Source organism: Chenopodium album, chromosome 4 (assembly GCF_948465745.1).
Source record: "Chenopodium album chromosome 4, dcCheAlbu1.1, whole genome shotgun sequence".
Lineage (NCBI taxonomy): Eukaryota > Viridiplantae > Streptophyta > Magnoliopsida > Caryophyllales > Amaranthaceae > Chenopodium > Chenopodium album.
In genome coordinates, this window is record NC_137837.1 from 26,523,862 (window position 1) to 26,668,040 (window position 144,179).

The window sequence follows — 144,179 nt, forward strand, 5'->3', positions numbered from 1 at the left end:
TTATTAATACTTATAAAAATAGTAATATTGTTATAAGTACTCAAAATAAAGACAAGACTAACATTCCTAAACTAGGTGAAGCAAATCCCGGGACTCCCATATGCTCATTTATGACTCCACCTGAAAATAGTCAACACTGCTTACCATTACGGTAAATAGGGAGAACCAAAACAAATAAGAAATATGGATTAGCAAATTATGCTAAGTACGATAAGTGTAAGATATTGTAAACTCAATTTATTTGCAAACATGCTTTTAAAACCAATTCCAGTAATTAATCCAATAAATTCAAAACTCGTTATTCTAAAACCAATTCCAATGATTCATATTCAAAATAATAGTTAATAAAACCAATTCCTTTATTAAGAACCAATTCCATTTATTCCAATTCCTCACCCAAGTGTGCAAAACCCCCAAGCTAGTCTCCTTATATTACAAGGCTATTCTTGAGGAAAGACCCGGTCATACAAAGTCCAAGGCCTTATCAATAAACCAAATCCGCATAGAGGGATTACTAACATGCTTATAAAGCATTAATAATAATAATTCAATGGTTCAATAAATCCTTTTAATATCCAATATTTCCAATATAATTCAAAATCCTTTTCAATTAATTCCACATGCTTTCAAAATCAAACCTTGTAAATAAATACTTGAGAATAAAATATCATATTAATAACTTTTCAAAATCAACAACTCTTCCTTGAAAAACCTTTATTTGATTCAACAAACCTTTTAAAATCAATTCCTTTATTTAAACACGATAAGTAATCCAATAAACCATTCAAAACATGATTTAAAAATCAATCATTCAAAATACTTTTATTAAAATCAATACCTTCAAACATAATTTATTTCAAAATCATAATTCAAATCAATTTAAGTCAATCACCAATCAAATCATGTAAAACATGTTATTCAAACCAATCACTTTCGAAGGTATCTAGCCACCTAAATGTACCTTGATCCTTGCTAGAAAAACCACACAAAAAGAACCTCAAGAACCTTGATAGAACACACCCTACAAATAAATATAACCTTAATCAATATAAGGTTAACAAATAATTAAAAACCCCCAACTATATGTACATGAACCTTTTAAATTAATTTCTCATAAACATCATTAAAAATCTGATTTTTATAATTAAAACTACCTATAATAATTATTTATAAATCCCCCATAATAATAATAATAATAATAATAATAATAATAATAATAATAATAATAATAATTGAATAATAGAAGATTACAAGAAAAGATAAGAAACCAAGGAAAAGAGAAGAATTGGATTTGCGTTGGAAAGCATATGATGAACTTGCAGAGGCTGTAACTCCTTCGATATTACTCCGAATCGGGTGATTCTTGAGCCTAACCTCAAATATTTTTCGAGAGGAACAATCTTCTATGAAACGTTAATACCCTAAAAATTGGCTTCAAAGATAAACGGGATGATTTATGTAAAATTGAGGAGAAGAAAAGAAGAGAATTGGTGTGAAAAATGTGAGAGGTATGAAGGGGTATTTATAGGCTAGCTTATGCAAGAATTATGGAAAGAGAATGTGGGAAGAATTATGGCAAGTAGGGTGTAGACACCCATTTATGTCTCCCCAAAACCAAACCCAGTGATGAATACCTTTCACGTCATTTGATTATCGAAAAAAGAGAAAGTGTGAAAAGTCTAATGATGAGGATGTTTTTATTAAAATATCTCTTCTTTCTGTTTTTGAAAATATTTCTTTTCTTCCCTTATTTATGAAAAACGTGCATTCCAGTTTAGTTTGGTCCATAATAAGGGTCCAATAATAGTGTATTTGGATGGGGGTTGAAAAGACATTTCCAACGATATATTATAAGCCCAATTCCGATGAAAAATGAGAAAGTTATGGCCAAAATACTAAACTGGGCCCGATTTGATTTTTATATGCGGTCCAATTATCTAGAGGAAGGCCTATTATTAATTATCATTCCTAAAGCTATTAGGATTGATTATAATCTTCTAGAATACTCTAGAAGATTCTTTTAAATCCTAATGGAGTTAGGATTGATAATTATGTTTTAAAGATTTTGAAATTGAATAAAACTACTCCTTTTTAGAATCCTTGTTTTGTACGAAGTGGAATATATTCAAATTTTATTTTTGTGCCTCATAATCTTTATCCAAATTTTATGATATATTATAATATTAAATCCGAGCTATAACGAAAAAGATATGAATGAGATATGAAACTCTATCCAAAACTGACACCCTTCCACTATTTCTACCATATCTTTTTATCTACAAAATATTTTAATCTTATTTTAATTTAATTGGAAAATAGACTTCTAGAGCTTTCTAACAACATATTATACGCCTTATTTGGACTTCCGGATCAAAAGATATGATAAAAACAAAAAACGCGTGAAACTGATTATTAGCGCCTGACGACAAGCATTAGCGCCTGGCGCTAAGGCTTGGTGCCTGGCGCTAATGACCAGCGTCTAGCGCTAATCGTGTTTTATTCTCGTTGAAACTCTACTTCGTTTTTTATCCATCCGACTGATTTTCTCAATAAATAGCCTCTTAAAATTCTGTTTTTAATCATCAATTCTCATCAAGAATCTCTTGATTACTCTCTCTCTCTCTTCTAAACTAGCCCTTTTGCATACAAATTTCCGCATTCACAAGATCTAAAAACACCTAGCCAATTTCAAATTTGCCTTTGCCCTGGACGTGAAAGGTTTTAATTTCTGAGGGTTTGGTCCCAAATCTCTCTTTCAATTATTTAATTTAATTGTTTGGTTTTATTATTTTCCTTTAAGTTACTAACGTGTGTATTTTGTTATTAGAAAGAGATACGAGGCATCCAAGTAAGTGCTTTAATTGATTTATTGATATTTTGATATAGAAATCATATTTAGGTTATTATTTTGATTCCTAGTATCATGTTTAGGGTAATTTCTAATATCAAGTATGATTAAAAGAATGTTTCCTAGTATCATGTCTAGGGTAAAGAATAAGTTTCTTAAATCAATTATGATTTCTATGATGCTTTTTATTTTCTTCCTAATATTCATGTTAGTATCATGTTAGGGCTAAAGCTTTGATTTTTATTGTTTAGTGACATGCTAGGGTTTGTTATTAATCTTGTTAGTATCATGCCTAGGATCTTGCTATTATTATGCTTTAACATGATGATTATGATTTTTATAATTATCGTAATTATTATGATTATTATTATTATGTTGCTTGATATTTATTGTTAATGCTTGATCACACCTTTTATGCATGTTTAAAGGGAATTGGTACTTGTAATCACACTTAATAAGATAATTAATAATCTTGTTTAGGGTTAATTTGATTATAATTCAAGTGATCGCCAATAATATTTTTATTTTTGCATTAATATTTAACCAACATAGATTAAACAGGTTTAGGGTTAATCCTATTGATTGCATGTTAGTCAGAAAGCGCACATGAATACGATCAGAATAAAGTAGAGGTCTATTATTAGGGCAGGTTCAATCTCTTTTAGGTTGAATTTGTACCTTCATCCCCGAACTACTAGTCATGGTTCCAGACCTATTGGAGTTAAAGATCTTTTGGATCGTTAAAGGGTGTAACCTTCCCCTCGTGAACGGTTTACAAGTTCCTAAAACTTGTTGGCGAATCTTTTGCTCTAGCTTCCTTCCCTTTGGACGCCACCGTACTTTAGAGTATGATCACATTGGGGTTCAAGCTAGGGATAATACTTGAAATATTCCCTACATAGGGTTTATGGGATTACTTGTAGAAGTGAGTAAAAGAATTAAGGAAAGTTTTGATATTAAGGTGATTATGTATCTTGAATATGGAAGGTATGTATGTCATGAAAAATAATAAGGAAATTAGAATTACTTGGGGAATAATTAAGAAGAATGATTGGCAAGAAAATATGATGATTAGATATTAAAAAGATGGAGAATTAGAATTAAGGAAAATAAGAGATTTTGGGAGATAATTAAAAATATAACTTTATCAATTAAATTCCCCCAAATTAATTCAATAGGGTCGAAAATATTGAGCTTACCATAACTCAATTTTTGGACTCCTATAAATATATTTAGGAAGATTTTGCTCGGTTTTTAAGGAATAAAATAATTGTATAAAAATATAGGATAAATAATTAATTAATTAATTAATTAAATACCAATTATTTACCAATAAATAACCAAGAAAAATCAGATTTTCCATTCATAGAAAATCCGAAAATCCTATCTAGTTATTAGGTAATTTTGGCCATAATAATTAAAATATTATTTTTGCTTTAATCAAAATATCAGAAATATGTAAATAATTCGATTTTTAAAATAGGATAAATGGATAATATATCTTATCCAAAAATAATGATTAGTTTTCAAAATACTTTTGGCTCAAAAATTCAAATATTATTTTAGCTTCAAATAATAAATTTACTAAAATACCCTTTTTATAAAATACTTCTTAATTAATTAATTAGAAAATACGTATGAAAATACGGGGTATTACACCAATCTCGAAAACTTGCCAATGAATCGATGAATGTATGACAATCCGAACTTGGAAAAATTCGCCAAACAGAGAAGGAGCACGACAATCCACGCTTGGAAACTTTGCCAGAGGTGACAATCCAATCTTGGAAAATTTGTCTTCGAAGAAGATGCGCGACAATCAACATTTGGAAATATTGTCGGTTGGGGGATGACAATCCAATCTTGGAAAAATTGTCGTATAAGTGCTTGCTTTTGAACCAATGCCTTGGTGCTTGTAATGAGCCAATGCTAGGGCGCTTAAGCTAAGTGAGACGATCTTCGTCAGGTCAATCACTTACTGCGATTGTAATCGAGCCGACTACTAATCATGTCAATTTGCTTATAGGGGCTAACTGGCATACCAAGGAACCCGAAATTGTTGTATGAGGTCCGCATAATCCAATATGGGACCACGCATCTCGTCGCTGCACTGGCGCTCGCCAGAACATATTGTCACCGTGTCCTCGCTGTGTCGCCAGGCGACAACCTTGTCGTCTACGCTGGAGTCAGGTTTTCATTCGCGGTTTTTCGAAAAAATCCAGAAATGTTCTTGCTCACTGGAATGTGCCTGTATTTATATGTTGGACTATAGGACTTTGCTTATCTTTCTTTAGGGTTGACCTAAGACTTAGTGTTGCTTGACTCATTGACTTGACATGACTCAAGGTATAAACTTGACTTAATGATGACTCACTTCGTGTGACTCGTGTGTGCATAGTGTTGACTCATGAAGCTCAATATGTACATGACTCGAAATGCAGAAAAACAAAAAATTTCGTCATTTTTGTGGAGGGTACCGACTTTCTCCCGAAAAAGAAAGAAGCGAAGTTTTTGAAGGTGCATGTTGAATGGGCTTAATCCATTAATGTTGTCTCTCATACTACAAGGATTGTAACATCTGAGACTATCCTAGTTGACTTGATAATGAAAGTATTTAGGTGACCTAGGCGCGGAGGCTAAGTACTTCATACTTTGTGGTGCAATGATGAGTGATGAGTGATTTGACAAGGCATGCTTCAGCGTTGTGTCAAGATTTCATGATAAAGGGTTCTTAAGGAAAGTATATTTGGTCATGTATCTATGATGTGTGTGATAGTGACACTAAATTTAGGCCGCAAGGGCTAAGTGTGTGGAAAAATATATTGAAAAGAGTCAAATGGTGGTGACTCTTAGGCTAGGTAGGCTAGTAATGTAAGGATCAAGCCCCTAAGTCTAGCTCTAAATGAATAGGGATGAGCATTGGATATCCTTTGATATAATCATGGTGTGAGTGTGTGAATGTGAATATGAATGCATGTTTATTACGACCGCACCCCTTTGTGAGGTTTCCTACGTATCCGTTAGGAATCAGGCCGAACGTAGCTCTAGCCGAACCTTGCACAAGTGTGTGTATACCTCAAAGAGGTCTTTTTAAGGGTTGTAACGTGGTTAGGCTAAAGGTTAAAGAAGAAAGGGATAAAGGCTCAAGACCCTAGATAAGCCCCCAAGGTGTGCAACCTTGCTTTTGAATCTTTTTATTATTATGCTTGAGGTTTCTGACTTTTGAGCTCTTTCCTTTTTTATTTTTGCTCTTTTTTCTTTTTTCTTTTTTTTTGGTTTTGCATTTTTTTATTTTGAACCTTTTTTTATAAGTGTGGGCAATCTCGATCATGCGGTCTATCACTCACTTGGCATTCATATTTCTCAGGCACGGTTCCAAGCACTCGATAAGAGACGCAATCTGAGACGTGTTTTTATCAAAGACATGTTCATATCAATGACATTGGAACACTTGCCCTTTTACACACTTGTATTGCTATTTGCTATTTTAATATTTTGATTCACTCAAGCTTTTGTTCTTTGAAAATTGCATAAGTTTACACACCATCGATCCTATCCCAAGGTTAGGTAGATGTGGGTTGAAGAAAGAAAGGTTTATCGTTAGACGAGGCTCAAAGTGGTTTATCAAGAAAGGATTGTATATTTGAAGGGTGAAAGGTATAACATGGCTACATGAGGTGCCTCAAATCATTAGTATACCTTGTGCTTAGTTTGTCATGGATTATTAATTTTTTTTTTTTTTTTTTTTTTTGAAATGCAATGATCATATGCAAGGAAATAAATGCTTATTTTATTAAAAGGGAAAAAGAAAAAACCTATAAAGTAAATCTAAGGAAAATGCAGGATGCCTATTCTAGACTTATTGGGGAAAGGAAGAATGAAAAAGAAATAGAAAAAGAGGTCATGAAATCTTGTCGTTGAAGCCCGCCTTGTCTCTTGTGTTTATCATCACCCGGTCTTCTTGGAATTGCTAGCTAGAGGCAATGGGATCTTGTTTGCTTCTATGAGATTTTGAAATCTATATCATTCATCGGTGGTATGACCATTTCCTTGATGGTACTTGCAATAAGAATTGGGATCTCATCTTGAAGATTGTTTTTCTGGCGTTGGATCCTTGGTAGGGCCAATATGTTTGATTAATCCTCGATCATAGAGACGATCAAAAGCAACATCATAGGTCATTCCAATGGGTGTGAACGAACTCTCTTTTGGGTTTCTTTTTAGATCCTTGATTATCCATGGCTAAGACACTGTTATGGTCAAAGGCACTAACATTGTTGCTAGCGTTGGTGTTTTCGGAAGAAGAAGGATTGTCGTTCTTCTTTCCTTTCCAACCACTGTAGTTACTATTGTTAGTAGTTTTTTGCTTTGCTAGGTCATCTTCAATTTCGATACCGATGTCATAGAAGGCCTTGAAAGTATTCAAATTATGTTGATATTTTAAATGCTTTGAATACTTCTCTTGGAGATTCTTGATAAACATCCTTACGGGTTCTTTTTCGGTGGGAATCTCAATCATCTTAGCGGAAGTTTCCCTCCACTTATTAAAGAAAGAAGTAAAACCTTCATTCTCTTTTTGTCTTAGCATCTCAAGTTGTCTATAATCGGTTTTCACTTGAATATTACACTTATATCTATCAATGAAAGCGTTTTTTATTCCTTCCCAAGTAGAGGTTTTCTCTTTACCAAGAGAAAAGAACCAATGTTGACAAACGGTTTCTAAAGACATTGAGAATAAAGAGTGAAAAGGATTCTTATTAATCCCCTTAATGTTCATTATAGTTTCAAAGGCCCTTAAGTGAAAGTAAGGATTGTCCGTTGGCTGGAACTTAGGAATGTCATTGGCATTGAAATTCTGCGGAAGAAGTTCCTTGTCCACTGAGATCCCTTGTGAGCTAATGCCCTGGAATCTATAGTCATTGGATATTTTGCTCAATCTTTCTTGCATGAGCTCCATTTGTTGTTGCCTCCCAGGGTCATTGACTTGAGGAGCTATACTCTTCATCAATTCAGTTAAGTTGGCCACATCCTTCTTGGGTTCATTAACTTCTTCTTGAGACGCCATGATCTTCTTAGCTTTTCTCTTTTGACGAATCAGCTTATCAAAAGGTGAGACTTGAACAAAGGTATTGTCCTTAATTAATCGCCCTTCTCTCCTTGACCAAGTGTTGTGGAAAGGAAAATTAGGGATAAGTTTATTTTTATTATTATTTACTCAAGCTCAATTGAACATGCAATAGATTGAAAGAGGATATGGAAGAGAATAGAAATGGAATGGACCCCCAACTCAAATGACGGAAATACCGACTCATGCATGAACCTAAGACATGGTCATGGTGACATATACACAAAGTGTGTGCTAATACTAGTGAATGTAGGTAACATGTTAAGACTCGTCTCATGACCATGTGGCTAGACTATGTGACTAGACTCGAACAAATACTAAGTTAAGACCTCACATATATGCATTAAACTGGACATGTTGTGGTATTTTAGTCATAACTTTTGATCTGTGACTCTGATTGGGACGAAACCAACGCCAAATTAAAGATAAAACTCGGGGCTACAGATCCATAGGTTTTAAGACTCGTAGTTCTTCCTAGAACTCCGGATATGACCAAAACAAGTTGACGCTTGTGTAGTATACGGGAATAAAAATCCGGATTGACTTAAAGGAACTATGACTCGTTTTTAGATTTATTCATTAGTTCAAATTTATCAATTAATTAAGCAAAGCCGTTTAGTCATTGGTTAGTTTATTAAGACTTATTTACAAACACAAGTCAAACCAAACGGTTAGTTTAGTCACATAATAAGTATGCACAAGTAAGAGATGCACAAGTAGTCAAGTAGTCATAATATGATGCAATGAGTTTGCAACCTAACCATGGCTCTAGTTCTCTAAAGTTTAGGATATGGGTTAGTCAAAGAGGATCCATGGTTATGAGTCCGGATGCACCGTGCAGAAGCCTTACCTTTAGAAGGGTTGGCGCGTGTGGATGGGACCCCGCGAGTTAAACTCGCTTCCATGGTTTGGTGAATTCAACAATCTCGGATGTACCCTTTGTTGCCAGGAGCGTTCGATTGGGTAGATGGAGCTTGAATTCCCAGAGGGTTATGTCCATATGTAGAACACATATGGGTTTCAAAAAAGAGAGAAAAACTCAATCAGGAAGTAGAATCGAGCCAACAGTGCTAGAACTAGTCAAAATAAGAAGGCAGAGTTCTGGCTCGGTATTGGAAGAACTTGGCGCATGTAGGGAATAAATTTCAAGCGTTAACCCCATGCTTGAACCCCACTGTGATCATACACTAAAGTATGGTGGCGTCCAAAAGGGAAGAAGATAGAGCAAAAGAGTCGCCAACAAGTTTTAGGAACTTGTAAACCGTTCACAGGGTGAAGGTTACACCCCTTAACGATCCAAGAGATCGTCAAATCCATAAGGTCTAGAACCAAATAAGGGTTCGGAGATGAAGGTACAAATCCAACCTAAAAGAGATTGAACCTGCCCTAATAATAGGCCTCTACTTTATTCTGATCGTATTCATGTGCGCTTTCTAATTAACATACAATCAATAGGATTAACCCTAAACATGTTTATCTATGTTGGTTGAATATAATGCACAAACAAAACTATTATTGGCGATCACTTGAATTATAATCAAATTAACCCTAAATAAGATTATTAATATCTTATTAAGCGTGATTACAAGTACAAATTCCCTTTAACATGCAATAAAAGGTATGATCAAGCAATAACAATATATATCAAGCAACATAATAATAATCATCATAAATAATAATAATAACAATATTCATAATCATCATGAATTATAACAATTATAATCATAATCATGTTCATGTTAATATTAAAGCATAATAATAGCAAGATCCTAGGCATGATACTAACAAGATTAATAACAAACCATAGCATGTCACTAAGCATTAAAAATCAAATCTTTAACCCTAACATGATACTAACAATCATAAATATTAGGAAGAGAATAGGAAGCATCGCAGGAATCATAATAAGCATATTTGATATTATAACTTTTTCCCTAAACATGATACTAGGAATATCATAATAACAATATAAACATGATTTCTACATCAATATCAATTAAAACCATTAAAGCACTTACTTTGATGCCTCGTACCTCTTTCTAATAACAAAATACACACGTTAGTAACTTCAAGGAAAATAATAAACAAACAATCAAATTAAATAATTGAAAGAGAGATTTGGGACCAAACCCTCATAAATTAAACCTTTCACGCCTAGGATGTTTCTAGATCTTGTGAATGCGGAATTTTGTATATAAAAGACTAGTTTAGAAAAGAAAGAGAAAGAGAGAGAGATGGTGAATGATTAAAAGAGAATTAGAGAATTAATGATTGCGAATGAAAACTGATTGTAGGTGTATATTAATTAAAACTGATTGTTGATGAATGAAAACGGAGTTTTTACGTCGTTATTTACAGAGAAATCAGCCAAAAAGATAAAATATCAAAACAGAGCACTTGGCGCACGTAAAACAGAGTTGGCGCCAACCCTGGCTAACTGGCGCCAGGCACCAACACTAGCGCCAGGCGCCAATGGCTGGCGCCATGCGCCAAGCTTGATTCCAGGCGCCAATGCTTGGGGTCAGGCGCCAGGCCTGTTCTTGACGTGTTTTCAAAAATCAGATAAGTTTGCCGTACTGGAGGATAAAATCGTATCTTTTCCTCGAAAATGCTTTTTTATTTTAATTAAAACTCTGAAAAGTCAACAAAAGTCAATTTATCAATGCTAATAGAATTAGGAATGAAAAGAACCTTCTAGAAGAATCTAGAAGACTAAAACCATTCCTAATTGCATTAGGAATGATAAATCATATTAGGCCCTCCCTAAGATCATTGGGCCGCATATAAGATTCAAAACGGGCCCAGTTTAGTAAATTGGCCATAACTTCCTCAATATTCATCGGAATTGGGCTTATAATATATCGTTGGAAAGGTCTTTGCAAGCCCCATCCAAATACACTACTATTGGACCCATATCATGTACCAACCAAATTAGATTGGCTGTTTTCTTAAAATAAGTTTTCAAAAACAGAGAGAAAAGAAAAGAAATTAAAATTATCCGTAACACTAGACTTTACACACTTTCGCTTCATTCGATTATGATTCGACGTGAAAGGTACTCATCACTGGGTTTGGTTTTGGGGAGACACATTTGGGTGTCTACAGCGCCAGACAACAGAGTATGTCGCCAGAAAATAGCTCCGTCGCCAGACGACAAGGTTGTCGCCAGGCGACGTGGCCATTTCTCAGGTGACGAACACTATTTTCTCAGCGCTAGTTCCTACATGCCTCAGCAGCTTTCTGTGTTCTTGGAATTTTCCAGTTTTTGCAGTATTATTTCGATTCTAGTTGAGAAAGATATTTCTCAAATTTCCTACGTGTAAAAATCCTATGTTTTTTGCTCCTTACGGATGGTCTTTCCAATGAGAACCTTTTTTTTATGCATATGACAATAATGTTAATCAAAATTACGCACATGAAATACTTAGAACATTTCGAGTCTCATCCACTCATTCTAAATCATTACCAAAATAATTTTCGGGAATTGAAATAAAAATCCTCCCTAGTGGAGTCGCCAAAAAACTGTAGGGAATATTTCAAGCCATCCCACACTTGAAATAAAGAACCTAGGAGTAAAAACACATGAAATACTTAAGCATGGTGGCGTCCAAAGGGAAAGAACCTACCCTAATAATAGGCCTCTACTTTATTCTACTCGTATTCATGTGCGCTTTCTGACTAACATGCAATCAATAGGTTAACCCTAAACCTGTTTAATCTATGTTGGTTGAATATTAATGCACAAATAAATCTATTATTGGCGATCACTTGAATTATAAACATAATAACCTAAACGAGATTATTAATTATCTTATTAAGCGTGATTACAAGTACAAATTCCCTTTAAACATGCATAAAAGGTGTGATCAAGCAATAACAATAAATAAATCAAGCAACATAATCATAAATCATAATAACGATAATAATAATGACAATCATCATAATGTTAAGGCATAATATTATTAATAGCAAGATCCTAGGCATGATACTAACAAGATTAATAACAAACCCTAGCATGTCACTAAACAATAAAGATCAAAGCTTTAGCCCTAACATGATACTAACATGCTATTAGGAAAAAATAGGAAGCATTATAAAAATCATACTTGATATTAGAAATTTTAGTTATCCTTAAACATGATACTAGGAAGCAATAAAACATCCTAACATGATACTAGGAATCAAAATAACAATCTAAGCATGATTCCTATATCAAAAGATTTAATAAAGCAATTAAATTACTTACTTGGATACCTCATATCTCTTTCTAATAACAAAATACACACGTTAGTAACTTTAATATAACATCAAACAATTAAATTAAATAATTGAAATAGAGATTTGGGACCAAACCCTCAGAAATATCAAACCTTTCACATCTAGGACGAAAGCAACTTCGAACTTTGCTAGGTGTGTCTAGTGCTAATATATGAGGAATTGTGTTTGTAAAAGGTTAGGCTAAAAAGAGGGAGAGAGAATAAGCTTTATCTTAGAGAGAGAAGAGAATTAGAGAATTCTGGTTGATAGTTGATGATTGAAAATGGAGGTCCAGGGACCCTATTTATAAGAAAATAGTCCAGAATTGTTAAAAAAAGAATCAGAGTTCGAAAAAGGAATAAAACAACCCTCTGTCGCCAACAACAGAGCTCGTCGCCATGCGAAGAATCTGTCGTCAGGCGGTGCAAGACAGTTTTTGCGGATTTTGTTTTTATCATATCTTTTGATTCAGAAGTCCAAATAAGTCATATAATATGTTGTTGGAAAGATATTGATGTCTAATTTCTAACCCAATTAGAATCAGATTAAAATCTTTTGTAGATAAAAAAATATGGCCGAAATAGTGGAAGGGTATTAGTTTTGGATAGAGTTTCGTATACCATTCATATCTTTTTCGTTATAGCTCGGAATTAATATTATAATATATCATTGGAAAGATAATTTCAAGATCTATATAACCATATAAGATTTTGATAAATATTATGAGGCACAAAAATAATATCTTCCTGTCTTTGAACATCTTTCAATTTGAATAAAATTAGGATTTATAAAAAGGAAAGTTTTATTCAATTTGAAACTCTTTGATTTTATCTTTTCAAAAACAATAATTAAGATATTTTAGAAACTTATGGAAGTTTATAATTAATTCTAATTAGTTTAGGAATAGGATTAAACCTTTGAACCCTCCACATGATCATTGGATCGTAGGTAAAATCCGGTTTGGGCACAGTTTAGTATTTTGGCCATAACTTCCTCATTATTCTTCGGAATTGGGCTTATAATATATCGTTGGAAAGGTATTTTCAAGCCCCATCCAACTACACTATTATTGGACCCATATAATGGACCAAACTAAACTGGAATGCACTTTTTTCATAAATAGGGTAAGAAAAGAAATATTTTCAAAAACAGAAAGAACAGATATTTTAATAAAAACATTCTCATCACTAGATTTTTCACACTTTCTCTTTGTTCAATAATCAATGACATGAAAGGTATTCATCACTGGGTTTGGTTTTGGGGAGACACATTTGGGTGTCTACAGTTTGTTAAAAATCTTGTTAGTATCATGCCTAGGATCTAGCTATTAATATTATGCTTTAACATGATTAATATAATTATAATTATTATTATGATGATTATGATTATATGTTGGTTGATGTTTATTTACTTATTGTTATTGCTTGATCAGGCCTTTTATGCATGTTTAAAGGGAATTTGTACTTGTAATCACGCTTAATAAGATAATTAATAATCTTGTTAGGGCTAACATGATTATAATTCAAGTGATCGCCAATAATAGTTTTGTTTGTGCATTAATATTCAACCAACATAGATTAAACAGGTTTAGGGCTAAACCTATTGATTGCATGTTAGTCAGAAAGCGCACATGAATAATAAAGTAGAGGCCCATTTTTAGGGCGGGTTCTTTCTCTTTTAGATTGGATTCGTACCCTCATCCCCGAACACCAGTCATGGTTCCAGACCTATTGGAGTTAATGATCTCCTGGATCGTTAAGGGATGTAACCTTCACCCTGTGAACGGTTTACGAGTTCCTAAAACTTGTTGGCGACTCTTTTGCTCTAGCTTCCTTCCCTTTGGACGCCACCATACTTAAGTGTATGATCACAGTGAGGTTCGAGTTTGGGATAATGCTTGAAATATTCCTGTAGGGAATAAATTCAAGCGTTAAACCCCTAGCTTGAACCCCACTGTGATCATACACTAAGGTACGGTGGCGTCCAAAAGGGAAGAAGATAGAGCAAAAGAGTCGCCAACAAGTTTTAGGAACTTGTAAACTGTTCACGAGGTGAAGGTTACACCCCTTAACTATCCAAGAGATCGTCAACTCCATAAGGTCTAGAACCAAATAAGGGTTCGGGGATGAAGGTACAAATCCAACCTAAAAGAGATTGAACCTGCCCTAATAATAGGCCTCTACTTTATTCTGATCGTATTCATGTGCACTTTCTAATTAACATACAATCAATAGGTTATCTATGTTGGTTGAATATTAATGCACAAATAAAACTATTATTGGCGATCACTTGAAATTATAATCACATTAACCCTAAACAAGATTATTAATTATCTTATTTAGCGTTATTACAAACACCAATTCTCTTTAAACATGCATAAAAGGCGTGATCAAGCAATAAATAAATAACCAAGCATCATAATAATAATAAATATCATGACAATAAAATTATAATCAAAATAATAATCATCATAAATAAAATAATCATCGTCAAAATAATAATAATAATAATAATAATATTCATAATCATCATAAATTATAACAATTATAATCATAATCATGTTCATGTTAATATTAAAGCATAATAATAGCAAGATCATAGGCATGATACTAACAAGATTAATAACAAACCCTAGCATGTCACTAAGCAATAAAAATCAAATCTTTAACCCTAACATGATACTAATAATCATAAATATTAGGAAGAACATAGGAAGCATCGCAAGAATCATAATAAACATATTTGATACTATAACCTTTTCCCTAAACATGATACTAGGAATATCATAATAACAATATAAACATGATTTCTACATCATAATATCAATTAAAACCATTAAAGCACTTACTTTGATGCCTCGTACCTCTTTCTAATAAAAAAATACACACGTTAGTAACTTCAAGGAAAATAATAAACAAGCAATTAAATTAAATAATTGAAATAGAGATTTGGGACCAAACCTTCAGAAATTAAACCTTTCACGTCTAGGGCGAAGGCAACTTCGAATATGGCTAGGTGTTTCTAGATCTAATGTATGCGGAATTTTGTATGTAAAAGACTAGTTTAGAAAAGAGAAAGAGGGAGATGAATGAATGATTGAGGAAAACTTGATGAGAATTAACGAATGATTAAAGAGAATGAGAGAGAATTGAAAACTGATTGTAGGTGAATCTAATTGAAAAGCTGATTGTTGATGAGAATTGGTGAATGAAAACTGGTTGTTGGTGAATGAAAACGGAGTTTTTACGACGTTATTTATAGAGAAAATCAGCCAAAAAGATAAAATTAACAAAACAAAAGTATTGGCGCACGAAAAACAGAGCTGGCGCCAGCACCAGCTAATTGGCGCCAGGCTTGGTTCCAGTCGCCAATGGCTGGCGTTGGGCGCTAGACCTGTTTTTTAACGCCTTTTCTAAAATCAGATATATTTTGCCGTACAGGAGGATAAAATCGTATATTTTCCTCAAAAATGCTCTTTGATTTTAATTAAAACTCTGAAAAGTCAACAAAAGTCAATTTATCAATGCTAATTGAATTAGGAATGAAAAGAACCTTCTAGAAGAATCTAGAAGACTAAAACCATTCATAATTGCATTAGGAATGATAAATCATATTAGGTCCTCCCCTAGATCATTGGGCCGCATATAAGGCTCAAACCGGGCCCAGTTTGGTAAATTGGCCATAACTTCCTCAATATTCATCGGAATTGGGCTTATAATATATTGTTGGAAAGCTCTTGTCAAGCCCCATCCAACTACACTACTATTGGACCCATATCATGGACCAACCCAACTGGATTGGCTGTTTTCTTAAAATAAGTTTTCAAAAACAAAGAGAAAAGAAATTAAAACTATTCGCAACACTAGACTTTCCACACTTTCACTTCATTCGATTATGATTCGACGTGAAAGGTACTCATCACTGGGTTTGGTTTTGGGGAGACACAAATGGGTGTCTACAATTCCCTACAGTCCCCCTAATAGATTTGGTCACTACTAGCCCCCCACATGCTTCTTTGCAGCGTAGTGTTAATGAGATGTGGGATGAGAACAGGGGTTGGATTTTTGAACATTTTGCTGCTTATTTGCCGACTGATGTTCTAAAACATATCCAATCTCATTAATTAGTGGCGGATAATGACGCGGTGGATAGTATCTACTGGAATGGATCTCCCTCTGGGGGACTTACAATAAATTCAGCCCTGCATATTATCAGGATAGCAGGAGAAGATGATTCCAACTCTGACTTGAAGTGGGATAAAATCTGAAAACTTAAAGCTCCTCAAAGAATTCGATTATGGATGGCTTGCTGTGAAAAATAAATGACGAATTATAATACATTCCTAAGACACTTAACGCATGATCCTAGGTGTTTGATATGCGGTTAGGTTGAGGAGAATATTAATCACGTCCTACGCGAGTGCCTACTGTGCGTTTGGTTTGGCGCAAGCTTGGAAACGATGGGGATTCAAACTTGAATAGTACTTCGTTTAAGGACTGGATCATGATGAATTTGGCTCCTTCTGTTTAACAAGAGCAAGAAGATTGGCCTGTGATTTTTGTTACCACCTTCTGGTGGTTGTGGAGGTGGCGCAATGAAAGAGCATATGTTGGTTGACCCTACTCCAACCAAATCTCCGTTTATACATATCATACAAAAATGTAAGTCTCTCATTGCTAATCGTGATTGGGAGATTACAATTGGACATTGCTATAGAGAGGCTAACCGTGTGGCAGACTGGCTAGCTAACTTTGGAGTAACGTCGGTAGAAAAAATAGTCTTCTTTGAGGCGGTCTCGAAGGATCTTCGAACCATTTTAGTGGAGGATTTGCGGGGAGTGTCGATGATGAGGATGGTCCCTTCGGAGTCTTGATCGTAGCAGTTTGTTTAAAATAAAGAGCTTTTGCTCTACTTAATTTTTTTGTTTTGTTTTGTGCTGTTTTCTTTTTGTTTTTGACTTTGTAGTTCATTTTCTTTTTTTGCTTCTAGCTTGTAGTTTCTTCCTTATTTTGGGGCTTGCCTGTAACACCCCAATTTTCTAGTAAGTATAAACTTTAAATTTATAACTTTTTTTTTTCAAATATATATATTAATAATATTTTTTCTATTTTCGGATTAAAAAAAAAAAAAAAAAAAAAAAAACTGATTTTTGATCTTTACGGAAACTGATTTTGAAAACTGATAAAATAATTAAGTTAAAGCTTATCTTTTCAATAGAAATTTGCAACAAACCCAATCTGATTTGAGTCTTATCTTATGAATATTCTAGAAAAATTCAACCTAAGCTTTCTAATATATATATACACCAAAATCCTAAAGCTAATACAATACCCATAATTTTAATTTTTCCCAAGTCGTCATCCCCAACCGATCTTTCGTCGGTAACCCATGAGTTTTCTTACTGTGATTCTCTTGTATTGGATTGAGCTTGGCAAATCTGAAATTCTGATTTAACGTTTTCTTGATTTCTTGTTCCACCTAATAATTTCTTTAATCTTCTTGGTCCTCGTTGAACATCTCAAAATTTACAAGTTGAAAGTGTTTTTAAAGAAGATGGATTGTTGTTTCCTTCTATGCCAAAGAAGAAAGCTTTGAGGTGTTTTGGGGTTTTGTGCGTGGGAATTGCAGGCCAATTAAGGATGGCAAAGTTTGTTGTGGACCACTTATTTTATACTCCACTTCTAAATTTTTGGTCATAGTTGGTTTATTAATAAAAATTATTCCTATTTCCCCAAACTTAATTATCAATACTGCAACAAGTTGCTCAATTACGCACTACTAGTGTACTACTACTAACTTCGTATCATCTAAATTATTAGTCATACTGACTTAGTCTTATTATCTATTATTGTAGACGGAGGCTACTAAGTGGACGTTACGGAGGTTAATTACCTTGAGTTTTTACGCACGATCAAGGTAATTTTCAATGTCCATCATCTTTAGAATCCCGTTAGGAAATTATTTTGAAATATTATGTGTCAAATACGTGCTTATGTAATTATATGTGATGAGTGTGCTATCGTATGATATTATGGAATCATATATTATATATGAGTTTTCTATTTTGTGTACTAGTATATGTAATTTCGAAAAATATAATTAGTTGTTATCGTATGAGTTTTTTTTAAAAATATAATCTTAGGTATTGGATGATTGATTATACGTGATTGATGGTTTATATGTCATGTAGGATGACTATGGTCTAATAATACTGAAATTGAAGTATTGTTACTTGATATTAAATTGATTTGTGCAATACTTGTGTACAGTGTAATTGGATGATATAATCTAATAAAATGTACAGTGCAATTTAATTTAAGAAGGGAAATGAACCCCGAAAGGGTGAAGAACAGGTTGCCCACTAGTAGTGATGGTTGCTACTAGTTGGTTTAAATTATTGTATATTGATGTTAGTCTTCCTCCTAATCACTGGGTATTAGTGAGGGGTGTGCACACTAGGGACATTCTGTTTTATTTTATGGCCAATTGGGGTTACGCGCGACCCTCTATAAAGTAAGTGGTGACAGGGACTAGTCCCGGCTTACTGGCGTTCTCTTTCCCTTTCTTAAATAAAGTAATAATATGTTATGTGACTATTTGAACTTGGTTGAGTATTAAAATATTTATGAGACTAAATTATGTATAAACTGTTTTGAACTAAAATTATTTATTTTACGGGATGGAGTTGGAATTACTCAGTTTATCTGATTTTTGGGAGTTTTCTCTCTTTTCTTGTTTCTGATTTATTTTGCAGGTTGGTAAAAAGGGTACTCGGTTACGTGTGAGGAGACGTTAGAATAATCACGTAGCGAAGACAATTTAGTTTATTTCCGAGTTTAATTATTTCCTTTTAACTATGGTTTTCAAAAATTGCAGTTTTGATGTAATGACTATTTTATTTGCCACCAATTAGACCACTTAGTTTATTTATATATTATTTCATTTTGCTTTACATTTATTTTCTACGGAAAATAAGTGTAGCAGTAACACTCCCAGGGTTTGATGGTTCGGTTTGAAAGTTAAAGGTTACTCTTATTGTTTTTAAAAGACTCGAATTTTGGGGGTGTTACAAATTGGTATCAGAGCTAGGTTTTTCAAAAAAATTTAGGAACTAAAATGAATTAAATTAAAGATTTAGGTTTAAAATTTGTACATAAGTTTTAAGCTTAGGAAAGCCGTGAGTGTGGGAATCACGATAAGGGATTAATGTGTTTTATAGTACTTTTATTTAATACATATTATGTGATTATTTACTTTCTTTTATTAGATGGTACGAGTACTTAAAACTGCAAGAAAGTCGAGTGCTAGGAAGAGTACACATTTATTACCTGATTCTCCTAACGGGATTCGTATGAATTATAATGAAAATATTCGACATTACGTGCACCGCTTAAATCTCGGCATTGAGCACTTTCATTACAATATACTTGGGGGCCAATCTGATTATCTCACTCCAGAGAGGCGATCTCAAATCCTTCTGCACACGTTAATTGGGAAGGGACCCTATGCTCAACTTACAAAGAAGTATGTTGACTTATACATTAATGGTAAACCGAATGATAAGTATTATTATAATGAACAATGGATCCCTACTGTGGACTACCTTGAGAAGGCAATGATGGAAGTCAAGCGAGACTTTGACTATAACCTGGATGATGAGGAGGAGGATGAGCCCCAGGAAGGTGAAGCTCGTGAGAGTCAAGGGGAAAATAGTAATTGAATTATCCATTTATTTTTTTTAAAGCTACGTTTAGTTTATTTGGTTAAAATTTTTATATATTAGTTTTACAAATAAAAGCTAGTTTCTTATGACTAGAAACTATAGTTTTGGTTTATTTGTAACTAGTAGTTTATTGAGCTATTTAGTACTAGTATTTTATTTCAAAGACGATTTTCATTCTCTTCTCGTTTTGCAATAAAATAATTTTGATTAATATATTTATACCTTGCTATTTTATGATTATTAATAAAAATCAATTCATTTTTTTTCTATCTATTGTATTTGAAAATTTTAGAAAATAACACCAGGAAAAAACCCATATTTTGATTATAACGCCACAAAATTTAAAAGTTTGATTATAACACCACCAAAAAACCAAAAAAATTGATTTCACCACCTCTTACTAACGTCATCCAAAAAACCGTAAGTAGGTCCCACTTAGTATACGTGTCAAGTATATACTGGATAAAAATAAAAAAAAAACAAAAAAAAAAGAAAAATCCTAACCCAGCCACCGCACTCACCACCGGCGCCATTCCACTTGCCCCCACCGCCGCTGCTGGTTCCCCTAGCTGACCACCCTCGACCGACCACCCTTGACCGACCACCTGAACGAGCACCACCCTGACCCTTAAACACCGTACCCAGCTCAGCCCAGCCCCGATTCAATTTGATTTCTTGAAACGGGTTAGGGTTCAAGTGAGGGAGGTTTTTGGGTAATGTGGGTTGGGATTTCGATTTTCGACGAAAGCTCTAGGTAAGGAAGAAGATTTCGGCGACGATGGTGGTGATGTAGCCGAGGTAGCTGTTGGTGGCGTGATGTAGGAGTTCGGCGGCATAGGGTGGTTTTTGGGTTTGGACGTTTGGTGGTATGAGTTCAGCGGCGTGAGTGGTTTTCGGGGAGGGGGAAGACGAAATTCGGCGCTGTGGGGTGGTTTTGGTTGGGGAGATGGGTGTCGGCGGCGGCCTGGGTTATAGTGTCGGCGGCTGAAGCAAGGTGGCGCCGGTGGTGGGGCTAGCTGGGTTAAGGGATTTTTTTTCTTTTTATTATTTCATCTTTTTTAAACCTATAGGCTATTGACACGTGTAAATTATGGGCCCCACTAACGGATTCCATCCAAGAATCCGTTAAGTGGTGGTTAAATCAAATTTTGGTGTTTTCTTGTGGTGTTATAATCAAATTTTATTTTTTTGTGGTGTTATAAACAAAATTTGTGTTTTTTTGTGGTGTTATTTTCTAAAATTTCCATTGTATTTATATAGGACAAAGCTCTTATTTTATTATGCTTACTTTAGTCAAGACTAGTAATGACTAGGTCGGGTGATAGTGAAATCACAAAGCAATGCGCGAATTTATAGTCTAATGCTAAGTTGATGCATTATTTGGTTTGGAATTTGGCCGACTCTTTGAATGCTATTGAGATTTAATAAATCGCTTAATTCTTGTCTCTATATGTGCTGATGTGTTACATGAAAGCATGTCGTGGTTGATTATTTAATTGCAATTCACACGATCTAAATAAGTCGTGTTAAAATGTGTATGGTGGTAACACTAGTGTTGAAATTGTGTAGACTGTGTATGAAAAATTACCACATTTACACCAGGTCTCGTTGGAGAAGAATTGCACAAATGGCTGAGACTCCTGAATAACTTGCTTCTAGGTTAAGAGCTCTTGAGCAAATGAACCAGAACCTTGGAATGTTGTTGCAAAACCAGCTAAATAACAATAACAACCACAACAATAATGACAACGACCCTCAAGCTGCTATGGCTAAGAAACTTGCTGCATTGAAACCTCCGCTATTTATGGGGAAGGAAGATCCATGTTGGTTGAGAACTGGGTACGTGACTTTGACAAGATTTTCACTGCTGCTGGTACCCCTGATGCTCAGAAGGTGGATCAAGCCACATTCTATTTACGTGAGGCTGCTGATATTTGGTGGGAAAATGAAGGAGCCACCATAAGAGCTCAACAGAATTTTAACTGGGAGGCTTTTAAGACAGCAATCAGGGATCGTTTCTTTCCTGAGCATATCAAGAGGCAGAAATACAGTGAGTTTAGTAGGTTTAACCAAACAGCTGGTATGAGTGTGCAGGAGTATGCTGAGAAATTTAATGAGTACGCAAGGTTTTGTCCTAATGTAGTGCCTGATGAGAGATCCAAGGCTCAGAAGTTTGAAGATGGACTGACTTTTAGGATCCAAAAGAAGGTGATCGGGGCTGGTACTGCTGCTTCTTATAAGGAGGCCTATGATAGAGCTTGTAATATTGAAAGGATTTTGAAACGTGAGCAGGAGGTCAAGGATAGGCATAAGAGGAAAGGGAATGGTGAGAGTTCATCGAACCCTCAAGATTATGACAAGAGACCACGCCTAGGGGGTAATAGCAATGGGAATGGTGGAAATGGTCAGCAGGGAGGCCGTAACAACAACAATCAAAGCAATAATCACCGGGGCTAGGGGCAACAGAATCAGCAAGGATCTCGCAACCGACCATGCCGTAAATGTGACAAGAGCCATCTAGGACGCAACTGCAATGGAGATTTGCTTACTTGCTTTGAATGTGGGGAGTTTGGTCACAAGAAATTTGAGTGCCCAAAGAAGCCAAATGGAAATAATCAAGCTCAGAATGGGCAAGGTAACAACAATGGCAATAAGGGAGGTGGTTATGGGAGGAACTTAAACTACAACAACCGCTTCAACAACAACAATTATCAGGGCCAAAATGGCAATTCTCAAGGAGGGAATGGCCAAAGTAACAACAATGGCGGAGGAAGCAACCACAATGGCAATGGTAGGACCAGTAATGGAAGAATCTATGTCATGAACCAGAGCGAGATTGACTCTAATGCCGACGTTGTGATAGGTACTTTTCTCGTGAACTCAAAACCTGCTTACTTACTTTTTGAATTTGGGGCATCTCATTCTTTTGTCGCCACTTCTTTCGCGAATAAACATGCTTTAAAACCTTCATCTTTGTGTCAAACCAATATAACAATTCCTTCAGGGGAGGTAGTTCCTTGTAGATCCATATACCAAGACATTCCAGTTAACATTCTTGGAACTGAGTTGCTTGAAAACCTTATTCAGTTTGACTTAACTGACTTTGATGTGATATTGGGGATGGATTGGCTTAGCAAATATAAGGCTAGAATTGAGTGTCATACCCAAAAGGTGTCTCTTAGGGGGCCAAAAGGGAATAGAATCTCTTACCAGGGGGTTGTGTCAAAATCAGGGATTACCACTTACAAGGGCAGCAAAGAATGCTATTTGGGTCATAGTTGATCGTTTAACGAAAACAACAAGATTCATAGCACTAAAGGATACTTGGAATGTGAATCAGTTGGCAGATGCCTATGTGAAAGAAATTGTGAGGCTACATGGAGTTTCTAAAGATATTATTTCAGACAGAGATCCAAGATTTTTATCAAAGTTCTGGGAAATGTTTCAGCAAGCATTTGGCACTATCCTGAAGTTTAGCACAGCGTTTCACTCTTCTACAGATGGACAAACAGAAAGAACAATTCAGACCTTGGAGGACATGTTGAGAGCTTGTGTGATGGACTTTGGTGGATCATGGGACGAAAGATTACCTATGATCGAATTTTCATACAATAATAGCCATCATGCGAGTATAGGAATGGCGCCTTATGAAGCGTTGTATGGGAGAAAATGTAGGAGTCCCTTGTGTTGGAGCGATATCAGTGAGTCTTTGACTTTGGGGCCAGAAATGATTGAAGAAACAACGAAGCAAGTTAGGCTTATCCAGGCAAACATGAAGGCAGCTCAGGATCGACAAAAGTCATATGCAGACCAGAATAGGAGAATAGTGGAATTTGAAGTTAGGGAAAAGGCTTTACTTAAGGTTTCACCTACCAAGGGAGTCATGCGGTTTGGTAGAAAAGGGAAGTTGAGTCCTAGATACATTGGCCCGTATGAAGTATTGAAGAGGGTTGGAGAGGTAGCATATCAACTAGCCTTACCCATGGAGTTAGCCAACGTTCACAATGTTTTTCATGTTTCCCAACTCCGAAAATATGTTCATGACCCTACCCATGTTATCCAACCCGAGACTATTGAGCTAGATGAGACCTTAACTTTCGAAGAACGCCCTGTGAAAATTCTCGACACCAAAACGAGAAGTACCCGAAATAAGGCGGTAAAGTTAGTTAAAGTCCTATGGTCTAATCAGAATTCTGAAGAAGCAACTTGGGAAGCTGGGCATGATATGAAAAAACGTTACCCGGAACTTTTCGACCAGGTATGCTAAGTTTCGAGGTCGAAACTTTTAAAGGGGGGTAGAATGTAATACTAACTTAGCCTTTGTCATCGCGTAAGCCTTAGTTAAGAGCTAACTTTAAAGTTCGAGGACGAACTTTCGTTTTAAGGGGGAGTAGATGTAACACCCCAATTTTCTAGTAAGTATAAACTTTGAATTTATAACTTTTTTTTTCAAATATATATATTAATAATTTTTTTTCTATTTTCGGATTTTAAAAAAAAAAAAAAAAAAAAAAAAAAAAAAAAAAAAAACTGATTTTTGATCTTTACGGAAACTGATTTTGAAAACTGATAAAATAATAAAGTTGAAGCTTATCTTTTCAATAGAAATTTGCAACAAACCCAATCTGAATTGAGTCTTATCTTATGAATATTCTAGAAAAATTCAACCTAAGCTTTCTAATATATATATATATATATATACACCAAAATCCTAAAGCTAATACAATACCCATACTTTTAATTTTTCCCAAGTCGTCATCCCCAACCGATCTTTTGACGGTAAGCCATGAGTTTTCTTACTGTGATTCTCTTGTATTGGATTGAGCTTGGCAAATCTGAAATTCTGATTTAACGTTTTCTTGATTTCTTGTTCCACCTAATAATTTCTTTAATCTTCTTGGTCCTCGTTGAACATCTCAAAATTTACAAGTTGAAAGTGTTTTTAAAGAAGATGGATTGTTGTTTCCTTCTATGCCAAAGAAGAAAGCTTTGAGGTGTTTTGGGGTTTTGTGCGTGGGAATTGCAGGCCAATTAAGGATGGCAAAGTTTGTTGTGGACCACTTATTTTATACTCCACTTCTAAATTTTTGGTCATAGTTGGTTTATTAATAAAAATTATTCCTATTTCCCCAAACTTAATTATCAATACTGCAACAAGTTGCTCAATTACGCACTACTAGTGTACTACTACTAACTTCGTATCATCTAAATTATTAGTCATACTGACTTAGTCTTATTATCTATTATTGTAGACGGAGGCTACTAAGTGGACGTTACGGAGGTTAATTACCTTGAGTTTTTACGCACGATCAAGGTAATTTTCAATGTCCATCATCTTTAGAATCCCGTTAGGAAATTATTTTGAAATATTATGTGTCAAATACGTGCTTATGTAATTATATGTGATGAGTGTGCTATCGTATGATATTATGGAATCATATATTATATATGAGTTTTCTATTTTGTGTACTAGTATATGTAATTTCGAAAAATATAATTAGTTGTTATCGTATGAGTTTTTTTTAAAAATATAATCTTAGGTATTGGATGATTGATTATACGTGATTGATGGTTTATATGTCATGTAGGATGACTATGGTCTAATAATACTGAAATTGAAGTATTGTTACTTGATATTAAATTGATTTGTGCAATACTTGTGTACAGTGTAATTGGATGATATAATCTAATAAAATGTACAGTGCAATTTAATTTAAGAAGGGAAATGAACCCCGAAAGGGTGAAGAACAGGTTGCCCACTAGTAGTGATGGTTGCTACTAGTTGGTTTAAATTATTGTATATTGATGTTAGTCTTCCTCCTAATCACTGGGTATTAGTGAGGGGTGTGCACACTAGGGACATTCTGTTTTATTTTATGGCCAATTGGGGTTACGCGCGACCCTCTATAAAGTAAGTGGTGACAGGGACTAGTCCCGGCTTACTGGCGTTCTCTTTCCCTTTCTTAAATAAAGTAATAATATGTTATGTGACTATTTGAACTTGGTTGAGTATTAAAATATTTATGAGACTAAATTATGTATAAACTGTTTTGAACTAAAATTATTTATTTTACGGGATGGAGTTAGAATTACTCAGTTTATCTGATTTTTGGGAGTTTTCTCTCTTTTCTTGTTTCTGATTTATTTTGCAGGTTGGTAAAAAGGGTACTCGGTTACGTGTGAGGAGACGTTAGAATAATCACGTAGCTAAGACAATTTAGTTTATTTCCGAGTTTAATTATTTCCTTTTAACTATGGTTTTCAAAAATTGTAGTTTTGATGTAATGACTATTTTATTTGCCACCAATTAGACCACTTAGTTTATTTATATATTATTTCATTTTGCTTTACATTTATTTTCTACGGAAAATAAGTGTAGCAGTAACACTCCCAGGGTTCGATGGTTCGGTTTGAAAGTTAAAGGTTACTCTTATTGTTTTTAAAAGACTCGGATTTTGGGGGTGTTACATTGCCCCTCGGTTTCACCAAAAAAAAATAAGATTCATCTTTATTTTAGTTACCATATTTATAATTTTTATATCTTTTAATATGTAGCTTAAATTATATAATTACAATATAGCATTGAAAATCGTATGTACAAAAAAAAATAGGAATAGAAAAACTGGAGGGAGTTTTCCACGAAAAAAGTGGAGGGAGTAGTAACTTTGGAGTTATAAAAATTAAAATTGATTTCGAAAAAAGGCGACATTTAACACAGAATACTTCCTCCGTGTTTTAATAAGTGTTACAATTGACCAAACACGCACGCCGAGATACAATTTTGACCATTAATTTATCTAATCATGTGTTAATAAAATTGTAGGAAAATTCATATTATGAAGGTATACATTATAACGAATCCAAAAATGTATTATACACTATCATTTGTTTTTTATATATCAGTGAATTAATCAAGTCAAAACTATTATGTCAATTGTGAAAAAAGTCAAACTATAACACTTATTAAAACACAAGGGAGTATAAAAAATTAGAGAAAAAAAATTAAATTTAATTAGGTAATTTTTCCTTTACAATCACATTTTTATAGCACAAATTGTATAAATTTCCATCATTAAATATTATTAGTAGTATAAAATAAATAGATGATCCTCGGGCAAATGCTCGGTGTTTCGGGGATTTTTGTGCCCTCGGGAGAGTTACGTGCTTACATCACCAAGACTGGATTCCGATGCCTATACCAACAAAATAATGGAGACTCCGGTTGATAGGAGCTCCACCTCCAACGATCAAGTTAGAACGTGTTCGGAGAATGTAAAAAGGTGCGGAAAAGATAAAGTGAGATCTTCTTGGATTCCGAGATTTGGTGTTTTCTCTAATGTGAGAGAATTCAGTGTTTGTAATAAATGAACGTGCCCCCTGAAAATGGGGGAATCTCCCTATTTATAGGATCATTGGAAAATATGCCCTCTCTTAGGTCACTCTAACCTAGATTTGGTAGGTTGTGCCGTTTTACAGCTTTCTCGGGAATTAGGCTCTAAAGGTCGCCTTTTCCCTTCTAATTGGGAGTGCCACGTGTTAACTGGTAAGTGGTCCTTATTGGACTTGTCTTGGGATGACACGTGTCCCATTCTGAATAGGCCACGTAACATGGGTATTTTTACACAAATCATTTTCCCCTCATAAGAGTGACATGGCGTGCCATGTTGCGCCTGTGACACATGTCATTTTGGAATTGGTAAACGGTTTGTAACTGTTCACCTTCTAGGAAATTGCGGGGATGTTCACGTTTTTACGCCTCTATTAATGGACATTACCCCCCCCCCCTTTTACTCCCTCATCTTTAACATTTTGAAAATTCTAGAGAGAGAAAAAGAGAAAGTTCTAGAGAGAGAAACTCTGATCACCGCATGCATTAGTTTTCTCAAAAACTTCCGTGTGCTATTTTCGTTGACGCAGTCGGTCAGCGCTTGAGACCCTTGCTTCGACAAACTATATTAATGTAACCGTCTCTCCCATTCTCAGCTCTTTCAAGATTTTACCATTTGTATATATAGTATTCAATAAATGGATTCACCATCAGCACAAACGGCACAACCTAGGTTAGTAGTCAGCGGTCTCCTGGTACGGATGAGTCTAGGACTAGGGGTGTCGTCTCTAGGTGTTTGGATCTGCCTTTCTTAGCCCCGAATCTGGCCGTCTCTGTGTCTTTGTAAGACACAATGGCTCGGATAAAACAAATGGCTCAAAAGCCAAGACATAGAAGGGGCACTTTAGAAGTGTCGTATGATGAGGTCACGCCGTTTGAGGAATATGATATGCCAGATGAGCAAGAGGTAGAGTCCCCTCCGAGCGCACCCTCTACTCCTAGTGATGGAATCTTAGATGAGTCAGACTAGGGAGTCGGTGAAGAGCATGTCTCTACTGCTAGCTCTCAAAGTTAATATGAGTATGAAGATGGCGAAGAGGCCGCCCAACGATCCGACTCAGAGGAGTCAAGCTCACTACAGGCGGATGCTGACTGTGAGGAAGATGAGGCGGCCAATGGGTTGTCTATGACTAATCCGACTGTGACGCACATTTCTACTAGAGATAGGATTACCCTGGAAGCCAGCTTTCCAGATTTTGTAGATAAATGCCCCATGGGGGATAAATGGGAAATAATTGTGCCACTTACGGAGGTGACGGTCATCTGAGAGGACGATATCGATCATGCCGAAAATTACTTCGGCTGCTATGAGGCGGCTTTCAAAGTCAGCCTTTTCTTCCCCCTTCACAATGGAATTAAAGCCATCTTAAAAGGGTTATGAGCTAGGCGTATGGAAACTCACACCCAATTCGTGGGTGAACATACTAAGCTATATTGCCGCCTGCAAGATGTAGAACACAATGCCCAGCTATGAGGCGTTTACGCATATGCACTACCTTAGTCATGCCCCAAGCGGCTGGAAGGCACTGTACACTTTGACCACACATCAGGAGTATATGGTGACGTTAGACAAGCTGTCCAAGTGGAGCAATTGGAAGAACAAGTTCTACTTGGTTTACTCCCCATCCCTTCGTCATAATCACTTCCTCCGCCGGTATAATAAGAAGTCGACTCTCTTAGAGAAGAAATGTGCCCTGTAGGACTTTAGATACTCTAAGCGGAATTGCATGAATCATATTCATCAACATCTAATAACCAAGATCATTTCATAACACATAAAAAACGCATAATTGTACCTTTAAAGTGTGATTTCACATGTGATCGAGTAAAAACAATGGGAGATAAAGAACCCCGAGTGTGATTCCTCTACTTGGTCCATAGGCACAGATTAAACTTCTACTAATGTCAGTTAGTTGTGACTAAACGCTTCAATCAACCTTCTATGGAGAATAGAGACAAACTAACCATGAACCACCATGACAAACACCATGAGCCACCATCGAGGGGCGCTAGTCGTACAAACGTGAGAAAGAGACGGGAGGGTCGTGAGGAGAAAGAGAGAAAAGGGAGTTTAGGGTTTTTGAGAAAACTAGTTGCCTTGTTTCACAATTTATTGACTATTAATTATGTAATTCAACCTTAGTCATGGATCTTATTTATAAATCATATCTCTAAATAAGAGTCCATGTCAACCCAAATACCTTGTCCTAATCAAACTACTCTTACCCCAACACTCTACATGGTATGTCATAATCTCATGAGGCCCATTAATGGGCCTCTTACTTGTTTAACCCAATACCCTTGTTGTGTGACCTCATAAGATCCATTCTATTGGGATTTGGACTATTTGACTAACCCAAAGATCATTGATCATATCTAGCAACAGACAATGACGACCCAAAAAAAAAAAAGATTTATTATCTCCATAATAGTGATCCTTAATATATTTAGTAATTGCACTTATCGAAAACATAATTCCTTCATGCCCTTCCACATATTCCTGCGAGGGCTTAGTCGGAGATAATGGAGCCGAAATTCTTCAAAACAACCACCATGCCCTTAGATGATGGCACATAATTAATTGTGTGCCCAAGAACTGGATACCCCATCCGGACTGGCTCAAAGATGAGGCTTTCCACTCCGCCTGTGGTCATAGTACCATGTTTGAGAGACGTACGTTGACCATTTAATTGGCATTCCGATGTCGCTTCTATTATCTGTTATTTATTCTTTATCTAATCAACCGGTTTCTTTTTGCAAAAAAAAGGTTTAGAAATGGTTGGCGCTGCGAGGACGCCTTCTAGGTCAGCAGCCTAGATTCGGAAGGATTATCTTGAAGAGAAGAAGGCCCAACTGGCGGCCAAGAATGATTGATTTAGATCCGCTTGTACTTTTTATCTTGCATAAACTTTTATCGTCATCAAACGGCTTTTTATTGGCTATAACCCCTGTGTTCCACTTTCAGAGTAGAAACAAGGTTATTCCAAGGTCCATCACCAAGATGCTCAAGTGGAAAGCTGATGAGTCTTGAAAGACTTCCTCCAAAGTGAGGAAAGCTCAGCCAACACAGATGACATCTTCTATGCCGCCTATACAAGACCGATCGACCACTGGACGCAAAATCCTAAAAGGTCTCAGTCTTAACGCTGAGTTGGCTGGCAATGAATCAGACGTCCCCAAGACGTCAAAGAGTGGAAAGCCACTCGATACTGCATCCGGTTCTACAACGGATATAGGTGTAGAGACTCCTTAGCCAAAAACTCAAGTTATAACTGACTACTTTGAACTCCCATGGCCGCTTGACTATTTGCGATTCAAATCTCAAGCTACCCAATTGGGAGATTTGTCCAACAGCCGACACAATATAGGTGTCACTTATGCCGCTATTTCACCACATCCTTCTTATGGTGCAGATGCTACTCTAAGATTGCCGGACCTCCAGCATTATTCCAAGCGGATGCTGAGCCTCACTCGGTTAAAGAAGGACAAGATTCTAAGGTTGCATCAAGTCAACATAAACCGCATCTCCGCCCTTCTACCTGATGTAGCTTAGCTTCTTTCAAATGTCCCTTTTTTTATCAGTACACCAACTAACCTATCTTTTTGCCGGTTGTGATCTGCAGGCTATGCTGAATGTAGACGGGATCAAAACCCCGTTTAACAAGAAACATGAGAAGGTAAGAGAAGTCAATAAACTGGCGGACAATGCCATTAACTCTGCTTAATATCGAAACACTATGAATGATATTAAGACTAAAGCCAAAGAGATGAAAACAAGAGGAGCTGGTTAAGGAGCTCACGGCTGCCGTTGAGACAGCCAATAACAAGGCGTTTGGCCTTCAGCTTGAGCTTAAGAATGCCAAGTCAGATCTCAAGGAACTGGAGGAGGTTGAAAAAAATACCAAGCTTTAGACAAATGTCGGCATGCTCAAGGATAAGATGGTCCAGATGTGGAACAATCACATGGATGAGCTCACAAAGAAGCACGATCGACTGGTTACGGAGAATGAGAGAGACAGCGAAGAACGCATGAAAATGGCATGGTAACTCATCCATCCGGAAGCCGAGTGGGAATTCTTCAATATGAGATACAAGTATGCCCCTAGGTAGCTATACTTGTAAATTGTGTGCGGTAACTAACAAACCGACTAGCTTTATGCCCCTAGGCGGCTATGTGGTTGGTTTCAAAAACTTAATTGATTGATTTAGGAATTTTTTATACTTTTAAGAGTATGATGAGTTCCTTGGTCAATCAATCACTATTGTGATTGCCTCAAACCAAGTACACAATCGTCTAAGATTCAGACGGTTAAAAGCCTAGCACCTAGGCGGTTTTAGAAATTACTTAGTCTACTGGACTAAGGAAATCTTTTTTAACCGTCTGGGGTACTTGTAATCTATTTATATATTCAAGCGTTTTTTGCCCCATTGGGAGAACTTTTTAGGTATACATATAATCCAATTTGGAATAACGGTTGATTACCGTCTAGTGTCAATTAGACACACTACACGGTTTTATTACACCGTCTAAGTTCCTTTTTGTTTACTATAGGTAAAACGGTTGTGAGTATGCCTCGTTAGGTTCTAATGAGTCTTTTCCATTTGCGATTATTTTATAGAGCAATGTACCACCCGGATAGGAGATGCTCTATGTGATGAATTCACCCAAATGGGCGTCGCCGGATGTCGTATTCATGTTGTAGTAGACGGTTGGTTTAGATTTGGCCGTCTACACATTGCATAGACGATGTTCCCATTGGGAGACGTATCTAATAAAGCAAAAAATAATTAGCATAGAAAACAAAAGGCAATTTCTTTTATTGATAGGCTTTTCATTTACAAAAAATTTACAAGTCTTAGAAGTAGTACTTTTTTAAGTTATCTACATACCAAGTTTTGAGCCACATGAGTTTCTAGGCGGTAGGTGCCGCCTCTTAATTCTTCATTGATATGGTAAAGGCCTTCCTAATTGGGTGTTAGCTTTCCTTACTCATTGGACCTGTCGGTTGCCTCTATTTACCGTAACACAAAGTCCTCTACTTTTAAGGGTCGTTTATATACTTTTTTTTTAGACTCTTGTCATTCTCAGACAGTAGATCTCATAACGCAAGGCGGCATTGCCGCTGCACTCTGGTAGTGAGTTTTATGCTAGCCACATAGCCTCCCAGTTTGCCTCTTCATCATACAACATGACTCAAAGAGTCGGCTCATAGTGTTTGACGGGCAAGACGGCTTCATCACCGTACACCATAAGGAATAGGGTCTCACCAATTGCCCCTTTTTATGTTGTTCTGATGGCCCATAGGATGTAAGTTAACTCTTTATCCCATAAACCTCCAGCTCTTTCAATTTTCTTCTTTATGTCGTTTGAGATCAATTTGTTGAAGGCTTCAACTTGGCCATTTGCTTGGGGTCGGCCGACTGATGCAAAACAATGTGAGATCCCTTTATCTCCCAACCAATTTTTGAGGGTAAGTGTCTCAAACTGAGGGTCATTGTAAAAAACCATAGACATAGGTACCCCAAATCGGGTGATGATGTTCTTTCAGATGAAAGAGATGACATCTTTTTTCTAAATGTTCTTGACCGCCTTTGCCTCTACCCATTTGGTAAAGTACATAGTGAACAACAATTAAAATGTACCACCGTCTTCCCGGTGCAGGAGTGTACGGGCACAGGATATCCATGCCCCATTTGGCGAATGGAACCGGGCTATGAATGGCCGTCAGATTAGTGGCCGAACAATGGATTAGCTTGCCAAATCTTAGAAACTTGTCACACTTTTTAACCATTTCCAGGGAAGTATCCCTCCACTTGTTAAAGAAAGAAGTGAACCCTTCGTATTCGTTTTGCTTTAGCATCTCAAGTTGTCTATGATCAGTTTCAACTTGAATGTTACATTTGTATCTATCAATGAAAGCGTTTACTATTCCATCCCAAGTAGAGATCTTCTCATAACCATGGGACTAGACTATGTTACTAGTCTTAACTAAGGACTAATCATAGCTTTTGTCGTTAAAAAACTGATTAAACTAGTTAATAAACTGATTACTTAGACTCGGCATGAAGACTCGAGCAGAAAACTGAACTGTCGCCGAAGCAACAAAATTGTCGCCACACAATAGAACCCGGCGCGAAACGACAAAGCTGCCGCATTGCGCCAAACACTAGTGTGTTGCACCATAGTCCAAACCTTTGCATCATTGCTGGAGCATCAGTTTGGGTCTATTTCCAGTATTTTACGCGGAGACTTCGAAGTGAGTGATTTCTATTAGTTGTGGCGATATTAAGATCGTATTCAAGGTACGTTGTAATACCCCTAATTTTTAAACCAATTTAATTTTTATTAATTATAATTATTAAGCTTAAGTATGTCTTATTTCGGATCTTATAATCCCGTTTATAAAAAAGGACGAATAATTTTCCCATACGCTTATAAAATATTTTCTTAAGATATTCAGATTATTAAATTATTAGTTTTCCTATAAATATATTACAACTTCTAAGTGGATTTTTAATAAGAAAAATGATAATATCCTAGACTCTAGTTATAAAGTTATTAATTTATTTCATGAACATAATTTTAGGTGAGCAAGCCATTTATTCTAACTCATATGAGTACTTACAAGCCCAAATTATATTTACAACCCAACTCATACTTTTAGCCAAAAAAAAGGAAAAAGAAAATAATTTTAGCCAAAAAAAAGGGAAAAAGAAAATAAAATTTCATCCCCAATCACCACAAACTATGTTCACCTTCTCCATTCCTCCATGAAAGCTTCATCAAGTTAGCTTTTCCAACTAACACCTCTCCCAAATGTAATTTCTGACTACATTCACCCTCACCCTCCACATGCATGTTTTGATACTTGCTCCCGACCATTAGATTTCACTTCCAAATTATTCAAAGTTTCACCTCCAAAACAACAAATTGCAATTTAAAGTTTCAATCTTTAATCTTATTTTAATCCTTGATTTTCCCTATAAATAGAGCAAGGATTTTGAACAATTTCCTTACAAATTCATTTGCAAATTATACCCACAAAATTTCAGCAAATTAAAATACCCCAAAACCCATTTTTTTTCCCCATTTCTCTCTCCTCCGCGCCACCACCGACCGCACCACCACCCCTTGGTCGTGCGCCACCAGCCGCACCACCTCCATCTTGCTGGCAGGCTACCACCACCTGCTGCCCAGCCAACCTCAGCCCCCCCCCCCCCCCTCGTACTTCCTTTACAAACAAAACCAAAAACAAAGAAAAAAAAGGTTAAGATTGGTCTTTTAATTTGTTCATTAACTTGATATAAAACCCACCAAAAACACTTAAAAGTAAGTGGGATTTTTCCTAAACACTTCTATTTTGGACTAATTGTTTGGAAATAATTATTATTTTCTTTATTTATTATTATTAGTTTAATTACAACTACTAATTATATATATGCTACTACCTATGCACTACTACTAGTCTACTACTACTACTACTTATTATTATTATTATTATTATTATTATTATTATTATTATTATTATTATTATTATTATTATTATTATTATTATTATTATTATTAATGGATTAAAGATTAGTTTATAAAAGTAAGTATTAATTTTATAAAAAGGATGTAATATTTAAGTTGTTCATGCACAACTAGTTTAGAGTTTATATTATATGTCTTGAGTTATTGGTTATTGTAGGGAGAGTTTCAAGTTCATAATTAGGAGTTCCGTACTTGTGTTCAAAGATCAAGGTACGTAGTCGTGGCTAGATCTTTAACTATGTGATTTTATATACAAATGTGTTTTATGTTTTTAAATGATGAACTATATGTTTAAATGTTGAACAATAATTTATAAATGTTTACAATCTAAATTCTATAAGCATGTTTTAATAAAACTATTGTTCGATCTTAAATATTTAAATGTTTTATGAGCTTGTTTGTTAACTTACTTTATTTGTTTACCAAATTGTTTAAAAGGGAAAATGTTATCATTTTAATTAATCATCCCATGCATGGGAATTGGAAGATTGATTTGTCAAAGATGTTTATTGGATTTTTCTTGACTTCCACTATATGGAGATAAATGATAAGACTATAAGCTTTGTATGATCTAGTCTTTCCTTGAGTATAGACTATGTAAATGAGTTACTAGCTTGTGGGGTGTGCACACTTAGGTTGGAAAAATTGTTTATAAAATGGTTGATTATTCTACCTTTATTAAAAAATATTTTAGAGAATTATAAATTTTGGGATGTTTTCCCAAATATAAAATCTTGCCTATGGAAAATTCGAATAACCATATTTTATGAGAATTATATATTTCGAAAGAGTGTTTAATCAACTAAATTAATTTACTTGTTTAGCACTTATATGTACTTTTAGCGTTTTGCTAACACGTATTTCTCTTTTGTTTTGGCTTGGTCTTACTTATCATTTATGATAAGTAGATAGGTGATGACGATGACTCAACGTGAGCTAAATGTTGCATCGGGGATGAAGGGCATAATCACTTAATTAGTCTAGGCTCACTATTATGAATTAGTATGAGTACCATTTAGATTTGTGTTTCAAAAACTATTTCTATTTTCAATGAAAGCTAAGTTGTATTTCTTTTGTAACACCCCGACCCCAAACAAATTAGGGAGGGACCTATTGTCATGAAATGCGCATCAAGGGCCAACAATTGTCCCCACAGACCAACACGATTCCTTTCGGCGCATTTTGTCCTCACTCATGCGCACCCCGAGAAAACTTCCCAGGAGGTCACCCATCCCAAGACTACTCCCATCCAAGCACGCTTAATTATGGAGTATCTTAGCTTATGAGCTCCCTAAAAGGAAGATGCATCTTGTTTATATGAGTAGTATATCAAATCCTTTTAAAGCAATCATGAGGGGTATTACATCTTCCGTTGCAAGTCTCTGTTTTTAAAAGTCTTACGTTATTACGTGGCGGTAATGCTCCTAAGCTACTCTCTTAATCATGTTTTGTATTATTATTATTGGAGAGTAATTTGAGGGTGTTGCATACGTTCACGTACTTAGCATATTCTTATGATGTAGTAGCATGCTAGATGTGATTAATTAATTCCAAGTAGTATCATGCTAAATTATGATAGGAAATTGTGATTTGGTTGATATTGGTGATTGAATTATGAAGTATGATTTATTTGTGATGGATTATTGATTGAAAAATAATAGTTTGGCATGTTGAATATGAACCACACTTTTATTTATGACATTATAAAGCATGTTTAATCAAACTAAATGTTTAATTTGGTTTGGAATATTAAAAGGAAATTTTATAGTTCATATAATTTTTATTGATGCTATAAGCATGAGAAATGAGCTATGTAAGTGTCTATGTACACGAGGAATAAATTGTATGTTGGTGCCTTAGTGCACTTAAGGTGTTATAAACACCGAAGGATAGGATTTTTGGCGCATTAAGCGTTTAAGGTGTCTTTGACACTGAGATAAATTTAAAAAGGGTTCAACATTAAATATTACGTGGTCACTAATTATTCAAGAAAAAAATTGGAATGTTTAATTGTTTGAATAATTATAATGTTTGATTTTATTATGGTTTGAGATTCATCACTAAGTTTGATAATATGTAAAGAACGTAAAGTGAAAGAGATTACGCACCAAAACTCTTGGAATGTATATACCTTGAGTATGAACATATGGGGGGAGTTATGCGACTTTATATTTGACCATAACTTCTACTGGGAATACAGGACACTGTATTTTCCTTTTATTATTAAGCGCAAGAATTCCGCCACTTACAAGTGGTTCTTGTATACTGACACGGTTAGCTCCCGTGTTAGTACCCCTTTATTGGGGCATGTTAGGGGGAAACCTATTCGATGCGTTATCAAAACTAAATAAATTATTTAGTTACCTAGTTGAGAAGTTTTGATGTATGTTGTGTGCTTGAAAACAGATGCAACAAAGTAAGTTGTGTGTTGATAAGTAAAAGCATGTTAATTTGTTTAACTACGCTTATGTACTCAGCTTTGCTGATTGTGTGCTTGTATGTTTATTGGCCTTGTCTTTACCTTGACCCTATGACGACCCATTTCTAATAGAGATTAGTGGAAACAAGTAGAGAGGAATTTTTCAGGTGATGAAGCATATTCATGATGGGCATGAATGAAGAGCGAATCATGCCAGTTTCCATATGTTTATGATGTGCTATTGCTTTAATTATATTATGATATTATTGTTGCGAGACTACTATAAAGGTTTTGAATTTGATTTGGTTTTGTAGGGCCTACAATGGTTCTAAGTTGTAGGTTTGACTTTATTTTACTTTGGTTGACTTTACTTTCGTTGGTTGACTTTTTAAGTTGAATCATTTTAAATATTTTAAAGGAGAGTCTTCCACTGTGTGTCTTTGATAGTTGCCTTAGCCGTTTTCACGGTGTTGGCAACATCTTAGATTTTTCCTATTTTGAGTTTTAAATGGGGCAAACACATGTATTTTAAAAGAAAGGAATTTCTAGGGTGTTACATCTCTCTAGAATTCTTAAATTTCCAGAGTAACAAAATGAAGTCAAACATCCTATATTTAAAGGCAAAAATTATGGGGGCAAAACGGTAAATCCGGTTTTCCTTTTAAGGATTCGAACAGTTACTTTTTAAAGAAGTTACCCTAGAATTCAAATGGTTAAAAACCAATTCAGCCACTTTAAACGGAAGGGAAAGCGAACGGACTGACGGTACGTCAAAATAGACGGTCAGGTCAGCAAATCCAAACCGTTGTCCCGAAATCCCAGACAATAGATGTCCTCGCTAAAAAGATAGTAGGCCTGCTGCGTCCGACTAACCTCAAGACCCAGAAGTGTCCAAACAGAGGGATCACAGGCCAACTAGACCAAGCGTCCGACTAAAAAGGGAAATCCCTAGATAAGACGGACGGTGTTGTTCGTATACCAAAACAATGTTCAAAACTTCTACAAATACTCGGACATATCTAGATGAGTAGAAAATCAGAGGAGGCGGCCCATAGAGTACGAGCCACCCAATATGTGGGGCAAATGTTTGGGGCAAAAATTACCCCAAAATGTGGACCAATCCCATACTGACACGTGGCCCAATTGAAGGGTGACACGTATCTCTATAGGAAGATGACACGTATGTAAGCCCTACTAAGAGCACCTGGAAAAGAGAGAAAAGGGCCTCCTTATATCAGGAGGCCCAACTCCCGAGAAAGTCGCAAAGCGGCGCCCCCTAAGGACACGTGTCCATGCCTGATTGCGCCGTCAATCAGAAAACGTCATTATAGGGTTATTACCCTAAAAAGCACAAACCCCCACCCCTATAATACCCTAATCATGTATGATGAGAGGGATGGATTATGACATAACATTCAATAGAGCATTAAAAACAGCTCCAACTTCTCTTTATTTTCTCTCTTTAGCTTTTCCGATTTCAGGTTACTAACTTAACCTTCGGAGGCGAATATGGCGTCAACTGAATATTCATGTTTTGCAGGTGTCCGGGCCGTTTATCAGAAGAACGTGACCAATGTACTAGGGGAAATCACAAAATTACCCGAAACAGGACTCATATTACTCTTTATATTCTCTTCGATATTTAAAATTATATTCTAAGTTATAAATACTTAGGGTCTGTTCCCATACGATTATTTTCAGTTTACTTCTTAATTTCCTTCTCTTATAAAATATTTATTTCATTTCAGTTCATTCCTAATAAGTTCAGTTCAGTTCAACTCATTTCAGTCAATGAGAACAAGCCCTTACATAATTCAAACACACTATATAAAAATTAAAAAATTACTCAAAAACATCCCAAAACAACATCCAAGTCACAAAGTAATCGATAATCGAATAATTCCTAATAGATGAATAGAATTATTAAAACCAAAATTTCCATTCAATATTATTATTATTATTATTATTTGGGTATTTAGAGAGCCACATGGGCAGGGGTAGGAAATTTCCATTCAATATAACATCACATTCATAATAATTCACATAATTGTCCTTTTGATTTAAAGAAAGGATAATCTACCCCCAACAAGTGAAAGCTAAGGCTGCGTCACACTCCATATTATACTCCTCTTTACTCATCCATCGTTTCTTGTCCCTCTCTCATCTCTCTCTCCCCTTCCTTCTCATCGGAGGCTGACGCCATTGTTAAAGCTATCAACCATGGCTGCCGCTACCAACTCCTTCCTTACTCCTACTCTCTCTCTTCGTCGAACAAGCTTCTTTCATTCTGCGCCTCAGATTTCTCGATTTCATGCTGACAACAATCAGAATTCCTTCATTTCGTCTAAATTTCTGCTTTCTGGATTATCTATCTCCAAAACACCGTAAGTTTTTATTTTTTTTTTTTAATCTAATTTTTTTTTACAAGGAAAAACAACAAAATTGAAGCTCAAATTGCAGTGATATCGTTGCATTTTCAATTTCTGTCATATAAGTGGCAGTGTTTGTTTCAGTAATTGGTTTTTTTATATTTCTTGATATTGAAATTTAGGTTTTGAATATTTTATCTACTTATAATAATTGCAGAACAAGTAATTGATTATTATTTTAATTTTCAATTTGTTGATGACTCTTTTCAATTATATTTGATTAATTTGTTTGCTTAGTGGGTTTTTTTTTGTTTTTTGTTTTTTGTTTTTTTTTTTTTTTTTTTTTTTGGGTTTGGTGCAGGAATGTAGTGCAGGCTTCTCCCGAGAGCACAAATGCTATTAGTTCGTTGGTAAGTTGCTGCTCCATTTTGTTTTCAATTGCCTTATTTTAAGAAATGGGGTTTTGTTGTTGGCATTTTCGCGGTATAATCAAAAGTGGAGGAAGTCTATGTTATATGTTTTAACTTTTGATTGATCTCACACACATGACGGGAGTGTTTGGTTAGGTGTAAATTTTTTTTTTTTTTGATGATTTTCTCTGTTTTCATTTGTGTGAAAAACAATTTTTCCAATGGCGGAATTGAATTTATTTTGAAAGGAAGTGAATCTGACATTTTATTACCTCTTCCTTACTGTTATTTTTTTTTGTTACTCTGGCACTCTCATTCTCCTTTTCTTTTCAACTTTCATCGAAAATGTATTTATTCAAACTGAATCGAAGGTGCTATTAAGTGTTTAAGTTTGTGTTATCTTGGGTAACATTCTTTGCATGATGTTCCATAATATAGACACACACTCTTGTTCATCTTTTGATGTACCTCTTCATTGTGTCCAATGAATCTTTTCCATGGCTTTATTATAAATAAGAAAATAAATGACTTGTATGAGGCACATTTGCTTCGTTCCTTAGTTAGTAACCAATGCAAATAAATTTTTTTAAACAAATTTAATTCTTTTTTGTTTTGTTTATTAGCACCTATGTTACTCTGACTCGAGATTGGGTGTAGCGTACAAGTGTCCGACACTCTATTCCAAAATATTCGCCGACACGGTCAAAAGAGTGTCTTGACCAATACCATGGACACAGCTACGATATAAACTGTCTGGAAATTTTATACTTTTCTAAGGGGAATTGGTTATGTCAAAAATATATTGCTTGAGAGATATAACTTACAAATATATCATAGAAAATTTCTTTGGGGAATATTATTTTTATAAAATAAAGTTATTAAGTACATCTTGACATATATCAAATTCTAACTAAATATTAAACAAATAAAAAAATTTTTGTGTTAAAAGAATTACTTGTATTTGATATTTGAATGTATTTTAAGAGTATATAGCCTTTTATAATAATTCAATCTTCAACCGAGTGTGTATTGATTGTACAAAACATGTCGCGTGGGAGAATGAGTACTGGGTTCATTCATCCCACTGTATATTCTGTGTTTCCTTGATTGTGGAACTCAAAGAGTTAAATATGCTATTATCATGACTTTTTTTATAGTCTTGTGGAGAGTAACATTTGCATGTCAATATTAAGACTTGTGAGGATCTTCATTTTGGTTTCAAGTGTGGTAGTTTGGTAGGATTTAATGTTATAGGATCACATTTTTTGCGACAAGCTTTACATTACTAGGCTCAGCCATATAATTGGGTGTAACACATGATTTTTTTTTTTTAATTTTTATGTTTTAGAGAGAGAGAGAGAGAGAGAGAGAGAGAGACTCTTGTTACAAGCTAAAACTAGATCTTCTCATTACTATTTTCTTTCAATCCTACCCTCCCTAGAGATTGGGGAGGTGTTTTGTGGATAAAGTTACTCTGTCCATTTATTAATCGACGTATTTTGACTTTTGACACTATTCTCAGTCTCTACTTTGACAAGCTTTTAATTTATAATTTTAATAAAACAAAGTCATGTGGGATTTTGTTAGATTCATTGCTACATATATTTTCAAATTATCAACTTTTTATAAATTTTATTTATTGATAAAAATATGAATTGCTAAACTTATGCGTTGACTGAGGTGATAAACGAAACTTGTCAACTAAAAAGAATGAAGGAAGTATATTACAATGTTTATGTAAGGGTCGTGGTGGATGCTTGCTTCCAGATCTAGCTGAATATGTTTGAGTAGTCTGTATTATGGTTTAGTAACTTTATGTCCCTTGGATTCTGCCCCCTTGGCCCCACCTATGTTTAGGTAAGTTTTTTAAGATTGTGTAGATCTATATATAGTTCTATCGTTCTATCCTCTGAGTTTCACTTTTAACTGCAAGATAGTTTGAATGCAATAGTCTTCTTGCACCTAATCTGTATTTGAGGGCGGATTTGTTGGATTATTTGGCCTTTTTGTTCTTATTTTATGTCAGGGAATACAAAAAAGAATTATGTCTACTTATATTTAGACTATTTTAAATTGTATTTGCTTCATCCATATATAAATGCTGAGAGTGTAGAATAATCCTGGTTTATGGGCACAAATTTGATGATTACTGTCATTTTTTGTTCTGAGTTGCACTTATTTAATCATACATTTGTACTTTTAAATCTTTGAGGGTCATAAGTCTGGTTATTTAAGATTTATTGTATTTTCTCTTATCTGAACCATATAATGACTTACTTTTGCAGATGTCTGATTTGGATTCTGATCCTATCCCAATGCCGGTAGTTCTAATTGATCAAGATTCAGACCCAGTTGCAACAATTGTGCAGCTCAGCTTTGGAGATCGTCTTGGAGCTCTTATTGACACGGTGAAATTACATGCTTTGCTTCTTTGGTCTAGGTTGAAGTGATACATAGGTCTTTCTCCTCTTTAACCTTCAAAGAATGTGTTGATGAATGATTTTATTTTGGTTTGTAATGGTAGCTGTATGATTTTGAGTTTGTAGTTTGATCTTCTTTACAATTATTTCTATTAAAAACTGGATGGTTTATTCTTTACTATAGGATATTCTGATCTTATGTTGACTGCTTTCATGGAAATAAATGGAAGTGAGCTATTTATCTTCGTTCTTGCAGCTCCTACTTTGGGAAGTTTATTTTCATACCGGCAGCATACATTTATCTGGAAAGATTTCTTAACTAGACCATTGTTAGTGCTACCTTTATTTTGTGAAATTGCCTGCAATAAGAAACTAGTAAAAGCATTAGCTGATAATATATATCTGTACACAGTTTGTACAATGTAGTTTGGGATGCTTTTTTAAGCCAAGTTAACTTATAATCAGGGCTTGTAAGCTGCTCATGTTGCTACCTTTATATGTTTCTTTTTTATTTTATTTATTTATTTTTTATTTTGACCTATTTTTCATGAACTTCATTGCAGATGAAGGCATTGAAAGATTTAGGCTTAGATGTCTCAAAGGGCATTGTTACTACTGAAGGAGCTGTCAAGCAAACAAAATTATTCATAACAAGATTGTATGTTATTGCTCACCAATTCCTTATTTGTGCATTATTGATGATGTCTACTCCATAAGTTATAGACTTAATTTTACACTTTCAAGTCTGCATGCATAAGTTCATAAATGACTATGACTGAATTATTTTTCAGTTGTCTTACTGCTTTTGTGTGTAACAAAGTGACGCTGAATCTTTACAAGCCCTTTTTATATTAAAGAGCACAAGATACCCTTAGTATGTTATTTTAGCTATGGCTAATGTTGCAGGATAAAATTGCATAATGCTTAATGTATGTCAAAGAATAAATGAAACAGAACAATGGATGAAAATATTTTTTGGGTACTGCTGTGACATCACTGATACATCTTAATGCATATGAAACTAATTTTATGCTGGTTTACATTTTGATCTCCAATTGATGCAAATTTCTTGATGGGGACAAGGGTTCAAGCATATGTTTATGGTTGTCTAACAAATGTTAGTTGAGTGCTTATGTCTAGATACAAGCTCTTTTTTCCTCTTGAAAAATACTTAATTTTTTATTCAGCAAGGCAATAAAATTATGCAAGCACATGATGCAACGTTTAGGCTAAACTGCGTGAATGACTTGGAATTGCTGAACAAAATGCTCAGGTTGAAGCTTAATTACTTTAACTAATACAATCCACCAAGTCGTTTTGCTTACTATTTCAACTCAGAATTGGGATCTTAAGTTTAACAGGTAGTGATAAAAATGATTAGAATTTGGACCTACAGGTTGTATCATGCATTCTGAAGATTCATAAGTTTGCATGTGAATGGCTGGTTAAGAAACAAGAGTGAATGATCACAATGAATGCAAATAATTTATTATTGAACCACGTACAGGAAAAAAAATTAAAACTAAGGTGTCGTTTGGTTGCTATGGGAAATTACTTCCCATAGGAATTAGTATTTCATGGGAATTAAATTCCTACATCAAAATCATGGGAATTGTATCAAGTTGTTTTGTTGGAATGAGGGAAGTTGCAAATCATGGGAAGTTTGACTTACCTAGGAGGGGTTAGGTAATTAACTTCCCATGTTTTGTAGGAAGTCACAATTCCCATGAATTTGCAATTCCCTCATTTACACTTTTTATTGTCAACCAAACAACTCATGCATTTTCAAATTCCCATGATTTTCCACTTCCCCCATTTTCTTTGTGTAACCAAACAACCCCTAAGTCTTTGTTTCAGTTAAGCCTTTTGCAGTGCTGACCTGCCTTGAACTGTAAAATCATCTGTTATACCCAGCTACTCATTTGTCCAACATTCAACCTTTTGGATCTGTTTCAGTTCTGTTTGATCTCTGCACTATTTGTGTTATTCATTACTTCACCATTTAATAATTTTCTTTGTTATTTTATTTTGATATGCCAGAGATTCTGGGAGAAAAATTGAGGATCCTGATATGCTGGAACAGATACGTCTTACCATAATTGACAATCTACTGAAGTACCATCCAGTAAGTTTTACTGTAATTCTGAACATAAAATATAGTGTTTCTACAATAGTTAAGACTATTAGGGTTACAGTGACATATTATCAGGTCCTTTATGCAATGCACTTTTGGTTCTCTGTCTTAACTTGTTTCATTATAATTTTCACTTATATTTTTGTTTACTTAGGAATCTAGTGAACGACTTGCAATGGGAGAGGCTTTTGGTGTCAAAGCTCCAGTGGAGAAGGTGATTACTTTGAAATGATAAACATTGATTTCCTTTTGTAGATTGTTTTTTTTTTTTTTTTATTTATTTATTTTTTTTTATTTTTTATTTTTTTATTTTTAACTCTCTTCTCTTTCTTTTTTAAAGTAGCATGATTACTCTTTCTAAGTGGTAAATGCAATCTTGTTGTTAATTCTACAAACTCATTTAACATGAACATGGAACTGCAATTTTTTTTAAACTTTTCCATTATTTCTGTTACTTGTTTGTCAATTTTATTTGCATCCTCAAATTGTGCCTCTCAGCTTGACAATGTGAAACATGATGTTTTTGACATGTCAAGATTAAAAGTTAAGCTCAACTACAATCAAGTGATAATTTAAATGACTCTGATGGTAATAGTGATTTATCTACTAAATATCCATACTTTTTATCCTTTTGTATACCAATTTTGATGCAGGGCTTGAGTTTATTAGTCTATAAACCAACAAACCTTACAGGAATCTATTTTTAGTAGGCAAGCTAGGATCCCATTGTATTCTTAATGTGTGTGTTGCCTTTTATTTTTATTTTTTTTAGGGGGTGAGGGGTTCCCAATTTTCTTTAATATTTATATTGTTAGTTTTGTAGCTGAGCTTTTATGTTAGCATCGTATCTGATGGTCGGCGGGGCGTTAGCCTTCTGTATTGCTTTTCTTTATTCTTTTCAATCACTTCATCTATTTCAGGACCTGTTGGGCCAAACTTTGTGGTTGATTATTTATTATCTTGTGTAAGAGCGTTATTTAATTGACTGAAATCAAAGTATTGGACAAAATTAGTAATTGTGCTAGAAATTAGAATCAAAACAGTGAATTCAAAGCAAATAACAGAAGAAAATAGCCCAAGATAGATTGTATTGAAGAACAGAGTATTCTCAATACAACTTCTTTTGCGAGGAAGAAATTCTCTCCCAAGTTTCTGCTATCAACTTTCTGAATGAATTCCCTTCCCATCCCCACATTCAATTTATTACAAGATTCCCTCAAAAACAAACTCCAGCTCAGCTAACAAAAATAACAAATTCTCGCTTGATTACTTAATTGCCCTTCCTCTAACAAACTCTTGTAACAGACTTTCCAGCTCAGAATACCAGCTTAGCCAGGATTGGGCTTCTTTCGTTCATATGTGATATACACTGCAGGCTTGGGTTGATCTCTTGCAAATTGCAACTATGTTAGTCTTATGCAACATTTATTAAATATGTATATAGTTAGTTGAGAAATATGGGTTGGAAGATAAGATGTACTTTAGGAGAAAAAATGGATTATGAGAAATTCCCCTAACAACCCAAAAGATAAGATGTGTTTTAGCTTTCTGCAAAAGTGCAAATACAACCTAAACCTCTAGTCTCTACAAGAAAGTCTATTTATTCATCCATACACATACAACTAAGTTATAGGTTGGATCACTGACCTCTACTTATTAACTAGTGTTGGACAGTGGTTTGGTGCAATATGCTGTGGGATATCAATTGGTGGAAAAACAAGCAAGCTACAATTGATAGGCTTAGTAAGGTTTCAAGCTACTTGTGCAGTTATTCTTATTTCTTAGGCATTAGGGTTTAAGGGCCTATAACCGAGAAGTGGCCAGAGGGAGACATAGGAGGTTATATTAATAGAATAAGGGCTGTTGAGAGAGGTCGGGGGGAGGAGGGAATGTGTATACAATTATTAGTTATCCCCTCTTATTCCTTTCCTTCGAATTCCATCTTTGTACATTCCAGTTGCTTAGCAGTACATCCTGAATACCTCTCTCATCTTGGCAATATTTCAAACTACTTTGTGTTTTTTCCTAGGCACAAGGGTGCAAAGAACTGTCATTGTGTGTAGGTTTTTTGGAAATATCCAGAGGATTACATCAGAAGAAAGATAGGTCGGGGTGGGGGTGTTGTGTATTCACTAACATTAGCTATGCCTTTTGCATTCCAGTTTGACCAAATAATAAATCCTAAAGAATTATCTTTCCACTTCAAACCTCATGTGCTTATTTCATATTTATAAGGATTCAGGAAACAGTAATTGTGGTAACTAACCTTAGTCACTTGCTCTCATATGTTTGTGAAACCAAATAAAGAAGACAGTGATTAATAGATTTTGCATGTTATCTATTTATTTAGCCTCTTAGAAAAATACATGGAAACATTTGAGCAAGCTCTTTTGTTCTGTGTTCAGAATATCTTTATGGACTGTTTGAATGTGAACTGCGTACATGGACAAACATATCAGCCACCGGAAATGGTGTTGGACTGTTTGGGCAGTGTTGGCGTGTTGCAATGCAAAGTTTATTTTTGTTTTTTATTTTGCCGGGGTGGGGGGGGGGGGGATGCGTGTGTTGCGATGGATCTGTGGTCATACAGGAAAGGATTGGTTAGGGAATGAAATAATAAGAAACAAAGTAGGGGTTACATCGATTAAGTGCAAGATCAGGGAGAATCGCTTGAGATGGATCGGTTAGGGAATGAAATAATAAGAAACAAAGTAGGGGTTACATCGATTAAGTGCAAGATCAGGGAGAATCGCTTGAGATGGTTTGGCCATGTAAGAAGGAGACCAAGTGACACTCTGGTAAGGAGGCTTGAAGAATTGCAAAGTGTTGGGATCGCGAGAGGAAGAGGAATTGCAAATTGATACAGGGGAAGACCTAAGAAAACTTGGAAGAGGGTGATTGAGAGTGACATTAGTGATTTGGGGATTGAGGCGAATATGGTGTTGGATAGGGCAGTGTGGAGGGAGAAATTTCAAGTCAACAACGTGAATTGATTATATATACTTTTTAATTTTATTTTCACTTTTAATTTTGTTTTTAGCTCACCAATGTTTTATGAACTACATTGTTTTCCTTTGCTAAAGTTTTCTCAAACCTTATGTGTTCAACTTGAATGTTGTAACCACTCGTTAAAACTTTCTTGAATTTTATTCTTGATTTTCTTTTAAAACTTCCTTAATTTTTCTTAAATGCTCTTTCGTTTACTCACCTTTTTTTCAAACTCTTTTAGATGATGGTTTTGTTATGTCCATTTCTTTATATCGTACGATTCCTTATGACGATTCATATTAGCCGACCCCAAATCATTTTGGGACTAAGGCTTTGTTGTTGTTGTTGTTTGGGGGGGGGGGGGGGGGGTTCAGCAGATCACATGTATATATGATGTAATTCAGCCTCTTTACCGCACCTGTCACGCTAGCTATAAAATATACATTATCGATGAGATGTAAGGCAGTAGAGCAGGATGAGCTATGATCATAATAATAGCTGACTATCAGCTGTTGTTACGGACCACCTGCATAATGTCATATAAAAATACATTCCTTGAAGATTGATGGGATGGAACTTCCGCCGATCTCTGCTTACACCCGACCATTCTTGTTCATAATTCATGGCAAAGTTCCCCTTGCCCCTGCTAAACTCTTGTATCTTATGTGTCTTATGCCTTTCTTAGATTAGAAAAGTAGAAAACTGGAGCAACTAATTTGGTAATTTGAATTCCAGCATCAAGTGTAATGTTAATGTTTCTTGAGCTGGGGGTGTGACAAGGTAAAGTCGTATCCCCTAATCAAAAATAATTCCTAGATCCTCTAACTAAAGTAGATAGGGAAGTAGGGTCGATCTCCACAGGAAAACAAGTCTTTTTACTTCTAATTAATTATTACAATCTAAATTATCTAAGTAACCAATATTTTTGGGAATAAATTCTATACTACGAAGAATAAGTTTAGGGAGAAAAGAAACAATAATAAGGAAGCCTAGGGTCACAGGTTCACCAACAATTAATATTCCGGGATAGAACGAAGTAATTAATAATTAACGGTGCACAGATAACATGATTAACAGGCTCTCGCAATTTATTAATCAACATAGATCTAACAGGCTCTCGCAATTTACTAGATCTAAGTTCCTATTAAAAATAGCCTTTAATATTAAATTAACATCTGCCCGATTCATCAATTCAATATTGCTAAGCATTCACAATCAAATTACATCTGCCCGATTCATAATCTAATTGCAAAGAATTAAAACAATTCAATAAGAAATTATCATGCAATATCAATAATCAATATTAACAAACTATCCCTTCATATTAATTATGGATCCCCATAAACCCTAGAATGAAACTACTCACAAATCATCATAACTAAGCCAATCAAGTAAATAAGTAAAAGCATAATCAAGAAAGCAATTAAAATAGCTGAAATTAAAAGGGAAGAAATTGTACCAAAAATAAATCTGGAATTAAAGGAAGTATTAAGAACAAAAGTTTAGAGAGAATTTAAGAGAGAAAAATACTAAGTAGAGAGAGAAAGTCTAAGAAAGAAGGTCATCTAATAATTCCGTACAAAATCGTATTTAAACGTTTCCTAAAACAAGAATTAAAACTAAACTTAATCAGGTCTTCCAGAAACGCGCGCCCGATCGGGCGAAGGGCCGCCCGATCGGGCGTGCCTTTTTCTTCGCGTTCCTACCCAGCAGCATCGCCCGATCGTGCTAGATGCTCGCACGATCGGGCGCGCCTCAGCACGCTCAGCCTACTAATCTTGCCGCGCCCGATCGTGCTAGAGATAGCCCGATCGGGCGGTTGCTTCTCCTTGAGGCTTGGACTTCGATTGGGCTAGATTTCTCGGCCCAATCCGGATTTCCTCTCGGGTTTGGAATACTTGGTCCAAATGCCTCGGGATCCCAATTACCGAGCCCTTAATCACCGGCTCTCACCGATCCTGGGCTCCAAAAGTGGTCGCGTCCTTCTAGCTTCCGTAGTCGATCCATAAAGCCCGGGAAAATGCTCCAAGAGTGCAATTTCCTGTAAAATACAACTAAAACTACGAAAACACTAGAACACACAAATTAGTAATAAAAGTGGTTCGAAAGAGCCAAAAACACTACTAATAACGACCAAGGGACGGGGGTAAAACACTATATAAAATGGACATATCAGGGTGCATTTGGCATTTGCAAGAGGGTGGGTGTTAGGATCCCCAGTTGTGCTCTAAAATTAAGGATAAAGTGGTGATGCTAGGAGTTTGTTATGTGTTTGTGCACTGTTTTCTGCATAAACTTACATTTGACGTTCCTGTGATTGCTGATAGGCAGTGGATTCCAGGTTTCCTTATCTTCTATCTGGAAAGGATCTTAATACATGCAAGTAAGAGCAGTTTTGAATTTGCTCTAGCTGTAATACATGTGTACCTTAGGGGGCTAAGGGTATGCGACTATGCACATAGTATAAACATTGCTGATACACTCCTTTAAAGAGAATCAATTATAGATGAATATGAATGTAATTGTGCTCAATGATGCACGGGTACGCCGATGGAGTGCCGTTTCCCGTACCCGAAACGTATCGGGGACGGGTACGGTACGGGGACGCCTAGGATACGTCCCCAATCTGTCCCCATCAAAAGTGGTGCGCCAAGTCATTTTAGGGACATTTAGAGTCATGGTTGGAAACGTTTCGGGTACGGAAAAACCCAATTTCTGACGTTTCCTTAGAAGCTCAGCCAAATTTTTTTTTAAAAAAAAACCCCAAATTAGTGAATTACGAACCTTATTTTCGATTTCCCCCAATTTTCACAAATCCTAACTATTGCGAACGGCAATTCCCTGGGAGGTGCGACCTGATTTAGTTGTCTGCGGCGACCAGAGACCTGCGACCACCCCGACACCGGCGACCGGCGAGGCTTTAACTTGTAACTGTTTCTCTTTTTTCTCTCTGCTCTGCTTCTAGTTCTCGTTTTTTTCCTTTCTTTGAACTTGTTTACTTTTCTTTTTAGTTTTGGTTTTTTTTTTCTTTTTCTTTTTTTTTTTTTTTAATTGAAGTCAGTGACTATAGATGGCAGACTGGCAGTCAAGTAGGTGTATAGAGAGCACTTTCTGTTTTTTTTTTAAATGGTACTCACTATATTTATTATTTATTTATTTTTTCATGAATTATTTTTAATTTTTCTTTACATTTTATGGATTTATATGTATTTTTTTGCCGTATTCCATGCCGTACCCGTATTTTAAAATTTTGATTTTGCCATATCCCGTTCCCGTACCCGTACCTGTTTTTGTCCCCGTATCCGTTTCCGTGCAACATAATTTGTGCTCACCATGCAATAAATCTTTGTAATAATATGTACAGGAAGTCTTTTGAAGAAAATTTGTAACAATTATTTATTTCTTTTACTGAATTATATTGCAGCCTGATGTTGATGTGGCAACTCATATCCACATTCAAGAGGATGGACCTAAGAGGAGGTTAGAACATCTATTTAATTTTGCATATCTATCTTAAGCCTGCTTTTTTTATCTTTTATACTACATTGTGTAAGTTTCAAATTCTTGATTTGGTTTGTAGATCAACTGTTGATACCTGTTTCTGGAGGGCTCTATGCCCCAAGAAACAAGTAAAAAGGACTTCTAGCTGTTTACCCATCAACAAATTATGCAATATTCTAAGTCAACACATTCTTGAGCTGTAAACAAATTGGGTCCATTAGTCCTTCAATTGATTCCATCTTTGTAAAGCCCTCACTAAAGTCCTAACACGAGGTTTTTTGTTGTAATTTTTTAACACATTATCATGGTCAAAATTTTGATACCAGCTCCTATAAGGGTTTGTGAACACGTAGCAACACAAGAAAGATGGGTGCTCTTGCCTGTTGGCGAAAAAAGTGATCATGAAGGTTTATCAGGGCTTGGGACTGTTCAGGCGGGACAATGTTTACAAAATTCTATAATACAATATACATATTAAAGCATGGTAACAATGGATAGGAAGCTTTTATTCTTATATAAATCATCGACTTATTGCTTCTTAAAGAGCTTTATTTTGAAATCAATAATTTCTTGCTTTGAACACAGATGACAATATCATAATGAATGACATGTAAAACCTAATAAAAGGCAAGTAAAAGTTGTAGAAAGCATCTGAAAGAATGAACAGAGGTTAAATTATAACACGTGGTGCATCTTTTTTGTGTTAATTGCTTAATTTTTATGTTATATAATTTTGAAAAGAGAAGATTTTAGACTCTATCAATCTCTAACAAGCTGTTTGTTGTTTAACAGTTTGCTCTACATAGAAACAGCAGATAGGTCTGGACTGCTGATGGAAGTCATCAAAATAATGTCTGATATCAATGTTGATGTGGAATCGGCAGAAATTGACACAGAAGTATTCATTCATTTCTAAATTCATCATCGCTGATTTATTGCATTTTGTTGGACTGCTTGTAATTACTGTTTATTCCTTCATACAGGGACTTGTTGCAAAGGACAAGTTTCATGTAAGTTACAGAGGGGCAGCACTAAACAGTTCTCTGTCTCAGGTAAGTCTATTCACTGTATTGTTTGCAGTTTAATTATGATGATAAATTGTTGCTGGGTTCATGTATGTAATATTTCCCCCCTTTATCATGAAGATGGATGTGAACTTAATTGTATATTGCATGCCAATCCTTGCTTTCTCACTGTTTTTTTATATTTACATCTGTTTTTTATAAATTATTTTGTTTATAACTTAATACGGTCATATTTGCAGGTTTTAGTTAATTGTCTCCGTTATTACTTAAGAAGGCCACAAACAGATGAAGACAGTTACTGATTGCAAGAACTTGGACTACACTACTACCTCTGGTAGACTTGTAGACTTGTGACCAGAGCATGTTACTCCAGGATGCAGTTACCTGTTGTACTAGTTGCAGATGTAGCTCACCCTTTTATACACAATTATAGCTTCTTCTATGGTTGAATATGAAGCAAAAATATACATCCTGTCAAAATTGTTTCATCTATTTGAAACTTTCGTGAAACATACAAAATAAGTTGTACCTTAAGGTACAACCATACAACCAAGGATATTATTTTAACCTTAGTGCTTATAAAATACAAGCTCATGAGAAAATACAAGTTTCTCAACAATCATGTATCTCAAAGGGCAAAATTTTCATTTCTCGTGAATAACTTGGGTTAATTTTGTAATTTGGTCAAAAATATCTGTATTTTCAAATTATAATAGAAGGCTTCAATGGAGCATTGAAGAACTTTAACCGAAAAAAGAACTTCAATGGAGAAGTGGAAGAGCTTCAATGGAGAACGACCTAACCCTTTAGGTTAGCCTTACCCTTCTTTCAATCTGTATAGTTAGGGCTTTAGTTTAATCGATGTCTTCTTCACCACCAACTTCTATGGAGGAGGAAGAAGCATGAAGAAGATGAGAATAAAAAAAAAAATGGGGTAGGAAGAAAAAGGAAACAAAGTAAAATAATTTTTTTTAAAAAAAAAAAAAAAAAAAAAAGAAATTCATATAATTTCTCTTATTTACAAATATGTCCTTTTTAGATATCACCTATATATCTCATGTTGAGATAATGGGGCTAGCCCCAAGCACATGATCAAACAAATAACTTTGGTTGTATCATTTTCAAGATGTAGAAATTTGTCTTTCTAATTGAGCTAGCATGTGCATGCTTATGCTTATGCTTAGCTCACAAGCTAGAGTTCACATTCTTCATTAAGTTTATTTTATTTTATTTATTTATTTATTTATTTGGACAAAGGGTACAAACAAATTACATATTAATACTAAAGCAAATAGAATTAACCGTCGTTTCTCTTGCAATTAGGTGAGCTCTAAGAACGCGCTGACGATCCGCCTTATGGATACTACAAACCCAAAATGTTGAGCCAAGTTGTAAAATTCTCCGAATGAGCCAAATGTAAGCGACATTACCTTGCCCCTCCCCACAAAGCAGGAAACAAGATTATAGGAATCAGTAAAAACCATGAGAGACAGAAACCCTTGATCCAAAGCCCATTGTAGGCCATACATGCATGCCAACGCCTCCGCATGTAAAATTGAGGAACAAACTCCAAAGTTACTACCACCACTGATACGATCATCCAGGGGGTCATCATTATCCAAGCACCAGCCCATTAAGGTTTAAATAATTAAATACCAGTGGTTTAGTTTAGGAATGAGTTGTTGGTGCTTATTAGGTGGTGTTGTTTTACTTGCTTTATTCAATCAACTAGTAGACTTTTGTTTATTATAAACTAGATAAGCTCTGTGCGATGTACAACATAAAATAATTCTTTGAAATAAATATATATTTTATATATGTCTCTCATATGAGATAAATTATAGAAACATAACCATTAATTGCAATGCGATTCAGATCTAATTAATTTTGATGAACAGTAAATATTTAAGCAAATTATGCAATACGGAGTACTCTTTAACAGAAATAATTATATTTTGAAGCCGAATAGTCACCTATAAATTCATAATATAAAATATGGAGTATAATATAATATAATAATTGTCTTCAAAAAAAATTTATAATAATTTAAGGTTAAATAAATAAATAAATAAATAAGAATATGATGTCAGCACTTGATTTAAGCGGGAAAATTTTTAACATCAGCTTAACATGTGTACAATTTTAAAAAGTGATGATGTCAGCGGTTGTTGTTTTAGTATATTTATAGATAGATTCTTGTTTGCTATCCATCAAGGAGACGGTAACATCATTCACCACCCCAAGTTCAAAAGAAGCGTTCTTACTTCATGAAATAATAAATGCGTCAAAAGAAATGCAAATGAACAAATTAGACCATCAACATCATTGGTTATTACTCGGATAAACTCGGTGCTCTCTATTTTGAAATAGATGTGTTAGTTTGTCTGACACATTTGTTAATATACAAGTTTGACTGTTAATTATATAAGTGTTGACTCAAATGAACAATACAAGAGGGGGGGGATTGTATTGTAGAGAAAGTAGGGTAATTTTTGCAGAATTAAGAGAGAAACTCAAACAAAAACTAAAAGTGCAAAGAGAGATTTTACATGGAAAACTTCTTGGCCCTAATCAAGAAGAAAAACCACGACCACAAGTGATTTTAAACTCAACTCTTAATAATAATAGGGCAAATAACCTATTACAAATTAAGACTCTACACTCAAAGTTCCTCAACGAACTTAAGCACCCTTCAACTGATCCCTCAATCAGTTGATCACTCTAACTCTCTCTTTCTCCTTGCTTCACTCAAAGCAATAAACACTCTTAGAGTTTCCCCAAGCTCTAACCCAATACAACTCAAGATTAAACTCTAAATGCTAAGTACTAAGACACTCAAGGACTTAAGTGGATTATGACTCTTTTTGTAAGCTAAAAGATAGTAATGCTCAAGCGTGTTTTACTCAATAGAACACCAAGTCTTTTTATAGCGGAAGAAGGAAGTTAAAAACTACCGTTTTGCCTTAATCTCCATTCAACCACAACTTCCATAAAACTAGGAAGTGTAGATAATGGGAACTTGGGCAGATTGCTAATCGAATTAACAGGAAGTGGTTTTACTGAATTCATGATTTTTCTCAACCTCTTTGACAAAGTAAAAACACGTTTAAAAGATATTTTCCCAAAACAGATTTTCCAAAAAGTTAGCTTTGAATAAAACTGAAAGTCTTGTTTAAAAAGATATTTTAACTAAATGATATTTTTCGAAAATAAACAAGTTAAAATATGGAAAATAAAATCTTTTTCATATAAAATTAAATCCACTTAAATCCAATCAATTATCATTGTACTTAGCATAAATACAAGAAGCCTAAAATTAAAGATAAAATAAAATAGACTCCTTGGCACTCTGAGAAGCTTCGACTCTAGAGCTTCAGTTCCTCACTCAAGGAACTTGTCTTGAAGCTTCGACTCTAGAGTTTCAGTTCCTCACTCAAGGAACTTGACATCTGATTAACTTCTTTATCCTTCCATAGCAGACTTAGACTTTGAACCATGCATGCTTCATTCTTACTCCAGAATCTCGTAGCATAAACCTGTCAATAATCAAAGCTAAAACAGAAGTTAAACTAATTATGGTTTGCTTAGGTTCCTTGAGTCATCATCAAAACTTAGGGTCAACAATAAGTATAAATTATAAATTAATATAAGTATAAATTATGGAAAAATAATAATGTTGAAGATGTACATTAAAAAGAGTCTGAACTTGTATTTCCTCCTACAATACTAGTGTAATATTTCTTTAATATATTAGCAAAATATGGTGGTAAATTTCAAAATGGTATTATGGAACCAAAAGCATACAATGAGAATTATGAGAATATCGTTATGACCCTTTTCAAGTATTTTGGGTTTCTGGCATTGGGTTAGTCAGGGATGTGGCACAACATAACACAATACCAAAAAAAAAAAGGCACACTATTGTGTGTGTCGGGCCGTAAGCCATGCATGGACTGCATTTTTTTTTTAGAAGTACAATAAGGCATGATATATCATACTAAAATAAGGTAAATTCGTTTTAAGCACACAAACATAGCAGCATGTGGGCTTTAGCTATTCTTAGGCCGCTCTTTTAAAATTTTTGCACGACATGTAGCGAGTTGGCTGATTGTGGATTAGACATGACAACATACACAACCAAATTCGACCCAAAACCATAATTACTACTTTTCATTGCCTCTACTTTTCCATGTCACTGATCCACCAAACGCCTTTATATTCAATTGAATTGCACTTTACTTTTTCTTTTTCTTTTTTTTTTAAAAAAATAAAATAAAATAAAAATTGAAGCAGCCATATAAGACTGGCAATTATATGTGGTACTAATTAACAGACTGTAGTAGTCAATACTTGACTTCTAAGAGACTATTCCATGATGTTTCCTTACACCAAGGGAATACTAGTAAGCATTGCACCAACTGAAGTGGACATTTATCAGTGGTTTTAGCCTTGTGCTTTCAAATGCCTATAAAATGTTGGACATCTAGATAATGTTTTAGAGCTTTAATCATAGTCCTTATTAATTTTATCCAAGAAAATAAAAAAAATATGGCTCTTCCACTTGTATTTCTGTTAGTCCTTTCCATTGAATATCATACACATTTAATCTCAGCATCCGACCCGGATCCGATTGAAGACTTTTGCTTATCCACCGGAGGATCCAAACCCAGTGATACAAGCTGTATGAACAACAATGCAACAGTGGAAGATTTTATTTTCACAGGCATAAAATTGCCAGGAAACTTCACAAACACAGGTTTCACTTCAAAACCTGTTAATGCCAATGTATTCCCTGGGCTAAAAACCTTAGGACTTTCATTGGTGCGAGCTGACTTTGGCGTGGGTGGTGTTAATGTTCCACATTACCACCCGAGAGCTACAGAAATCGCGTATGTTTTGGAGGGAAAAATTTATTCAGGATTTGTTGACACTCAGGGAAAAATATTTGCCAAAGTAATTGAAAAAGGCGAGGTTATGGTGTTTCCTAGGGGTATGTTGCATTTCCAAATGAATGTTGGGGAGTCCCCTGCAGCTATTTTAGGGAGTTTCGACAGCCAGAATCCCGGCTTAATGAAAATACCATCAACCATTTTTGGGTCTGACATCAATGAAGAGCTTCTAGAGAAGGCTTTTGGGTTGAGCTCAAAAGATCTTCGAAAATTGAAAAAGAAGTTCAGCTCATCCTAAGTTTTTGATTAAATTCTGTTATCTTTACTGTACTAATCTTACATATTAGTGTATTTATTTACTGATGTGTTCATGATGATGTGCTGCTACATGCTGTTTTCATAGAAACTATCAGAATTCATATTTTCATGAAAGACACCATAATTATAATTTTATAGTAATTGTCATTCTTCTAAATGATTTAAAAACCCATTCAAACTAAAGACTAGTACTGTGATCAAAACACTACCTTCAGCTTTAGGTAATCAGAGTAAAATCACAGGAATGTATAATTGCGGAGGTAATTAGAGAAATATCGATTCACTTGGCTTACAATATTGGATAAATAATTGCCTTAGATTAGAGAATTGCACTTAGCATTTCATTCCAAGCATCAGGAACCCCAGGAAGGCACCAGTGACTGCAGTCAGAGTTGTGTTCTTTCAGATTTTGGTTTATTTCTTGTGCCAAATCTCTGCTGTACACCGAGGGGTGTCCGTCTCTTCGAAGGCCAGATATATTGGTAATATCTTGCAGATACACCGGAAATCTCATCTTTCTTAGAACTTCTTTGAGGATCATTGTAGGTCCAGCAATATGAGGGTGACTGAAATATAGTAGAGGCTCCTTTTGTTTGTAGCATTTCCAGCCATTTTCCCTGCCATAATAAATTTAATCTTAAAGATGAATCGACTTAATTAGATTGAAAAGGAAGAAAACAGAGTTTAATACTTTGTTGTGCGAGTAGGGAAATATGTAGATGCCAACTAGCTTAGCTGGTTAATTATCGAGGGGGAAGGGATCAAACCTCGACTCTGCCACAAACCTTTGTGGTTGAAGATGATCTTGGTTATTAAATAAGCATTTAGTTGGTGGATATACCTGTTGTGTCTAGGTGACATGCTGCGAAAAATGACCCGAGTTTTGTGAGGATCTAAATTTAAATCAACCCATTTAGCCCATGTTGTGAGTCCCTTCTCATAGGCAACCATTGGATTCAAATTGCTTATAATTCTGTTTCCTTCCATGAAATAATCCCACCTACAAACAGTTTCAAATTAGAGTATGATCTAAGCAAAAAAAACAATCATGCAGAACTGAACAAAAGCAAACAAAGCGGAATGTCCTACGCTCTAGACTTGATTGAGTGTGTCCACCAGTGTGCTGAATCGAACACAAGCACATCGACTCCTCTCCAATACTTTGAATTCTCTTCAATCATATCAAGATGCAAAACTCTCTTATGCTGAGGACTTCTTTTTAGTTCTACTAGTAGAGGTGCCCAAGAAAACTCAATCGACATCTCAAAGTCCTGAAATTAATCATTCAATTCAAATAATGAACCAAACAATGTAGCTTGAAACGCGAGTTATCTAGACATGGAGCATTTACCAGGGCATGGAAGGCCATTGTAGGACCATTGTATGTCACCCGTTTTCGGCCAGTTGGAATGACTCCTTGGACAAGGCAAACAAGAGACTCCCATTGGTTTCTCATTATTGAATCCCCAACTAACATTAATCTTTTTCTCCTCATCTTTCCCAGGAAATGAAGTGCATCAAATCTTGAATCAAGTAAGAAGTGGCATCATAATTTCACAGCAAGAAATTGTATCAGTTGTACTCAAAAAACTTATAAATTATGACTAGTTGACACTAGCATTACACTGCTTTACCACATAAATTTGGGTACAAACTCTAATATAGAATCAACTTTTTGGCCTATTGGGTTGAACTAATGTTATTTTTCCTAGAAGATTATCACATTATTTACTTACCTGGGAAATTTTGTCAAATTACTATACAGTGTTACAGTGTATGTTTCATCAAACATGGAACTATTTTAAGGGAATAAACAAATACTCCGTAGAAGAACAAGCAAAATAGCAAACAGAATATGTTTTTACCTAGGAATAGAACACTTAAAAGGTTGCCATCTCCATTTTTGATAATCCGAATCCGGGCGTCCATTCTTAAGGCAAGTTACAGCAGTGCTGAGATACGGGCAGCTTGAATCATAGAGAGGGTACGATTCATCAAACACCCATTTCCCCACTGTGAAGTCACACGATGACTTGCCTCCTGCCGCAGCTCGGTTTCGGGTTTGGGCCATGTTAAGCTCGCTAGCACTATCATCCTCATTAAGCCATGCCTCTTCTTGAACATCATCATAATGATCTGAAAATGACGTTGCATGAAACATGCTAAGGGAAATTATGACCATAAAACATAACAAATATTTTGGTGTTCCCTTCATCCTCATTTTAATTATGTTTTTTGTGGATTAGTGAACTAGCTTTGTGCTTGTTTTTATGCAAGTATAAAAGTAATAAAACACATTGTTAAGAAGAGATCCTGCTATTAATTAAGGTTGTCTTTTTTTTTTTTTTTTTTTTTTTATTTTTTTTTATTTTTATTTTTTTTAAATAACTTTTTTGGGGTGTAGAAGGTAGTCTCTTGTCTCGCCTTCCATTGCGGTGGAATTGGATTGCAAATTTATTGCAACTTGTGTTCTTCATTACATATTATGGTCACTTTATTTGGTGGAAGAGTAGTGGTAGGATGATGGTAATTGCTTAGAAAAAGATTAGGGTGATGTTACTTATCCTCATTTCAAGGGTAGTTAGTCTAATCAATACTGTGGAAAGAAAAAGTAATAATTTGATGATGATGATAGTTGTCTAGTGACTCAAATATATATATATATATATATATATATATATATATATATATATAAAATAATAATAATAATAATAATAATAATAATAATAATAATAATAATCTCCATTCACATATAAATGTATATATTTTGATGTTATTAAATTGTTGAATATAAAATAAGTTAATTAGTTATTCTTTCTAATATAACACGACCATAGAATATATTCGGGAACATGGGTTGAAATTAAACTTAATAAAAAATATATTATCTATGTTTCTTATTAGTTGCAACAAATGAGTATTATAATACATAAAGAATTGATTGTTAAAAAAAAAACTTTGATGATTAATCTTGTGGCCCATTGTGTTACATTTTTCTTTAGATACATCAAATTATTATAGGTTGGTTTGATAAAACAAAGTTGCATGGTTAACAAGAGGTTGGTCCTTGTGGTTATGAGTCTACAAAACTTTTTTTTGGGTAAATAGAGCCATAAGGGCAATATTATACACATAATTTAACGTGTTGTATACCACTCCAAGAATTTAAAGTCTATTAATATTGACTGAACTTGATTTAATTTTATTCAAGTCCGAGCTACCTATCTTTAAAAAAAATAATAAATAAAAAATAAAAAGTTAGCTAGGTGACATTTAAGATTAACATGGGATTATGAGATTGAAACAAACTGAAATTTGTTCCCCGTAACTGAAGGACTGAGTGGGACAATGCTGAATTTGTAAATTTACAATGTCAAAAAGCAAATGAGTCAAAATAATAACAGGCATGTTATTTCTGCTTCAAGGCTGTATCTAGTCCTTCACCTTTAGGCTCCTTATGGATATAATTGCCTTCACAAGTTTACAACAATTCACATAAACTCTCTACACAAACGGCTTTTAGGACAAAGCAATATTTTCAACCTGTGGACGTCATATAACATAGTTAGCTAAAGTCTTAAGGGTAATACCATAAATTTAAAATCAAATCTTTTCTAAATCATTTTCCTTTCCACATCATTAAACTAAATAGCGTTTTCAATCTGTTTCATCTGCATTCATACTCAATAACCATCATGTATCTTTCTGTGTGCGTAGCAACACAAAAATATAGCTTCAGGGTAGTGCACATTCATAATATTAAGCAAATCTTTTTTCAGTTTGCTTCTAATTATACTCCCCATTATACTCGTAAGAAACTTAAAGGGGGTTGTTTCCTTTGGTGACTCAACACCCTGATGATGCAGGAAACTTCAGACATTCTCTTAAAGGAAGAATACTGCAAATGTTTGGTCAATGCTTCACACAAAACCTCATTGCTTTGTACATCACTTACGCAATTTGGTTACAAAACCACATCGCTTTGTACAGTGACAGAGTTCAGGAAAGCTACAATGAAGCTGAGATATGCTGCAGGCCTGCAGCAGTGGTGAAGCACGTCGTCGCTTGATTTTTTGTTGAATATACAAGCAACTCCTTCACACACTACAATATAAAAACAAGGAAAAACCTTTCCCCCAACCAATGTGGGATTTTTCCCTTTCATTTGTTTTCTCTCTCTCTTGTTTTTTTCCCCAACTCTCTTATTTTATATCAAGAACTTCCAACAGTTCCTCTATAACATTACGCAAAGCATTGGAACTTGACTTTAGATTCAAAGTTAGGAGTGACAGGGTCACTCTTTCCCTGGTTCAACAAACGAAGAGCTTCTTTCGCCCAAATAGACCGTATCCAACAACATTCACATGGGCTAGAGATCAAAGCAAATAACGCAGCTAAAAATGAAACATTACAAATAAGATAACCCTGTCATCCTAAATATTATATGCTTAATCTTAAATGATTCTTGTATTTTTTAAAAAAGTAGTATAAATATTCAAATGTACAATTGATAGCAAACAGAAAGTTTTTTTCGGAAGGCATTTTTTTTTTTTTTTTTTTTGGATAAAATTGCTACACTAAAAGAATTACATCAAGCAGGTGCAATAGAAACTCGATCAACCTCAACAATATACTCAAGGGTAGCACAAGGAGGAATAGAGATATCGGAACCAAAATCAGCACCATTGTCACAATAACCCAGTTTAGGAGGGACAATGACTCTTCTTTTACCTCCGGCCTTCATTGTCTTTAACACATACTCTATCCCTTCACACATTCCTCTAGTGTATGGCCTTGACCCCATTACAAGAGCAAGTGATCTGTTATTCTTACCAAATGTATCAACAAATACTTCACCACTATCTTTGACGCTACCTTTTAAGTCTATTACTACCAAGTCCCCTGTTCTTGGAGTAGCACCACCACCAATTCTCATGTCATAGTACCTAAATCAATGCGATGAACATGCAAATCAAGTAGATATTCTAGAACTAATACATTTAAATATTTTAGAACTAATACATGCAAATTAAAAAGTACATGTACAGCAACAAGACAAGCAAAATATTCTAGAATTTATACATGCATATCAAGTAGATATTCTAGAACTAATACATTTAAATATTTTAGAACTAATACATGCAAATTAAAAAGTACATGTACAGCAACAAGACAAGCAAAATATTCTAGAATTTATACATGCAAATCAAGTAGATCTTCTAGAACTAATGTACATGCCAATCAACAAATACATGCACTGCAAGAACACCTTACATTTTTACAGAAATAAATTAAAGAATTAATTAAATAAAAACTCAAGAACAGAAAACAAATGTGAGAATTTTCCTTGTATTTTTTGATTACTAAAAACAAAATATCTCCCTCAATAGTTTTATTCATTGTACTCACATCCTATTTATTTAATTGAACTGAAAAAAAAAAAAAAAATATTGATTGTAATTTGTGATTTGTATTCAAAAAAGAAAATACGGTGTATCATTTCAATGTGTATTTTTATATTATCAATTTTTATAAATATAATTTTCACTACTACACCATTAATTATATAAAATGGCATAGGCATGCATTGGAGATCAAGCAAAATGCACATAAGCACCAACAACAAGAAAAAAAAAAAAAGGCAAAAATAGTACAATTTTTGTTAAAAGACCATCTCTAAATTGATAATTAAGGCCAAAGATTAGGTTTTATTATCAACCACGCCCCTCACATAAATGTCTGTTAGACTTGAAATATCAATGCAATTTGAGTTTTTCTATACCACAATGTTAAGGAGGGGTATATGAGATTTGGAGCCACAACATATATGTTTTTGATTGAGTTGGTATTTTAACTATTTGTTAATGAATATATAAAAATTGCAAATATTGAAAATGTTCGTAAAAGTTAGAAGAATGAAGAACTTACATTAACTAAGCAATAATAAAGTAGAAAATATACCTTATGCCATTTGGTAATATAACCTCTTCTTCCTTCTCCAAATCCCTATATATGAGAAAGAAAAAGGTTAGATGAACTTATTATCATATACTTAATTAAACGTAGTGACATAATAAAGCACAAAATGTACATAGGTTAACTATTGGTAACACTCTGATAATAAATAGTTACTTCATCGCACCATATATGTTAGATAATATGTTAATATTATCTTGTTAATATTCTGTAAAGATATATCTTGTGTAATTAGGTTTCTCATACTAGGTTGTAAATCCTATATATATTGAATTAATGAGAATGCCTCCGATAAGGAGAATTACACTATTCTACATGGTATCAGATTCCTCCTAGGGTTTTCTCTTTTCTCTTCTCTCACAAAACCCTAACGATCCTAGGCCTCCACCTAGCCGTCCACCACCACCATCACAACCGTCCCTCCATCTCCAATGCCAGGCGACGATACACCTCCCCCCCTCCTCCTCCTCCCACCTCCAACCATTTCCACCCCGCATATGCTGTTATAAACATCAAAAGCCTTATTCATGTCACCCTTGACCAAGAGGAAGCCCACTATGCTACGTGGTCCGAATTCTTCCAGATTCAAGCATGCGCATACAATGTGCTTGATCATATTGATGATAAGGTCTCTCGTCCCACGGACATCGATGATGCAACATGGAAACGTTTGGATGCTATCGTGAAAAATTGGATTTATGGCTCCATATCCAAGGATCTTGTCCACACAATCATGAAACCGGGTGCTACAGCACAAGAAATGTGGAATCGTCTCAAATAAATTTTTCATGATAATAAGCACACTACAGCAGTGTATTTGGAGGAGCAATTTAGCAACGCAAAGCTGGAAAATTTTGCTAATATGTTCGATTATTGTATGCACCTTAAACTCATTGCTGATCAATTAAGCAACGTGGATAATCCGGTCTCCGATAGGAAGATGGTCCTCCAATTAATTGCAGGTCTTCCCGAAGGTAAATATGACACGGTTGCTGCCTTGATTTCTCAGACCGAGCCTACACCAAATTTCAACAAAGCCCGATCTATGTTCATCTTAGAAGAAACAAGGAAGATCAAGCAAGAGGAGCATGGGCAACAAGCTCTTATTGCCCAAAGCACCCAAGCCGCAACCACCGCACCTCCATCGCAACACCAGCAGGCCGCCAACCAGCAGCGCACCGGTGGGGGACGTGGTGGTGGCCGTGGTCGAGGCCGCGGCACCAACAGTAACAAAAATGGCAAAGGTCGTGGCAAGGGAAAAGGTAGCAGTAACAATCAGCAGGCTCAACAAGCTTCTGGGCCACAATACCAGGCCCAGCAGCAGGCCCCTCAGTGGGGAAGTCAACCCAATTGGCCACAACAGCAATATGGGCAGTGGGCTTCACCACCCTGCCCATAACCAACGGGCCCAGCCCCTTCTTTAGGTGGGCAGCAGCAACAGGGTTCCGTTTTGGGCCCCCGTCCAACGCAGAACCCCCAACAAGCCTACTATGCGGCTCCGTCTTATTCCAGTTATGGGCCACTTATGACTCCCACCGGACTCGGTCAAGCTTACAGCTCTATGAGCCTTCAACCACCCGATAACGGATGGTATATGGACACCGGGGCAACTTCTCACATGTCTCGTGATTCGGGTATTATTTCTAAACTGTTTAATTTGAGTTTTCCTCAATATATTTTAGTTGGTGATGGCAAACGCATTCCGATTTATGGTTATGGCAATTCTAAAACCCCCCCCACCTAACCCTTCTTTCCACCTCAAAAATGTTCTTTATGTTCCTAACATCATTAAGAACTTAATTTCTGTTAGAAAATTCACTTGGGATAATTCTGTGTCTGTTGAGTTTGACCCTCTCGGTTGTTCTGTGAAGGACCTTTATACGGGGACAACTCTAGCGAGGTGCAATAGTGTGGGGGAGTTATATCCATTCTCAAAGTCTTCCGCAACTCATGACAATAATCAACTTTCCTTAGCTGCAATCTCTCCTTCAACTTGGCATCATAGACTTGGACACCCGGGCGAACCCGTTTTTAATTTTCTTAGGAAAAACAATTTTATTAATTGTAATAAGAGAGATAGCTCTCATTTTTGCTATTCTTGTCCTCTAGGGAAACATGTAAGGCTTCCTCCCCGTTTGATATTATTCATGCGGATCTTTGGACATCTCCTATTTCTATAAAATTGGGACATAAATATTATCTTGTTTTACTTGATGATTTCTCTCACTTCTTATGGGTTTATCCACTTAAATACAAATCTCAAGTCTTTGATATTTTTCTACAATTTCGAGCATATGTTAAAACACAATTTGAAAAGGACGTAAAAACTTTCCAATGTGATAATGGTCGTGAATTCGACAAATCTCCTTTTCACAAATTTTGTGCGGATAATGGCATGGTTTTCCGTTTCTCTTGTCCAAACACATCTTCACAAAATGGTAAGGCCGAGAGAATTATTCGCACTATTAACAATATATCTCTTACTATTCTTTTCCATGCCTCCCTTCCTCCATCATTTTGGGTATATTCTATTTGTATGATTGCTTATATTCTTAATATTCTCCCCTCCACAACCATCCAAAATAAGTCTCCCACCGAAGTTCTTTATCGTAGAGTTTTACGGTCATCTTCGCATTTTTGGTTGCCTTTGTTACCCAAATATTAGTGCCACCGCACCTAATAAGCTTGCTCCTAGGTCCAAACCGTGTGTTTTCTTGGGTTTTCCGTCTAATCATCGGGTTTTCTATGTTATGATTTGTCTTCTAACAAAACCATAATCTCGCGTCATGTCACTTTTGTTGAGGATCAATTCCCTTTCTCTAATCTTCAAATTTTCAAGGAATCCGATTATGATTTCTTGAACTCTGACTCTTGTGATGCTCTAACACCCTTTATTTCACCAAGCCCACCTTCCACTCCAAACACACGGCCCACCAGAAGCTCTTCAAACTCCCGACCAAACTCCCCCAAACTCTCCCATGCAGATTACTCCGCAGGTGGGCCGCGGGCAAAGCCTGCAGGCCGCACCCAACCCGCGGCCCATTCTGCCTTCACCCCTAACTTCCCCTTCCAGCCTGCATCTCTCCCCTAACAGCCCAGTGATCCAATTCGGGTCATTGCCTTCTCCCACCCCGGTCCAAAATACTCCTCAAACACGGCCCCTACAGCAGCCCACGCATTCCATGGCCACACGTGCCAAATGTGGGATTTTCAAGCCCAATCCCAAAGATCAAGCCCATGTCACGGTTCATGATATCTCTCCTTTACCTAAAAATCCGAAAAGTGCCATGCTTGACCATAATTGGAATGCCGCCATGAATGAGGAATTTAATGCTTTAACTAAATAACATACTTGGGATCTTGTTCCAAGACTGGAGGGGGTGAATATTATTCGATGCATGTGGTTGTATAAACATAAGTACAGGGAAAATGGTGAATTAGAGAGACACAAAGCAAGACTTGTTGTGAATGGCAAGTCTCAACAGGTTGGGGTTGATTGTGATGAGACATTTAGTTCTGTAGTGAAGCCGGCAACAATTCGTACTGTTTTGAGTATTGCTATGGGTAGAGATTGGCCCATTCATCAGTTAGATGTCAAAAATACGTTTCTTCATGGTGACCTCAAAGAAACGGTTTATATGCATCAACCACCACAAATCCCGATGCTCCCACTCATGTTTTTCGACTCAATAGGTCTCTTTATGGTCTTAAGCAAGCCCCCCGGGCTTGGTATCAACGGTTTGCTAACTATCTTTTGCAGATTGGTTTTGTTTGCAGCAAAAGTGATAATTCCCTCTTTATTTTGCGACATGGTGCTAATGTTGCATACCTCTTACTCTATGTTGATGACATTGTCCTCACAGCTCAAGTGTGACATTATTGCTCGCCTTAAGTCCGAATTCTCCATGACTGACTTGGGGAAATTGAGTTATTTTTTGGGAATTTCTGTAACACGAACAAAGGATTCTATGATTCTTTGTCAGAGTAAGTATGCACAGGAAATTATTCACAGGGCAAAGATGGACAGTTGCAAGCCGGTTGTCACTCCCGTCGACACAAAGTCGAAACTTGGAGCTCACGATGGTGAGCTAATGAAGGATCCCTCTCTCTACAGGAGCCTTTGCACTTCAGTACCTTACTTTTACTAGACCTGACATTGCATATGCCGTTCAACACATCTGTCTATTCATGCATGCTCCTAGGGAACCTCATTTTAACGCTCTTAAGCGTATTATTAGATATATCAAAGGCACTTTTGATCATGGACTACATTTGTATCGTTCTGCACCGAAAAGACTTATTTCTTACACAGATGCCGATTGGGGCGGGTACCCGGACACTCGCCGCTCCACTTATTGTGTTTATTTGGGTGATAATCTAGTCTCTTGGTCTGCAAAACGACAGGCTACATTGTCCAAATCTAGTGCCGAAGCAGAATATAGAGGTGTCGCTAATGTTGTTTCTGAATTATCTTGGCTCCGGAATCTTCTCTTAGAGCTACATTGCCCTATTCGACGGGCATCCTTGGTCTATTGTGATGATATTTCTGCGGTTTACTTATCTTCTAATCCGGTGCAGCATCAACGTACCAAACACATTGAGATGGACATACATTTTGTCCGTGACAAAGTTGCCCTTGGTGAGATCAAGGTCTTACATGTTCCGTCATCATATCCGTACGCAGATATTTTCACAAAAGGCTTACCGCGCCAATTATTTTTAGACTTCAGAGACAGTCTCAGCGTTCGACCTTCTCCCGTTTCGACTGCGGGGGTGTGTTAGATAATATGTTAATATTATCTTGTTAATATTCTGTAAACATATATCTTGTGTAATTAGGTTTCTCATACTAGGTTGTAAATCCTATATATATTGAACTAATGAGAATGCCTCCGATAAGGAGAATTACACTATTTTACAATATATACCATTATTAACTCTAACCGCATCTTATGCCATACCCATATCCATACGGCCATACCCTATTATTCACCCAAGTCCTCTTTAACTTTAGGACAAGCATTTGCTAGCTAGTTTTTTTTTTTTTTTTTTTTTTTTTTTGAAATTTTCTAGCTAATTGATTCATATGCTACAAGCCTATTCTCAAAGGATAAAAGAAACATAATAAAAAATAGGAGATGAATAAAGTTAAAGTTCCAAGCCCTATAACACTTTATTCATCTGTTTGGAAAAAAAAGTCTCAATATGACTTTTCCACTATTCAAATACACCGGTTTGACTTCGGTTGGTGATTCATGTACTCCCTCCTTTTTTAAATACTTTCTTCACTTTCCACTTCAGGTCCTTTTTAAATACTTGCTTTATTACCTTACTTAGAAAAATTTTACAATATTTAATTTATTTTTTTAAATTAGTAGACCTAACATAAATCATATTCTATTAATTTCATATTCACTCTCCTCCGACTCTTTCACCTTTTTTTTTTTTTTTTTTTTTACAATTTTCTATTCTTCAACCTATCCCACTACTTCCTTATTTTATTACTTTATTCAATTTCTCCTAAAACTCCGCACATGGAGAAATATAGCAAGTATTAAAAAAAGGATGAAAATAATTTTCAATAACCATTATAAACTATCATTATAGATTTATAATTAGTTTTTTTATAAACAAAAAAAAATTATTAATATTGTTGACAAATTTTGATCAAAATAAAGGATTACGAAAAATATGTTAGATATAAAATGATTAAAATTATATTAAGAATTTTATTTATAACTATATACATTTGTGTTAAAGATATGTCAATTTTTTTTTTCACTTTCAGTAATTATATTTAAAAGATTAGATAATCTAATATATATATATAAAGGGGAGTTTTTTTCCGAGTTTTTAGAGAGCCACGTAGGATCTAATTTTCTCAGCGCGCCATGTAAGATTATAAATCTTAATAGTAGCCAATTAAATAAGAGATTATTAATTTCTTTTTAGAATTAAATAATTCAAATGTCATGTAAGCAAAATTGACGAATGAGATTTTTAAGTTTAAATTAATTAAACATTATATATTATATTTTAATATTAGGAATTTTATCTAAATATATAACAAATTTTAGGCTCATAAATACAAAAAAAAAAAAACATTATTTAAAAAAAAAATCAAACAAACCGTGCATCGCACGGGCTTCATCTAGTTATTTTATATAAGATTCCTTTTTTATTTCTTTAATAGAATATTATTCCCAAAACAAAAAAAAAAAAAAAAAAACAAACAAACAAACCAGGACAAACAAGAAATGACATGTGTTATTGCTAGTGTATCTTTTAGTATATAGTTATTGATGAAACATAATCACAATAGTACTTGTCAGAATTGTTAACACATGTCCAACATTAACATCTTAGAAGTTATACTTAAATCATGTTTTTTTCACTTTATTTTTGCTAAAGTGAAATTATGTAAGACTAAACTTATTTTTAACGCACTAAAATTATCATACCACATTTTCTATTATATTTGTTCTTTTAAATTACTTATATTTACGGATCAAAACTTATTTTTATTTCAATAAAATTATTTTTATACACAATCATTCTAGTTAAATTTATGCATTTATGCTAAAGATAGCCATCACGACTTATCATGTACTCATACTCTCATAGCTAATGTGTCATACCAATTTGTTGTTAGTGTACAGGTGATTGGGACTACATTTGGTAGGGAGGACCCATGTTCGATCCCACGCAACAATAATTAGGAGGGAAGTGGAACTTAACCATACAGAATTGATCCCCGAATCCGGATTAGTTCAAAGGGTGAATTGGGTGAAACACAAAAAAAAAATAGCTAATGTGACGTATAATCGATTAAAAATTTAATTCGTAAATGATAAACATGATTCAAAATTCAATTCGTAAATGCTAAGCACAAAGTAGTGATATAGAGGAGATACCTACACTATTTTTGCATAGTTTTTGGATTTGAATACTTTACTCACTAATTCACCAAGCATCAATATCAAATAAAAATACTCCCTATTATCTGATCAAATGCACGTATGCCTATTAATTCTAGTCAATGCGTCAGATTCAGGTAAGATTTTGGGTCATTATAAAATATAATTAGTGGGTCAAATCAGGTTGATTTTGGGTCGGGACAAATCAGGTTCTTGCTTTCTCTCAAATAACTCAGAGTTTGGAATGGGGTCGGGTTAGGAGTTGACCGGTCTTTTTTATTGAGCAAAAGAGGGAGCTCTTAAGAACATACTTACAGAGTAGTTACAGACATGCCTCAAAGTATGAGCGAAATATGAGGATTAAATGCACGAATTGACAGGTCTAAATGCACACAATGAATACTTCAATTCAAATTCTTAAAGAACAAATAAAAAAAATTAGGATCGTTTTTAGGAATTTAATTAAGCGGTCATCAATCTCACATTTTCACCAAGAAGTAGCTAATGTATCATAAAGATGAACTTGTAAGTACAATTGAAAATAGCAAAGGAAAATGAAAATCATAACTTGCCTAGTGTTAGCTTGCTCCTGAGAAACTTCAAAACGAGTCTTAACTTGCTCAGAAATAACCCCAACAGCAAGAAAACCAACCCAAGCAAGACCTGCGCCGAGGCCGAAGCGCCGGGTCAAGGAAGAAGCTATCCAATCAGTTGAATCTGCAGTGGCTGAACCCTTAACATTATCATTCTTAATACTGGTATTATTATTAGTTTCTAATACTTTGGGTGTAATTGGCTTCTCTAAGGAACTTGAGCTTAGTTGAGGTGTTTGAGAAGGCGGAGTAGTTGGTGGTTGAGGTGGTGGTGTTTTTGAACATGGTGATAGTTGGTGTGTTCGTGAGAGTGGGGTGGAAAGAAATGGCGGTGATGTAAAGGAAGAAGAAGCCATTTTATCTTGATAAATTATTGATGATGTTTAAGATTTTCTTTCTTTATTTATTTGTTTATGTTTTATTGTATTCAAGTGTTCAAGATGATTTTTGATGAGATGATAAGTAGGGTGTCCAAATGACCACACATATGGGTCACTTTCTTGTGAGCCCACCTTATCAATTAGAGAAGGAGAAACATAATGACTATCAACCAATGCAAATATGCAATAGGGTCTATTTGTCTTCATCGAAAAAATAGGATGGCATCACATAGTTATAATACCCTGTATTTTTATACATATTTTATTTAAAATAAATATTTTAGGAAGTATTTAAATAATTTAAAATATTTTATTTATGATATTTCAATTATTTATTTTAAATAAGTTTAGAAATATTTTGTAAAAGGAAAGTTTATTTAATTAATTATTTTACTAAAGTTGAGTTTAATTTAGAAAAATTTTATTTTAGTAAAATTTTATTAGGAAAGGGGTTAGAAAGATTAAAAGGGGAAGTTTAGGTAAGAAGGGATTCCAAAGAAAGGGGTATAAATATTAAACACTTGGGCAAATTAAATTTTTCCCTGTGGAGAAGACCCAAGGTAAACTTTCTCTCTCTTCTCCTTTATTTTTCTCCTTTTTCTTTCTTTTATTCCCCTTCCCCTTGTTTTTGGTTTACCACCGCCGGCCACCACCACCACCGGTGGGCCGTCGGCCAACAGCAGCACCAGTTGGCAGCAACGGCTACCACTAGCGGCTGGCAACAGCCGGTGGTGGTGGCCAACCTGCTATTCGGGCTCCTTCCATACAAAAAAAAAATGATTTTTCTTTTAATTTTTGTTTAAACCTTAGATCTAATTGTTAAATATGGGTTTTGTGATTAATATTATGATGTTTGATTATAAGTAGTATGTAATTTAATTTTCAGATTTTAATTCTAATTGAAAAGCCCTAAATTCATAAATTATTAATTAATGAAGGATTATGATTTAGGATGGTTTGAGTCTTTGATTTAAGTGTTTTAAAGCTTAATCACAACAAGTTTTCATTAATATATAATGTTGGAATTGTTGGTAGTATATTAAAAATCAAGTTTCGTTAAGGAATTTTAATTACCCATTAATTGGGATTAAAGTATAAGATTCTAAATAAAATTTCACCTTATTTTAATTAAATTATGAGTGGTTTAATAAGAGTCTATATTGCTGAAAATTTGTATGGAGAGGATTTTAATGCTCTGTTATTATTTTAAATTGTAGGAGACTTTGAAGTGAGTGATTTCTATTAGTCGTGGCAATATTAAGATCGTATTCAATGTACGTTCGCGTACTTAGCATATTTTTTGATGATGTAGTAGCATGCTAGATATTATTAATTGATTACAAGTAGTATCATGCTAGATTATGAATGGAAAATTGTGATTTGGTTTATATTGGTGATTGACTTATGAAGCATGACTTATTTGTGATGGATTAATGATTGGAAATAATAGTTTGGCATGTTGAGTATGGACCATACTTATATTTATGGCATGATAGAAAGAATGTTTAATTAAACTAAATGTTTGATTTGGTTTGGAATATTAAAAGGAAATTTTATTATATTTCATATAATTTTTTTTTGATGCTATAAGCATGGGAAAGGAGTTATGTAAGTGTCTATATGAACGAGGAATAAATTGTATGTCGGTGCCTTAGTGCAGTTAAGGTGTTTTTAACACCGAGGGATAGGATTTGGCGCATTAAGCGTTTAAGGTGTCTTTGTCACCGAGGTAGATTTAAAAAGAGTTCAACATTAAATATTATGTGGTCACTAATTATTCAAGAATTAAATTGGAGTGTTTAATTGTTTGAATAATTATTATGATTGTATGATTATGGTTTGAGAGTCATCACCAAGTTTAATAAAATGTAAATAACATAAAGTGAAAGAGATTACGCACCAAAACACTTGGAACGTATACACCTTGAGTTTGAATATATGGGGGACTTATGGGGTTTTATATTTAACCTTAATTTCTACTGGGAGTACAGGACGCTGTATTTTCCTTTTATTATTATGCGCAGGAATTCCGCCACTCACGAGTGGCACGGTTAGCTCTCGTGTTAGTAACCCTTTATTGGGGCAGGTTAGGGGGGAAACCTGTTCGATGTGTAATCAAAACTAAATAAATTATTTAGTTACTTAGTTGAGAAGTTTTATTGTATGTTGTGTGCTTGAAAACAGGTGCAACAAGGTAAGTTGTGTGTTGATAGGTAAAAGCATGTTAGTGTGTTTAAATACGCTAATGTACTCAGCTTTGCTGATTGTGTGTTTGTTGGCCTTGTCTTTACCTTGGCCCTGTGATGACCCATTTTTAATAGAGAGCAGTGGAAATAAGTAGAGAGAAGCTTTTCAGGTGATGAACCATATCCATGATTGACATGAGTGAAGAGCGAATCATGCTAGTTTCCATAAGTTTATGATGTGTTATTGCTTTAATTATATTATGATATTTCTATGGCGAGACTAATGTAAAGAGTTTTAAATTGAATTGGTTTTTTTAAAGGGCCTACAATAGTTCCAAGTTGTAGGTTTGACTTTATTTTACTTTGGTTTAACTTTCTTTTCATGAGTTGACTTTAACGTTGAGTCGTTTTAAATATTTTAAAGGAGAGTCTTCCGTTGTGTTTCTTTGATAGTTGCCGTAGCCATTTTCACAGTGGCGGTAATATCTTAGATTTTCCTATATAAAGTTTTAAACAGGGCAAGACAGATATTTTAAAAGAAAAGAATTTCTAGGGTGTTATAATAGTAAATAAGTACTCCATTTGTTTTGTAATAATCATAATATATACTAGATATTCCAGATGAAGTATTAATGTATTATGGTGGTTGGGCTTAGGTTTGGAATAGAGCTGTTCATGGACGGGTCAACCCGCTAAACCCGCCCAACCTGGCCCGCAAAATAAGCGGGCTTGGACAACCATTTTGAAAAAATTGAAAATTTGGGCGGGCTAGGCCCGACCCGTTAATATAAATGGGCGGACACGGACAAGACAATATGTACCGTGGGCTAGCCCGCCCGGCCCGTTTATTTCAAAAGGTAATAGTTTAATGATTTTTTAGTCAATTGATTAGGTAGTATATTTTAGAAAATAAATACAAAGAGACTATATTGGACTCTAACCTATTATTAGCTACAACTATTTATTTCAATTTTATATTTAATCATTATACTTGTATTAAATAAGTTTATTCTTTCCTTTTTTTCACTAACATATGTCACAAGTTAAATATGTTTTTTTGTTAGTATCATTAGTGATCAAGAAATTTTTAAGATAACTAAATCGAAATAATATTAACATAAATAAATGATAAAAAAAAAAGTGATTAGTGTTAGATAGATGTAAAACAAATATTTTAGGCCCGTGAGCCCGCGGGCAAGCCCGACCCGTTAATAGAGCAGGCTTGGACAATTTATCAAGCCCGCATAAAAGGGCTTGGGTTAGCTACAATTAGCCCGTTGGACAAAAAATGAAGTATAGGCCCGACCCGTTTCCCGTCCAAGCCCGCAAACGATCACCTCTAGTTTGGAACAGCTAAAGGTGATTGTACAGTGGTAAACGTAACTGCCATCGAGTAGAGTGACTTAAGAAAACCCTTTTCTAACACTTGAGTAAGTAAAAGTAGGGTGAAAGAACAGATTGTTTTACCACTTTTCTGTTGTAAATAATTTGGATACTTACTATAATTGTACAAACTGGGCTGGGAGTTGCGCCAATCAATGGTTTGTCTACTGAAGCTCTGGGATTAGTGGTGTCATTGTTGTTTCAGGTATTTTTTGGATTTCCTTGGATACTGGTCACGCTCTTCTAGCAACGAGACTGAGACACCTGCAAAACAACGAATATTCCTTTACCGGAATATTCGCCTCCGACGATCAAGTTAGTGATCAGTAACGGAAAAGGCTAGAGAGAGAAAGTAGAGAGAAGTTGGAGCTATTTAATGCTTTTTCTTGTAATATCGTAATCCACCCCTCCTGGGGTATTTATAGGGGTGGGAACTTATGCCCCTTTAGGGTTTGTACCCTAGAATTATGTGACGTGATTGGCTGCGTAATCACGCGATGCCACGTGTAACATGGGGGCACCGTTTTGCGGCGTTCAGGGATATCTCTCGGGATTTGGGCCATGATGTAATAAGGCCCCTTTTTGTGCTGATTTCAAGGGTTTTATGTGCCCTAAACACATGACGTCTTCCCGTAGTGACACGTGTCACCCTTTTATTGGGCCACATGTCGCTACAGGATTGGCCCATTCACTGGAGTGCTTTTAACCTGAATACGTGGCATCTTCCCGTAGTGACACGTGTTACCCTCTCATTGGGCCACGTGTCGCTACGGGACTGGTCCACGTATATGGGGTATTTTTACCCTAAACATTTGCCCCTCAGAGGGGGTGGCTCGAACGATATCGGCCGCCTCCTCTGACTTTTACTTGCTTTGATGCGTACGAGTATGTTAGGATTTTGACATACGGCTTTTGTCCGCCCAAAAATTCAAGCGGACGCCTATCTTTGCGAAGGGAGCGGACAAAGTAAGCCGCCTCGATTTTCGGAGAAAAGCGGACGTCTATCTATTGAGGAGGAAGCTTTAGCTCCGTCTTCTTGTCTGTTTATTTTTGGATGCGCCGTCATTAGGCCGTCTTCTTTTCCGTTCATTCTAACGGCGTTGTCCTTTTGCTCCCTCAAATTCTAGGTTAAATTTTCAAATTATAACCGTTCAACTTTTTTAGGCGGGAAAGATGAATTTACCATCTTACCCCCATAAATTTTGCCTATATATACAAAGGCTTTGACCTCATTCTCACACTTTGGAACTTTGCATTTTCTAGAGAGAAGTCAGAGATTTTAGAGAGAGAAAGTGCTATTTTCTTTGAATCTTCAAGAGCTCCGCCATGCCTTCGAGTTTTCCGGGTACATTTTTTAGTTTTCCGGTCAACCCTCAAGACTTTTCAAGTTTTCTACACGTACAAAGGTAGGCCGCCTCCTTTCTTTCCCTTTACTTGTATTTATTTATTTATTTATTTTACTTTTCATTTTTTAAATCTGGCTCAACACTCGGCTTCGACCGTTTCTCCTCATGAGATCGGCCATTCGCCTGGGACTGAGGAGTCTAGAGTGGATGGAGACGAGTCGTCTTCTTCATAGAGTGGGTCCATTTCTAGTGCGTACCAACTCACTTACACCTATTCTTCTCTGTCCTTGCAGTCGAACATGGCAAGAACAATGCAGACGCATAATCGTCATGCGGCTAGAAATCCAGACGACAGTCTGGTGAACCCTAGAACTCCTTATGACCCTAACAACACGGACTTAGAAACTCCTTCCACCACTCCTAAAACCGCTTCCACGGGCACTCATTTCTCGGCTGTGGAAGTAACTTCTTCTTTTGAGGAGCGCCAACGTGCATAGGGCGTCTCTTCTGCTGCTGGGGTGTCCGGGCCAACCCCTGAACAAAGGTCCTCACAACCAACCGACTTAGCCAGACAATCGGTCGGGTTGCGATCTCGTGAGAGACCTCCTACTTATTCTAGGGCGGTCGTTTCTACGTCGTCCTCTTCAACTCCCTTACCACCCCATTTCCAACATAGCAGGTCGGACATGCCAAGAGTTAGGATTTCTATCAATGAACCGTCCGACCTGCCCCCTCGCAGTGACCCTTCTTCGGAAGCTAGGGCGGCCGCTGCTAAAGACAAGGGTAAAAGTCCCTTGGTCTCTAAAGAGCCTCCCTCATCTAGGGGCGACCGCATCTCTAGGAGCCAAAGCTCGGCCGATCAGCAGACTTGGACAGAGTGCTGTCCTCTGAATTTGGCACCGCCCTTCACCAAGAAGATGAGGAGGCTGAAGAAGTGATAAATCACATTTATATAGAGTTTATAGGCACCATTATGCTAGTTTTATAGTTGTTTTTTTGAGTCTTTTATCGCTTTTTAGGCCGCAATTGCATAAGTTGTCCTTTTTGTGCTCTATTACGCTTCATTTGTGTTTTTCTTAATGTTTCAGGTAGTTTCTATAACTATTTGGACGCTTTCGAAGTGGTTTTGGAAGAATCGGTCAATGAAAGGATGAAAAGTTGATGAATTGAGCTTATTAATCAAAGATCTTACTTTTAGAGGCTTACCTACAATTACCAATTCTGATTATGTTAGCGACTGAACTACATATGTTGAATTGAGAGCGTTAAGACCCGACCGTAGGCTTAGCAATTGCTCTAGATAATTGATTGATTGAATTGTTATTGATACTTGATAGATTTTGAACTATAAACATGGTGAACCATAACCCTAGATCTTTCTATTAATTGTTTTATTTCTTATTTCAATTAGGATATATATCTATCCTAATTTCGTGACATAGTTTAGTTTCTCCATACCTTGAAAGCTAGATTGAATAGCCATCTCTCTGTGGATTCGACCCTACTTACCCTACTACATGGTTAATCGGTTTTGTTAGGAATTTATTTTGACAGGTGTACGACAACCTATCAGCGACCGAGGCTGAAGGCGAAACGGCCGAGGCTGAAGGCGAAACGGCCAAGGGAGAAGAGACGGTCGAGGCTCTAGTTGTCAACATTGACAACTTCAAGGATCCGTACGCCTGTACGATGGGTAGCACAGCCTTCGGATACCTCAATGACGGGTTCGAGGAGTATAAGGAGTTCCTCCATCTGGGAGAGGGCTTCGAGCTGGTTGCGCCATGGGAATCTCATGCCATGGCCGTATGGGAGGATGAGCGGCCTCGACGCAAAGCCTTCTGCGTCTACAGGGCCGCCTTCGATGTTGGGCTTCGCTTCCTTCTTCACCCCTTCGTCCGCACCGTTCTGGACGAGTACAACATAACCCTCTTCCAGGTGATGCCAAACAGTTGGCTGAATGTATTCGGGTACCTTGTGACGTGCATCCGCAAGGGTTTCAAGCCGGACTTTCCGGTTTTTTGTGAGATGCACTCCATGACTAAGCTGGAGAAACACACGGAGGGCTGGTTCATTCTAAGTACCACCAAAGACTATATGGTGGTAGTCGACCTTGTCTCTAAGTGGCGAGACTTGAAGAATCGATTCTACCGCATCAAGACTAAAGTTGTGGAGTTCAACCTTAGGATGAACCGATTATTCAATGCCAAGCCAATCCAGCTTGGCCGTGGGGTCCACAAGCCATACAAGCCGCCCATCCACCCCAGCCAAGCATATCAGCTTGAGTACTTTGGGGTCAAGAAGGAGAACAAGGATGGCAAGATGGTGGTCGTCCCTAAGAACTGGATCCCTTTGGCCAGTTGGCTTAGGGATCCAACATTTATGTCGGCCTGCGGCCTATAGAAGATTTTTCCCCAAGGTGGGATGTCTAGGTTTCCTTCGTATGCTTGTTATTTTGAGTGAAATTTTTTCTAACTCTTTTTCCTTTTCTATTTTGCAGCGGAAGTGTACGCCATGTTGGATGCTGAGCAAAAGGGGGAGGTTGACATGTCGGACATCGACTTGGCTCGCTACAAAGCTCGTCAAAAGTTGTACGAGCAAACTAAGGAGGTAAAAACATATCTCTTTCCTCCTTCATGCCTCCTCTTCGTTAGTCTTAGAGTATTGGGAGGAACATACTTCCTAAAATCACGCGGACGTATCTTTTCGTCCATGTTGGTATGTTGAGAAAGCCCTCCTTTTTGAATTCTCACGGACGTAATTTTGCGTCCGTGTTATCATGATGGAAGAGAACTCCTTCCCAGCTCCACACGGACACTGACACATTTTTCTGCACATATTTTACTAACTTTTTCATGCTCTTTTCAGCTATCAACTCCAACCCCAAGGGCTAAACGAAAGCATTCATCCTCGGCTGCAAAGAATGACAAGGATGGGAAGGCGTCCAAGCAAAGGAAGACGGTCTCATCTAAGACCACTTCCACCATCGCGGCCAAGACTACGTCGCGGACTGCTTCTAAGCAGTCCAAAGGAGAACAACCCTGGCTGAGTGATAGCGGGGCCTCCAAGTCCGTGGATCCGGCCGCCACGCCGGTCCATGATAAGTCCGAGAAATCGGATGATAGGGGTAAGTCGACCTTGGAAAAATCGACCAGGCCAGAAGTGACTCCGCCCGTCCAAAGAGTCCAAAAATCTTATTGGCTTGAGGCCTCTCAGTCGGCCGGCGACCAGCCTGGCCGGACAGGTGAGGAAGGTGACGAGTCTGCACCGCCTCCTCCATTCACCTTCAACCCTCTTACTGCTCCGAGCTTCTCAAACGGTCATTTTAAACAACTTTGCACTCTTTCTTTTCAAATCTACTTAAACTAAAACTCTTTGCGCCCGCGTGCAGATATTACGGAGGAGCTGACGATGAAGCTGCCTGGACAGTCCCTTACTGGGGCGGACAGGAAGGCCATGAGAGAAGCCATGGCTAAGGCCGTCCCCGCTGAGCAGCAAGACAAGCTATGGGGAATTCATGAGGGCTTCCTCGGCCCAATGATCAACTGCAGCGCTGAGGTAACTTTTTCAACCTTCATAATTAGTCAATTTTTCATTCATGTTCTGCTAACTCATTTTCTTTTGTACGCAGCTTTTCCTGTGGCTGACCGCCTTCCTCAAATAGAAGGACAAGGAAAATGAAAAGCTGAAGCGAGCCTGGGACAAGGTTCAAAAGTCCCAGGATGCCGTTACTAGGGAGATGACCGTCCAGCGCCGGTACTTTGAGACCCAGATCAATGCGTTATCCAACAAGGCAGCGCGAAAAGCGAAAGATCTGGTGAAGCTGGGTCAGGCTCTCGAACAAGAGACCGTGGTCAGGGACGCCATGAGACAGGAGAGGGATCAAGCTGTCCTGCACGGCCAGCGCTGGAAGGAAAGGTTCGAGGCCTCAGAGAAGCTTAGGAGCGATGTGCCCTTAGCCCAAAAGAACTTGCAAGAGGCCTTGGATGAGGCGGACGCTCTCCGTGCCGAGGTGGAAACTTTAAAGAAGTCCGTTGAGGACTTTACCTAACGGCTGAAAATACCTCGGGCCCCTAGCGCAGACGAGGTCGTCCACATTGAGCAGAATGCTGAGGATAGGTTGAAGAGCCACTTCTTCGAGGCATTCGAGCTCATGGTGGACGAGGGTGAGGCCGCCTTTTATCAGGAACGCTTCACCAAACGCCTCAACTTCGTCTGCCTCAGAGAAGAGGCTAAGAAGGCTGGGTAGCCTTCCCCCGTGATGGACGTTACGCCAACCACCTCAGAAGATGAGGAAAACGAAGAGGTGGTGGACGGAGCTGAAGGCAAGGAGGAACGCAAAGAAACACCCGCTGATGGTGCGTCCCTTCCTGCCTCCGAAGAGCCCATCCAAGGCCAAGACCCGGCTAATTAGAGCCCAGGCCGCTCCCTGATTTCAGCTTTTTGTTTTTCTGCTTTTATTGAACAATTTTCTTTATCTTAAGTGCTGCCTTCTTAAGCGGTTTTTGTAAGATATTTTTCCCCCCTTTGAACGACTTTAATTAATTCAAGTTTTCCTTTTCATTCATTTCGTACTTAGCAAATTTTACATACTTTTTGCATGTTTTTGCATTTTCGTATGATGGGGGGGGGGGGTATTGTAGGGAATTATAGGTACTACGCAGCGGAAAAACATGAATCATATTCATACAGTACCTAATCCCAAGATCTAATGCATAACACATAAAGAACATATAATCGTACCTTTGAAGCGTGATTCCACGTGTGATTGAGCAAGAACAATGGGAGATAAAGAACCCCGCGTGTGATTCCTCTACTTAGTCCACGAGCATGGATTAAACCTCCACTAATGCTAGTTAGTTGTGAATGAACACTTCAATCAACCTTCAACGGATATTTGAGCCACGAACACACCACAACACCACCCACGCGCCACCACACGCGCCACCCAAGGAGGAGGGCCGTACGGACAGGGAGGAGAGAGAGGGCCGAGTAGAGAGAAAGAGTGTTAGGGTTTTTGGGAAACTTGGTTGCTTGTGTGATAATTCACTGTATGTCAATTGTTGTATATTGCAACCCTAGGCATGGTTTATATTTATAGATCATATCTAGAAATAAAACCATGTCAATTCCAAAAACCATTAGACTCTTCTAACTATCCAAGCCCAATTATCAACATGGTATGTCATGAACTCATGAGGCCCAATAATGGGCCTCTAACTTGTTTAACCCAATACTCTTATGTGTGACCTTGTAGGATCCATTCTATAAGGCTTTGGGTCATTAAGCTAGCCCAAAGATTAGGGGTGAAAGTTCGGTTTTCGGTTTGGTTTTTTGCCCAAACCGAAAACGAACCACTCTAATTCGGTTTCTGTATTTTTGAAACCACACTGCACCACTTTACTTTAGAAACCGAACCAAACCAAACCATATTTATTTCGGTTTCATAATAAGAAACCGAACCAAACAGAATTTATTGGGCCTCATTTATTTGGGCCAATAATCTACAATTTTTTGGGCCTCATTCATCAACAAAGCAGTACTGCAGTAGCATAATATCATTAACAAGTTCTAAAACTTCTAATTCAATAAGTTTCAACTTAACAAAATGAAATCAAACCAATCCATACACATAATTAAACAATTTTTAACAACAAAGTAACAAAATCAAACCAACCAATCCATACAAACAAGTTTTAACAACAGAATTGAACAAGTTTTTAATAAAACAGGATGGCAGAACATCAAGAGCAGTCATACACCAAACCCCTACACAACGACCTCTACAAAACGACCCTTACCTCGAATTTGGGTTTCAATGTCTAATTCGACCATGAAAACACTAGATCTAGTGTTTTCATGGTCGAATTTGACATGAAAACCCTTTAGTTGATGCCCTTGATGGAGTTCGAAAATCCTTAAAAGGTTCATCGATGGTGATGCGAATGGAAGGTGGAGAAGTGAGAAGAGAAAAGGAGAGAGAGTGAAGGGGGAGAAGCGAGAACTGAGAACTTGAGAAGAGGAAAGGAGAGTGATTGAGAAGACTGAGAAGATCAGAAGAGGAGAGAGAAGGGTGAAGCGTGGAGCCGCGGAGAAGAGAGAAGAGGAAATGAGAGAATTAGGGTTTTTTTTCATTTATATACTTAGGGTAAATCTGTTGGGCTAGGGTTATTTTTTGGGTTTGGGCCTATATTTTGGTTTGGTTCGGTTTTTGCGGTTTTTCACTTTCTCAAACCGAAACCGAACCGAAAACTGAATTATTATTTTTTTCAAAACCGAAACCAAACCACTTTTAAAAAAACCGAACCATATTTGTTATTCGGTTTGGTTTTAAACCGAATTTGTTTCACCCCTACCAAAGATCAATTGTCATATCTAGCACCAAACATTGACAACCCTATAGAATGAACTAATTATCTCCATAATCGTGATCCTTGATATATCTAGTAATTGCACTTATCGAAGACATAACTCCTTCAATCTCCCACTTGTCTGAGACAAGTGCGCAATATTCAAATTCCTTAAGTCAATATGTGTCGATTTGATAATATGATTGCATCTCATATCGTGATCATATTAGTCTACAAATCTTTTCTTGAAAAACTGAGTGAGATTCACAGAACAAATTATTACTATGTAATGCATTTGAGCACGACCATGCATTTTCTGAATTCTCCCTCTTCAAGGGGCCAAGACACATTCCTATTTAATAGGTAGATTCAATCCAATCTTGTGGCAACTAAAGCTCCCACTCAACTCATGAAGCAACCGGGAAACACCCTTTATAATCCCCAATTACGGCTGGACGTTTGAGTGTACCACAGCTAAATCAATCATTGAATGGAATAAGTGTTCCACTCATGTCAAAGGAATCCACTAATATATCTGGAAGTTCTATACTTGAACTTCAAAGTAGGTCTATAGTTCGATCATGCATCATTCATGCATATCCGTGTGATTGACCGAGCATCATCACTATGCTCCTATAGCCCATGAAACTGCACTATCCAATCAATCTTACAATCTAGTCCAATTTATGATATCATTTATGTCCACTTTAATGATTCCGAACTAGGAACTTAAATAATGTATGAATTTAGTTCACCTGTGGGGTTTCATTCAACAGGTCATCAACCTGATGAGCCCATCAATTCATATTTATTTTGGACATTTTATTTAATCTTGAAACCACGATTAAATAAGATTGAAACTTTGTTTCAATTGATAAACATAATTCTGCAAATGAATGTATTACATATGTAACTTGTTTTTCTCCAAAAACAAATACAACTTCTAATTACATCATTTGCCTCAATCCAATTTCATTAGCATGTTTCTCATGCTTGGGAAATGGAAGGGGTTTAGTAAGTAGAGTTCATGAGACATTCTCATAAACATGAATTTTGCAATTTCTAAATTTTATAATCATATTCATCTCCATACATTAAGAATTTTCCTTTGCCCTTTTGCAAGGAACTTAGGAATTTCTAATTTGTATTCCAAACTCATATTGGATTTCGATTGAAATCTATCATCACTTGTTGTAAAAACACGTGAATCAAATAGACGAGTATAGTCCATGACATGCATGATGCATCCTTTGCATATTGCATAAGGATCATCACTCAAAACCTTAATTTCATCAACCTTTCTCAAAGCATTAAATCATTGATCAATGTGTCATGTTACATGGAATTGAAATTCCTTTCAATATATTGTTGAACCTTATAAGAATCTTATCAATATAAGCTTCTTAACCAAACTCAAACATCAATCAAAACCTATCTCTATAGTTTTTGAATCCCAAAAGTACTCATCATTCTCTTCAAGGTTTTTCATACAAAATGCATCAGCCATTACTTGACCCTTCATGAAATGAATAATTTCTCTTTATACTAGACCAAGAAGACTTCATAGCTCCCACTAAACATCTTGTACACACAAGACCTTTTCTTCATTTTACGAAAACATCAAACGATTTGATTAACTCACAAAATTAAGAGCAAAAACTCCATGATGCTTACTTCCATCCATTAATGAATCTTTTATGCATCCTTAGGATTATTGGAATCTCTGATTGTATCATATACAAATCTTCTTTCATGAACAATTTCAAGAAAGTGTTTTGAAATCCATCTACCAAATCTCATAAGGTAGTTATCACTAAAATGTCTTTAATAGATCAGATCTTTGCAAAATGACTAATGTAAAGGTTTCGTCGTAGTCAAAGTCATACGATGAATTAGTTGAATCCTTTAACAAGTCTTTGCTTACTTAGAAAACATTTTCCTTTATTGTCTGTTTTGCTTATAATGGGTCTCACCCAATTAGGCAAATTATTCAAGTGTCATACACTTGCTTACAGACTTAGAATCTATTTTAGATTTCCTGGTTTTTCAACCACTTAGAGTTATAACTTGTCAAATCATTTTTGTTACTTGCATAATCATCATGTTCCAAAACGAATGTTTTAGAACTCTTAATCAATATGAAATCATATTTCTTTGACTAAGTTTTACATATGCTAGTCATCCACTACTACAAAAAACCCCTAATAAGTCAGACTTTTAGAGTCACCTGTACATAAGGTGCGACTTATAAACCTATCGAGTCACCTCATATTTATTAGGCAACTTGTTAAGGTTGGGTTAAAATCAACAAAGCACCTAACGAGTCGCCTAATATATATGAGGTGACTTGATAAGTTAACAAGTCGCCTCATATATGCATGCAACTCTATAATCCGACTTATTTGGTGGTTTAAATTAGATTTTCAAAGTCACCTGTACATAATGTGCGACTCGAAACCCTGTCGAGTCGCCTTATAAATATTAGGCGACTCAATAGGTGAGTTTTCTTATCTACGACTCTCACCTAATGAGTCGCCTGATATTTATAAGGCGACTCGATAGGTTAAAAAGTCGCACCTTATATATACAGGTGACTTTAAAAATCTAATTTAAGCCACCTAATAAGTCGGGTTATAGAGTCACATTGTGTCAGTGGCTGTGGAGTCGCCTTTAAAGCAACTCGTTAGGTCATTTACAGGCGACTCGATAGGGGTTTTTTGTAGTAGTGATCGTTGTGTGTTTGATGCAACAATTGAAACTCATACAACAACTTTGTTTAGTTTTCAATGAGAAACGACAATAGAGGATGTGCGGCACTTGGAATGTACTACCTTCGTCACATGGTTATTATTCCCATTACACTTAATGAGACCACGCGTTGTCATTTGTAACATGAGGTGAATCATGCTCATATTGTTGCTTTGATTCAATTACTTCTCAAATTTCTTCAAGATTTTCGAATTCACTTTTCTTGAAATTTTCAAGGCTCTCGAACTTTTCAAGATTCTTATACTCCCACTTGCCTTTTTGAGGAGGCATATTTAGCATAGGGTGAACCAACCATGGTTTGAGCCATGTTTGTTTGTTGCTTTTCTCAAACTCTTTCGAGATTTATACTACTCCCACTTGACCTTTTGGAACATTTTCCATAAGGGCACCTACTTAAGCAACAAACATTTTGTGCTAAGTATGATTTGTGTGGTAGTACCCTATGCTCTGTATAGGAATTGATCGTGTATTAAACGATTTAATACAACTTTTATTCCTTGCTTTGTAGAAAGACTTTATAAGAACTCTTCTTATCCATATCACATATGAAACCTTTGCCACATTTTGATTTGACCTATGTATCTTTGTTTAGTTTTGTAGCTTATCTTAAAAGTATATCCCTTGAACAATGGTTGGAAGATAGGTAATTTACATCCATTATCAAAATATATGCCATATAGATTGATAGCTCCTTTTAATGAACATTTCATAAGGTTTTCTTTCGGAGTTTGTTGTAAAACGATTTCACAACTCTTGGATGTTTATCAAGGTCTTGGCTTAAATTTTCATTATTACGATCATATCGCAATACTTTGAATGTTTTGCCAAGTATTTGTCTTGACTTAAATTTTCACAATTACAATCATATTGTAATGTAATCATTATCTTGTCAAGTTGATACTGAACTTCATACTGAACATTTTTGAACTTTTCAAAATTTTCACTCTTATGCTTCAACTAAGCACAAGTAGTGATCGTATCACAAATGAAGTTTTATTGTCTGTCTCTAGCCTTTGAACCTTTGGTTTTCTTGCATCGATATGTATTCGACCTTGAGTTCGCATCATCATTTCTCTAAATGGTGACTTTGTCAATAATTTCAAATTAGAATGATATTTACATATATCAATGGATTCATAATCTAATGATATTGAAAGTCCATCCCTTTGGATCTTTCGCATGCAATGTTCATTTTCGTTCGAATTTTTGACATTTTAGAGACAATTCATATATAGAAATGGTTTGATTATTTCTATCATATAGAACTTTGAACCTATCTAGCAATCTCAAAACACATTATGACTCAATGAAGCATAGAATAACATTTATTCCACGATTTTTGAATATTCGATGCTTAGCCATTACTAACATTAAATGGTGTTTTGATAATGGCAAGAATGAATAACATTTATTTAATTCTAGCCAATAACAAGGTAAGGTGAAATATAGGTTCTACTTGTAAAGTTGCAACTTTTGCTTCCAGACTCGTAGATTTTACTTGTGAAGTGGCAACATTTGCTTCTAAACTTGTAGATTTATTTCTCCTTTAGCCATACTTCTTCATTTAGTTCAACCTCATTCTCAATGAGAGAGAACTAAACAAGACATCATATGTCCAAGAAGTATCAATGTGCTAAATCAATTTCTATAATATACTTCTTAAATTGGAACATTTCCATTCTTTTACCTTCCAACTATATGAGGTAGTTTAATCAATTGGAATTGGTCCATTTAATTTGAAACATTTGTTTTTCATAACAACTTTTAGCATGTAAGTAGTTCTAGTTTGAGAAGTAGCAACTTGTTTGCATTTCTTGGTTTATAACTTCTTAATGCAATCCTCATATATTCCTAAACCTTTCCCATTTGAGCCACTTAGAAAACTTCTCTTAGGTTCAAAATGATGCTTTGATTAACTATTTTAAGCACATTTCATGATTTTGCTAATTCTATTCAATCATCATTCAGATTAGAGTTTAATCAACTATTTAACTCTTATATAAAGTTGATGAAGAATAGCGTCATTTAATCAACTTTTGATCATAGAGATTTCCAATCACTTTCTTATATTCAATCATATTCAAGATAAGAGATTTTATTGGACTTCTATACTTGTCTTTTAGAGGGTTTGTACCTTTCATCTCATTATATCCCTTGAAACACTTTTCAAAATGAAGATGTGTTGGCATTTTACTCAAACATTTTGAATAAAACCAACCTTAGACATGTGACATGAATTTCTAAAACTTGCCTTGTAGAACCATCTTAGCAAAATTGGAATATAGGTTTATGGATTATCTTTTGACCTTTTGTGAACGTTTCTCAACTTTATTTTCAATCGAGGAGATTATATATAATAATAAAATTAGAACGACATGTTACTTGTAAGTAAACACAAAATTCAATTATGTTTAATAAAATTTAAAGTACCATAAGCGAATTAAATATTGGTAACTTTAAAACATTTATTCAATTTTAATTGATCCCTATTGAATAAAATGATTCCAAGATCCTTTATTTATGCAATAACTGACCGGACTGAGGCCCTACATCAAGTATTACATTTTCAAGGTGAGTAAACTCTTTACTGATTATAACTCTTTGTAACTCTTGGTTGAATAATTAATCATCACATTTTTAATTATTACCCTTAGCTTCAAGGTTCTAAACGCTTTAGGTAACCTTGTTGAGTATAACCAATTAAAATTGTAAAACGTGATTTACCCCCACTCCCCTAAGATATAATATGACACCCAGCTGAGGCATGACCTATCATAAATATCGAAGGTTTCATCGGGTTTTTAATTGGAAAATCAACCTCAATATTACCGGGACCTAGATTTATTATTTTGTGATTGTTTAGTGAACTCTAGCGCATCATCACAAAACATCAATAAAATCTAACATGCATAATAAACTGAATGCATAAACAAGACATAGTATGGCCCCTAATCCTAAGAAACTAATAAAGCAAAAAACTCCCACTTGAACCTTCATGGATCTCATCCACCTTGCTCCTTTGGGCCTTCACTTCATGGGCTTTTTGGATTAACTGCAACCTGTAATTTTACTCTATTCTATCTACTACTTAAATAAAATGAAATAAAATTACAAAAATACTTTATCGATACATAGACCGTACTAAGATTACAAAAATACATCACGATGCGCAGATCGTATTTAGCAATCTACTGGGCCATACTAGTCATTATATAGCAATAAACAATATCATATATTATAAAATTGCCACATAATAAATCACTCATCATGCTTTCCTAAACTACAACATCGAATGTTTACAATTAAGGAAACATGACACCAAAATATCTCATATTTTTAATTAATGTAATTAGACAATATCATATATTATTCATGACCATCAATAAAATATCATATATTTTAAATTAGTCATGAGATAGAATCAAATCTTATTTTAATCTTAAAAGATAAATCATATTTATCCTCAAAGATTTTCTAACAAAGTTAGGAAATTCTATCCTAATTACTAGCCAACCACAAAATTTTAAATCAATTATATCCAAAATTAATTATGGGATAATCACATTATTTAAATCAATCATTATCCTTTTGGAATATGCTAAAAATATCCAAATCAATCTTATCCAAAATTAAACACTTTAATTATGGATAATTACCAATTTAACAACTTTAAATAGGGATAATATCAAATATAACAATTTTTGAAAGATTTGATTTTATCCTAAAATAAAAGATTTTATCCAAATAAAACCAAATTTATCTTTCAAAATAAAAGATCATGTTTTCAAAATATTTTATCTTATCCAAAATAAATCATATTTATCTTGAAATATTTTTAAAATAAAATAATTTTTTTTTGAAAACCGTGCACTAGCCACCGTGGTGTGGCCAGCCAAAGCCGGCCACGGTGGCCGTACACCGTGAGGTGTAAGCTGCTCTACAGCGGTGCACAGCAGCAGCAGTGCCACGCAACCCTTGCACGGTGCTGCTGTTGCTGCCTTTGCTGACCCGTTCTTCTTCCCCATCCCGCCTCTCCCTCCGGACCACCTGCAGCGGCAGCCGCCGTGGCTGCGCCACCCAGCCGCGGTTGCCGCTGCTAAAAACCTTTTTTTTTTTTTTTTTGATTTTTAATTTAAATAAAACAAAACCTATTTTGTAAAATTAAATTAATGTTAATGTGGTCCAATTAATTTCAAAATTAAATCACATTCAATCTTGAAATTAGGGGTTCTTCATGAAATTAATTCCCAATTTAATTTAACACTTAAATTAAATAATTTGATCATGAAAATTCATAATTTAGCATGACATCAAATAGATTAAATTCTTTAAACACATAACTATCGAATTAAATCAAAACCAAAACACAAATTTTAAAAATTAGGGTTTAGGGTTTCGAAATTTTCGAAAAATAGGGTGGGGTTTCGAAATTTTTGAGCGATCTAGGGAAAATTTCGGATCTCTTCATGGCTATTTTGAGCATTATTAAATCCCATTTAATCACTTCCTAGAGTTAAATCATATTTAATAAAATAATTGACCCATAATTAATTTATTCTCCCTTCTAATTGAATTAAAATTGTGGACTATCAAAGAATTATAGTCAATATGCGTAAATGCAATAGGCTAACTGATACCACTGTAGGGAATTATAGGTACTACGCAACGAAAAAATATGAATCATATTCATACAGTACCTAATCCCAAGATCTAATGCATAACACATAAAGAACATATAATCGTACCTTTGAAGCGTGATTCCACGTGCGATCGAGCAAGAATAATGGGAGATAAAGAACCCCATGTGTGATTCCTCTACTTAGTCCACGAGCATGGATTAAACCTCCACTAATGCTAGTTAGTTGTGACAGAACACTTCAATCAACCTTCAACGAAGATTTGAGCCACGAACACTTGAGCCACGAACACACCACAACACCACCCACGCGCCACCACACGCGCCACCCAAGGAGGAGGGCCGTACGGACAGGGAGGAGAGAGAGAGGGCCGAGTAGAGAGAAAGAGAGTTAGGGTTTTTGGGAAACTTGGTTGCTTGTGTGACAATTCACCGTATGTCAATTGTTGCATATTGCAACCCTAGGCATGGTTTATATTTGTAGATCACATCTAGAAATAAAACCATGTCAAGTCCAAAAAACATTAGACTCTTCTAACTATCCAAGCCCAATTATCAACATGGTATGTCATGAACTCATGAGGCCCAATAATAGGCCTCTAACTTGTTTAACCCAATACTCTTATGTGTGACCTTGTAGGATCCATTCTATAAGGCTTTGGGTCATTAAGCTAGCCCAAAGATCAATTGTCATATCTAGCACCAAACATTGACGACCCTATAGAATGAACTAATTATCTCCATAATCGTGATCCTTGATATATGTAGTAGTTGCACTTATCGAAGGCATAACTCCTTCAGGTATGCCCCTTTTTTCGGTGTTCGCCTAGTCCATATTTTGAATGGTTTGATTGACTTGGTAGTTTTTAAGCCTTAAAGGGTATGACTACTACCAAGTTAATCAAATCATAGTAATGATTGCCCTTGGACTAGGTGCAACGCCGAATCAACTACTATTGCGGCCGTATTATTGACCTTACGTGAGCCGTCCATTGAATCTATCGCTCGGACGTACTCAGGAAATTTCAAGTAATATCTCAACTTTGAAATTTCTAAGTTTGGCTAGGCTTTTTGCCTAGGTATGCCCTTGTTCCCTTTTGAGAAGGTAATTTTAATTTCTTAACGAATTTAGGGTACCTTGTGCCTTTCTCCATTCTTCCCAATGGGGGACGAACGCTTGTCTATACTTATCAGTATATATTATTTTGCGGTCTTAATAACCGTTCTTCATATATTTATTATTTTTTATTTAGCTTTTACAAACCGTGCTGCTATGTTGCAAGCAGCATTGTTATGGCCTTTACCTGGCCTTTAATTTGTTTAAAAGAGACGTACACAATGCAAAGAGAAATAACTCAACAAGATAACAATGTCTGACTTTTCATTAACTTTGTCAAGGTTACATTGTTAGGCCGTACGGCTTTAATTACAAGGCTCGGCCATTAAGACCTAGCTGTATATACAGCTTTTGGCTAGGTACAAAAACTTCTAAACATGATATTTTTTGAGATTGTCCGTATTCCATGTACGCGGAACCGGACGACCGTTCAAGGCTTCGAGACGGTAAGTACCATCTCGAACTTCTTCACTAATTCTATACGGTCCTTCCCAGTTTGGGGTCAGCTTTCCATATTCATTTTCCCGGCCTACAGTCTCCATTTTTTTTAGAACCAGATCTCCCATTTTTAGTGGACGCTTTGACACTCAGCGATTATATGCCCTTGTCATTCTTAAGCGATAAATTTCGTGCCTAAGCGCCGCGTTTCCCCTAGCTTCTGGAAGGAAGTCTAAGGCAGTCTTCATGGCCTCCCAATTGGCCGCTTCATCATATAACATCACTCTAAGAGTAGGCTCATACATCTCAATTGGGAGAACAGCCTCAGCGCCGTAGACCAAAAAGAATAGGGTTTCCCCTGTGAAACTCTTGGATGTTGTTCGTATGGACCACAATACATTAACCAACTCATCAGCCCATAGGCCGCCTGCCTTTTCAAGCTTGCGCTTGATACCATTGGTCCATTGGAGATCAGCTTGTTGTATGCTTCTACCTGGCCATTGGCTTGTGGTCGGCCGACCGAAGCAAAGCAATGAGCTACGACCTGGTCTCCCAACCATTCCTTGAGTTGAGGCGTTTCGAACTAGGGTCCATTATCGAACACTATTGACTAAGGTACACCAAAACGTGTAATGATACTCTTCCATATAAAGGCCGAAATATCCGTCCACTTGATGCCTCGGACAGCCTCGGCCTCTACCCATTTTGTGAAGTAGTTTATTGATACAAACACATATCGCCTTTGGCCAGATGCTGGCGTGTAAGGACCTAAGATGTCCATCCCCCATTTAGAAAAGGGGAGCGGACTACTTATGGCCGACAAGCTGTTAGCTGGGCGATGGATCAAGGTTGCAAATCTCTGGCACTTGTCACATTTTTTCACCATTTTCATGGCGTCCGACTTTAAGCTCGGCCAGCAGTACCCTAGATGGGTAGCCTTTTCAGCCAAGGCTCGTCCTCCAATATGGGAGCTGCACTGCCCCCGGTAGAGGTCGTCTAGTACATCATGCCCTTTATCAGGGGTAATACATTTTAGATACGGCTTCACAAATGCTTTTTTAAACAACTCCCCCTGCTTCATTTCGAACCAGGCCGCTCTCTTCTTCATCAGCCTGCTCTCTTTAGGATCGGCCGGAAGTATTCCATCCCTTAGGTAGGAAATGATCCCGTCCATCCAAGTGGAGCTTCTATCAATGATTTGTACTGGCTCAACATCAATACTCCTCCTTTCTTTCACTTCCCAAAATACTGATCTAGAAGTATCACATGATGCTGAGGATGCTAATTTAGAGAGGGCGTCCGCCTGATGATTAGACGAACGAGGAACTTGTTGCAGAGTAAAATGATCTAGGCCCTTGGCCTCCTCTTTGACAATCTTCAAGTATTTCATCATAGCCGGCTCCCTTGCCTCAAAATCTCCATTCACCTGGCCGACTTCAAGCAAAGAGTCCGAGCTTACATCCACTTTTGTTGCTCCTGCCGCCTTACACATTCTAAGGCCGGCCAGGAGAGCTTCATACTCGACCTTGTTATTAGAGGCTTGGAACTGAAATCTCAAAGCATATTCAAACTTATCCCCTTCGGGGGATTGACAAATAACTCCAGCACCACAACCGGTCGCCGTTGCACTACCATCTACAAACACCTTCCAGATCTGGTATCCGGCCGGTTATAAATCCGGCCGAGTCTTCTCAGCCAAGAAATCAGCAAAGGTTTGCCCCTTTATGGCTTTTCTGGGTTCGAACGCAATGTCCAAACCCCTTAGCTCTAAGACCCACTTAAGCATGCGGCCACTAGCTTCTAAGGTTGCAAACGGATTTTTGAGTGGTTGATCAGTATAAACCACTATTGAGTGTGCTAGAAAATACGGCCGCAGCTTTTTAGATGCCATGTAAAGTGCCAGCCTAAATTTTTCAATAGGGGGGTACCTAAGCTCGGAATTATGTAGCACATGGCTAATAAAGTAGACTGGGATCTGGTTTTCGTCCCTTTCAACAAGCAGGACGACACTTAAAGAGTGCTATAAGATAACGAGGTAGATGTACAACTTCTCATCCTTGAGTGGACTGACGAGTCGAGGCAATGTATGTAGATGACTTTTTAACTGTACGAATGCTTCCTCTGCCTCCTCCGTCCACTCAAACATAGCTTTCTTTTTGATGGTCTGAATAAAGTATCGGCACTTGTCCCCTGATCTTGACATAAACTGACCGAGTGCTGCCAAATAGCCGGTCAGTCTTTGCACTTCTTTAATTGTTCTTGGAGACTTCATGTCCAAGACAGCTTGAATTTTTTCAGGGTTGGCCTCAATTCCACGTTGGTCAATTAAAAATCCGAGAAATTTACTGGACTCAACACCGAAGACATTTCTTCGGGTTTAACATCATCTTATGCCACATGAGTTCGGTAAATATTTCTCGTAGATCCTTCAGATGGTCGGCCGGCTCCTTTGACTTGACAATCATGTCGTCAATGTACGCCTCCATATTCCGGCCGAGCTGATCTCTAAAGACCGTGTTGACAAGTCGCTGAAATGTTGCAGGGGCATTTTTGAGGCCGAACGACATTACCTTGTAGCAATACAACCCTTGCTCAGTCACAAATGCAGTCTTCTCTTGATCTTCTTCCCATAGAGGAATTTGATGGAAACCGGAGTATGCGTCCATAAAGCTCATGAGGGCGTGCCCGGTCGTAGAATCAACCAAACAGTCAATCTTTGGCAAGGGAAAGCTATCCTTAGGGCATGCCTTGTTCAAATTGGTATAGTCCACGCACATTCTCCAAGTTCCATTCGACTTCTTTACAAGTACCACATTAGCCACCCAATCAGGGTAATAACATTGCCGAATGAGGCGTCCAGCAGCTTTTTCACCTCAGCTGCGGCCGCCTAATTCCTCTCTTCTCCATGATTTCTCTTCTTCTGGCGGACAGGTTTAACGGCTGGGTTCACAGCCAACATGTGCATGGCCAGGTTAGGGCTTATACCTTGCATTTCACTAACTTCAAACACAAAAACATCCTTGAATTCTCTCAACAGTCGAACTAACTCATCTTCAAGCAGACCCATAGCTTTAATGCCGACACTGACCATCCGACCTGGCTGATCGGGGTCAAGCACTACATCTTGCTGGTTGCCGGCTGGTTGGGGTCTCAGCTCTTCAGGCCGGCCGACAGCCATTAGTTGCCATACTTGGTCGGCCATGATCTGCTTTCACTTCTGGCTGACCTGGTATGCTTGGAGTGGGGGTTCTTCCCCTTTCAATTCGGACGACTTTTCTTATCCGTGAATCGTTGGCTTAACAGCTAACTGGTTGCACTCTTTTGCCATTTTCTGACTTCCTTGAATCGAACCAATCTTTCCGTCCGATCGTTCCAGGGGTGTGTGATGTCCTTCAGAGCGTCTTCTGGGAACTTAAAATTTTTCAGAGCGGTCAAACTGATGATATCGGATGAGCTGCCCGTATCTATCAGTATTCGACCCACCTTTAAATTGGCTATCTTCATAATGAACACCATTGGGTCATTGTGCATGGCTTTGACTTCCCCCCGGTCAGCTTCAGACACAGTTAACTCGGGAAAGGGCTCAGCTTTTACAGCGTCCGCCTGCATCACTTTTCCCAAATTCCAGGAATTCTGCTAAATTCCCTTCATGGTTGGGCCACCTGAGGAAAAACCCCCCGATATCATGGCCACAAAGCCCGAATCGGTATTATTCCCATCATCCTTATCATTTTTCTCGGACGTGTTTGTTTACACAAATTTCGAGTCTAACTAAATAAAGACGATGTAGACACCCATTTGTGTCTCCCCAAAACCAAACCCGGTGATGAGTACCTTTCACGTCAAATCATAATCGAATGAAGTGAAAGTGTGGAAAGTTTAGTGTTGCGGATAGTTTTAATTTCTTTTCTCTTCTCTCTGTTTTTGAAAACCTATTTTGAGAAAACAGCCAATCCTGTTTGTTTGGTCCATGATATGGGTCAAATATTAGTGTAGTTAGATGGGGCTTGAAAAGAGCTTTCCAACGATATATTATAAGCCCAATTCCGATGAATATTGAGGAAGTTATGGCCAAATTACTAAACTGGGCCCGGTTTGAGCCTTATATGCGGCCCAATGATCTAGGGGAGGGCCTAATATGGATTTATCATTCCTAATGCAATTAGGAATGGTTTTATTCTTTTAGATTCTTCTAGAAGGTTCTTTTCATTCCTAATTCAATTAGCATTGATAAATTGACTTTTGTTGACTTTTTAGAGTTTTAGTCAGATTCAAAGAACGTTTTTTGAGGAAAATACGATTTTATCCTCCTGTACGGCAATATTTATCTAATTTTAAGAAAACGCGCGTGAATTTCTGAGTCAGCGCCAAACGCCAGCGGTAGTGCCTGACGCTACGCTTGGCGCCTAGCGCTAGCCTTAGCGTCTGGCGCTAAGGTTAGCGTTTGGCGCCAACTTGGCTTTTTGCGTCAGAATTCTGTTTTTGATGTTTTATCTTTTTGGCTGATTTTCTTTATAAATAACGTGCTAAAAACTCCGTTTTGGATTCACCAACTCTCATCAAGTTTTCTTGATTACTCTCTCTCTCTTTTCAAAACTAGCCTTCTCTCAAATACAAAATTCCGCATTCATTAGATTTAGATACACCTAGCCATATTCGAAGTTGCCTTCGCCCTAGACGTGAAAGGTTTAATTTCTGAGGGTTTGGTCCCAAATTTCTCTATTTTAATTATTTAATTTAATTGTTTTATTATTTTCCTTGAAGTTACTAACTTTGTGTATTTTGTTATTAGAAAGAGGTACGAGGCATCAAAGTAAGTACTTTAATGGTTTTTATTGATTTTATGATGTAAAAATCATGTTCAAATTGTTATGATATTCCTAGTATCACGTCTAGGGTAAATTTAATATTAAGTATGATTGTTATGATGCCTTTTATGTTCTTCCTAATATTTATGATTGTTAGTATCATGCTAGGGCTAAATATATGATTTTTATTGTTTAGTAACATGCTAGGGTTTGTTATATATTAATCTTGTTAGTATCATGCCTAGGGTCTTGCTATTAATATGTTTTAACGTTGATATAATTACTTTAAGTATGATTATAATTGTTATAATTTATGATGATTATTATTGTTATGATTATAATTATGTTTATTTTTATGATTATTATTATGTTGCTTGATATTATATATTGTTATTGCTTGATCACGCCTTTTATGCATGTTTAAAGGGAATTTGTACTTGTAATCACGCTTAATAAGATATTAATAATCTTAGCTTGTTTAGGGTTAATTTGATTATAATTCAAGTGATCGCCAATAATAGATTTGTTTGTGCATTAATATTCAATCAACATAGATAAACAAGTTTAGGGTAATCCTATTGATTGCATGTTAGTCAGAAAGCGCACATGAATACGATCAGAATAAAGTAGAGGCCTATTATTAGGGCAGGTTCAATCTATTTTAGGTTGGATTTGTACCTTCATCCCCGAACCCTATTTGGTTCAAGACCTATTGGAGTTGACGATCTCTTGGATCGTTAAGGGGTGTAACCTTCACCTCGTGAACGGTTTACAAGTTCCTAAAAAACTTGTTGGCGACTCTTTTGCTCTATCTTCTTTCCCTTTGGACGCCACCGTACTTTAGTGTATGATTACAGTGGGGTTCAAGCTAGGGGATTAACGCTTGAAATATTCCCTACAGTTTTTGGCGACTCCACTGAGGAGGATTTCTATTTTAATTCCTGAATTTGTTTCGGCAATGATTTAGAATGAGTGGATGAGACTCGAAACGTTCTAAGTATTTCATGTGCGTAATTTTGATTAACATTATTGTCATATGCATAAAAAAGATCTCATTGGAAAGACCATCCGTAATGAGTTAGAACATAGGATTTTACACGTAGGAAATTTGAGAAATATCTTTCCCAACTAGGACCGAAATAACACTGCGTGAAACTGGAAAATTTTATCGAGCACAAAAGCTGCTGAGGCATGTAGGAATTAGCGTCAGCGACCAGAGTATTAGCGCCAGAATTTTTACTATAGCGCCAGACGACAGTTCTGTCGCCAGGGGCTACAGCTAAAACCTGGCGCCAGTCTCTGTTTGCTGGCGCCTAATTCTTCCAATATCGAGCCAGAAATATGCGTTCTAATTTTGACCAGTTTTTCGCATTGTTTGCTCGATCCTATTTCCTGATTGAGTTTTTCTCACTTTTCTGAAACCCATATGTGTTCTACATATGGACATAACCCTCTGGGAATTCATGCTCCATCTACCTGATTGAACGCTCTGAGAACCAAAGGGTACATCCGAGAATGTTGAATTCACCAAACCATAGAAGCGAGTTTTTTTTTTTCTAAAAACTCGCGGTGTCCCATCCACTCGCGACAACCCTTCACGGTTAGGCTTCCGCACGATGCATCTGGACAATTAACCATGGACCCTCTATTGACTAAACCATATCCCGAACTTTAGAGAACTAAAGCCATGGTTAGGTTGCAAACTCATTGCATCATATTGTGCCTACTTGACTAATTGTGCATTATTTGTTGTGCATATATTTTATGTTTCTCTTAACCGTTTGTTTGACTTGTGTTGAGATTAAATAAATTAATGACTTAAAGAACTTTGCCTAATTAATTAATTAATTAATTAGAGTAAATAAAGTCTAATATTTTAATCAGAATTGACCTAGTACGACTTTAAGCATACCCCTGTTGATTAATACACCGAAAACAGTTCCAGATTGAAACTCCAGCAATGGCGCCAAAGTCTGAACTGTAGCGCCACCCTGTGGAGTGTGGCGCCTGGCGACAACTCTGTCGTCTGGCGCTACACTGCAAAGAGAGGCGCCAGTCCTGTCGTTTTGACGACAATTCAGATTATTGATCGAGTCATCACCTAGTGTCTAATTAACCAGTTTTCTAATTAATTCGGTTAAATTTCACTGTCAATAATACTTTGTCGAGTCATTAATTGAGTTTAGGCACTAAGTCTCATGGTCTTACACAAGAGTCCAAACATGTCACTTACACTCAACGCACACAACAATACACACACTTTGACCATGTCTAAGAGAGTCTTGTATGCGCGTTTTTTCCGTCATTTTTTTAGGGGGGTAAGTCGGATATTAATCCTCTAATTTAAAAATTATACTTAGTTCCCTAAAAATATATACATTATTTTTGCCAAAAATATGCACCCATTTTTTTATTTTAATTTTTTCCTCTTTAAAAAACCGTAATGTCAAGTCGATTTGAGTCAAGTAATTAAAACGCAAAATGGTTTAAATTACAGCGCGTGGTCAAGAAAGGAAGGACGTTTAATCAAAGACAACCTTTTCGTACAAGTCCAACTTTTCGACAAACCCATAGCTCGTAAGAGGAAAGCTAGGACAATAATGGCAACACAAGAAGAAGTCAATGAGCTTAGGAACCAACTGGTTACCGTGACTGAGGCACTGAAGCTCCTCACACTTAAGATTGATGATCCCGTGAAGCAACAACAGATGGACCTCATGCAAGAGAGTCTAAGCAAGCTATCTAGCGACTACAAGTTTCAAGGGATTAGTTCACAAGGGGTCTCGGTAGACAAAGATCTTCTTCCGCAGAAGTTCAATGCCAACGACATCCCGAAATTCAAAGCAACCGACAACCCTTATTTTCATTTAAGAGCCTTCGAGACGACAATGAGTATTAAGGGTATCAATAAGAGGGTTTTCCCCTCTCTGTTCTCACTATCTCTCGAGAACGTTTGCCAACAATAGTTCTTTTCTCTCAAGAAAGAAAAGACCTCCACCTGGGAGTCCATAGCAAACACTTTCGTGGATAGATACAAATGCAACATTCAAGTTGAGACTGACCATAGGGAGCTTGAAATCCTCAAGCAGAAAGAGAACGAAGGCTTCACCTCTTTCTTTAACAAATGGAAAGAAACCTCAGCTAAGATGATCGAGGTGCCAAGTGAAAAAGAGTCTGTAAGGTTATTCATAAAAAACCTTCAAGAAAAATACTCCAAGCATCTCAAGTATCAAAACAATCTCTATACCTTCAAGGCCGTCTACGACATTGGAATCAATATTGAAGACGACCTGGCTAAGTTGAAAGCTGCCAACAATAACTCCAACAGTGGCTGGAACGGAAAGAAGAACGACAATCCTTCTTCTTCCAAAACCACCCACTCAAACAACGTTAGCACTTTTAACCTAGGGGAAGTCCTTGCTATGAACAATCAAGGACAAAAGAAACCATTTAGGAGGAACTTTACTCCTATTGGCATGAGTTATGACACCGCATTTGATCGATTAAATGAAAAAGGTCTTATAACTCCTATTGGACCATTTGGGGACCCACCAGTTGAGAAGAGGTCGGTTAACTGGAACCCCAATGCACACTGCAAGTATCACCAAGGTAGGGGCCATTCCACTGAAAGCTGTTGGAAGCTTAAGGAAGCTATCCAAGACCTAATCAACAATAACAAACTGCCGTTGCCCCCTGCCAGTAAGAAGCCAAGCATCGACAATGCACCTCTAGCTCATACCCTGACTATCACTGATGAGGAAAACGAGGTTGACCCCTCCTCTCTCATTAGACCTGTTGAAGAAATCAGTGCCATATAAAAAGAAGAGGAGATCTTTTTCGATGTCAAGGATAACCTTCCAGAACTGGCGAATAAAGATGATATACAATTGCTCACACTGTCTATGAAGGAGGCATCGCAACTACTACGTGAAGCTCTCAAAGTTATGAATGAACTCCATAAGAAATATGATGAGCTTCCACTTCCAAAAGAACAACCTAAAAGAGGTTGGCTAACTGGAACCCCAATGCACACTGCAAGTATCACCAAGGTAGGGGCCATCTCATCGAAAACTGTTGGAAGCTTAAGGAAGCTATCCAAGACTTAATCGATAACAACAAGCTACCATTGCCCCCCGCCAGTAAGAAGTCAAGTATCGATAATGCACCTCTCGCTCATGCCTTGGCTATCTCTGATGAGGAAAACGAGGTTGACCCCTCGTCTCTCATTAAACCTGTCAAAGAAATCCATGCCGTCGAAGAAGAGGAGGAGATCTTTTTCGACGCCATGGATAGCCTTCCAGAACCGGCAAGTAAAGAAGACATACAATTGCTCACACTGTCTATATTGGAAGGATCGCACTTGCTACGTGAAGCTCTCAAAGTTGTAAAAGAACTTCAGCAGAAATATGACGAGGTTTCACCCTCAAAATTAAAAGTAAACCCAAGAGAGAATTCACACCCATGGGAATGACCTATGATGCTACTTTTGATCATCTCTATGATCAAGGACTAATCAAACCTATTGGTCCTACAGAGGATCCAACACCAGAAAAGCGATCTCCAAGGTGGGATCCCAAATCCTACTGCAAGTACCATCAAGGAAACGGTCATACCACAAATGAATGCTACAGGTTTCAAAACCTCATTCAAGATCTTGTGGAAGCCAATAAGATCTCATTACCTCCAGCTAGCAAGGGAACGACTTATGAGGCAAAGCGTTTTCCTCTACAAGTCACCGAAAAACCCAAGAAGAGTAATAGAATCTACACTCCAATTGGGATCCCATATGTACAAATGTTCGAAATTCTCTCCGAGAGTGGCGAGATCAAACCTCTCGAACCGAGACCATTAGAATCATTAAAAAGGACATATAGATATTACTGTCAGTATTATCAATCAGGGGGTCACACCATTGAAAACTGTTTTAAATTTAAGGATTTAATTCAGAAAATGATTGATGAAAAGAAACTAGTCCAAGTTCCACAAGAAGGCAATGCAAGCATTAATGGAGTTTGGGACAGTGATGAAGAAGACGTTTACTTAAAAGACATAGTAAAATCTCCACCGTCTGTGTCATACACCATGGATGACTTTTGGGCTGAAGAATACTCATCGATAGACGTCCTCACAAGATCTGGGAGAATGCAATCTCCCGTTTCAACACAACCCATGCCAACCACACAACAAGTTCCCATACCTATCATTGAAGACAATGATATCGTCAAACAATTTAAGAAAACAAAAGTTGAATTGTACGTATGGAAACTTTTGGCAACATCCCGAGAACATAGGTTGGCTGTAATGAATGCCTTGGACAAAATAGGGATAGATTCTTACACCACTCCTGAGGGGTTAGCCAACTTCCTCACGAGTGATCTTCCTAGTCCAATCAATTTGGTCACCTTTTCTGACAAGGATTTACCTCTAGAAGGTGACAAACATTACAAGGCATTAAACCTCACGGTAGTTTGCAAGAGAATGAAAGTCCCTATGACTCTTGTAGACAATGGATCGGCCATCAACGTCTGTCCACTTAGAACTGCGAGGATGCTAGGCATAAGGGATGAAGATTTAACTCCGTATACACAAGGAATAAGGGCCTACGACAACACTCGTCGTCAAGCTCTTGGTAAAATTACCATGAATGTAACGGCGGGAGCAATAGAACATGCTACTACTTTCCAAGTATTAGACATTAAAGCTTTATTCAATTTGCTGTTGGGACGCCCTTGGCTTCATGACCTAAAGGCCGTCCACTCATCTCTCCACCAACAAGTAAAAGCTATAGTTGGGGGAATTCCTATCACCATCGATGCTTCACCTATGAGGATCAAGTCCATAGAAAACCCAATAATTAACGTGGAGCACGACGAAGATGATGAAGATTTATGGGGCTTTAACGAAGAGATCTCCTTAATCTAGGAGGATGAAAGGACCCCTCTTTGCCATAACCCCCATTCCAACATGATCATAAATGCTATTCTAAAGAAACAAGGACATTTTCCTAAGATGACCCTAGAAAAGAAGAAAGAAATAGCAAAACCGCTGGAGTCACCTGGCCTCCCTAAGTTAGACACTTTTGGACTTGGTTTCGAACCGACTCGGAAAGATCTTAAGCGAGCCTAGGAAAAATCAAAGGCACGTAGAGACGCTCGCACTCAAAAGAAAGCAATCCCAATGGATCAGTACCCTCTTACACTTAATGGTCAATTTATAAAAGAAGGAGAGGACTATCCATGCCATGAATTTCCCAAGCCATTTGTTGTAAACGACATAAGGCAACCGGGATTTGAGATTTTCTTGGATTGTTATTTCATAGATGAAATCCCAACTCCTGTCCATAAGGAGAAAGCACCCCCATGCTTTGACTTTAACGTCATGGGATTACTATTTGGGCGAGAAAAGAATGAGCCAACTTACAGAGAGGATAACTCCTTGCTCATTCAAACAGTCCTACAAAGCGAAAGCTTCGATCCCTCGAAGCTAATCACTCCAGCGGAAGGATCACTACAAGGGTGGCGCAAGACTATCAAGGTGACTACTCCAAGTGGAAGGAAAATTTCTATCACGACAGGGCAAGGACCAATGTTTGAAGAGTCCTCTGAGTCAGAGTCTGAGTCGGAGTCTCTCCCTATAGAGTCATCTAGGTCTTTAGTAGTAGCACCTTCCCCTTCTATTTCTTCTCCTAGAATAGTTAGTGATCAAGTCCCTGAGGACATATCACTCTTTGATGTAATGATCTCATAATACAATAATATTTCTTCTTCTCCTTATTTCTTGTGTTCTTCTCTAACCCAAGATGACGAGCATTGCTTAACTAACAATGAAAAAGACAAAGAAATTATTAAAGCAATGGAAACACTCGAAAAGAAAACGCCGGTAAATGAAGAAACTAAGACGGTTGATATCTCAAATGATTCAACCAATAAAAGAGAAGTTAAAATCGGACTAACACTTAACGAACAAGAAAGAACTGATTTAACTAACTTACTTAAAGAGTTTATCGATGTATTTTCTTGGTCATACGAAGATATGCCAGGGATTAATAGAGAAATAGCTCAACACACTATACCCTTAATTCTAGGAATGAAACCCGTAAAACAAAAGTTACGTCGAATGAAACCCGACGTAGCTCTTAAAATAAAAGAAGAGGTCCAAAAACAAATAACTGTAGGTTTCATCAAGGTATCTAAATACCTCGAATGGGTCGCCAACATCGTCCCAGTTCCGAAAAAAGATGGAAGGGTAAGAATGTGTGTCGACTTTCGAGATCTAAATAAGGCAAGTCCAAAGGATGACTTCCCTTTACCACACATCGATATTCTGGTAGATAACACGGCAAATTACGCGCTTCTCTCGTTCATGGACGGGTACGCAGGTTATAATCAGATTCTCATGGCAGAAGAAGACATGGAGAAAACAACCTTCATAACACCATGGGGCACTTACTGCTACACGGTAATGCCATTTGGGTTGAAAAACGCGGGTGCTACTTACCAACGTGCAGCAACTGCCTTACTCCATGACATGATGCATAAAGAAGTCGAAGTATATGTCGACGACATGATTGTAAAATCAAAAGACCGTCCAGGCCATCAAGTAGCCTTAAGGAAATTTTTCGAAAGGCTAAGAAAATATAATATGAGGTTGAACCCATCTAAGTGTGCTTTTGGAGTCACCTCAGGCAAGCTTTTGGGTTATGTCATAAGCTCTAGAGGAATAGAGATAGACCCAACCAAGATCAAAGCAATCATGTCAATGCCACCGCCCAAAACCGAGAAACAGATTCGAGGATTTATTGGCCGGTTGCAATACATAAGTAGGTTCATATCAAAATTGACGACGATATGTGAACCAATCTTCAAAAAGCTCAAGAAGAATGTACCAGTAATATGGGATGACGAGTATCAAAAAGCCTTTGAAAAGATCAAAGCCTATCTCGCAAATCCTCCCGTATTAGCACCAGCACTTCCCGGAATACCTCTTAGGTTGTATTTGACGGTTACCAAAGAGACAATGGGAGCTATGCTAGCACAAGAGGTAGAAGGCAAAGAAAACGCAATCTACTATCTAAGCAAGAAGATGCTCGAATATGAAGCACGCTACACACCACTTGAGAAGTTGTGCCTCGCCTTGGTGTGGGCCACAACCAAGTTAAGACATTACATGCTAGTGCATACCGTCTTCGTGGTCTCCTGATTAGATCCACTCAAGTATCTATTTGAGAAATCTACACTCAATGGACGCATATCGAGATGGATAGTCAATTTAGCCTAGTTTGATGTAAGGTTTATGCCACAAAAAGCTATCAAAGGATCTGTGGTGTCAGACTTTCTAGCGAACTTCCCAATAGAAGACTCAACGCCGATACAAGACAATGAATTTCCAAATGAAGACTTGATGGTCACAGAATATGATACTTGGACCTTGTACTTTGACGGAGCCTCAAACCAAAAGGGATGTGGCGTTGAAGTATTACTAGTGTCACCTAAAGAAGAGCATGTCCCAATCTCCATAAAGCTTGATTTCGACGTTACCAACAACGCTGCTGAATATGAAGCATGCGTGGTAGGCCTTGAAACAGCTTTGGCATTGGGAGTAAAAAAGTTAAGGATATTCGGAGACTCTTCATTAATCATCAATCAAATATCTAAAAGGTGGAAAGTAAGGAGTGAAAGTCTAGCCCCTTACCAAACCTATCTGGAAACTCTTACTGATCAATTAGAGAAGGTAGAATACACGAATCTACCTAGAGAAGAAAATCCATTTGCTGATGCTTTGGCAAGACTAGCCTCGATGGTTAGGATTCCCACGGAAATCGAGCAAATGCCTCTAACTATAGAGAAAAGGCACAAACCAGCATACATCCAGGCTATAGAAGATGACGAAGTAGTCCAAGACGAATAAGAAGAAGAAGAAGAACTGTGGTACACGGATATACTCAACTATGTCACCAAAGGAGAATACCCTCCCCATGCTGACAAAAGAGCAAAACGAACATTAAGACTCTTGGCTTCCCAATATGTACTCATAGACAACGAGCTACATAAAAGGGTACCTAAGGGTCGAGCTCTCTTATGTGTAGGAAAAAAGGATGCACAAAGAGCAATGAGGATAGTCCACGAAGGAATCTGTGGCACTCAAATAAATGGCAAAATGTTAGTCCAAAAGATAATGCGAGAAGGATATTATTGGACTACAATGAATAGGGATTGCCATCAATACGTAAAAAGATGCCCTAAATGCCAAATCTATGCCATTCTACAACATGTTCCTCCATCTTTGCTCTACACCTACACGTCGCCATGGCCATTCTCTACATGGGGAATTGACATCATCGGAAAAATCACTCCCCCGGAACAGGAGGCCACGAATATATCCTAGTAGCAATTGATTACTTCACAAAGTGGGTCGAAGCGCAATCATACGCTAAACTCACTGCAAAACATGTAGCACTCTTTATGGAGAGAAATATTATTTGTCGATACGGAGTCCCACATGAAATGATAAGTGACAATGGAACTCACTTTCAAGCCTAATGTGAAGAATTACTACAAAAACATGGCATTCAACATCATCATTCTTCCTCTTATAGGCCTCAAGCAAATGGAGCAGTCGAGGCAGCTAATAAAAATTTAAAGACTATCATTAAGAAAATGACGGAAAATTATAAGGATTCGCCTGACAAGCTTCACTTCGCATTGTGGGGTTATCGTACGTCAATTCGCACATCAACAGGAAATACGCCATTTTCCTTGGTATATGGAATGGATGCCGTACAACCTGTCGAATTAGAAATTCCATCTCTACGCATCGCGTTAGAGAGTAAACTCGATGAAGTTGAATGGACTAGGGAAAGATATGAAGAGCTAATTCTACTAGATGAAAAACGACTAGAAGCTCTACATCACACTCAGTGTTATCAAACTCGTATGGCTAGGAATTTTAATAAGAAGGTCAAGACAAGAAACATCAAAGTAGGAGACTTGGTGTTAAAGGCATTAAGGAAAAATGTTTTAGATCCAAGGGGAAAATTTAGACCTAATTGGTCTAGACCCTACATTGTCAAAACAATCCTGTTAGGAGGTGCAGCAAAATTAACTGATATGGATGGCAATGAGTTCTCGAACATGACAAATCTTTACCAACTTAAGAAATACTACCCATATTACTTGAGTAGGACACTCAAGAGAGCTACGTTTGGCCTGATTCCTTAAGAAAGGGATACGTAGGCAACCCTTTACGGGTGCGGCCACTTTATTTTTTTAAAATCTCGCATCCCAGAAATAATTAAAATTTCGACAGAAGATCGACAGAACATCGGCGTCACAGAAAACACTCTGGCGCCAGACTATGACCATCAGCGCCAGACGACGGCGTCCATCGCCTGACGCTAGACTGCCGCGGCCGGCGCCAGTCTCGAAATCGTGGTGCCAATTCACAGTTAAATTCTGGGAATATTTCGGTGTGATTCGGAAAATTTTCGACTTCCGTACTCAAAAAATTTCTAGAAAATTAATTTTTTTCGGTTTTCATTGCTTTAATAAAATAAATTTAAAATACATAATTTAATTAAAAGCTGAAATTTCATTAATAAAATAAAATTACATTATTGATGGAATTTAAATAAAACTTTAAATAAAAAAAAAAAACTAAGTCTAATAATTGGAAATTAAGCAATGCTCCTAATCTTCCTTTTCTTTCCTAGCCCTTTTCCAATTTTTGTCTGCTTCCTCCTCCTCATCAATAACCTTAGCTAGTAGGCATCCTTTAGAGGACCTACATTCAATCTTGGAGTAGATAGTTTCTCCTTCAGCTAGGACTCCATGCTTCTTTTCTACCCAAGCTTTTTTCTCTGTGGTGTCAGCTTTCCTTTTTCCCTTATCTTTTGTAGTACTTTTCTTCCCAGGCATTGCAGTGTTTTGAATTCAATTCTTTCACCTAAGCGTTCCCTAACAGGAACCACCTTGTCACCTATACGACTCTTCACATCAGTTTTACCCTGATTTTTCTTCAAGTCCTTCGAAGGTTTCTTCAACAGCCACTTTTTTCACATCATTGGGCAAGGAAGGAGGAACCTTTTGGGTAATTACTTCCCATAGAGGTCTGGCACTCCAATAAGCATCAAACTTGTCTACTTCCTGGGAGACAGGGAACTCGTAGGGAGGACGAAGATCTCCGGAAGGAATAGTCTGAAGTAGACCGTATTGCCTTTTTACCCTGCATGCAGGGATGATAATAAGTCATACGGGACAATCTTGGAAGACGGCAAAAAGGTTGCTTGTTGACACCAACCATCCTTTCTATTTTCCACCAAGGGATGACCCACTTGATGGCAAAGTTGCAAGATTCGAAGACCCTCTTCCACTCGTGGTGCCCCATCTTAGAGAAACGTTTCTTCCTCCTCACGAAACAATTCGGAGTGTACTTCTCAATATTGTCTGGAGGGCTAATTAATTCCAGCCTTTCCATTAGCCACATCTGTAAAAAAAATTGCAATGCAAATAAATTATTATTACTATACAAAAATATATTTTTGATTTCTGTAATTAAAAATATTATTTTTCTACCTGTAATAAAATGGGAGAGCCCCGAAAAGGCGCTTTTGGGTTCCTCTTTACTTCATCGAGACTAATCATAGTCTCTCCAACTATCAATGGCATTGGATTTCTCCCTGTCTCAATTTGTTCTAACACGGGGGTTATAATTGATTGACCCTCATTATTTTTACCACTAGTAAGGAAAAATTGATGAAGCATACAAAATAAGAAAGCCCTTCTTCTATAACTATGAAAAGATTCGGAGTGAGGTTTATCAAAATAATGGCGAGCAAATTCTTTCAAATTAACTATGTTGCCATCTACTATTTTTGATAGATCCCTTTATTTTAAATTGAAGAAGCGTTCAAAATCCTTATAATAATATGCATCTATTCTAGGGATTACAACAAGATCTATTGCAGGGAAACCTAAAATAGCACCAAATTCTTCCGGCAAAGGGCTAATTTCATCATACCCTATTCTAAAGCAATGAGTATCAACATCCCAATATTCTAGAGCGGTATGAATAAAATCTAAGTCGAGATTTACCCCTTTGATACCATAAATACCCCCCAAGTGAAACACATCTAATTCTTTTCTTTCTTTGGCATTAAGAGACCGACACCATTCATGAGTGTACTTGGTGAAAGTCTTGGTGACTAGAGACATGATATTATTTTTTTTCTAAAGCTAAGAAATATTTTAGTTGCTGGAATTGTGAAAAGAATCGGTTGGGCATGGGGCTATTTATGCACGAAATTGGAGCAGTTTTAATCTGGGAAGGATACGGAGTTAGCGCTATTTGGCGCCAGACGCAACTATTGGCGCCTGACGCCAGAGTTTGGCGCCAAACGCTAAGTGTAGCGCTTGATGCTACACCAAAACGCGTGGCGCCAGCTGGCGCCAATTTGCCTTGTCGTACGCGCTTTCTAAAACCGCATTTTTAACTTAATTCGAGTCTGCTAATGACTTTACGGCTTCCTTATCTTTTTTCTAAACATCTTTTTTTTTTCCTTTTTTTAATTAATATAGCTATTATATTAATAATATTATTTTGGATTTTATTTAGACTAATTTCAAGTTTTTATAAATCCAATATTTTATTTGTCTTTTCCTTTTTTCTTTTTAGGGGAGAAAGTCGGATACCCTCCATCAATAATAAAAGTGACGGAATTTTTGCGCAAAATTATTTGTCACATTTTCTTGCGCACACAAACATGCGCATAATAATAATAATAAAAAATGAAAAAAACATGATAAATAAAATAAACTCATAATCCGAACTGTCGGCCAAGCGACAGGACTGGCGTCACACTGTGGAGCTTGGCGCCAGACAACATAGCTGTTGTCAGGAGCTACACTCCATAGTGTGGCGCTACAGCTCAGACCTTGGCGCCAATATTGGAGCTTTGGTCTGGGACTGTTTTCGGTGTTATTAGTCAACTGGGGTATGCCTAAAGTCGTACTAGGTCAATTCTGATTAAAATATTAGACTTTATTGACTCAAATTAATTAATTAATTAATTAATTAATTAGGCAAAGTTCTTTAAGTCATTAATTTATGTAGTCTCAACACAAATCAAAAAACGGTTAAGAGAAACATAGAGTATATATGCACAACCAATAATGCACAATTAGTCAAGTAGGCACAACATGATGCAATGCGTTCGCAACCTAACCATGGCTCTAGTTCTCTAAAGTTCGGGATATGGTTTAGTCAAAAAGGGTCCATGGTTAATTGTCCGGATGCACCGCGCGGAAGCCTAACCGTTAAGGGTTGGCGCGAGTGGATGGGACACCGCGAGTTTTAGAAAAAACTTGCTTCCATGGTTTGGTGAATTCAACATCTCGGATGTACCCTTTGTTGCACGGAGCGTTCAATCGGGTTGATGGAGCATGAATTCCCAGAGGGTTATGTCCATATGTAGAACACATATGGGTTTCAGAAAAGTGAGAAAAAAATTCAATCAGGAAGTAGGATCGAGCAAACAAAACGAAAAACCGGTCGAAATTAGACCGCATATTTCTGGCTCGGTATTGGGGGAAATTGGCGCCAGCAAACAGAGACTGGCGCCAGTTTTTAACTGTAGCGCCTGGCGTCAATGTTGGCGTCTGGCGCTACGGCTAAAAGTCTGGCGCCAAGCTCTGGCCCCTGACGCTACTTCCCACATGCCTTAGCAGCTTTCTGTGCTCGATAAAATTTTCCAGTTTCGCGCGGTGTTATTTCAGTCCTAGTTGTGAAAGATATTTCTCAAATTTCCTACGTGTAAAATCCTATGTTTTTAACTCATTACGGATGGTCTTTCCAATGAGATCTTTTTTTATGCATATGACAATAATGTTAATCAAAATTACGCACATGAAATACTTAGAACTTTTCGAGTCTCATCCACTCATTCTAAATCATTGCCGAAACAAATTCAGGAATTAAAATAGAAATCCTCCCTAGTGGAGTCGCCAAAAACTGTAGGGAATAATTCAAGTTTTAATCCCACTAGCTTAAACCCCACTGTGATCATACACTAAAGTACGGTGGCGTCCAAAAGGGAAGAAGATAGAGCAAAAGAGTCGCCAACAAGTTTTAGGAACTTGTAAACCATTCACGAGTTGAAGGTTACACCCCTTAACGATCCAAGAGATCGTCAACTCCATAAGGTCTTGAACCAAATAACGGTTCGGGGATGAAGGTACAAATCCAACCTAAAAGAGATTGAACCTGCCCTAATAATAGGCCTCTACTTTATTCTGATCGTATTCATGTGCGCTTTTTAATTAACATGCAATTAATAGGATTAACCCTAAACCTGTTTATCTATGTTGGTTGAATATTAATGCACAAATAAACTATTATTGGCGATCACTTGAAATTATAATCACATTTAACCCTAACAAGATTATTAATATCTTATTAATCGTGATTACAAGTACCAAATTCCCTTTAAACATGCAATAAAGGTGTGATCAAGCAATAAAAATAAAATATAATCAAGCAACATAATAATAATCAATAATCATGAATAATAATTATAATAATCATAATAATAATAATATCATCATAAATAAAGTAATCATCATCAAAATAATAATAATAGTAATATTCAAAATCATCATAAATTATAACAATTATAATCATAATCATGTTCATGTTAATATTAAAGCATAATAATAATAGCAAGATCCTAGGCATGATACTAACAAGATTAATAACAAACCCTAGCACGTCACTAAGCAATAAAAATCAAATCTTTAGCCCTAACATGATACTAACAATCATAAATATTAGGAAGAACATAAGAAGCATCGCAGGAATCATATTTGATATTAAAATTACCCTAGACATGATACTAGGAATATCATAATAACAATATAAACATGATCATAATATCAATAAATCATTAAAGTACTTACTTTGATGCTTCGTACCTTTTTCTAATAACAAAATACACACGTTAGTAACTTCAAGGAAAATAATAAACAAACAATTAAATTAAATAATTGAAATAGAGATTTGGGACCAAACCCTCAGAAATTATAACCTTTCACGTCTAGGGCGAAGGCAACTTCGAATATGGCTAGGTGTATCTAAGTCTTGTGAATGCGGAATTTTGTATGAAAAACAAAGTTTAGAGAAAGAAAGAGAGAGAATAATCAAGAAAATCTTGATGAGAGTTCGTCCATCAAAACGGAGTTTTTAATACGTTATTTATAGAGAAAATCAGCCAAAAAGATAAATTAAACAAAACAGAGTCTGACGCTCAGAAAACAGGGCTGGCGCCAACCCTGGCTAGCTGGCGCCAGGCACCAACACTGGCGCTAGGCGCCAATGGCTAGCACCAGGCCTGGTTCCAGGCGCCAAGGCCTGGGGTTAGGCGCCAAGCCTGATTTTAACGCGTTTTCGAAAATCCGATAAGTTTACCGTACTGGAGGATAAAATCATATAATTTCTTCGAAAATGCTATTTGATTTTGATTAAAACTCTGAAAAGTCAACAAAAGTCAATTTATCAATGCTAATCGAATTAGGAATGAAAAGAACCTTCTAGAAGAATCTAGAAGACTAAAACCATTCCTAATTGCATTAGGAATGATAAATCATATTAGGCCCTCCCCTAGATCATTGTGCCGTACATAAAGCTCAAACCGGGCCTAGTTTGGTAAATTGGCCATAACTTCCTCAATATTCATCAGAATTGGGCGTATAATATATTGTTGGAAAGGTCTTTGCAAGCCCCATCCAACTACACTACTATTGGACCCATATCATGGACCAAACAAACTGGATTGGCTGTTTTCTTAAAATAAGTTTTCAAAAACAGAGAGAAGAGAAAAGAAATAAAAACTTTCCGCAACACTAGACTTTTCCACACTTTCGTTTCATTCGATTATGATTCGACGTGAAAGGTACTCATCACTGGGTTTGGTTTTGGGGAGACACAAATGGGTGTCTACAGAAGCCCCCACTTTGACTGAGTTTGGAGAAACGCAAGTTTCGAAAACAAAAGTCAAAGTAGCGATAGGGCCGGAGAATGATTCAGAACGTTCTGCGATCCTAAATCAATCTTGCAACGCCGATACCTGCAAAACTAGCATTAGTTAAATAGATAAAAGAGTTAAGAAACGCGTATCTTGCACCGTCGAGCACGCGTCTCTGAAAGTAACTGATCTGTTTTGATGACCTCCTACAAGCTAGAGAATGCCATCCCGCTTGAAAACCGCTACGCCCGTAACTGCTTCCAAATTTGGAAGATTGCTTCGCCTGAAACGATCCTCCTCCGCATTGATAATATTCCACATCCTAGGGAATACCATCGAAGATTATTTCTCTTGAAACAATCTCCATCCGCATTGATAATATTCCACATCCTAGGGAATACTATCGAAGATTATTTCTCTTGAAATAATCCTCATCTGCGTTATGACCATCTTCCATGCCTGAGGGAATATGATCGAAGACAACTTCGCCCGAAATTACCTCCAGTTGTTTGTGACAACTTTCCGCTAGCTAGGGAATGCCGTCGAAGATATCTCCTCTTGAAGTCACCTTCATTTGATGCGATAATTTTCCAAAGGAAATTACCAAAGATCCACGCCTGTCGATCTTTAAAAGTTCGCCAGAACTTTGCTTCCGTTATGCCTGTACATCGGCGCTTCCGTTGCTTTGAACCTGTACGTCGGTGCTCTTTTGCTCTTGAACCTATATTTCGGTGCCTTTCGTTAATGAGCCAATGCTTAGGCGCTTTAAGCTAAGTGAGACGATCTCTTATCAGGTCGATCACTTTATGTAATCAAGCCGATTACTAAATCATGTCAAATTTCTTAGAGGGGCTAACTGGCGTACCAAGGAACCCAAAAATATGTTGCAGAAGGCTAGCACAACCTCATCAGGTGGCTGGATGCTTTGGCGTCGCTGAAAAACCATCAGCGCCACCTTATTAGCATTAGCGCCAGGCGCTGATATTGGCGCCAGGCGCCAAGCCAAATTTGTGACGCCAATGTGTAGGGCTTGGCGCCAACACGGGGATTTCCTTAAATACCTCTTTTCTCTTTATTTTGCTGCTTTGTTCATCGCGAAACTGCTCGAAGAAAACCGAAAGCTTCAATTGCTTGGTTCTTGCTCGTTTCTCAACCAAATTCGCTCAAATTTGTTGCAAATCAAAGCTCTTTTCATCTATTTTCCTGATCTATGTAAGTTTTCTTCAAACTCACATCAGTTTTTATGAATTCTTGGCATGTTTATTCACGAATTTCATGAAAATTCAAAATTTATAATGCTCAATTTGCTTTGTTTGTCAAAATCTATGCCATGAAATTGCTTGATTATGTTTGTATATTGCCTTGGGAGTAATTTGAGACTTGTTTGACTCAATTTGGTGAAGAAATGAACAATTTGCCATTGTTGGACCTCTTAAGGTCGTGAAGAACAATGTGGCTTGTTCTTGACATTTTTGCTAGCAATTCTTGTCCAATTTGTCACAATAATCACTATAGTGTTGCAAGAAATTGTTTGATTGCTTGAAAAATGCTGTCATGCTCAATTTGAATTTGTGCTCTGTTTTAGTACTACGTACTCTGTTTTTACGAACATAGTATCATGCGGCTAGGCGAACCTTAGATACTATAGAATTTTAATTCATGATAATTTTGCACAATATAGCATGACTAGACAACGAGGCTCGGGTTCACGGTCCCGAAACACTAGACGAGAGCATGAGCCCGTAGAGGATGACATCACGCCTTCCACTTCGCTTGGTCGACTTCCGGAGTGGGATGAGCGGACCTTGTTCTTTGCCCCTGTCCACCACATTTCTGAGAGGGTGAGAGAGGGCACCGAGCCCGGGAAGACACGGCATCACGACTCTGGCTGTGATGGTTTAGGCGATTTGTACAGGATGTACATCGCTAGGGATCTTGAGACGAGACTCCTATGGGAGTCTTGTGGACTAGCTACTCTGTTCGAGACCTCCGAGGCTATGGTTGCCTCCAGCGGGGGTCACCACGTAGTGCGCGCTTTGGTGGAGTTCTTCTGGGACACCACCCACACCTTCCATTTCCCCTGGGGCGAGATGATGGTCACCCCTACGGACTTCAGTCTCATCACAGGACTGGATTTCACTTCTGTGCCACTGTCGTTTGACAGTGGAATCGACGTCTTCTCTTCGGAGGTCGAGGAGCTGTTGGGGCCGATTGCTATTCGGGCCCGAGCCGAGGTCGAGACGACTTAGTTTAGTGCTAGAGGAATTCGTCGCTCGACGCTGGCAGCGACTCTTGATGACAATGCGACCACCCGAGAGCAGCGGGTGCGTATCTTTGTGCTGATGTTGTTGTCAGGGACATTCTCCCCTGACAAAGGTAGTAGAGCGTTGCTTTACTATCTTCCTGCTGTCCGTGATCTCCATCGGATCGGGACTTATGACTGGGCCAGCTTGGCCTATGCTGACTTTGTTCGTGCGCTGAGGGACTCGTGTCGACACCGGTCCTTTGGGACGAACGTTGCTTTGTCTGCCTTTTGGAAGCTCGTAGAGGTAAACATTTATTCCCTATAAAGTTTAGCTCTGCATATTAGTTAGCATTTACCCACACTTTTAAAACCTTGTAGATCTGGTTTTACGAGTATTTTCCTTCTGCTGCGCCGGCGAGACCATCGCCACGGGGATTTCCAGTGAGCGCCTCTTGGGGCGGTCATCATGTGGATATGATTACTACACATGTCCGGAACCGGATCATCTTGGTACAACTTTTATTGTTTATCTTGCTCTTCCGCGGTGCTTTAGATGTATTCTTGCCTGATTGATGCTCTTTATAGGGACCTGAGGTGATATACTGGCCGTGGGGCGGTTGGACAGTCCCTGGGTTAGCCGCACAGTATTCTGCTGAGCGTCGCTATTTTCTGGGGACTTATGGAGCGGTTGCGTACTTAGGAGAGAGGGTCGCTAGACAACACTCTTCTGATGTCTTCGTCATTCTTGTTGCTCCACCACGTCATATGTTCGACGAGGCGCGGTTGTCGAGCATGTCTGAGGGAGCTGGTACCCCTTAGCGGTCTCATGTGATCTCCGGGCGGTGTTATGCTGAGGAGCTACTACCTTTGTTAGCTCCAGCCCCCGTACCGGCTGAGGATGTGAGGGTAAGATTTTCTTAGCTTTACTAAGTAGCCCCCAAGTAATGTTTTACTGACCTTTTTGTCTTATCACGACGGTGCTGCTGAGTTCGTGCCACCCCGTATGTCCATCCACTACAAGGGGATGTACGGGCCGATCGAGGAGATGATTTCTCCGGCTCCCGAGGGCGAGCGTTTCGTAGAGCGGTCGATTCCTCGCCACCAGACTAGAGTAAGCCTAGTTTTTTTTTTTTTTTTTTTTTTTTTTTTTTTTTTTTTAGAATTTCTGTTCTCATTTATCATGTATTTTTACTGACTTATTTTTCTGACAGTTTTCACGCGAGGTGGTTTCGGCAATGGCACGATGCATAGATGCCTTCCGGAGCTAGCTCGTCCGGATGAGGAACGCGACCACTTGTCGTCGGGATGACGTCATCCGAGAGGTAGCCTTTCTTTACTCATTATTTTTGCATTGCTGCTTCAATTTTACTTTGTTTCTGATTTAATTCTTTTTGCAGGGTCAGCCTATCGCTTCTCACAACCGCGCGATACCTGAGAGGCGGAGGGATCCAGTGAGGTCTAGCTCGAGACGTCGTCGCACTTCGTCAGGGGGTAGAGGCGGTCGCTCTGAGGCTGCTCGAGCTGACGTTGCTGAGAGCTCGGGATCTTCTTCTGAGGGTGCTCACACTGTACCGGTAGGAGAGGCTACCTCGACTTTCAGAGATGGTGGGATGTACGAGGTAGGCTCGTCATCGCAGCAGCCTCCGCGTCCTCAGCCTCAGGTTGATCCTGGCTGGAGTGGTCCTATATTGAGTCTTCCTCCTCCTACGGAGACTGGAGCTGGGACTGGAGCTGGTGGAGAGGTGACTCCTCGTATGGCGCAATTTTATGATATGATGGGCCTACGTCCTCCGGCGCCGTAGTTTATTCCTGTGTATATTTTATTTTGACTGTTTTATAGAACTTTGCCTTAGACTCATTATTCATAGGCACATTTTGTATATTTATGCTATTATGAATTTATTTGATTGTTATTATTATGTGTATGTTAGTGTGTGCAAGAAAAAGTGTGACAACAATTTTGCGCAAAAAATTTTGTCATTTTTATTATTGGTGGAGGGTATCCGACTCTCTCCCCCAAAAAGAAAAAATAAAAAAGGAAAAAATCGAATGAAATGTCGGGTGTTTGGAATTTAAAATAAAGTCCAAAAGGAATAATATAAATTAAAAATAATAGCTATAATTAATTAAGAAAAAGAATAAAAAAGATGTTTAGAAAAATTAAACGGAGCCATAAAGTCATTAACCGACTCGAGTCTAATATTAAAAACGCAAGTTGAGCACGCGCGGCTGGTCTGGCAACTTGGCGCCAGCTGGCGCCACACTATGGTGAGTGGCGCCAGCTGGCGCCACACTATGGTGAGTGGCGCCAGGCGCTACACTTAGCGTGTGGCGCCAAGCGCTGGCGATTGGTGCCAATCACGGGATTGTGACGCCAATTGACGTTGATACCGTGTTTCATTCTGATTAAAATTCTTCGCAATTTGTGTATAAAAATCCCCCTGCCCTGCCGATTCTTCTCATAATTCCAGCGAATAAATAATTCTCTTCTTTATAAAAACAATAATCATGTCTTTAGTCACCAAAACCTTCACCCAATAAACTCATGAATGGTGTCGATCTCTTAATGCGAGGGAGAGAAAAGAATTTGATTTATTTCACCTGGGGGGAATTTATGGCATCAAAGGGGTAGATCTTGACCTAGACTTCATACATACCGCTTTAGAATTTTGGAATGTTGATACTCATTGTTTCAGAATAGGGTATGATGAGATTAGCCCTTTGCCGGAGGAATTTGGTGCTATTTTAGGCTTTCCTGCGATAGACCTTATAGCAACCCCTAGAGTAGATGCATATTATTATAAGGATTTTGAGCACTTCTTTAATTTAAAGGAAAGGGATTTATCAAAAATAGTGGATGGCAACATAGTTAATTTGAAAGAATTTGCACGTCATTATTTTGATAAACCTCTTTCTGAATCTTTTCATATATATAGAAGAAGAGCGTTCTTATTTTGCATGCTTAACCAATTTTTTCTTAGTAGTGGTAAAAATAATGAGGGTCAATCAATTATAACCACTGTATTTGAACAAATTGAATCAAGGAGAAATCCAATGCCATTAATAGTTGGAGAGACTATGATTAGTCTAGATGAATTGAAAAGGGACCCTAAAGCGCCTCTTCGCGGCTCTCCAATTTTATTACAGGTAGAAAAATAATATTTTTAATTACAGAAATCAAAAATATATTTTTGTATTGTAATAATAATTTATTTGCATTGCAATTTATTTACAGATGTGGCTAATGGAGAGGCTAGGATTAATTAGCCCTCCGGACGACATTGAAAAGTATACTCCCAATTGCTTCGTGAGAAGGAAGAAGCACATCCCTAAAATTGGGCGCCATGGGTGGGGAAAAGTCTTTGAATCACGTGATTTTGCTATCAAGTGGGTCGTCCCATGGTGGAAAATAGAAAGGATGGTTGGTGTTAACAAGCAACCTTTCTGCCGTCTTCCAAGCTTGTCTCGTGTAACTTATTATTACCCCTGCAGGGTAAAAAGACAATACGGCTTGCTTCAGAATATTCCTTCCGGGGATCTTCGTCCTCCCTTTGAGTACCCTATTTCTCAAGAAGTAGATAGATTCGATGCTTACTGGAGCACTAGACATTTATGGGAAGTGATTACCCAAAAGGTTCCTCCTTCTTTGCCCAATGATGTAAAGAAGTGGTTGCTGAAGAAATCTTCGATTGATTAGGGTAGAACCGATGTGAAGAATCGTCTAGGTGACAGGGTGATTCCTGCCAAGGAACGCTTAGGTGCAAGAATTGAATTCAAAACACCTGCAATGCCTAGGAAGAAAAATACTACCAAATACAAAGGAAAAAGGAAAGCTAACACCACAAACAAAAAAGCTTGGGTGGAAAAGAAGCATGGAGTGCTAGCTGAAGGGCAGACTATCTATTCCAAAATTGAATGTAGGTCCTTTAAAGGATGCCTACTAGCTAAAGTTATGGATGAAGAGGAGGAAGCAGACAAGAATTGGAAAAGTGCTACAAAGGAAAAGAAAGATTAAGAGCATTGCTTAGCTTTAGATTTTTTAGACTTAGATTGTTATTTTTATTTAAAGTTAATTTATTTCAGCTTTTATTTAAATTCCATCAATAATGTAATTTTATTTTATTAATGAAATTTCAGCTTTCAATTAAATTATTCACTTCAAATTTATTTTATTAAAGCAATGAAAATCGAAAAAATTAATTTTCCAGAAATTCTTCGAGTACGGAAGTCGAAAATTTTCCGAAAAACACTTAAATTCGCCCAGAGCTTATTTCCATATTGGCGCTAGTTATTGGCATTTGGCGCCTGCCATTGAAGTCTGGCGCCAGGCGCCAATTCCATCGGCTGTCGTTGATGACTTCTGGCTGGCGCCAGGTTTTGTTCTGCGACGCCAATAATTCGCCGATTTTCTGTTGAAATTTTAATTAATTCTGGAACGCGGAGATGTCGAAAAATAAAGTGGCCGCACCCGTAAAGGGTTGCCTACGTATCCTTTCTTAAGGAATCAGGCCGAACGTAGCTCTCTTGAGTATCCTACTCAAGTAATTATGGGTAGTATTTCTTAAGTTGGTCAAGATTGGTCATGTTTGAGAATTCATTGTCATCCATATCAGTTAGTTTTGCTGCACCTCCTGACAGGATTGTCTTGACAATGTAGGGTCCAGACCAATTAGGTCTAAATTTTCCCCTTGGGTCTAAAACATTTTTCCTTAGTGCTTTTAATACCAAATCTCCTACTTTGATATTTCTTGTCTTGACCTTCTTATTAAAATGCCTAGCCATACGAGTTTGGTAACACTGAGTGTGATGTAGAGCTTCTAGTCGTTTCTCATCGAGAAGAATCAATTCTTTGTATCTTGCCCTAGTCCATTCAACTTCACCGAGTTTACTCTCTAGCGCAATGCGTAGAGATGGTATTTCTAATTCGACAGGTTGTACGACATCCATTCCATATACCAAGGAAAATGGCGTATTTCCTGTTGATGTACGGATCGACGTGCGATAACCCCACAATGCGAAGTGAAGCTTGTCAGGCCAATCCTTATAATTTTTTGTCATTTTCTCGATGATAGTCTTTAGATTTTTATTACCTGCCTCAACTGCTCCGTTTGCTTGAGGTCTATAAGGGGAAGAATGATGATGTTGAACGCCATATTTTTGTAGCAATTCTTCACATTCGGCTTGAAAGTGAGTTCCATTGTCACTTATCATTTCATGTGGGACTCCATATCGACAAATAATATTTCTTTCGATAAAGAGTGCTACATGTTTTGCAGTGAGTTTAGCGTACGATTGCGCTTCGACCCACTTTGTAAAGTAATCAATTGCTACTAGAATAAATTCGTGGCCTCCTGTTCCTGGGGGAGTGATTTTGCCAATGATGTCAATTCCCCATGTAGAGAATGGCCATGGCGATGTGCAGGTGTAGAGAAAAGATGGAGGGACATGTTGTAAATTGGCATAAATTTGGCACTTAGGGCATCTTTTTACGTGTTGATGGCAATCCCTATTCATTGTAGTCCAATAATATCCTTCTCGCATTATTTTTTGGACTAACATTTTGCCGTTTACATGAGTGCCACAAATTCCTTCGTGAACTATTCTCATTACTCTTTGTGCATCCATCTTTCCTACACATAAGAGAGCTCGACCTTTAGGTACCCTTTTATGTAGCTCGTTGTCTATGAGTACATATTGAGAAGCCAAAAGTCTCAACGCTCGCTTTGCTCTTTTGTCAGCATGAGGAGGGTATTCTCCATTGGTGACATAATTGAGTATGTCCGTGTACTACGATTCTTCGTCTTCTTCTTCTTCTTCGCCTTGGACTAAGTCGTCGTCTTCTATAGCCTGGATGTATGCTGGTTTGTGCCTTTTTTCGATAGTTAGAGGCATTTGCTCGATTTCCGTTGGAATCCTAACCATTGAGGCTAATCTCGCCAAGGCATCGGCAAATTGGTTTTCTTCTCTAGGTAGATATGTGTATTCTACCTTCTCTAACTGATCGGTAAGAGTTTCCAGATAGGTTTGGTAAGGGGCTAAGCTTTCGCTCCTCACTTTCCACCTTTTAGATATCTGATTGATGATTAAAGAAGTCTCCGAATATCCTTAGCTTTTTTACTCCCAATGCCAAAGCTGTTTCAAGGCCTACCACGCATGCTTCATATTCAGCAGCGTTGTTGGTAACGTCGAAATCAAGCTTTATGGAGATTGGAACGTGCTCTTCTTTAGGTGATACTAGTAGTACTCCGACGCCACATCCCTTTTGGTTTGAGGCTCCGTCGAAATACAAGGTCCAAGTATCATCTTCAGTGACCATTAGGTCTTCATCTGGAAATTCATTGTCTTGTATTGGCGTCGAGTCTTCTATTGGAAAATCTGCTAGAAAGTCTGACACCACGGATCCTTTAATAGCTTTTTGTGGCATAAACCTTACATCAAACTGGGCTAGATTGACTATCCATCTTGATATGCGTCCATTGAGTGTAGATTTCTCGAACAGATACTTGAGTGGATCTAATCGGGAGACTACGAAAACGGTATGTAGTAACATGTAATGTCTTAACTTAGTTGTGGCCTACACTAAGGCGAGGCACAATTTCTCGAGCGGAGTATAGCGTATTTTGTATTCGAGCATCTTTTTACTTAGGTAATAGATTGCATTCTCTTTGCCTTCTACTTCTTGTGCTAGCATGGCTCCCATTGTCTCTTTGGTAACCGTCAAATATAACCTAAGAGGTATTCCGGGAAGTGCTGGCGCTAATACGGGAGGATTTGCGAGATAGGCTTTGATCTTTTCAAAGGCTTTTTGACACTCGTCATCCCATATTACTGGTACATTCTTCTTGAGCTTCTTGAAGATTGGTTCACATATCATCGTCAGTTTTGATATGAACCTACTTATGTATTGCAACCGGCCAATAAATCCTCGAATCTGTTCCTCAGTCTTGGGCGGTGGCATTGACATGATTGCTTTAATCTTGGTTGGATCTACCTCTATTCCTCTAGAGCTTATGACGTATCCCAAGAGCTTGCCTGAGGTGACTCCAAAAGCACATTTTGATGGATTCAACCTCATGTTATACTTTCTTAGCCTTTCGAAGAATTTCCTTAAGGCTACTTGATGGCCTTGACGGTCTTTTGATTTTAAAATCATGTCGTTGACATATACTTCGACTTCTTTGTGCATCATGTCATGGAGTAAGGCAGTTGCAGCACGTTGGTAAGTAGCACCCGCGTTTTTCAACCCGAATGGTATTACCGTATAGCAGTAAGTGCCCCATGGTGTTATCAAGGTTGTTTTCTCCATGTCTTCTTCTGCCATGAGAATCTGGTTGTAACTTGCGTACCCATCCATGAACGAGAGAAGCGCGTGGTTTGCCGTGTTATCTACCAGAATATCGATGTGTGGCAAAGGGAAGTCGTCCTTTGGACTTGCTTTATTTAGATCTCGATAGACGACACACATCCTTACCCTTTCGTCTTTCTTTGGAACTGGGACGACGTTGGCGACCCATTCGGGGTATTTGGATACCTTGATGAAACCTGTAGTTATTTGTTTGTGAACTTCTTCTTTTATTTTAAGTGCTACGTCGGGTTTCATTCGACGCAACTTTTGTTTTACAGGTTTCATTCCTGGAATTAGTGGTATAGTGTGTTGAGCTATTTATCTATTAATGACTGGCATATATTCATATGACCAAGCAAATACATCGATAAATTCTTTAAGTAAGTTAATTAAATCGGTTCTTTCTTGTTTATTCAATGTTAATCCGATTTTAACTTCTCTTTTATGAGTTGAATCATTCGAGATATCAACCGTTTCAGTTTCTTCAATTACCGGTGTTTTCTTTTCGAGTGTTTCCATTGCTTTAATAATTTCTTTGTCTTTTTCATCGTTAGCTAAGCAATTCTCGTCATCTTGGGTTAGGGAGGAACACAAGAAGTAAGGAGAATGAGAAATATTATTATACTCTGAGATCATTACATCAAAGAGTGATATGTCCTCAGGGACTGGATCACTAACTATCCTAGGAGAAGAAATAAGAGGGGAAGGTGTTACTACTAAGGACTTAGAAGACTCTAAAAGGAAAGACTCAGACTCAGACGACTCCTCAAACATCGGTCCCTGTCCTGTCGTGATTGATATCTTCCTTCCGCTTGGAGTAGTCACTTTGATAGTCTTGCGCCACCCTTGTAGTGATCCTTCAGCTGGAGTAATTAGCTTCGAGGGGTCGAAGCTTTCACTTTGTAGGACCGTTTAAATGAGCGAGGAGTTATCTTCTTCATAAGTTGGCTCATTCTTTTCTCGCCCAAACAGTAATCCCATGACGTTAAAGTCACAGCATGGGGGTGCTTTCTCCTTATGGACGGGAGTTGGGATTTCATCAGTGAAGTAGCAATCCAAGAAAATCTCGAATCTCGGTTGTCTTATGCCGTTTACAACAAATGGCTCGGGAAATTCATGGCATTGATAATCCTCTCCTTTTTTTATGAACTGACCATTAAGCGTAAGAGGGTACTGATCCATTGGAATTGCTTTCTTTTGAATGCGAGCGTCCCTACGTGCTTTCAACTTTTCCTGGGCTCGCTTGAGATCTTTCCGAGTTGGTTCAAAATCAAGTCCGAAAGTATCTAACTTAGGGAGGCCAGGTGGCTCCAGTGGTTTTGCCATTCCTTTCTTCTTTCCTAAAGTCATCCCAGGAAAGTGTCCTTGTTTCTTCAGCATGGCGTTGACAATCATGTTGGAATGGGGGTCATGGCAAAGAGGGGTCCTTTCATCCTCCTGGATTAAGGAGACTTCTTCGTTAAAGCCCCATAAATCTTCATCATCCTCGTCGTGTTGCACATTAATAATTGGATTCTCTATGGATTTGATTCTCATAGGCAAAGCATCTATAGTGATTGGAATTCCCCCAACTATAGCTTTCACTTGTTGGTGGAGAGATGAAGGGACGGCCTTTAGATCATGAAGCCAAGGGCGCCCAAACAATAAGTTGAATGAAGCTTTGATGTCCACTACTTGGAAAGTAGTAGCATGTTCTATTGCTCATGCCGTTACATTTAGGGTAATTTTGCCAAGAGCTTGACGACGAGTATTATCGTAGGCTCTTCTTCCTTGTGTGGACGGAGTTAAGTCTTCATCCCTTATGCCGAGCATCCTCGCGGTTCTAAGTGGACAGACATTGATAGCCGATCCATTGTCTACAAGAGTCATAGGAACATTCATCCTTTTGCATACTACCGTGAGGTTTAATGCCTTGTAATGTTTGTCACCTTCTGGGGGTAAATCTTTGTTAGAAAAGGTGATCAAATTAATCGAACTAGGAAGGTCACTTGTGAGGAAGTTGGCTAGTCCCTCAGGAGTGGTGTCAGAATGTATCCTGATTTTATCCAAGGCATTCATTACAGCCAACCTATATTCTCGAGATGTTGCCAGAAGTTTCCACACATTCATCTCAACTTTTGTCTTCTTAAACTGTTTAACAATGTCATTGTCTTCGATGATAGGTATGGGAACTTGATGTATGGTGGGCATAGGTTGTGTTGAAACGGGAGGTTGCATTCTCCCAGATCTTGTGAGGACATCTATCGATGAATCTTCTTCAGCCCAAATGTCATCTGTGGTGTATGACACAGAAGGTGAAGGTCCTACTATGTCCTTTAGATAGACATCTTCTTCATCACTGTCCCAAACTCCATTAATGATTGTATCCTCTTCTTGTTGAACTTGGACTAGTTTCTTTTCATCAATCATTTTCTGTACCAAATCCTTGAATTTGAAACAGTTTTCTATAGTGTGACCCCCTGATTGATGATACTGGCAGTAATATCTATCTGTCCTTTTTAATGACTCGAATGGTCTCGGTTTGAGAGGTTTGACCTCGCCACTCTCGGAGAGCATTTCGAACATTTGCGCATATGGGATCCCAATTGGAGTGTAAATTCTATTGCTCTTCTTAGGTTTTTCAGTGACATGTAAGGGAAAGCGCTTTGCCTCATAAGTCGTTCTCACTGGTGTGAATTCTCTTTTAGGTTGTTCTTTTGGAAGTGGAAGCTCATCATATTTCTTATGGAGTTCATTCATAACTTTGAGAGCTTCACGTAGTAGTTGCGATGCCTCCTTCATAGACAGTGTGAGCAATTGTATATCATCTTTATTCGCCAGTTCTGGAAGGTTATCCTTGACATCGAAAAAGATCTCCTCTTCTTTTTATATGGCACTGATTTCTTCAACAGGTCTAATGAGAGAGGAGGGGTCAACCTCGTTTTCCTCATCAGTGATAGCCAGGGTATGAGCTAGAGGTGCATTGTCGATGCTTGGCTTCTTACTGGCAGGGGGCAACGGCAGTTTGTTATTGTCGATTAGGTCTTGGATAGCTTCCTTAAGCTTCCAACAGCTTTCAGTGGAATGGCCCCTACCTTGGTGATACTTGTAGTGTGCATTGGGGTTCCAGTTAACCGACCTCTTCTCAACTGGTGGGTCCCCAAATGGTCCAATGGGAGTTATAAGACCTTTTGCATTTAATCGATCAAATGTGGTGTCATAACTCATGCCAATAGGAGTGAAGTTCCTCCTAAATGGTTTCTTCTGTCCTTGGTTGTTAATGGCAAGAACTTCTCCTAAATTAAAGGTGCTAACATTATTTGAGTGGGCGGTTTTGGAAGAAGAAGGATTGTCGTTCTTCTTTCCTTTCCAACCACTGTTGGATTTATTGTTAGCAGCTTTTGACTTAGCCAAGTCATCTTCAATATTGATCCCTATGTCATAAACGGCCTTGAAGGCATGAAGATTATTTTGATATTTGAGATGCTTGGAATATTTTTCTTGGAGATTCTTGATAAACAGTCTCACAGACTCTTTTTCACTTGGCACCTCAATCATCTTAGCTGAGGTTTCTCTCCACTTGTTAAAGAAAGAGGTGAAGCCTTCATTCTCTTTCTGTTTGAGGATTTCAAGTTCTCTATGCTCAGTCTCGACTTGAATGTTGCACTTGTACCTATCTACGAAAGCGTTTGCTATAGACTCCCAGGTAGAGGTCTTTTCTTTCTCGAGAGAAAAGAACCATTGTTAGCAAACGGTCTCGAGAGATAGTGAGAAAAGAGAAGGAAATACCTTCTTATCGATACCCTTGATACTCATTATTGTTTCAAATGCTCTTAAGTGAAAGTAAGGGTTGTCGATTGCTCTGAATTTTGGGATGTCGTTGGCGTTGAACTTCTGTAGAAGAAGATCCTTGTCCACCGAGACCCCTTGTGATGTAAGTTCTTGAAACTTGTAGTCGCTGGACAACTTGCTTAAACTCTCTGGCATGAGGTCCATTTGTTGTTGCTTCATGGGATCGTCGATCCTAAGTGCGAGAAGCTTCAGTGTCTCAGTCACAGTAGCCAGTTGGTTCTTAAGATCATTGACTTCTTCTTGAGTTGCCATTATAGTCTTAGCTTTTCTCTTGCGAGCTATGGGTTTGTCAAAAAGTTGGACTTGTACGAAGAGGTTATCTTTGATTAATCGTCCTTCCTTTCTTGACCATGCGCTGTAAATTAAACCATTTTGCGTTTTAATTACTCGACTCGAATCAACTTGACTTTATGGTTTATTTTAAGGGAAAAAGAAAAAGGAAAAGGGTGCATATTTTTGGCAAAAATAATGTACATATTTTATTTTAGGGAACTAAGTATTATTATTTTGGATTGGAGGATTAATATCCGACTTACCCCTCTAAAAAAATGACGGGAAAACGCGCACACAAGACTCACTTAATCATGGTCAAAGTATATGTATTGGTGTGTGCGTTGGGTGTAAGTGACATGTTTGGACTCTTGTGTAAGACCATGGGACTTAGTGCCTAGACTCGATCATCGATTCAATTAAATATTATTGACAGCAAAATTAACCGAATTAAACAAAAAACTGATTAATTAGACCCTAGGTGATGACTCGACCAATAATCCGAACTGTCGGCCAAGCGACAGGACTGGCGTCACACTGTGGAGCTTGGTGTCAGACAACATAGCTGTCGTCAGGCGCTACACTCCATAGTGTGGCGCTACAGCTCAGACCTTGGCGCCAATATTGGAGCTTCGGTCTGGGACTGTTTTCGGTGTTATTAGTCAACTGGGGTATGCCTAAAGTCGTATTAGGTCAATTCTGATTAAAATATTAGACTTTATTGACTCAAATTAATTAATTAATTAATTAATTAATTAATTAATTAGGCAAAGTTCTTTAAGTCATTAATTTATGTAGTCTCAACACAAATCAACAAACGATTAAGAGAAACATAGAATATATATGCACAACCAATAATGCACAATTAGTCAAGTAGGCACAACATGATGCAATGCGTTCGCAACCTAATCATGGCTCTAGTTCTCTAAAGTTCGGGATATGGTTTAGTAAAAAAGGGTCCATGGTTAATTGTCCGGATGCACCGCGCGGAAGCCTAACCGTGAAGGGTTGGCGCGAGTGGATGGGACACCGCGAGTTTCAGAAAAAACTTGCTTCCATGGTTTGGTGAATTCAACATCTCGGATATACCCTTTGTTGCACAGAGCGTTCAATCGGGTAGATGGAGCATGAATTCCCAGAGGGTTATGTCCATATGTAGAACACATATGGGTTTCAAAAAAGTGAGAAAAAATTCAATCAGGAAGTAGGATCGAGCAAACAATACGAAAAACCGGTCAAAATTAGAACGCATATTTCTGGCTCGGTATTGGGGGAAATTGGCGCCAGCAAACAGAGACTTGCGCCAGTTTTTAACTGTAGCGCCTGGCGCCAATGTTGGCGTCTGGCGCTACGGCTAAAAGTCTGGCGCCAAGCTTTGGCCCCTGACGCTACTTCCCACATGCCTCAGCAGCTTTCTGTGCTCGATAAAATTTTCCAGTTTTGCGCGGTGTTATTTCAGTCCTAGTTGTGAAAGATATTCCTCAAATTTCCTACGTGTAAAATCCTATGTTTTTAACTCATTACGGATGGTCTTTCCAATGAGATCTTTTTTATGCATATGACAATAATGTTAATCAAAATTACGCACATGAAATACTTAGAACTTTTCGAGTCTCATCCACTCATTCTAAATCATTGCCGAAACAAATTCAGGAATTAAAATAGAAATCCTCCCCAGTGGATTTGCCAAAAACTGTAGGGAATAATTCAAGCTTTAATCCCACTAGCTTGAACCCCACTGTGATCATACACTAAAGTACGGTGGCGTCCAAAAGGGAAGAAGATAGCTAGAGCAAAAGAGTCGCCAACAAGTTTTAGGAACATGTAAACCGTTCACGAGGTGAAGGTTACACCCCTTAATGATCCAAGAGATCGTCAACTCCATAAGGTCTTGAACCAAATAAGGGTTTGGGGATGAAGGTACAAATCCAACCTAAAAGAAATTGAACCTGCCCTAATAATAGGCCTCTACTTTATTCTGATCGTATTCATGTGCGCTTTTTAATTAACATGCAATCAATAGGATTAACCCTAAACCTGTTTATCTATGTTGGTTGAATATTAATGCACAAATAAACTATTATTGGCGATCACTTGAAATTATAATCACATTTAACCCTAACAAGATTATTAATATCTTATTAATCGTGATTACAAGTACCAAATTCCCTTTAAACATGCAATAAAGGTGTGATCAAGCAATAAAAATAAAATATAATCAAGCAACATAATAATAATCAATAATCATGAATAATAATTATAATAATCATAATAATAATAATATCATCATAAATAAAGTAATCATCATCAAAATAATAATAATAGTAATATTCATGATCATCATAAATTATAACAATTACAATCATAATCATGTTCATGTTAATATTAAAGCATAATAATAATAGCAAGATCCTAGGCATGATATATACTAACAAGATTAATAACAAACCCTAGCACGTCACTAAGCAATAAAAATCAAATCTTTAGCCCTAACATGATACTAACAATCATAAATATTAGGAAGAACATAAGAAGCATCGCAGGAATCATATTTGATATTAAAATTACCCTAGACATGATACTAGGAATATCATAATAACAATATAAACATGATCATAATATCAATAAATCATTAAAGTACTTACTTTGATGCTTCGTACCTTTTTCTAATAACAAAATACACACGTTAGTAACTTCAAAGAAAATAATAAACAAACAATTAAATTAAATAATTGAAATAGAGATTTGGGACCAAACCCTCAGAAATTAAAACCTTTCACGTCTAGGGCGAAGGCAACTTCGAATATGGCTAGGTGTATTTAAGTCTTGTGAATGCGGAATTTTGTATGAAAAACAAAGTTTAGAGAAAGAAAGAGAGAGAATAATCAAGAAAATCTTGATGAGAGTTCGTCCATCAAAACGGAGTTTTTAATACGTTATTTATAGAGAAAATCAGCCAAAAAGATAAATTAAACAAAACAGAGTCTGACGCTCATAAAACAGGGCTGGCGCCAACCCTGGCTAGCTGGCGCCAGACACCAACACTGGCGCCAGGCGCCAGGTCTGGTTCCAGGCGCCAAGGCCTGGGGTTAGGCGCCAAGTCTGATTTTAACGCGTTTTCGAAAATCCGATAAGTTTACCGTACTGGAGGATAAAATCATATAATTTCTTCGAAAATGCTATTTGATTTTGATTAAAACTCTGAAAAGTCAACAAAAGTCAATTTATCAATGCTAATCGAATTAGGAATGAAAAGAACCTTCTAGAAGAATCTAGAAGACTAAAACCATTCCTAATTGCATTAGGAATGATATATCATATTAGGCCCTCCCCTAGATCATTGGGCCGTACATAAAGCTCAAACCGGGCCCAGTTTGGTAAATTGGTCATAACTTCCTCAATATTCATCGGAATTAGGCTTATAATATATCGTTGGAAAGGTCTTTGCAAGCCCCATTCAACTACACTACTATTGGACCCATATCATGGACCAACCAAACTGGATTGGCTGTTTTCTTAAAATAAGTTTTCAAAAACAGAGAGAAGAGAAAAGAAATAAAAACTTTCCGCAACACTAGACTTTTCCACACTTTCGTTTCATTCGATTATGATTCGACGTGAAAGGTACTCATCACTGGGTTTGGTTTTGGGGAGACACAAATGGGTGTCTACATATGTATATACAAAATATGTCCAAAAAAAAAAACGAGTCTAACTGAAAGGCAAAGTTTTATACAAAGTCAAATAAATAAAAAAAAAAAAATCACAGGTATAAGCTATGGCGCCGGGGGACGTAAACCCATCATTGCATAAAACTCTACCGTACGAGGATTTATGCCACTCTTTTATCCTTTTTCTCTAAGGATTCTCCCCTCATTTGCGCTTGTTTGGCCCTTTTTCTAAGCATTTTTACTTAGTTTTGCTTCCTCTTTCCTTTTCTCCCTTATCTTCCCTTCTCTTAGTCTTCTCGCATTGTTTTTATTTTGATTTCTATGCTTTGGTTTTATAGGTATTATGTGCCGAAAGAAAGAAGATATCAAGAAGCCAAGCTATCTGTTGTGCGCGGGGTACTATGCGCCTTCTCTGCGGGCGCACATGTGAGGCTGTGCGGGCGCACAACCCTGTCAGAACCCGCACAACCAGACTGAAGAAACAGAGCCAAACCAAAGAGTTTGCGCGACCTTATGCGCGACTTGTGTGCGGGCACACACACCTGATGTGCGGGCGCGCAGGACTAATGTGCGGGCGCGCTCATTTTCCCCGTAGACTCAAAGTTGCGGCCGCGCACTATGCTGAGAGGGCGCACACACATTCTGTGCGAGCGCGCAGCTCATCTGTGCGGGTGCGCACGGCTGGGTTTCCGATTTATTTGCGCCTTGTTGTCCAAGTCTCTTTCTTTTGGGTGGAGCCACTTATATATAGACGAGACTCTTTGTAATAGGAGGACAATTAGTACTAATTCCATAGAACATTAGCCTAATCTAGAGAGAAAAAATAGATTGTTATTCAAGCTTCCTTTATTGTATTCAACTTTGCTCAAGCTTTAATCTTCCATCAATCAAGCAAGTATCCAAGTTTTCATCTTTCTTCAATCCTTTCTTTAGTAATCTCTTCCCCTCTCCTTTAATATTATTTATTTGTTTTATTGTTACTTATGTTTGTCTATCTTATTAATTTATCTAGTTATTATTGATTTCATATATTTCAATCATGTTTTGTTTTGAGTTTCTTGTGTTTATTTCTAGTTTTGATATTATGTTTAATCTCCCTTCTCTAGGCTAAACTCTTAGCTAGGGGAAGGGGGTGGAAGATATGTATTGAATGATGGATGACTGATGATAGTTGGATTGATTACATGCCTTAAATTGATGAAAGACGTGATTTTTAATGGCGTGAGATTATTGTTGCACTTTATTTGATTGCCTTCTAGTTTAAATGCATGAAAATGATTTGAACTAGATTAAGATCACCTCTATTTTAATGATTGTGTGAGAATGAGTTGTTAAAATGGAGTTTCATGTATTGTGCTTCTTTATTCTCTTGATTTGCTTGTGTCTAATAGGATGCATGAGAATGATCCTAATTAGCATAAACTTCTTTCATTGATTTACCTAGACTATTGCATGAGAATGAATTGTTTAGGTAGAATCTTGTGTTGTTTGGCATGTTCATCATGATAACTATCATTGTTCCCCTCTTTCTAATAATGTTTGAAACCCCCGAATCCCTAGCGTCATTTTCTATTGATTTTAATCATCATTTTCTTGTTTACTTGTAGTTTTAGTGTTATACTCAACAAAACCAACAAAACAATCCCCTTTTCACTCTTGTATTAGTGATATTTGATGTTGAATTAGCGTGCTTCCCTGGTGGTTCGACCCTTTACTTGCCACTAACTAGTTTAGTGTAGGTTTAGGCTTTATAAACGATTAATTTGGTTAGGGTGGTAGCTTAACGACCTATCTTATCCCGATCAAATTTTGGCGCCGTTGCCGGGGAAGCGGCTTGTTTAACGAATTTTATTGCTTTTGTTAGAGTCATTTTGCTTTCTTTTCTTTTTGTTTATATTGTTTTATCATCCTTGTCATTGCTAATTGTTTGCTTAGCTTTGGTGAATGCTTAGGAGGTCTCAAGGAGCACCCTCACATCAAAATGACCACGAAATCAACCGAACCTTGAGACAAGTCCGTAGGCTTTATCAAGACGAGGGAAGAGGTTTTGGTGATATAGCTGATAGTGAGAGTGATACTTACTCTTCAAGTTCACCATGCGAATCAATGGCGGGACAAGAGAATGATGTCTTGTTTCGTGAGTTCGGAAATCCGGAGGATTATGAGCTCACGAGAGGGATTTTGCTTCCCGTCACGGAAACCAACTTCTCAATCCATCCACAATATACTCGAATGGTCCAATCGGAGCAATTTTCCGGAAGTGCAAGAGAGGACCCTATTGAACATTTGGACCGATTCCTTGAATTGTGCACAATGATGCAAACCAATGAAGTGAGTCAAGACTAAATTCGTATGCACCTTTTCCGGCAATCTCTCACCGGACGAGCAAAGAAATGGCTAAAGCAAGTAAAGCCTAACTCTCTCACAACATGGAGGGAGGTTGTAAAGGCGTTCTTGAAGCGCTTTATCTCCGAAGAGAAGACCGCCGAAATGAGAAGGAAAATTGCATCATTTGAGCAAGAGGCCGATGAAAGTCTTGGTGAAGCATGGGAGAGATTCAAAGAGTTGGTGCAAGCATGTCCCCACCATGATTACAATCAAGGGTTGCTCATGCGGTTTTTCTACGACGTATTGGAGCCCATGTCAAGAGCCAATTTGGATGCGGGGGCGGGTGGTCAATTAATCAAGATCCCTCAAAATCAAGTTGAAGCCACAATAGAAGAGGTAGCAAAGAATTACTCTTGGGGGGACCGAAGAAGAAACGCTCCATAGAGAGGTGATATTTACAAATTGGAGAAAGTTGATCAATTACAACATCAAATTGATCAACTAACAAAAGGGCTTTCCAAATTGAACACGAGTGTGAATGCAAGCTCAAGTGGTGGAGCAAGCTCTTCTCAAGTTAACTCTTTCTCTTGTCAAAATTGTGGAGGAACGAACCATGATACATCCTATTGTGGAGGTTTAAGCCCCGAACATGTAGCGGCATACAACACAAGGCAAGAGGGATTTAGAGGAAGCGGCGGTGGAGTAGCTTGGAGACAACCACCACCCGGGTTTGTACCTCAACCTCAACAATGGAACCAACAAGCTCAACCTTCCTATAACTCCAATCCTCAATATCAAAATCTACCTCCATCTCAACCCCAAAACCCAAGAGGAAGCTATCCAAGGAACAACCAATACAACAATCAAACCCAAGCACCTCAAAGAAACCATCAAGAACAAGCATCTCAAGCGGAGCTAACTCAAACTCAACTCCTCCAAGCCATGCATGCGCAAATGCAATCTTTTGGGCAACAAATGCAAGAGATAAGAGCCCACAACAAGATGGTTGATTCACAACTAGCTCAATTGGCCGAGAGAACTCCTTTCAATTCACCATCCACTCTACCCGGACAACCACAACCTAACCCATCTCATAATCCAAAACCCGATACATGCAAGAAGATCACATTGAGGTCGAGAACTTCCTATGAAGGACCAAATGAAGGGGATAGTGAGGAAAAGAAGGGAGGAGAGGAGAGTGTGAATGAAAATAAGGGAGGTGAGAAAGAAAAAGGTGATGATATAGAAGGAGGTTCGGAGAAGAAGAAGATAGACAATGAGAAGACAACTTCAATTCCTAGTGAGGCTAGGAATCTTGATGGACCGGTTCCTTTTCCCGGTAGGCTTGCGGAGAGGAAGTTGAATGACAAGTTCACAAAATTTCTTAGTGTCATGAAGAATTTGCATATCAACCTCCCTTTTCTTGAAGTTGTGACACAAATGCCATCTTATTCCAAGTTCCTCAAAGATATTCTCACCAACAAGAGGAAGCTCAATGATGAGCTTATCACCCTTCCACATTAAGTGAGTGCTCTTGTCCAGCATAAGATGCCCAAGAAGGAAAAAGACCCAGGAAGTTTCACTTTGCCGGTGAAAATTGGGAACATGGAAGCTAGGGGCGCCTTAGCCGATCTTGGAGCAAGTGTTAGTTTAATCCCTCTATCCATTTGACAGGGTAAAGTCGTATCCCCTAATCAAAAATAAATACCTAAATCACTAACTAAGGTAGATAGGGAAGTAGGGTCGATCTCCACAGGGAAACAAGTCTTTTTACTTCCAATTAATTATTATAATCTAAATTATTTAAGTAACCAATATCAAAAGTTGAATATGAAACTAAACTAAAAAGAGTAGGAAAAGGGAGAAAATAATATATAAAAGGATCTAGGGCATAGGTTCACCAATAAATAATACTCCGGGGTAAAATAGGGTAATCAATCATTGACATTGCATAAATAACATGATTAACAGGCTCTCGCAATTTATTAACCAACATAGATCTAACAGGCTCTCGCAATTTACTAGATCTAAGTTCTTATTGAAAATAGCCTTTAATATCAAATTAACATCTGCTCGATTCATCAATTTAATATTGCTATACTTTTACAAGCCGCAATTGTAAAACATTAAAACAATCCAATAAGAAATCATCATGCAATACCAACAATCAATAATAGTCAATCATCAATGCATCAATTAATCAGATTGTAAAGGGCTCTCGCTACTTATTACAATCACACAATTAAATTACCGGTATTAAATCTGATCTCTCGAATCTTGACTTAACCATTTATAAATTAACTTGCCTATTGAAACTAGACCTAAACATTAATTCTCATCTCTCGATTCTTGAATCAATATTGTCAAACTCATGCATAAAAGATAGGCCTAATCTAGTCACAGAGCATTAAATCAATCAATAGGAAATTAATCTAGCATTGATAATTAACAACAATAAATTTACCCCTTCATATTATTTATGGATCCCCATGAACCCTAGAAATTAAACTACTCACACATAATTAGATATAAACTAAACAAAGCAATAAAATAAATCATGATCAAAGGAATAAAATAAATAACTAAGATTAAGGGAAAAGAAATCGTCACCAAAATAAATCTGGAATTAATCAAAGAAATAAGAACAAAAGTTTAGAGAGAGATTAAGAGAGAGAAAACTAAGTAGAGAGAGAAAGTCTAAGAGAAAAGATTAAGAGAAGAAGAAGTGGAGAAGAAGAGAGAAGAAGATCTCCCCCCAAAAGAAGAGACGATCTAAAAACGTATTACGGAGGAGTATTTATACTCCGTACAAAAATCCTAAACTAAAACAAATTAAATACGACTCTAATTGTCTCCTAAATAAACACGCGCCCGATCGGGCGAGGCACCGCCCGATCGGGTGCGCCTTTTTTTCACCTCTAACAACAATCTCGCGCCCGGCCGGGCGCGTCACCGGGCGCTCCTCCCGCCCGGCCGGGCGCGCCTCCGGGCGCCAGCCTTTTTGGCCGGGCGGATCATTTGGGCCAATATTTGGACTTCGATTAGGCTCCAATTCTTCGGGCCAATCTGGGTTTCCACTTTGGGTCTTGAATACTCGGTCCAAACGCCCCGGTATCACCTCTACCGAGCCCTTAATCACCGGTTCGATGTCTCTAACCGGCCCTGGGCTATAAACTCTGGTCGTGCTTCTCCAATATTCGTGATTGCTCCAAAATATCTCGGGAAAATACTCCAAAAGCATAAATCCCTGCAAAAGTCAACCAAATCTACGAAAACACTAGAAAACACCAATTAGTAATAAAAGTGGCTTTAAAGAGCCAAAAACACTACTAATTATGACCAAGGGACGGGGGTAAAATACTATATAAAATGGATACATCACCATTGCTCAAAAACTCAATATTGAGATGATCCCTACAAGGAAGACAATTCAATTGGCCGATTGATCGGTGGAATTACCTTGTGGACAGCTTGAGAATGTTCCAATTCAAGTGGGACACATCTACGTGCCTTGTGACTTTAATTTGTAGTGATGGATATGGAGGAAGATGTTAACACTCCTTTGATTTTGGGACGTGAAGCTCTTAAAACTTTGGGGGCAGTCATCAATTGCAAGAACAACACCATCACTTGTGAAGTGGCTGATGAAAAAATTGTCTTTGAATTTTCGAAGTTGCTCAAGACCCCCATGGTTGAAAAAATGTTATAGAGTTAATGTTGTAAATGAGGAGCTAGATCGCTTGGGGAGGGTCGTGATGAGGCCTCCAGATCCAATGATTAAAGCCCTTTCATGCAAAGAAGAGTTCCACTCTCAAGAGGCTAAAGAATTTGTCATGGCAATGGAGGAATCCTCAAAGGAGGAAGTTGAACAACAAGTTGAGGTCGAGCTTGAGTCCAAGGAGGAGAAATTGGAGGAGAGTTCTAAGCCTCCTCCCAAGGTAGAACTCAAACCCCTTCCCCCTTCTTTGAAATATGCTTTTCTTGATAAGGAGGGAAAATACCCTATTATTGTCAATGCTACCCTAGATGGTCTTAATTTGGAAAAACTTCTTGATGTTTTAAGGAAATATAGCGATGTGATAGGGTATAGCATTGATGATATTAAAGGTATTAGCCCTTCTTTATGCATGCATCTTATTCATCTTGAGAATGATCATTCCACCTCCATTGAACCTCAAAGAAGGTTGAACCCCCACCTTCAAGAGGTTGTGAAGAAAGAAATCTGGAAACTACGTGAAGCGGGAATCATCTATGCTATCTCCGATAGCAAATGGGTTAGCCCGGTTCATGTGGTTCCAAAGAAGGGTGGAATGACCATAATCAAGGATGAAAAGGGAGAGGAAATCTCCACCCGGACGGTGACCGGGTGGAGAATGTGCATTGATTATAGGATATTGAACAAAAACACCAAGAAAGATCATTTTCCTCTCCCTTTCATGGACCAAATGCTTGAAAGGCTTTCTAACCATGCTTTCTTTTGTTTCTTGGATGGGTATTCCGGATTTTTCCAAATCCCTATCCATCCAAGTGATCAAGAGAAAACTACTTTCACATGTCCATATGGGACATTTGCATACCAAAGAATGCCATTCGGATTATGTAATGCTCCCTCTACTTTTCAAAGATGCATGACTTCCATTTTCTCTGAGATGCTTGGAAAAGAAATTGAGGTTTTCATGGATGATTTTAGTGTTGGTGGCTCGTCTTTTGACACTTGTCTTTTTAACCTTGAAAAAGTTTTGAAAAGGTGTTAAGAGACGAGTTTGGTTTTAAATTGGGAAAAGTGCCATTTTATGGTTGAGGAGGGCATTGTCCTCGGCCGTAAGTTTTCAAAAAAGGGCATTGAAGTAGATCCGGCCAAGGTTTTGGTGATTGAAAAGTTGCCCCCTCCTACTTCCATCACGGGAGTACGGGCTTTTCTTGGGCATGCCGGTTTTTACCGGAGGTTTATCAAAGATTTTTCTTCAATCGCCAAACCCTTGACCGAATTACTCAAAAAAGAGGTTGTTTTTTACTTTAATGAGGCTTGCCTTGAGGCGTTTCGTAAGCTCAAGGAAGCTCTCATTTCTTCTCCCGTTGTGCAAGCCCTGGATTAGAGCTTGCCTTTTGAGCTAATGTGCGATGCTAGTAACTTTGCAGTAGGTGTCGTTCTTGGTCAAAAGAAACAAGGAAAATCACGTGTAATCTACTACGCAAGTCGGACTCTAGATGAGGCTCAAAGGAATTACACAACAACGGAGAAAGAGATGTTGGCGGTAGTGTTTGCATTCGATAAGTTTTCGATCCTATCTCATATGCTCAAAAGTTATCGTGTACACGGATCACATCGCGGTGCGGTATCTCATGACCAAGAAAGAAGCAAAGCCTCGCTTGATCCGTTGGGTTCTCTCTCTCCAAGACTTTTACATGGAAATGAGGGATAAGAAGGGAGCGGAGAACTATGTAGCGGATCATTTGTCTAGGCTACCATTTGAGAACAAGGAGGATGTACCGATTAATGATGAGATAGGATTTGAGGCTCTCATGGCTTTGGTGTCAACTTCTACCCCTTGGTACACGGATATAGCCAACTATCTTGCGTGTGGAGTCGTTACCCCGGAGTACTCTTCTCAACAAAAGAAGAAGTTTTTCAAGGAGGTGAGAAGATACTTTTGGAATGACCCATACCTATTCAACCAATTTGGAGATGGCCTTTATCGGAAGTGCGTTCCAAATCATGAAATTCAAGGTGTTCTTGAGCATTGCCACTCACTACCATGTGGAGGACATGGTGGTGTTGACAAAACAGTGGAAAAAATCTCTTAATCCTTATTGTGGTGGCCGACAATGCATAGAGACGCCCCCCAATTCGTTGCGCAATGTGATAGATGTCAAAGGAGCGGAGGCATTACCAAGAGGGACGAAATGCCCCAACAAAGTATTCTAGAAGTGGAACCCTTTGATGTTTGGGGGGTGGATTTTATGGGGCCTTTCGTTTCTTCTTGTGGGAATCTATATATCTTGGTAGCGGTCGATTATGTGACAAAATGAATTGAAGCCATACCCTCACCTACCAATGATCACAAGGTTGTGCTTAAGCTCCTAAAGAAGATCATCTTTCCTAGGTTTGGAGTTCCGAGGGTGTTAATTAGTGATGGAGGCTCCCATTTCGCCAAAAAGCAATTTGAAGCTCTTCTCAAGAGATATGGCGTTCATCACAAGGTTGGATTACCTTACCACCCTCAAACTCAAGGACGAGTGGAGGTCTCGAATCGTGAAATCAAAAATCTTCTTGAAAGGATGGTGAACAAATCAAGGAAAGATTGGTCTCTCAAACTTGATGACACGCTATGGGCTCTAAGGACAGCGTACAAGACTCCAATCGGCACGACCCCCTATAGGTTGGTCTATGGAAAGGCTTGTCACTTGCCTGTTGAGTTGGAGTACAAGGCTTGGTGGGCCATCAAAGAGCTCAATATGGATTTATCGTTGGCCGGTGAGAAGAGATTGCTTAAGCTCAATGAACTTGAAGAGCTTAGAGATGATGCTTATGAAAGCTCAAGGTTATATAAGGAGAAGACCAAAAAGTGGCATGACCAACATATTCGAAACAAGAACTTTAAGGTTGGAGACAAGGTTTTGCTTTTCAACTCAAGGCTTCGTTTGTTTCCGGGTAAAGTCAAGTCAAAGTGGTCGGGTCCTTTTGTGATTTCAAAGACTACTCCTTATGGCTCCTTTGAGTTAGATGCGGATGGTAACAAGTTTATGGTTAATGGTCATCGTTTAAAGCATTACTTCTGCAAGGAAGAAGTTAGTATCATCGAATGTATATTGCTTGATCCTTTGGATCCCAAGCCTCCCACTTAAAGAATTTTTCTCATGGTCAAGCTAGTGACCTCATAAAGAAGCGCTTCTCGGGAGGCAACCCGAGTTTCTAACTCCTTTCTAAACTTTTTTTTAGAATATTCCGATTTCACGTTCTCCTTTTTGAATTTGTATTTGAATTTGATTATTTTTTCACCTTTTTGGTTAATAGGTGTTTGGATGATGAAGGAACAAGGATTTTCTATTTTGAAGATGTGAGGATAAATCGAAATTACTCTGTGCGACCCTGTGCGCGCCATCTGTGCGGGCGCGCAGTGTGACCTGTGCGGGCGCGCGTTCACTGTCAGAACCCGCACAGATTTAATCAAAAGTTGAGGTTCGAGACAGAGAGTTTGCGTGACCTAGTGCGCGACCTCTGTGCGGGCGCGCAACCCAACTGTGCGGGCGCGCAACTCTCCTGTGCGGGCGCGCAGAGCAGGAAAATCGGGTTTTAACCCTCTTCTTCCCGATTTCATTCTCATATTTTCGAAACCCAATTTTCATGCTCTCTTCTCTCTCCTCACAAACCTAAACCCTAACCTTCAAATTTCACCCATTTTTCACAAATTCCATTGATTTTCTTTCAAATCCATCAAAAACTTTCACTCTACTCACAAATTCACCCACTTTCTCTCTCCAAAATACCCAAAAATCCCCAATTTTCATGGTTTGCAAGCTTCATTGAAGGTGGTGTTCTTGGAGGCTCTTAGTGGTGTTCAAGCTTCTACAAGGTGGTATAACTCTAAAATTTGCTATTTTATTATTTAATTTCAATTATTTATGCAAAATTTTTAGTTATTAAACATGAATTAGCTTGAGTGAATTGCATGTGATTTTGTTTTTCTTTGTGAGGGATTTGTTAGTTATTAGTGTGAAATTTAGTGATTTTGGGGACTTTATTAATACTATTGTTTTGGAAGCCATTTTCATGAAATTAAGTTGAGAAATTTGGTGTTTGTATTGTTCATAATGCAACTAATTTCATGAGAATTTCTTGCTATCATAATGTGTTTTGATTGACTGCTTTGTTGTTGATTCTTGTTGTCTTGGGCGTTATATTTGTATGGTTAGTTGTTAGCACTAACCCTTTTGCAGATTTTTGAGACTTGAGTAGTTGTTGTTGTTTTCCAATTGTTGGTTAAGTTCGAAGGTAGTTCTCCTTTTGGTTGGGTTTTTTGTATTGGTTGAGCATAATGAGCAAAAGAAAGAGCAGAAAGGAGCCCAGGTTAACGTTTGAAGAACCGAGTACCCAACAAACTCAAGCTCAAGGACCTAATGTTCCCCCTAGATTGAGATTTTTGAACAAGGTCCATGCTATGTTCTTCAACGACCTTCACGGACGAAAGTTAAATCCCTCCCGACACTATGATCAATGCTCCATGAGAGCTTTAGGGATTGACGACGATATAAGGTCGCTCCTTGATAACTTGGGGATGAGTGAGTTCATCAAACATCAATACCGAACTTATAAGGAGCCAACTTTCGAATTCTTGGCCTCTTTTGAAAAAGAGCCTCTTGGGAACGACTTCCAGATTTCCTTTCAATTGTTCAACAACCGGCATTCTATGACTCTGAGTGATCTTAATGTATTGTTGGATTTGAACCCCGAGGCGGACCTCCTTGCCCCTTCGTTGAGCATGTTCCCTGAGTACGATGCATTTAGATGGCGGCAAACGATTACCGACTATGAAGAATTCAACACCAGGTATTCGGTGGCCAACCATATTATCCACCCTGTGCTCCGTATTCTACACCGCTGTAGGCGTCGTTCGAAGTGCGCCTACGTTAAAAGCATGTTGTGAATATGCTTGGCACTCATAGGAAGTGGGAATTGACATATACGATTAGGGACAAGGAAAGTAGGGAGCTGCCAACAAGTTTTTAAGGAACTTGTAAACCGTTCACGGATCATTTAAGGCAACCACGATAAGGGACAACGATAGGCAACAACGATTGACCCGTGAAGGTTACACCCCATTCATAATCCATGAGATTACTAACTCTTTATGGTTCGGAACCACGAAAGGAGGATCGGGGATGATGGTACGAAGTGAGTCATGGAGTCACATTCGCCCGTATTATTGGCCTCTACTCGATTCTTATAGTGAAAAGTGATTCCTGCGATCTCAAAGGCATACAAATAAAATATTCAATTTGCTCCAATCTATTATTAAGCTAAATTGGTTGAATATTAATGCAACATATAATTCTAAAATATTTGTGATCACTTGAATTAAACAACAAGATTAAAAAGGAACCTAAACCGGTTGTCCAAATTATCTTATTAGGCGTGATTTTCAATTACATATTCCCTTTAAACATGCAATATAGTGATCAATAAAAAAAATAAAATAAACATTAATATTGGAAGCAATTCAACAATAATATCGTTAGTCAAATCAAATATGAAACCTAATCATGATTCTAGCAACAAGAATAAAAATAAGAGTAATTAAGTGATTAACTACTCACTTTCCGCGCTTCCTTGAACTGCTACATCATGAATAAACTGTTAGTAACTTCAATAAAAATATAAATCAAATGAAAATTAAATTAAATAAAGATTATATTTGATTTGGTCCAAACCCTCAGTTAATTATACCTTTCACGCCTTGGTTTAAGTATAGAACTTTGGGTATTGTATGAACTCCTTGGAGTGCTTAATTAGGGGAAGTATTTTGAGAGAATAGGGTTGCTAGTATTTAGGCTAAAGAGGGAGAAGAGAATTATTTTATGATCAAGATTGTTCATGAATGGAAAAGGGGAGATATAACTGATGAGTGACATTTACGTCACTCGTAGGAAGTATTTTTAGAGTCATTTTCGCGTTTATTTTATCTTATTTTCCCTTTCTTTCTCTTGTTTTCTCTTTAATAAAGTTTCTAGTTTATTTTGGTAATTTTGTCTTGTTTTAGTTCTTTTCATAGTTTTTAGTTTATTTTCGTATTTTATTTGCTTTTGATTTGTTATATTTCGTTCTTTATTTTTCCTTGAAAGTTTTCTAACTTACTTTTATTTATTTTAATTGGTTTTGAGTCTATTTTATTTCACTTTCTTTGCTTGTATAGTTTTTGTTTAGTTTTTATTAGTTTTAAGTTTATTTTGTTATTTATTTGATTTTATTTACTTGTATAGTTTTATTTAATTTTTATTAGTTTAGTGTTATTTCTCTTTTTCTATTTTACTTTATTTTATTCCTAATTTATTTATTTCATTCTTATTTGTCTTGATTTCTCCTCGGTTTTGTGTGTAGGGGTTCGGGTTTTATGTCAAGAGGGTTCGGGTTCCAAGTTGAGTCAAACGCCAAACAAACCCATGCTGCCCCTTATCCTTCACCACACCCCACACCTTATCCTCCACCACATCAACCACAGCAGCCCCTCAGCCAACCTCCTCTGCTTCTCCCCTGCTGCCACCAATCAAACACCACCACAGCCCACCAGCTGCTGCCACCAACACCACCACACAGCAACCGTGACAACCACACAGACCTGCACCAGCCACCACCTTCACGCGCAGCCGCAACAACAACTACCATTATCCCCTGCTCCAGTTCACCTCGCAACAGCAACATTAACCTCTCCTTCACTCACGCATCACACCCACTGCTCTCACCTTACCACCACCTCACAAAACCAACAACCCACTGCACCAGCCACCTAGCAGCGCAACCAACACCACAGCAGCCCCTCAGCCAACTTCCCCTGCTTCACCCCGCAGCAGCACCAACATCAACAGCCCCTGCTCCACCACACATCTACTAACCCCAAAATCAGCAGCCCCTCACCAACGCACCAGCCAACAACCACCTGACCACCGCAACCCAGCCTCAACAGCCCCTGCTGCCTCCCTCACAAACCCACAATCAACCACAAATCACAACCATACCTCCAGCCCGCAATTCACCTCACAACAACAGTAATCAGCGCACCTACACCACCGTCAACAACCACCACCAATTAAGCAACCAATCGACCCAAAAATCAGAACAAATTGCAAATTAATCAAGTTCGAGCAAACCTATGAGTGTTCGGCCGAACGTCGAGTCAGAGACTTTGGGGGTTTTGTTATTCGAAGAGGAGTGGTCGAACATACCCTTGGTTCGACCGAACCAACCCCGTAGTTCGGTCGAACCAACCACCGGTTCGATCGAACCATTTCACGAGACTCGCACATGGTTTTTAAAGAGGGTCGAACGACCTCGATTTGATGATGATGGTTGATGAACGGTGGTGATAAGATGTGCTTCAATGGAGTTCAAACTTCAAGCAGCCAATGTGAAGGAGAAGAAGAAAAAAAAACGTCTTATTGTTTTTGCTTTTGGGATTTTATTTTGTTTTTCTTTTATTTTTATTTTTTCTTTTCCCTTTTTCTTCTTTTCTTTCTTTTATTTTTATTTTTATTTTAGTTTCTGTTTTTTTTTTACTTTTCCTTTTTTTTTTTTTTTTTTTTTTTTTTTTTTTTTTTTTTTCCTTCTTTTATTTTTCTTACTTTGGCTAGCTTAGTATAAATACCCAATTTTGGGGTAATTAGGAAAGACATTCAATAACTATCTATTCTACTCTTTAATTAGTTTAAGGTTAGGTTAGGATTAGTCTTCATTGGTAGAGAGAGAAAGTGTGGTTTTCTTCATTAATGAACTTGGGTTTTGAAGAAGGAGCTTGTTCAATCCTTTGTAGACCTTCATCTTCAATTAATGAGAAATCTCTTACTCTTTCTCTTTACCTTTGTTTTTTATTTTGCTTATTTGCTTTTATTTTTCTTCTTTGCTTATTAATCATGTTGATGCTTATTGATTTGATGATTGATATTGTTTTCAATATGATTTGTGAGTAGTCATCTAGCCAAGGGTGTGGGGATGGTGTAGTTGCTAATTGTTCATGCTTTTAATGTTGGGGTTATGTTAATGGTGATTAAAGTCTTTGCATGCTTGATATTCTTTGGTCTTTCTTGCAAGTGCACATTGTTAGTTGATCAAAGATGAGTCTTTACTAACAAGTAACGAAAGTTGACTTAGTTGAGATTCATTACTATCGATTGTTATTTAATAGTACCTCCTAGTATATGGTTCTAATGTGGAAACATAGAGGCTATGTTAGGAGAAGCCAATTGACCCCGGAAGGCGGCTATATTGGACCCTTTACTTCGATATTCATGCATGTTTAGTTTACCATTGATATGCTACTTTGTTATTGTATGGTCAAGCGTCAACTTCACCTACCCATTTCCCTTGGTGCCTTAATGTTTTATTTCTTGTTTTAGCATCTTTAGACTTTAGTTTATTTATCTCCTATTCCGGACTAGCTTAATTGTCAATAACATTTGGTGGTGTTTACCGTTCTCTGTGGTTCGACCCCTATGCTTGCCTTATACTCGTATTAGGTTTGTTTA

At 37.4% G+C, this 144,179-nt stretch overlaps 3 protein-coding genes, 1 non-coding gene and 1 pseudogene across 4 annotated transcripts; 2 read left to right on the forward strand and 3 right to left on the reverse strand.

Annotated features, from left to right (window-relative positions):
- Positions 1–39,354: 39,354 nt before the first annotated feature.
- Positions 39,355–52,759, forward strand: LOC145629065 (ACT domain-containing protein ACR12-like). Its single transcript, XM_081681543.1, has 10 exons — positions 39,355–39,677; positions 40,024–40,072; positions 42,358–42,480; positions 43,056–43,150; positions 44,533–44,617; positions 44,781–44,840; positions 51,039–51,094; positions 51,908–52,013; positions 52,099–52,167; positions 52,380–52,759. Exons 1-10 carry the CDS (start codon positions 39,514–39,516, stop codon positions 52,440–52,442), a joined length of 870 nt encoding a protein of 289 aa, XP_081537669.1. The 5' UTR covers positions 39,355–39,513; the 3' UTR covers positions 52,443–52,759.
- Positions 52,760–56,592: 3,833 nt separating this feature from the next.
- LOC145629068 (germin-like protein subfamily 3 member 2 pseudogene) lies at positions 56,593–57,482 on the forward strand (annotated as a pseudogene).
- A 125-nt stretch (positions 57,483–57,607) lies between these two features.
- On the reverse strand, positions 57,608–59,703 carry LOC145629066 (protein trichome birefringence-like 36). Its single transcript, XM_081681544.1, has 5 exons — positions 59,213–59,703; positions 58,699–58,870; positions 58,437–58,618; positions 58,189–58,347; positions 57,608–57,964 (listed from the first exon to the last, which is right to left on the reverse strand). The coding sequence occupies exons 1-5, from the start codon at positions 59,566–59,568 to the stop codon at positions 57,667–57,669; spliced, it is 1,167 nt and encodes a 388-aa protein (XP_081537670.1). The 5' UTR covers positions 59,569–59,703; the 3' UTR covers positions 57,608–57,666.
- A 2,084-nt stretch (positions 59,704–61,787) lies between these two features.
- Positions 61,788–71,279, reverse strand: LOC145629067 (peptidyl-prolyl cis-trans isomerase FKBP17-2, chloroplastic-like). Its single transcript, XM_081681545.1, has 3 exons — positions 70,813–71,279; positions 63,309–63,353; positions 61,788–62,293 (listed from the first exon to the last, which is right to left on the reverse strand). Exons 1-3 carry the CDS (start codon positions 71,187–71,189, stop codon positions 61,939–61,941), a joined length of 777 nt encoding a protein of 258 aa, XP_081537671.1. The 5' UTR covers positions 71,190–71,279; the 3' UTR covers positions 61,788–61,938.
- A 60,825-nt stretch (positions 71,280–132,104) lies between these two features.
- LOC145629845 (small nucleolar RNA R71) lies at positions 132,105–132,211 on the reverse strand. The gene has a single exon (XR_014111974.1). It is a non-coding gene; the product is annotated as a small nucleolar RNA R71 (small nucleolar RNA).
- Positions 132,212–144,179: the final 11,968 nt, after the last annotated feature.

What these genes read in the sequence shown, in the direction of transcription:
- LOC145629065 (XM_081681543.1), top strand. Translation starts at nt 39,514, where the DNA reads ATGGCTGCCGCTACCAACTCCTTCCTTACTCCTACTCTCTCTCTTCGT. An exon ending in GAGGATGGACCTAAGAGGAG is followed by an intron (nt 51,095 to 51,907) that starts GTTAGAACATCT and finishes GTTGTTTAACAG; the next exon opens with TTTGCTCTACATAGAAACAG. An exon ending in TAAACAGTTCTCTGTCTCAG is followed by an intron (nt 52,168 to 52,379) that starts GTAAGTCTATTC and finishes TCATATTTGCAG; the next exon opens with GTTTTAGTTAATTGTCTCCG.
- LOC145629066 (XM_081681544.1), bottom strand. Translation starts at nt 59,568, where the DNA reads ATGAGGATGAAGGGAACACCAAAATATTTGTTATGTTTTATGGTCATA. An exon ending in CAATGGCCTTCCATGCCCTG is followed by an intron (nt 58,619 to 58,698) that starts GTAAATGCTCCA and finishes GATTAATTTCAG; the next exon opens with GACTTTGAGATGTCGATTGA. An exon ending in ATGTCACCTAGACACAACAG is followed by an intron (nt 57,965 to 58,188) that starts GTATATCCACCA and finishes TTATTATGGCAG; the next exon opens with GGAAAATGGCTGGAAATGCT.
- LOC145629067 (XM_081681545.1), bottom strand. Translation starts at nt 71,189, where the DNA reads ATGGCTTCTTCTTCCTTTACATCACCGCCATTTCTTTCCACCCCACTC. An exon ending in CAGGAGCAAGCTAACACTAG is followed by an intron (nt 63,354 to 70,812) that starts GCAAGTTATGAT and finishes TCTCATATATAG; the next exon opens with GGATTTGGAGAAGGAAGAAG. An exon ending in ATATTACCAAATGGCATAAG is followed by an intron (nt 62,294 to 63,308) that starts GTATATTTTCTA and finishes GCATTGATTTAG; the next exon opens with GTACTATGACATGAGAATTG.